The following is a 144,179-nucleotide window of genomic DNA, read 5'->3' on the forward strand; positions in this document are numbered from 1 at the left end:
CACCTATTGTGACCATGTTATCGCTCTGTTGAGCGATCACATGGCCCCAGGGATCCTAATCCGCCATATGAAGACTGTCTGGGCTGCAGGCAGTCTCCCAACACCGGGAGCACCGGCGATCGGGTAAGTACATCTTACCGTTAGGACGGTTCAGGACCATCAGCAGTCGGCAATGCAAAAATGCCGATGACGATCCTTAACCGACCTCGGTCCTTAAGGGGTTAAATAATTAACAGTTTCATTTTCAACAACAAAAATACAATTCATAAAAAGGGACACTTTTCACCAAAACCACTACAGCTTAAAGTAACACTATAGGGTCAGGCACACAAACATGTACTCCTGACCATATAGTGGCAAAACACTATCAAGCCTCCCCCCTCCCTCCCAATCTTACTCTGGTAAATATAGTAAAATCTTACCTTTACTATAGTCTGGCAGGGCTGGTGCTATCCATGATCTGCCTCCTTGGCTATCATCATCAGAAGTGAAAATCTCAGCCAATCACAATGCTTTTCCATTTTTAATTCTGATGATTTTAGCCAAGGAAGTGGGCGGGCAGGGGGTTAGGCCAAATGCCAACCTGGCAAGTCAGCATCTCTCTATAGAGATGCATTGAATCAATGCATATCTATGAGGAAAGTCCAGTGCCTGCATGCAGAGGGTGGAGACACTGAAACTGCCCCAGGAAGCACCTCTAGTAGACATCTGAGAGGTAGCCACTGAAGGTGTCCCTAGGCTGTAATGTAAACACTGACTTTTCTCTGAAAAGACACTCTTTACAGCAAAAAGCCTGCAGGGACCAACTTTACTCAACAGTACAACTACATTAAGTAACTACATTACCACATTTAGCATCTTTCTGAATGGAGGCACCCAAATGATCTCCACAGAGTTGCATGGTGTGACAAAACACCTTTTGTCACTGGATGGTTAGGTGACAAGCTGCCCTTTTCCCCTGGCTGTTGGAAGAGCCTGATTGCCAGCCTCCTTCCGCATGACTATGGCCCCTGGGAGATTGGACCCTTTAAAAACATTATTTGGGCTAATGGATTTATATTGTGCTGCTGCTGGCCCTTTAAGAACTGCATTGTGGCTTATGGACTTGTATTGGACCATGCTGGCCCTTTAAGAACCTTCTGGGGACATATTGAGACTTTGTGTGACAATGCCCCTTTATGACGGTGTCCCCAGTGTCCCCAGACTTCGTTAAAATATTTTGTTCATTACTATTTTCCACTTGGTTCAGTAAATGGGGCTTACTGAACCAAGTACCACACAGGCGGACCACCCAGAAGTGGAAGTGTGCAGGTAATTTACCTCCCAGGCTGTGAGGTTACTGCAGGTTAATTGCCGAGCGCTGGGTGGCCGCAGTTCATGCAAACGAACACGTGGCGGTGGCCATCTTTGTTCATTCGAACGAGGTCAGCGGTATGTGTAGCCAAATTCATGGAACTGAAATTGGCTACACAGTTCACCGAACACCGCTGACCCTTACCTTCTCCTGCACTGAGTTTTCAGCTGCAGAGACTAAGTCCCGTTCGTGCATTCAAATTGGACTTAGTCATTTTTCTGTGTAAAATAGACCGAACGCACAGCCCAAATCTATGGAACTGTTTTGGGCAGGAAAATGTGCTGGCGGTCGGTCATAAAGGACTTCCACCTAACTTTTTATGTACTGGAGGGATTTGTATGATTTTTGGTTATGTTTATATTTAAAGTATGCTGATTCTGAATATGTGTGTTTTATGTGAATAAAGTACAAGTGGTCATGGTGGTTAGAATAACCCTTAAAATCACATTGTATGTACAACTCTAGCCATATTGTTCCTGGCTGTCTCTCACATGGCCTCAAGATTTAAAAATAAATAAAGTTTACTTTCGAAGTTTGTGGTTTTTTTTTCTTCCTATTTATTAAACTCAACTCACATGCAGGAGACTGTTGTAGGCTCCAGCAGGCAGATCGAGTAATAAATAAAGAAATTCTCAAATAAACACATGGTGCAATAAAAAAAAAAAATTAAAAAAAATATGTAGCCTCAGGAACTGTCGGGAGAATGTGCGAGTCTCAGACAGGGGAGATGTGATTAGGCCTGCATAAACAAAGTGATTTATCTCATTAATTACAGAATATGAGTGTTGATCATGCCCCTGCAGTCCCACTTCATTAAGTTAGTTATTTTGGTGCTTAAAATGTCTATTTAAAACACAGAATCGTGTCCAGTTTAATTTTTCTGTTTGAGTAAATGCTCTTAATATTTTTTCCATTTATAGCCTTTTACAGAATGCCAGAAAATGTTTAATTGGGAAGGCACATGTTTAATAAAAATAATTACAATACTCCAGTCATGTGTTACAAAAACCACACTCATATGTATATGTGAAAATGTACGGATAAGACATAACACAGAATTTAATTTCAGTTTCACAGAAACCTATTTATTACAGCATATATATATATATAAAAAAAGAAATTATGCATTTAGATATTATAGTATTCATATCAACTGCAAAATAAGTTATAAAACTCAAAAGATGAAATGGTTTTCTCTGTGTCCAATAGGTAAAGTTATATGCCCAGGGAGAGGAAACGGCTTGCAAAGTTTCATCGAGCTGTCTAAAGTGAAAGCTTGCACAAAACCCATTGTTTATTTCCTGAAACTCACAGCTGAAAACAAAATTCATAATTTCCCTCCTTAAAAATGTCTTGAATACCAAGAAATGTAATCTGAGCCTGAAACCAGGTATACATATATTATATTAACAAAAAAAAAAAATATATCAACAATGTTGAACACAAAGATCAAAAGAAATGCATAGCCTTCACACTGTATAAAAAAAATCTATAATAAAAATATTCATTTTTGTGCAAACACTTGAAAGTATTAAAAAAAAAATATATTTACACAAGTCAAATTATAGAGAGAAATATGTAGAAATACAAAAAAATAAAAGAAAAAAGAAAACAGGGGAGAGGCAATGTATAAAGAGCAGGTGAAAAATCTCAATATCAAAAATTATGACAATGTATAATTTGAAGAGCACTTAATGCTGCAACGTACCAAGGGGTATGTATACATGCGTGCCCACAGATCATTAATATTGAAAAAAAGTATAGTTATAAACTTACAGCTTCAATACAATGGGCCCAATGACTTCACAATCTGATTCTTGCTCGGCAATGTGCCTATAAATGTGTTTAAAAGGAACAATGTATCAATGGCATTCCATTGTATCAATTCCATAGTATCTGCACAGCAAACCCTTAATTCCCCAAAAGTTGCTAATTTTGTAATTTTAACGCTGAGCCACATAGTCACCATCTTTCAACCTGCAAGTGTGAATCCTTAACCTAAAATGACCATAGATTCATGCACTGCAATTCATTGTTTAGTAAATAAACCATAGTGTGTACACCGACTGAACATAGTGGATTTTAGAAAATATATATGCATTGATGGGCCAGGGACACACTGCATATTATAAACTGATAATTAACAGTATTTAGGTGGACTGGAAGTCTCAGATCCAGGTATTAGTAATAGTAAAATAAAGATTTAACAAGGAGTTATTTTAAAGAAACGTTCCAAGTGACCATAACCACGACAGCATGTTCTGGTGGTTATAGTGGCTCGGAGTGCCCATGTGCCATTCCTCCAGTGCAAATAGTTTACCAACAGTTTGACTTCTTGCCAGAGTCTGCCAGGCACCTGTATGAACAGCCGGAAGCTCCGGCGTCAGCTGATTGCTCTCAGCCAATGAGTTACACCCCACTCATTCTGGCAGTGAATGGCGCAGGCACCAGACTCAAGGTAAGAGTAACCACTTACACTGGTGGGATGCCAGGGCTCTCTTGGCACCATAACAACAACAGTATGCTGCAATTTTTATGGTGCTTGGACTGTTCCCGGAGCGCAGTACAAATATGCCAAATCATGAATTCCACATGTGGAAACAAACATAATCTTGACAAAAATCTAGTAAGCATTCCTCTGAATGGGTTTAGGAGACATAGTATTACACACAGCTAAATGCCATTTAAAAGGGTAGATCTACTACAAACATAATGACGTATGTTTGGAGTACCTCTACAAAAACATCATTTATGACATGACAAGCCTGGCAAGTTATTTGCTATATATTGTATTGAGAAAAAGCTGCCTGTTTTTTTACAGGACTCACAAGGCTTATCTGGGTAGTTCATTTTTCTTTCAGGTCTGCCCCTCTTTAGTTTACTTTGCTTTGTTTTTTATTAAAAACCCCAAAAAAAATTCAAAATGCAGCACGACAATTTGACCTGCTTCATAAAAATCTACTAGATTTTCAGTAAATAAAAAAAAAAAAACACGACATTTGCAAGTCCCTGAATAGTAAACATCCATCCCTACCGTGACATTTAGTTATGACTGGTCTAATACGCAACACTAATGTTTCTGTTCTAAATGGTAACTGGTACACCATTCACAAATTTGATACTGCATCATCAACTAACCCACAAAAGAATTTAAAGACAATGTTTCCAGGTTTTACAAAAACTACACCAGACCGACAGCTGAATTTAGTTATTCACTGGACAAACCAAACTTCTACAAAGAACTCGAGTTTGTGAATTTTAAACATCACAAAGGTTTCTACCACATTAAAGAACAGCAAAAAGCAAACATTTTGTATTTCCATATAATATATATAAAAAAACAAGGTTACAAAAAAAATAAAAAAAAAACCAAAACCAACAAGTCACAGAAAAGGCATAAACCACTTGTTTGCAATTAGGAGTGGGAAAAAAAGCCAATTCTGAAGGCCCAATTGGTGGCACGTAGGCCAAGTAATAATAGAGTGACAATACGAGGCTCATTCTTCAAGGGAGGCCGACATGCAAGGGACTGAAAATAATGTTAGTGCATGGTTCAAGAAACAACTATTTGTCCCACAAAATGTACTATCCACATAACACATGACTGACACTATAAGGGGTGCAAACTTTCAAACATCCAAGCTCTGAGGAACAAGGTGTTACTTGACAAAATTATCTAAAGAAAATTGTGTTAACTGAAAGTCATTCTAACTCCTGCAAGCAGCAATTGTTCTATAGTGTCATAAGGCTGCATTCTCTAATAAATATCTCTTCACAGCAAATGCTGTACACATTGCCCCAATTAAAATTAACTCTGGGGACAGAAGTCAACTGTGAACTGTAAACTGTGAACTGTAAAAATTATTTGCAGTGTTTGTTGCCAAAAAAAAATAAAGTGGGTGCTGTTTTCATTTAGTAATCAGGTGTGATAAAAGCATAATGTGCTGGATGTGAAGTAACTAGTATGTGGGTTTTGTGGGTGAGAGGAGTGTATTTTGGGGGGCTATATGTCATGAGATGTTGAAGTAATTCTGTGATTGAAGGTGGATCTTTATAGACCAACATCTCATGTGATAAACTGGTCCAGTAAAACTCTTTCCAGAGTTATTAATTTACAATTCAGATATAAATGGCTGCTATAACATTATTAAATTGTAAAGTCCCCTTAAGGTCTTTAAAAGGAAAACTTCAAGCACCATAACCCCAATAATTATGGTGCCATGATTACCCCGACGCCCCATCCCCCATTGTAAGCAGTCAAACCGTCTGATAATGGTATGACTTCTTACATGAGCATCACCAGGTACCACGGCCTGCCTGCTCTAAGCAGGAAGTGAGAGGCTAAAAACCCTGCTAGGTGCTTCCATCTGCTCTCTTGAGTTAGAGGATCGTTCAAAGCCAATGGGTTAAGCCCTACACCACCAGGCATAGCAGCTTCCTCCTAGAGAAGAGCAAAAAGAGGTGCATGACAGACCACAGGTAAGTCAAACAGTTCTAAAACTGTAACTGTTACAGTGCTTGGAGTGTTCCTTTAATGACCAAACCGTGATAATCAAATAGAATGCGACAAGCTTTTGAGATGTTAATAATAGTAAATATACCACTTAACAGTCCCATCAGTAAACCCAGAAAAAAGAACAAAGCTCCCAAAACTTTCTTTTCGCCCTCTTTTTTAACCATTCTAACCAAGAAAATGCAACAAAACTCAATAGAGAAAAACAAACAAAGCTTCATGCCCTCAGTTTACAACACACTAATCACCTATACAAAAATGCATACTTGACCTTTCACAATTACAAGTTAATCTTCAATATGACAAAAATAAAGTATCATACAAACTAGGCTGATTTCTGAAGGATCTTAAATAAAATTGATGCAATATATTCTGTTCTTAAATAGGCACAAGAAGTACTAAAAATGACTTCTTGATCTCTATTATATATAGTTTTGACTTTATATTTTTCACATACAAAAAAAAAAACCAAACCTTTTGCTCTCCAGATACTGAACTCACTTCCATCACTATTAGTCAGCTGGCTTAAATAAAAAGAGAAAAGGTTGGAGTTTTTTTCCTGTTCACTCTGGGGGAAGAAAATACACCAAAATTCAATTTTCATCCATTCATTGGAAACTTCAAAAAAGGATATTTAAACGTGTAAAATGACTCTTCTGACACAGCCAGTGGGATTGATGCTTGGACAATCATCTCAGTGGTAAAACAGTGCAATTGAAATATTATAAGGATATGTATATGAAAGGATTACTGGAAGAATTCATGTTAAGCGCAAAGAGTGCCATTCTATACATCACGATCTGTCACCATCATCCAGTATCTAGCATCATCATTACTATAGAATTAAAGTCATGAGGTCCAGACATCTTTACACATATTCAACAAACTGTAAAGGCCAAAATGACCATTATAGACCATGTTTAGTGTTTGAAATGGAACCAAAATGTATACATCTCCCTCATTTTACTATGGATACAAGCTATTAAACAGTAAATAGCTTTCATTTTACCGTCTCTTAAAGCCAAAGAAGCAATAATATAATGCAAAATGCTGGTTTACATACATGTAGAAGCTACAGACCTCCACCCTTGAAGCGGCTCAAACACTAAATAACTCCCTCAGCCCCCAGCCAAGGGATCCCACCATGTGCCGATCCCATTGGGTCTTCTTTCCCAGCGCTGCCATATTATGGTTTCTAAGATAGCGGCACACAGAAACCCTACCTTATGTCCTACCCTGAGCTTGCGCATGAGATCACACGAATGCCCAGTAGACCAAGCATCATTGGGTATGTAACATACATCTACTTACTATTGCAAGTGTAGCAGTTTAACAGATATTAAAGATACCAGACACAGTTTGGCATTTAATACTGAGCAAGGCTTGGGGGACAAATGGCCCCTAAATAGATAGGTCTACCTAGCCACGCCTAATATTTAACTGCCCTAGTGGAAAATGTCCTAATGTTTGGCACAGTTTTCTTTTGAAAGACACTTGTTTAAATGCACAAAATTCATAAAAACAAAAGCATTTCTATAAGGCAGACATTACAGATCTCTCCAAATAAACAAGAGGAGAGATCTATAACTATTTAAACTTCGAACGGATAAATAATGCCTTAAAGACTAACTCCTTTTTCTTCTTTCATTCATGTACACAGTCCACTAGAAAGAATGATAACATATACTACATCATTTTCAATTAAGAGAGTTGGCCTCAGATACATTTATATCTGGGTATTCATGGAAAGTGAATCATGGTCCAATCAAAATCCAGGGAGTTTAAAAAAATAAAAATAAAAAAAATAATGCAGTTTCCTTAATACACTTTGGAAAATTCACTTGTAATTCAGCACTTGTAAGAACAGGTGTGTTTCCCCATTAGTCACCTGAATGCAATGATGCCAGAGTCAAATTATTAGTGAAACAAGCTCTTATATAAACCACCACCTTGGTGTAAAATGTAAAGATCAGGTGTTTTGTGGAGAAGTTCAGGGCTGTAATGCTGGGAGTTTTTGCAAGATTACACCTATTGGCAGAAACCGAGGTCAATCACACAAGAGGGAAGGAGGCAAGATGCAACATTCCTCTTCTAAATGACATACAGGAACTGCCACAAAGCACAACCTCGGCCATCCTAAACTTATAGTGACCATGAAGTCATTCCTGAGCAACATTAGTTAACTACAAACAGTAAAACCTCAATACTGTACTTGTGTACACTGACAAAGTTCTACTAAAAAAGTAGGTCAAACATGTCCGTGTATGAAGCACAGCAAAAGGAATTATACATGGATGGCACAACATGGGAACAATATTACCACAGTACAAAACCTGCACAAATATTAAAAGTGATCGTTCACCATAACGGTAAAGGTTAGCTCCAGACAGAGTTTGTGCATTAAAGTCAAAGGTCTCTGAAGAACTAAAGCCCATTATCAAGAGGCATCTCTAGATATCCAGCCGCTCTCCGTTAAAAAGTTTAAAATTCTTTTCTTTAAGACTTTATCTAAATAGCTGGGTAGGCGGATTTTTGATGGGATTCCCTGCCTCTTCTGTAGGTGATCTTTAATTATTATAGTTTTCACAGTGAGGTAGCGGGTAGGACTCAAGTTCAGGGAGCTGCAGAGAACCTTCTCTCTATCAGATAATAGTTCAAACCCAGCAAGGTTCTCAATGGCAGCAAATTCTCCTTCCTTTCCCTCTTCTCTACCTCTCTTTGAACTTGTTGTGTTTTTGTTCTCTTTTCGCTTTTCCCTCTTATGTCTCGCAGCTTCATATTCGGCAGATTCTTCCATTTTAGTAATCCCGTTTCTCCGGTACCTCTGAAGTTCCCGGATTTTTGCACGAAGCATCCTTTCCTTATGCATGTTCTCAAAGAAGTCTTCTATTTCTTTGTTTGACATGAACTGAAAGAGTGACCTCAGTTTTAACCTGAGCTCTTTCTCCTCTTTAGATATTTTCCGTTTCACAGGTTTGTCTTTATCTTTTTTATCTTTCCCCAGAAACGTAGGAACTAGATTATAATCCCTTGCTATGTTTTTCCTCCTCTGCCTCTCTTTGAGTTTTCGAACATACATGTGTACATAAGATTCCTTAAGTTCTACTTCAACATCATCGTCGTCATAATTTACAGACAACCCACTGATCAAAGTCTCTGCATCCTGGTCGTATTCTATCTCATAGTCATCCCGCAGGGGCATATAACCCAGCTGTTGCTGTTCTGCCACAGTTATGTCCAATGGTGGCAGTGGTGTGGTCAGGCTAGGAGACAATGGACCACCAGTAGGACACGTGTGATCAGTAACTCTGTTGGGAATGCTGTCAGGAATACATGCTTTTCCAAGGTTGCCATGGATGTACATGCTGACATAGTGTTCCATCACCTCTTGAGGAGTCCTATTTGCACCCACGTGTGCAGCCATATCCTCCTAAGATCAGACACAAAAGAAAACAAAATAAATTGGTAAATACAAATAAAGAATAAAAACCAAGAACAGGAGTAATATTTTTAAAAATGTAACCCAAGACCAGGAATGATTCTTCATGACATTCTATATGATTAAAACATGTTACTTGCTTTAGAAGGGCAGTGATTATATACATGTTGGTCAAACTGTAAAACATAGAAACTGCACTTTCAATGAAAGCTAAATTCAAACTCCAAGAATCGTAATGTTCAAGAAAGTCATCTTGCAAGAATTCCCAATTTACATGCAGATGTGAGAATTGTCATTTATTGAAAATAACATTGCCAAAAATAAGGCCAAAACACATGAACAGTAAAAAGAACTCCAAGTCAGCTATAGTCACAGGTTGATTATATTAGCAGGCATTTTGGTTTTCTATGCACTGTTTATTGATAAAATTCCAAACTACAAAACTAAGACCATGTTACAGTGGAATTCCAATGGGATTTATCACCCTTTTCGGACTTGTATGTATAATACATTAAAAATACTCACCTATGCACCTGTTTCATATGTTTTCATTGGAATCAAGCTACTGATGGATATTTATTTCCACACATTTTCATTTTTACCATGCTGTTTACTCTACTGGGTAGGCAAGAGTCTATTGGCAACTCTCAGCATTGGCTCTACTCGCCAAAGGCTAGAACAGGACTAGGCAACCTTCAACACTAGATGTTGTGGACTACATCTGCCATGATGCTTTGCCAGCATGACTACAAGAGCATTGTGGGATATGTAGTTCACAACTTCTAAAGTGTTGAAGGTTGCCTAACCCTGGGCTAGTGTAAATTATGAGCCCTGATAAGTAAATGGATTTAAAGGACCACTATAGTGCCAGGAAAACATTTGTTTCCCCTGGCACTATAGGGTCTCTAGCCCCCACCACTGGGTCCCCCCCCCACCGGTGGAAGGGGTTAAATCTTACCTGTTTTCCCCCGCCAGGCTCCCTTGGCGCGGGGAACTCTCCTCCTCCTCCTTTTCGCCGTCATCAGCTGAATGTGCATGCACAGCAAGCGCAGCCAGTCCATAGGAAAGCATAATCAATGCTTTCCTATAGACGTCGGCATCTTCTCACTGTGAAAATCACAGGGAGAAGCGCACAAGCGCCTCTAGCGGCTGTCAATGAGACAGCCACTAGAGGCTGGATTAACCCATAGGTAAACATAGCAGTTTCTCAGAAACTGCTATATTTACAGCAAAGAGGGTTAATCCTAGAGGGACCTGGCACCCAGACCACTTCATTAAGTGGAAGTGGTCTGGGTGCCTATAGTGGTCTTTTAAGACTAAGTAGTTAAGCACAAAAGAGGCAGACAGTACCTTTTTAAAGGCACACTCCAGACACCTAACGCATTGAATGTGAAGAGTGTTTCCTCTCATTTTCATTTGGCAAAAACTGTAGACTTCAATAGAAATTTACACTTTTCTAAATTAACCTGATTACACCCTCTTGGCTTTTAAGCAGACAACAGATAATGTTACTGCCTGGTTATTTGCCTCAGTGGCGTTAAACTCAAGAGACAACAATTACTCAGAACACTTGTCATTTAAAGACATCTCATTGAGCATCATTAGGAAGTCTGTGATTGGACATCCACAGAAAATCTGGATGGGGGGTAGAAGGGGAGGACTTACAAAGCCAGCAGACAGGAGATCTGTAGTTTTTGCAAGTTGTTTTTTGATATATCCTCAATGGGAAAAAAAAATGCATCATTAAACGCATGCACATTTTCATTTTGGGTATATCTACAAAACAGTGATTTTTATTTATTTTGCAAATGGGCAGTAAAGTGTCCCTTTAAATGTAAATTTGCAGAAATGTGTAATTTACTGATTTAGCGTGTAATTTTAAAGCATTCTCTCTATGATGCATAAACCAAATACGATCTTGAGTGCTAAAGTTCTGCACACAAGGCATGTGTATTGTAGTGGCTGCAGGATAATACTAATATTATTAATATGGCCTTATCTTGTACAACGCTACGGAATCTGATGGCGCTATATAAATAATAATAATATGCTGTGTTTGGAGCTGCTGTCCAGCTGCTTTTCTCACACTCAGTGAGATGTTGAGTTGTAGTTTTTGCTGGCTGTAGATAAAGCACAATACTGTGCAGACCCCCAGGTATGGTAGAGCTGCACTCCCTCTGGTGCTTGGCCATGCTGAGAGCTGGCAGAGCATCCCTGGCAGGTCAGATCAGACATGCTGGGGAGCTGCCCTGTGAGCTGCCTCCATCCCAGGTCACAGCCACAGCACAGAATGGGAATTGCCGGGAATTCACAGCGAATTTAAACTATAAGGCCACAATAATCGAACCCCGAGCAGAGCCGACCTGGATGGTATCCCCCAATTCGGCTGTTTCGTTTTTTTTAAATTCGAAATTCGCTTTGAAACCTCTCTTCCCCACCCCCATGTTAGCGGGTAAGCCCACACCGTGCCGCCCCCCTCCCCGCTCACCCAATTGCCGAACCCGAACTGTTCGATGGCATCGAGCAGCAGCTGCTCTTCCCTGCTGGTCCAGCCTCCCTCGGCTTCGGGCCCCCACAGGGCGAAGCGGCCGCCATCCACCAGCTGGTATCCGTGCCACCGCCGGTGATTGCCGATCTCCGCCCCCGCCGAGAAGCAGTCGGTGCAGAGTTCGATGTCCTGGCACTCGGTGCAGCGGAGCCGCAGGCTGGTCACGTCGGCCAGGCAGTAAACGCAATATTTCTTCCCCAGGTCCGCCATATTGGCCGCCGAGCTGTTTGTCGGACTCAGCGGGCAGGCTCCGCCCACCACTTCCGGCTCCTCTAGCTGTCGGCGCCGCGCTTGCGCTCTGCCCGCTCGTCCACCATTGGCTCGTGCGCTGCGGCTTCGCTCTGATTGGATGGATTGGGAGAGTGACGTGACCGTGCGACCAATCCGAAAGGAAGCCATTCCCAGCGGGACCGCCCTCCACTCCGAACGCCGTATCCATGGAAACCGCCGGGAAGCACAACTACACAGTGCTGGAGTCCAACTGAGTTATCATGTCCTCCTCCCCTGTTACTGAGCTGAAACCGGGCTCCCCGGACACCCAGGGCAAGAATGGGGATCCAGGACCCTCAACACCTGAGGGCAAGAATGGGAATCCAGGACCCTCAACACCTGAGAACAAGAATGGGAATCCAGGACCCTCAACACCTGAGGGCAAGAATGGGGATCCAGGACCCTCAACACCTGGACCCAAGACCCCTGAGGGTAAGAGTGGGGATTTAGAACCCTCAGCCCCAGAGGGCGAGAATGGACAACCAGGACCCAAGACCCCAGACTTACAGAAGGTGAAAGACAGCGCAGAAGAACATGGGCAGGAAAATGAAAGTGTTCAGATATCATCCCCTGGAGAAGGCGATGAGAAGTCACCTGGACAAGACTTTGGGGAAGAGGTTTCTCCTGAAGAAGATCGTCAGGGGTCATCTGGGGAGGAAGGGGGTCAGGAGGTCTCTCCTGGAGAAGGCGGCGATGAGGATCTGGAAACAGAAGCAGAAGAAGTTCCTGGGGGTTATCCTAAGGGTGGAAGTAGAAGTACCCCAGTACTTACAGCCAGGACTGAAGACGATGAACCTGAAATGTATGAAACAGCCACACCAGAAGCAGATAAGGACCTCATGACTTATCAAGAAGAAGAAGAAGTTGAAGATGGCAGTGAGTTGAAACCACTGGATGGTGACTCTGACAAAGATGGCGATGAGGAAGAAATCAGAGAAAGTCTCATTAGGCAGTATCAAGCCCTAGTTTCAGAGAGGGAAAAGATCCAGCATCAAAATGCACAACTTCAAAATAAGCTTTATGAGTATTTTCGACGCAAAAAGGGCGAAGATACACAAATCGAAATGGACAAGCATGTCCCTGACCAGGAACAGCGTTACCTGAAGTATCTGTCCACTTTAGAGGCGACAAGGAAGCAGTACTTATTAGATGCTGCCTCCCACCAGCATCAAATCGAACAGTTGAGGTCTCAGTGCCAAGAAGTTGTTAGTCGTGTAGACAAAGAATGGGCATCTTTCCAAGAGCACAAAAGGGCAATAGCCCTGTACGGCCCTAATCGTGTTGGGAAACAAGTCTCACCTGACCTAATTCAAGAGGTGGAACAACTACAGGCTAAAGAAGACCGCAAGGAGAAAGAGGTCATACAAGTGCGCTTGGAGAACATAAAGTTGAAAAATAAGATCAACCAATTTGAATCCATCTTGAGATCCAAAGAGGAGTTGTCCGAAGGCCTGCACCTTATTGACTTTGAGCAGCTAAAGATTGAAAATCAAACATATAACGAGAAGATTGAGGAGAGAAACGAGGAACTATTGAAGCTCAGAAAAAAGATAACCAACACAGTGCAAGTGCTAACCCATGTCAAAGAAAAACTACAGTTTGTACAAGCGGAAAATCAAGAACAGAGGGACAGACTGATGCAAGTGGATGTATTGGTGGCACAGAAAAGGGATATTTTGACCAAAACCAAGCAGGCCAGAGATAGTTTAAGAATAGACAACCTGAAACTCAAACAACAGTGTGGGCTGCTAGGCAACAAGACACTTCTCAGAGATTTTGAAGACAAAGTAGATGCCATTGATGAGCTGCAAAAAAAGCTGGAAAGTCTAAAGCGTCGCCATGCTGAGCTCACTCTATCCAGTAAAGGGATGGTGAAGAAAATAGAGGTGGCTAAATCATCAATACTTGATTAAAAAAAACAAAAGGTGTTCAAAGGAGTTTATTCACTGAACTCTGAATCGTAGCTAAATTAAATCCAAATGGCCAAATGTAGGCAAAAATAGCTGATCTGGAGTGCAGGTTCATATGTATTAACAGGGTGATGCATGTGATTGCAGAACTTTCTGTTGTTTTTAGTAGATTTTTGATAAGACTTGTGTGATCGTAAAAAATACACGTTTATATTGTATGTATGTCACAAATTCTCTTTCCAACACCAAACCAGAAATGCTACTTGCTCACTATTCAAAATCTTAATTGCCATTTTACTAACAGGTTTTTGTACCTTTGTAATGGCCATTGAAGTGGTACCCCAAACCACTGTTATTTAAATGACTTTTTAGCGCGCATTTTAGTTTTTTCTTATTTAAATGTCTAGACTGATGAATATTATAGTCGTTGCTCCTGAGAGTGTGAGTGCAAGGCTAACGTATGTGTTTTTCTTTGTACCTTAACCGTGCACTTGGTTATCATTTTACACTCTGTACAGGTGTTAGCTGTTTTGGTAATGGGTTCCCCATGGTGCTTAGCCAGCTCCATGGCTCTCTGAGCATCATGAGAAATCGAATAAAGAAATAGGTGGGATGCCCATGTTAGCAATGCCTTGTTTAGAATACACTTATAAGAATGCTATGCACTTGTACTTATTTGAACAATATATAATGTCCTGGATAAGACAGTACCTGTGAATAGGCTATATATATCAAAATAAATGCAATTTCAAATCAGGGTCATGTGTATGTGTTGCAGTACTTAAGACAAATTAGAAGCTACAATCCCACTTTGACTGTAATATGACCATAAAGTAATGGTGCATTTACTTATTACTGCCTTGTCCTAAACCATACCTCCCAACATATCAGATTGAAAAAGATGGACACTTTAATTTCATGGGTGTGACTGGTGGTGTGCCCAGGTAAAGTTGTTCTGAGAAAGTTTAGGTGACTTACTAATAACAATTTGTACAACTAAAATGTAATTTAGAACAAGAACAATGCATTTTGTTTACACAGACTGATTTCTAATCACAGTTATTGTTAATTTAAAGACACATTACTATGATTATTATTGCTGAGGAGCTCTATTTCACACGCAAACAATATTAAGCTCCTAGAAAATAGTGACAGAGTGTTTTGGGAGTCCTTCAGAAATGAGGACATTTAGGTGGTATTCCTAAACATTGAAATTTGTTGGCCTTTTTGTTATTTTAAACAACGGTATCTTTAAATAAGATTGCATCATAAGCAAGGCCATTCTGGCTCACTCCAGCAACCAGTACACTTTGCAGATTTTCCATGATTACCATATCAAAGGCCTTTGAGGACAGATACACCTGCAATGAATCATGATCCTACTCAATATGGTAGGTAAAAAGTTACTGAACGTAACAAATCCTATTCAATTGGTAACATGAATATATCTGATGACAATTTTCACTTGTAATTTAACTTACTTGGCAATTTTAGCACCTGCTGATTAGTATGTTTGCGCTGTTGTACTCGTGTGCTTGCATAAAAGTAAAAAATGAGGGTATATGGAAGACCCCAATAAGATGCCATAGTCATATATTGTGCATCTTAAAGGGACACTATAGGCAACCAGACCACTTCAGCTCATTGACTGGCTGCAATGCTAATCATTGCGATCTTTGAGAAACTGCAATTATTATATTGCAGGACTAAGACTGCCTCTAGATTATATTGTAGGAATAAGACTGCCTCTAGTGGCTGTCTATTAGACAGCCACTAGAGGCACTTTCTGTTTGCTAGGTGACTTTTGGTCGTTAAAAGGGACACTCCAGGCACCCAGACCCCTTCTGCCCATTGGAGTGGTCTGGGTGCCAACTCCCACTACCCTTACCATAAACTGTAATATTTACCTTGCAGGGTTAACTCCTCCTCTAGTGGCTGTCTGCTAGACAGCCACTAGAGGACACTTCCAGGCTTATAGCACGCTATGTGAGGACCTCCAGCGTCACTGAAATCCCCATAGGAAAGCATTGAAAGCATTTTTCAATGCTTTCCTATGGGGAGGTCTAATGCCCGTGCGTGACATTGCCGCGCATGCGCATTAGGTCTCCTCCAGCGCCGGCCACGCATGCTCAATAGGTCTCCCCTGCCGGATGACGTCGGCGGGGGAGGAGCTGGGCGGACCCTGAACCAGCACAGAGGGACATCGGCGCTGGATACAGGTAAGTCACTGAAGGGGTTTTAACCCCTTCAGCAACATGGGATGAGGGGTGGTAGGGAGAGGGAACTGCAGTGCCAGGAAAACGGTTTGTTTTCCTGGCACTGAAGAGTCCCTTTAACTGACGCTGGACGTCCTCACGCTCTGATTGAAAATGAAACCATTTTTTAATGCAGGCTGTGTCAGTCACAGTCAGGGATGGTGTGGCTAGGGCTGCATGGAGAGAAACAAAAGTGATTTAACTCCTAAATGGCAGAGAATTAAGCAGTGAGACTGCAGTGACATGATCTATACACCCAAAACAAGTTATAGTTGTTTTGATGCCTATAGAATCCGTTTATGTTTCTAGTTCGGTATATATATATATATATATATATATATATATATACTGGGGAGTATGATATAATTAACATAATACTCAAAACAGTATTAGAATCTTGCTTTTCTGGGATTTTATTGAATCAACATTAATTTTAGGGAAGCTGGTTTCCCAGTAAGACAGATATTAATTTTCATTATGTTAAACTATAACGGGTCGGTTTGTGAAAATTGGGCTTCAATTGCTAAAAATTCAAACAAATCGCATTAGTTTATTTGCCTTCATGAGCATGATGTGTGATCTATATTAATATGCAGACTGGCAAGTTTGTGCTCTTCAGCTCCCATCTTGCTCAGTTAATTGATGACTTGAGTTGTAGTCCTGATCAGCGATTGGAAATATATGATATGTCTATTAAACAGTATCCTTTAAAATAGGCACTATCAAATAATGCATGTCCATAATGTTCAGCGCTACTTAAGCACCTCTGTAATCTGTAAAGGTGCAGATCATGACTAGCAAGTGTTGTCCAGTCATCACATAGTAACCATGCTGCCAAGGGATAACTATTTGCCCACTTGCTTCTAGCAGGGCCAGCAGGCAAACAGTTTGGCTTTTTAAAACCTGGGTCTGGTTTTAAAAATTGGGATCTGATTTTAACTGTCCAGCAACATTCAGTATGGCTGATCTCCAGCTTTATTCAGATTTTATTCAGTTTGGAGCCTGGGTAGCAAAATCCAGGCATTGTTAAATAGCACGAACTCGGGCCAAATATACAAGGCTTAAGTTTATGTAGGCCGCAAAAAAAAAAAAAGTTAAACGTAGACCAACACAAACTTAAATTATTTGTATCATTCTCATGCAAACAATATGTAATCCTGGGTGTATATATATATATATATAATTCACTTTAAAAGCTTAATCTCAAGTTACTTACTATCTCAGTTGTAATGCCACTGTCTGAAGTGTCTGCTCCCTCAGTCCCTCAGCAAACTGCAGTCTGAGCCAGGTATGTAGCCACACTGTCCGCTCCGCTCGCTCCCTAGTCCCTCTGCAATCTCCAGGTTGAGTAATGTGTGGCTGCACACTCCACTCTGTTCACTACTTCCCCCCTTCTATTCATGTCTCTCTTCCCCCTTCCATCCATGTCTTTTATCCCTCCATATCTCCTTACCTTCCATATTTCTCCCCCACATCTCTCCCTCCCTTCCATTTCTCCCCCACATATCTCCCTCCCTTCCATATTTCTCCCCCACATCTCTCCCTCCATTCCATTTTTCTCCCCCACATCTCTCCCTCCCTTCCATTTCTCCCCCACATATCTCCCTCCCTTCCATATCTCTCCCCCCACATCTCTCCCTCCGTTCCATATCTCCCCCACATCTCTCCCTCCCTTCCATATCTCTCACCCCATGTCTCCATCCGAATCTCCCAACCCCCTTCCATTCATACCTGGCAGCCAGCTGTTTCTTTCTCAGAGCCAGCGCCTGAGGTGTTGTAAGCTCCGGCTCTGCTCTGCACTATTGATAGATGCCCCCCTCCCTCTTGTTTCTCACCTGACATAGCAGGGGAGAGGGGCATCTCCGGCGTCGCGCGGTGTCAGATTGAGCGCCAGGTAGTCACGTGACACCCGGCGCGGACCTACGCAGAACGGGAGGGGGTGATGCTCCCCCTTCCCAGTGTACAGTGCTTGTGGTTCCCATGGAGCCACACGCTGCCTGTGGATGGAGGAAATGCAGGCCAAAATGGGCGCAAAAATCACTTATCAGTCTGTCAAGTGGTTTTTGTGCACTCCTGATTGGCTAGGCCGCGGGCCACAATGAAAGTCATTGTGGGCCGCAAGTTTGACATCCTTGCCATACAGTAAAGAGCCATTCGGAGTCTAATGAATAATCCTGACTGCCTTCCACAAGAAGTAGCTAATATTATTTCCAATTTGAAATATGTTGGTGCTTATAAAATATCAGTAATAATAATATTCATGAGAGAATGTGGGAAATCTCTGTATGTATGGGGAAAATGAGAGATTTGCACAAGTACACATTTTTTATGCCTGTGTGCTCCGTGTTTTATGTTGTTTTAAATGTCTGCCCTTAAAAAGAAATCCATTCAACAAATGCTAACTGGTGAAATAATTAAAGATGAACTCTGTAAAAAAAAAAACAAAGCCAATGATGGCGCAGTGCATTGGGAGGCACCCATTTAACACCCATCAACAATAATTTTCCTAAATGCTGTGACCATGGGAGGCTGATGTTTTCCTTCTGGTTTACCCAAGAAACTTAAGAACTTCTTTCTAAGGTGAGGGTTCTGTCACTAATTTACTAGATGTAACAAACTTTTCTATGGGGTTCTTAACATTTAGGGAAAGAGGTAAGGATGTTTTATGGGAAAGTTAGCATAAAATAATTAGTTAAAGGAACCCTACAGTGTCAGGAAATCAAATGTGTATTCCTTATACCATAGGTGTAAAATACCATTTAGTCCGCCGGCCCCCCATTAAAAGGGTAGTTAAAGGGACACTATATTCACCAGAACAACAACAGCTTATTGAATTTTCATCTTTTGTACGGAGTAGTCTGTACTTACCGTATATACTCGAGTATAAGCCGACCCGAATATAAGCCGAGGCCCCTAATTTTACCCCCAAAAAACTGGGAAAACTTATTGACTCGAGTATAAGACTAGGGTGGGAAATGCAGCAGCTACTGGTAAATTTCTAAATAAAATTAGATCCTAAAAAAATTATATTAATTGAATATTTATTTACAGTGTGTGCATATAATGAATGCAGAGTGTGCGTATGAGTGCAGTGTGCGTATGAGTGCAGTGCGTGTATGAGTGCAGTGCGTATATATTAATTGAATATTTATTTCCAGTGTGTGTATATAATGAATGCAGTGTGTGTGTGTATGAGTGCAGTGTGTATGAGTGCAGTGTGTGTATGAATGCAGTGTGTGTATATGAATGAAGTATGAGTGTGAGTGCAGTGTGTGTATGAATGCAGTGTGTGTGAGTGCAGTGTGTGTATATGAATGAAGTGTGAGTGTGTGTGATGCAGTGTATGTGTTGGTGGGGTGGGCATTTAATATATTATTAATTATTATTTTTTTATATTATTATTATTTTTTTTTATTATTATTTATTATTTAATTATTAATAATTTTTTTTTATTATATTTTTTTTTCGTCCCCCCTCCCTGCTTGATACATAGCAGGGAGGGGGGCTCCTTCCCTGGTGGTCCAGTGTCATTGGTAGTTCAGTGGGGGGGAGAGGGGTGCTGGCAGAGCTGTACTTACCTTTCCTGCAGCTCCTGTCAGCTCCCTCCTCCTCCGCGCGGTCTGTGCAGCTCCCTCTGTCAGCTCCCAGTGTAAGTCTCCTTACACTGGGAGCTGACCGAGGTGCTGAACGGACGACGCGGAGGAGGAGGGAGCTGACAGGAGCTGCAGGAAAGGTAAGTACAGCTCTGCCAGCCCCTGTCTGTATTATGGCAATGCAAATTGCCATAATACAGACTATGACTCGAGTATAAGCCGAGTGCTGAAAAACTCGGCTTATACTCTAGTATATACGGTATGTTCCGTTTCTCTTATATATTTGTCCACATTTCGGATGTCCCTATAGTCTTACTTGGTCCTCTTTAGAGGCCTTACTACTATTTAATTTAGCGGACTTTATACGTATGTGCACATACAATACATATATCATTTTCTACGAGATTAAGGAACATATCCCCAGGTTTTTAATTCCTCACCTTTATGTGATTTTCCTAACACAACTTTCTATGGTGTTTATACCTATTGTATATAGGCTTTATACCTATTGTATATATTTTCTTTGCTTAATTTTAGTTTAATAAAGGTTACCATTTTCTTTGTTACGTTTACTTTAGGAGGTAATCTTCTAGAGTGAGATTGAATCCCATTCACTTTTGAGTGAGTGTTTTTTTTCTATCCCACTCTTTCAGTTGGTAGTTATTTAGCTTAATGAATTTGTTCTGGTGAGTGGAATCATTACCTTCAGGCTTTTTGCTGTAAACACTTTGTTTTCAGAGAAAATTCAGTGTTTACATCACAGCCTAGTGATAACTTCACTGGCCACTCCTCAGATGGCTGTTAGAGATCCTTCCTGGGTCATGGCTGCCTAAAATGCATCCAAACATTCAGTGTCTCCTCCCTCTGCATGTAGACACTGAACTTTCCTCATAGAGATTCATTGATTCAATTCATCTCTATGAGGAGATGCTGATTGGCCAGGGCTGTGTTTGAATTGTGCTGGCTCTGCCCCTGATCTGCCTCTTTGTCAGTCTCAGCCAATCCTATGGGAAGCATTGTGATTGGATCAGGCTACCACTTCTGATGATGTCAGCAGACTGCTTATTTTTCTGAGTCAAACAGCATGCAGAGTTACAGCTTTAGGCTTGAATACAGTAAGATTTTGCTATATTTATGGAGGCATGAGTGGCCCAGGGGGACTAGATGGTGGTTTTAACACTATAGGGTCAGGAATACATGTTTGTGTTCCTGACCCTATAGTGATCCTTTAACTCACATTTTTCCAGCACCGTGCGGGACTCCTCCTTGGTTGATCAATTCTGATGATCTCAGCCAATCTAATGCTTTCCAATAGGAAATCATTGGGAAACTATCATGCATGTGCGACAAAACACCTTGCTGCGCCAATCAGCATGTCCTCAAAGAGATGCACTGAATCAATGTATCTCTGAGGAATATTTAGCGCCTCCATGCATAGCGTGGAGGTGCTGGACATGAGGTAGCACCTCTAGTAGCCATCTGAGTGACTGCCACTAGAGGTGCCTGTAGACAGTAATGTAAACACTGCCTTTTCTCTGAAAAGGCAGAGTTTACATTAAAATGCCTACAGGGTCTTACTATAGACACCAGGGCACCTACTTTAAGCTGTAGTTGGTGACTATAGTGTCCCTTTAAGGGTTAGACTTACATCATAAAACACACTAAATACCAGCTCCACACACTTTTTGGAGCTTTATATTGGAGTGTTTTAGAGGTTAGAAAAAGTCTTCCTCCACATGAGCAAAAATGGTATGTTGCATAGGCCATGTTTAGCCTTTTATTAAGCACCAATATATTTTCTGCCGTCATTAGAATAGAACTTAGGATAGAAACAATATTAAATAACAACCACCATAAACTATGAGAAATATTACATTTAAGCGTTCTAGATGAAAATAGTTTTATTTTTTTTTCCCCATAAAGTGCTAGCAATTCAAGACACTCCCACACCAATTAGATGCAACATGTTGATTAAGATAAATTTATTGTAACTACATTTTGGGTTTTTGTTTTATTCATAGTCATTTCTTTCTCTATATGTCTGCCCTTTCTGACTCTCTCAACTGACAGCGATTACACTTTTGGTTCTATAATCATAAGCTGTAAAAGATATCATGATGTTAGATCTGTCCTTTTTGCAAATGTTTCTTTACACCGATTAGTGATATTTGAGTTTAGACCTGTGGATGGTAGCAGCATCTGCAGTGACAGTATTTAGAATACATATTATAAAACTGATACTTATAGGGTCGGCCACAGGTTGTTAGGTGTCCTGTGCGAAACATCTTAACAGCGCCTCCCCCTGGCCACTCTCCACTCATCCAATACCTCCAACCATTTAAAAAAAAAAAAAAAAAAATCTTACTAATCCCAAAAGAAATCAAAGGAGCACTGCAGCATTAGGAATACAAATTTGTATTCCTAACACTATAATGTCGTTGTCCCTACTCATTGTGAGGTTTTAGGAAGGATTCACTTTTATTATATGTGTGTCAAAGTGTTTGAATGCAGGTGCATATGTGTGGGAATACAGGGGTGTTTTGTTTTATGGTGTGGCACTGTCTGTGTGAATGAAGTTGTGAATTTGTACCCCTCATGGCATGTAGCCCATTCCAAACTCCAATAGTTACTAGCCCATCAAGGCTCCATAACTAGTAGCCTTTTATTCTACCCTTATAGTCAACAACCTATGCTCCTCCCCCGCTCATAGTTAGTAGCCAATTCACAGCCTCTCCCCCCAAATAGCTAGAGCCTATTCTCCTCATGTTAATAGATAGTGGCTAATTCAACCCTCTTGGATAGTACCCCATTCTGCTCCATAAAGATGGTATCCCATTCTCCTCCTCATCTCCCCTAGATAATAGCTCATTTTATCCCCCATAGAAATCCCACCCCCATATGCAGTACTGGAGACTGTATCTCCAGAAGGATATGGACACTTTGGAGAATGTTCAGAGAAGTGCTACAAAACTGGTTAATGGATTGCAGGGTAAAAATTACCATTTATGTATACAATTTACTTTAATGCATAGCTTGGAGGAAACACGAAAGATGAGACAAGGGATATGATAGCAAGATATAAAAGCAATCAACGCCGTAAAGGAAAAGAGTATATTTTAAAGAAGAAAAACTTCCACAACAAGATGACAGTCAAATTAGAGGGGGCAAAGGTTTAAAATTATCCGTAAGTATTACTTTACTGAGAGGGTAGTGGATGCATGGAATAGCCTTCCAGCTAAAGTGGTAGAGTTTAACAGTAAAGCAGTTTAAGCATGCATGGGATAGGCATAAGGCTATCCCCTAACTATAAGATAAGGCCAGGGACTTATCTGCCATCACATTCTACAGCTAGTACACTCAATTCTCCTCCTCATACTTTGTTCTCCTCCTCAACCCCAATAGCTCGTACCCCATACAAAGTACTCCAGACTCCACCCGTATATAGTACTTCATTCTCCTCTAATCACACCTATAGTCACTGACTCTCTTAATTTCCCCTACTCTAACCCTATCCCAGCCATTAAATATGAGGCTTTTCCCTGTACCTGCATGAGAGCCTCATGAATTGTGTGTAAGTGTAGTACTTTTTAGGGCAGATTCACGAGGCTTGCGCTGCCCTTTGACTTCTGACATCACTTCCCTCGGAACAAGCTACTCGGAGCTGCCCTGATCAGGTGCTGCATCCATTTCCCTGGGAGGCTCTGCTCCTAAAGCCTCTGCCGGCGTCATTACAGCCCCACGACTAAGAGTGTCATTGGCCGCTGGCGCCCTTGTTGCCATGGCACCCTATGCAGATACACAGCTCAAACATCCCAAAGGTGAAAACCCACTGTTACATACTATTCCAATGCCTGTGGGGTGGGAGCCGGGGAAGGACTGTTGGGGATTCTCGTAGGGAGAGACGCAGCTCTGTGTTATGGACGTGAGTAGTCTAGTTCCCTTCAATTATTACTTGCACCAACGTTTTATGCTATAGGTTCTATGAACAAATAATGTTATTTGTTTTTATTTATCCGAGCTTGTGGCTATTTGTGAATACAATTTGGTGGGAGAACAGCTACATAAGTAGCGGCCTGTAACCTGCCTGTATGTCCAATCTGGACACCCAATAACATTGACTTACCAAAGATAATGGAAAAAAAAAAGATCAAGCTTTACGGTTCGAGTGTTTCAGGGACTAGTTTCCCCGGAACTCCCAGTCGTGCAGTTATGTGGCATAAATCAGTGTTTCCTACTTGTATACTTAGTTATGCTAAGGAAATGGTCATTGGGGCAGCAAGGAGGAAAAATCTGGCCCTGGTGGTCTGAGTGCTTATAAAGTACTTTTACAACTCATCAGTGTATGTACTCCAAATAGAGAGAACTCTTCTCTAATACTTTATAACTTTTTGCTTTTGGAGATAATGTTGAAATCATTGTGGCCCTAAATTTCTAAGGGAGGACATTAACCCCTTAAGGACACATGACATGTGTGACATGTCATGATTCCCTTTTATTCCAGAAGTTTGGTCCTTAAGGGGTTAAAGGCACTCCCCCATGGGGGTTAAATCTGTATTTGCATTATTGCTCAATCTGCCCCAAACACCTCTCCTACCATTTGTGAGCTTTTCAAGACATTTCAGAAAAGCTGCTCTGAGCAGACAGAAGAGCAACATAAGCACATAACGAAGCTTTGGATATTCATGTACCATGTTAAAATGACATTAGGATTCATCGATATTGGAGTAATTTAAGACAAAGGTGGGCTTGACGTAGTATAGAAATATAGTGTGGCTAAACACTTTAAATATTTTTTTAGGAAATTTCAAACATTTTTGGATGTTTTTTTTTTTTTCTGGATTATTTTCTCGAGATTAGTTGTTTTCTAGAGATAACAAGTCAGATATATATTTTAACAAGGGCCTCCCTCACATAGATCCAAGTTTGAGATACCTGTGAAAAAGAAAGTCATTCAGTAGAAGCAGTATTACAGAATAAATGCGGCATGGGGTTGCTTCTTAAATTTGGGGTAAAATTGACAGTTGAACCATTAAAGAGGATGATATACTAAGAAAATGCATATTCAAGCATTTACTCAGAAGAAATGTTCTTGTTAAAAAAAAAATAATAATAAAAAAACCAATAATAAACAAAAGAAAGTTATTAAAATACACAACACATTTTTACATAAATTTATTTACTAAAACCATATATTTACAATCCAAAAAAGTACAATTTTTAATACACCTTTTCCCCCAATTTAACAATTCTACACAGATAACTGTACATTTAGAACATTTGCATTGCATTTTTTCATACAACTCTGCACAAATAAGTGGTCATTTAATTGTAATTTTAGAATGTTTTGCATAATGCCAACATGTTACCTACAACATACATTAAATATGTGTCTTGTACATACTGTGAACATTGCATAATTCATTTTTTGGCATTTCGAATGTGTAAAAGATTCCAGAATCCTAATCCTAATTTTCAAGAGTACGAGCATCAACAAACCCACATTTTATTTTTTTTTATTTTTTTTAGAGAAATTGAGCATGTTTTTTTTAGTGATGAGTTTATTCATAATTTTCTTTAGCTTTAAAAAGGGATTATTCTAGCATGCCAAGCCATTCAAATCTCAAATTTATACCACAGGGTGTACCTATAAATATACTTTTTAAAGCATTTCTAAAAAATTAGATCAATGAGCAGGATGATTTTTTTGGGGGGCAATTTTTTTTAATTTTAAAAGTTAAGTTACTTTTTAACACACAACTCCCCCAAAGCTGCTTTGTGAATTTAGGATGTTGCAGTGTTAAAAAGAACAAAAAGTAAAAAAAAAAAAAAAATAAGCAGCAAGTGACCGGGACTCAAAGTTGCTTTATGCAGATACACATTGTAAAACATGCACCTGCGTGGATCAATATAGAGAAGGGGGGGGGGGGGGGGGGGGGATTTTCTAGTGAGGTCCTGAGCTGGTGTTAGAATGTTGAGTTTGGAAATGAACTAATTATAGTATTCCAAATGATGTTCCCTATGAAAAATAATTATTTAAAGAAGACAACTCCCTAAACAGGAAACACTTGCTTAGCTGGCATTGGGCCTGTTGTTCAGACGTAGTTATTAGACCTAAGACCTAGATCAGGACAGTCATGTTTAAAGCAATAGGAAATAAAAATATAGATAACATTCCCAGTTTAAGATCTATACTAAGCACTAGGAAAAAATTAAACTAGAAGTGGAATTTTATAAATAAAATAAAGCAAAGTAAATTTTTTTTCCTATAGTGCTTTGAGAACATGCTAATAATCAGTGCTCCGTCTCAACTTGGGAATGCACAGATGTGATACATTAACATCTTAAATATGGACGTAAAAATTAATATTAACCGTGGTTAGTGGGAAATCCAAGTAGAATAACCGCTATAAATCTCTAATATACTATCCCTGTATTATACTTTGTATCATTACTGTATACCCTGAGTAATAGAACTGTGAATCATTGACCTAAAAATATCCTTTTTAATTGTAGTCACTAAGCTGTGATACATTAGAGAACATTTTGTCTTCTTCACCTACTCTTTGAAGACGTAGTATCTAAGCTTAGCTGTTGAGGTTCTATAGAATAAAAGGAATTCTCATTGATTATTAATCTTTCAATTTTATAATCAATTAGTGAATCCACTGGTATTTGCAATTAGTTGGAATGGCAAATGTGCATTATTGGAATTTTTAATGAAATAAATAAAAATGTTAATTCATAATGGTTATTTATTTATTTTTTAATGGTCATCTGTTTACAATCCCTGAATTGAGGATGATATTCAAATGTCTTATTGGTTTATAAATAAAAAGATTTGGTATGGTCCTAGCTGGATAAACAAACATTGGGTGCATCCCAAAATGCAATGGCATAATGACATGTGCAAACCTTCCCTACAGTACACCCACAAATTGTGCAAAATTGAATATTGCATTGCTAAAACCAATTTCTTTCAACTCTATACACAAATAAGAACAGACATACATACAAAATAGAACAAAATGTATAGATCCGTTTACAGTATACACAAACCAAAAAAACAGCAATTCGCAAACGTGATAATTTATCCAGTAGATTTCATTCACAAAAAACATATAACCAGTGTTTATTTTTATTTTGTGAGTTACAGAATTACTTCCCAGAGTTTACGCTACCCTAGCCTTGATCATCTTTTAAAGCAAGATCTTAAGAAACACACACTAAGTTTCTCGGATATTCGTATGAAAAATATCGTGGGAGGTTACACTGTTAACTAAATTAAACTTTGAATTGATCACAGTTCCTTGGGATCTGCCTTGAAGAACACAGTTCTACTTGAGGTGATAGCGGACCATTAGTACTTCATTGGGGTGGGTAACCATTTGGCTCGATAACAAGGATTAGAAAATTGTTAACGGTTTGTGTGCTGAAGTTTAACAATCAGTGTTTTGAAGTCTACCTACCAGTCATATATCACGTGAAGAAGAACGGTCTAAGATCTGGGAACAACCTGATAAATAAGTAAACATTAGCCAATGCTTCAGACTATTTTTGTACAATATTGGTCCTTTTTGAACTTGGATTATACACAATACTGTCCATACACAACGTGGAAGATGACAGAGTGTGCATCAACATAATTTTGCTGCGGGCTCTAAATAAAGGTTTTGTGCAGGCACGTGATCAATGGAAGATAGAGCACACAGCACTACCAGAAGTAGAAGCTTGAGTAGTCATGGGTGACTGGACCATCTTGGCAAGGTGTCTGCTCTTCCTTACATTTGTAGTACCTCTCACTTCAACCATAATTTACAAGGATCAAGGAATCCATACTGGCATGCTATAAAGCAGTATTTCATGTCTTTTTGGAAATATGTGTAACAATTTGAATGTATTTAAAGTAAGGAATGTAATTTAAAAGTAAAAAATAAAATCCATCATACAATGTGTATGGTAAAGCGTGATTGGATTATTAATCGGCTGCAAACATCACAACGGTAAATATCACCTCAATGTACTGTGATTTAGCTCACTAACATCACTGAATTGTACCGATGACGTATGTGCTCTTTAAGTACAATCATGTTTATTTTATTTTTTTATATCATTGCAAGGGAGATAAAAATCCAGGCTTGTGTGGTTATTTTTATCTTGTCAAAATCATTCAGTGCATATAATATATGTTTTATGTAAAATGGTACAAAGAAATGTTGATATTTTTTTTTCCCTGCAAAAACCATTACTCATTTAGAGGAAACACAAAAACAGAATGCCTTTTGAAATCAGGTTACTAAAACTGAATGCCCGGAAAAGGCCCTTGTTGACCCTTTCATAAAATTAAGAAAAAAAAAAAAAAGCTAAACTTTGGTATTATGCAACGCTATACAAATTAAGATTAACACAAATAACTGGACAACAAAAGAGAATTCCAAAGTTAAAAAGTGCTTGTTCCAAAATACGAGGAATGCATGACTGCTAGACACGTTCTCAAAATCCATTGGTGTTAAACCACATTCACAAAAGAATTTAGGGTTTTTCACTCATAACATAAGGTGGGTTTGACCAGCTTTCCTTTAGGCAGACCAACGTAAAGATTTATATTTTTATCGTCATTCTTCCACTTTATGAAACTACTAGTAAATAAAAACAAACAGAAAAAACAAATCCAGACAAACTAATGAACTATTCAATATTTGCTTAACATAGTCATGGATAAGTCAGCAAAATTAAGGGTTTAGATTTTTTTTATGCATACATTGCATTATCCATTTCTACTGAGTGGCTAGTGTGTGTGATGGAGTGATGGACATAATGTGATCACAACACAGTAGTGGCGACCTAAACCCAAAATAACATCAAAACATTTACTAACCTTTCAGCTAGCACAATGTAAAGCATAAGTGATTCTTATTTCACCCTTTTAAAAGTCACCATGAAGTCAATAGTACAAGTATAACTTTCAAAAGAAAATAATCTCTAAAGCACAGATTGATGTTCAGTTGGCTCAGTTTAACACAAGCAGGGATACTATAATATATTTTAATGGCCCATAGGTCCTCTTTAGCAATTCACTTTCCTGTTCTTCAAATACAGACATTCATCCAATCTATAGGACTTCCAGAAGCAGAACATTGATGAACATTTCAGATCTTTACTGCCTTTATGGTAGAAAACCACTCCAACAATACCAACAAGCCAGGACATTGGTTCACTACAGCAATGGATTACAACCAGATTATTATTATGATCTTCTATAGGCCTTTGTGATAATTGTATGGCTATGATGGCTTGGAACCTTGAACATAAAAGTTTCGTCTACAGTACTAACATAATTCTTGCTTTAATTTAATCTCTTTACCTTGCAGGCATCTTTGGTAAATATCCATTTCTTGTGTAGTTATGATAAACTGTATCTATAGTTTTTCCAAAGGGTTCCAACATTCATTAAAACATTCTGCACTTAATTTGGATTAGTGGAATTTGTAAAATAGTTAATACATTTCCTAAAACAGAAGATTCAAGCTATCTTCAGGAATGATAATAATTATGAGTGGTATGGTTGTTTGCAGTGAAAATCCAATTCATTTATAGTCACTCAAAACTACTGCACACAGTGAGGCATGGCCTCAGAGATTAAAGCAAACATTGATTCAAGTGCTACTTTTAAGAAATTTCCTTCCAACTCACAAGGTGTAACAATTGGAAAGAAATCTCAACGAGCAGCCTAACGTTGACCTTAACAATTAAGGCCCATTCCAGTGTATTGACAGCCCTGAATTAGAATGATTTCGTAAGGTAACGTACAAAAACCATTTTCAGCGTTTTAGAGCAGGACTTCGGTTTTCCATTTCCCGATTATCTTTCTGTAGTGCAGATAGTACCTAAAACAACAGAAGGGGAAAAGAGTTTATATAATTTTTTTTTTTGTTTTGTTTTAAATCGTCAACGCATTTGACATTGCCATATTTGCCAAAATACCCTTAAAGTAAACACTATTAGGTATTTTTAAACAGTGAGATCATTTAACAGCTTTTATATGGACAGTCAATTAGGAGCATATGCACTGATCTAAAATATGGGGCAAATATACCTATATCAATAGGAATATTCAAAAGGATTCTGTGACAATTACTGAAATATTAGCAGGGTGTCGCAAGATCGTTTCAGTTTTTTGTATTAATAAATATGGCTCCAAATTTCTTCAATTACAAAAATATACGATAAGCACCCTTAATATGCAACCATAAAGCTCACCTTTTCTTGGATATTTAAAAACCACCTAACCCTAATTTACAGAAAACATAAAAAAAAAAAATCAAGTGATTGAAATTACATATTTACCTTTAACCCCTTAAGGACACATGACATGTGTGACATGTCATGATTCCCTTTTATTACAGAAGTTTGGTCCTTAAGAGGTTGAAGTGTTACTCCAACCCTTTTAAAGGGGGAGAAGAGGGGGCCCTTTCTGGTGTAAAATGCCCTATGGCAGTGGTTCCCAAACCAGTCCTCAACAATTTAGGATTAATGAATTTCCCAGTTTTATTCCAATGGAAATACCGACAAAACCTGGACTGTTGGTGGGGTCTTGAGGACTGGTTTGGGAAACACTGCCCTATGGAGAAGATTTCTCCACCCTCAATTTACAATAATGGAATACAGTGCCAGCTGACGCATCCCGGTGCGAACCTCCGCCCTCCTCCAAGATCACTGGCGCCTTGCACAGTCCAACCATAGGTTTTTTAGAATTAAAAACAAAAAACAAAAAAAAAAGCCTGTGAATAACAGAATTCTGGGCTGCCAATGTAACATGTGTTGGTGGTAAAAATTGCCCCCAACAAACATATCTCAGTATGTGCAGTGCTTCAAGCAAAAACACTGCACATACATACTTCTACCACCATGACTGCTTCAAATCACTTATGTGTCATGGTAGTTGGAGTTACCCTTTAAAAAAAAAATTAAAAATAAAATAAAATGTCAAAACGTCAAAAAGCTAATTTCTTACCTGAGCCCACTTCTTGTTCCGACTTTGCATCTGAATAGCGGCAATGGAGGTAAAGAAATCCTCGGAGGTTAAATCCTCTGGGAGTTTGGTAAGAAACTGGGCAATGTGGATAAAGTCCATTCTTGTCAGAATGTCTTCAAAAAGTTTAAGGATCCCCAGGGCAGTCCTGAAAAGAAACTCTTCTCCATCGCGGCAAAACACATCCCATACTCGACAAGCTAAATCCAGTGGTAATGACTTGCTATACAAGGTAAAAATCCTGCAGAAGGAACATAAAGAAACAAAGAACATAAAGATAAGGTTTGCTGCATGTAGATCAAATAGCACAGAGTACTAAAGCAGTGGGTCACAATGAGTTCTAACCCAGTGTTTGAAAACTTTATACAGAGCACTGAATATCCTAAAAAGTACTCTCTGGTGCCTGAATGATAAACGGCAAACGCCCTCTCTGTAACACTAACACCCTAAATCATTACAACTTTTGGATTCTATGCTGCCCTAGGCTGGTCACCTTATAGACTAAGACTGGAATTCACCTGACATCCTTTATTTAAAAAGGTATTTAGACTGGAGACCATAACCTTTGTTCTCTTAATTTACCACCCTCTGGTTTTCACTATCATTCTAGCAATTGACTACTCCCTCCGTGACCTCATTCTCATTTTATTGCCTGTGAAATGTTTCCTCTTCATCCACTGGAGGACATTTTATTTGATACAAAGGTCTTCAATTTCCTAACCGTGTTGGTTTCCTCGCTTTCATCATGTCTATTCCTCTATTCAAGATCCTTCACAAGCAAGGATATCATTCTGACATTCTGAACAATACACTTCACATTTAAAGGGACACTATAGTCACCTAAACCACTTTAGCTTAATTAAGCAGTTTGGGTGTATAGGTCATGCCCCCAGCAGTTTCACAGCTCAATTCTCTAACATTTAAGAGTTAAATCACTTTTGTTTCTGTTTATGCAGCCATAGCCACACCTCCCCTGGCTGTGACTGACACAGCCTGCATGAAAACAAAATTGTTTCATTTTCAATCACTTTTCATTTTCTTTTTTTCTTTTAATTCTTTATTTTTGCAGTGCGTATATTAGTCACAGGCATACATATGGTACCCCAAGAGATAAGATAGGTCTAAATTGATTCATGCATACATTAGAATTTTCTTTGGCAACATGCAGAGTTTTAACAAGGGCATGATTAAGCAAAAGGTCAGGAAGAGTGAGCCTTCACCAGGACTGCATATCAAGATTTAAAAAAAAAGAAAATTAAAAAAAGAAGGTTCTCGGATTTATTTTTCAGCTATGAATATTTTTTACGAACCAGGGATGGATGCATGCACAGATGAGAAATAGATGCAAGATACTGTAGAGATGGGTGCTCTGTGATGCACAGTTATGGTGCCGTATAGAATGGAAGAGTAAGTGTTAAACACAATAAGCTGGAATTATCTACTGAACTTACCAGTCTATCAAGTAGATATCTGGTGTCAGGTTGTTTTTCTTGAAGTGTGCAAATAACCTCGGAAGATTTTCATCAAAAAATACTTCAAACGCTGCGAAGTAGGTTAGCATCTAAAAGCAAGGACCATATATCAAATTAATATCTTAACTAATAAAGCTTGGTGCTGATAAATAAAAAGACAGTGTGAAATATATTTGTAATATTGGGCATGGACCATTCTGATCATGTTTTTGCATCCTAGTAGGTATGATCTGTAATTATGGGAAAAAGGGGCAACACTGCAACTTCTTAATTCTCGCATTGAGACTTTTCGCATACTGCAGAGAATACCATAAGATGTCAGATAATTATTCAGAAATATATGATACATTTTGTGCCTATATCCAGCAGCAGATGTCATGATTATTTTTATTCTTTTTTTATTGATATAACGCCATCAGATTCCGTAGCGCTGTACAATGGGTGGACTAACAGACATGTAATTTTAATCAGACAACTGGACGTACAGGAACAGAGAAGTGTAGGGCCCTGCTCAATGAGCTTATATTCTAGAGGACTTTTGGTGTTCCCAAAAAAGAAGGAAAAAAAAGTTTGAATTTTCTAACGTTAGTTCTGGTAGATCATAATTGTTCTAAGAGCATGGAACGTGCATGTGATACTAAATCAAGACCACCTGTCCAGTGGGATGGTACTCATTGTGAAGCAGCGTCTCCAAATCAGAAGTGATCTGCATGGTCTAGGAATTCAGCAATGGACTAGGTCACTAGGATTTCAATAAATAAATACTTACAAGGCCATGATCAACTCGAAAAAATGCCATCTGACATGGTTTATTCAGAAGGTTTGAAAAAGCAATAAAGGCATCGGGAGTATCTAAATTCAAGATCAATACAGCAGCGATAAAGGACATGCCTTGCACCTGTTAATAAAAATTTTAAAAAACACAATCAGCCAGTCATAGGAGAAAGCATACTTATGACAGAAGAAGTCACTAGTCACTTACAGCTGAAGTAAATCATTATTTATTTTAAGCCAGAAGGTTATTTGGCTCTATTATACGAATGGCACAAATGTTAAGATATGTTAAACTTGTGTTACATTTAGTCTCAATTGATGTGTAAGTGTATTTGGAGTTTGTATCAATTTTCCATTTTTCTACTTTTTGAAAGAGATACTAGGGGAATATTTAACAAGAATTTCTTTGAGATATAACTGAAGAAAAATGTATTGTTTCTGCAGCAAATTGTAGTTTTCTAATACCAACAAAATTCAATTCTATAAACATAGGTAAGATCAGAAAAATAATACATTCACCTACATCATTCAGACAACAACAATACTAGAAGATACTTTGATATCTGATTTGCCATCTGAAGTCGTAAGGAGAGACCCAAATGTTGACTATAGCTCCGGATGCTGAGAAAGCATTTGACCTTAGTCTGTATGGAGTCTATTATTATTATTATTTAAAAATGCCAACAAATTCAGTCTAGGAAGGGCTTCCTGTGATAATTTGGATCTACTGAATTTGTGATGCAATACCTCCCTGATTTAAACACAACCCTCAATGTCACAAACCAAGGATCCATAGTCTTGAAGAAGACAGGGATATCCTTTAGTACAATTGGTGCAAATACCATCAACAGAACCAGTTATAGTAGTAATTAGGGCAAACACACACACATCTAAGGCATCAACAATATACAAAAACGCAAATGCCATGACGTTGCCTTCAGTGCTGAGGTTGCTAACTTACAAGCAACACCTCAACTGGTTTAATCCCTCAATGACCACATGACTGTCCATGGCTATAATCATGAATTGCAGGACTTTAATGACCATTGACGGCACAGACCATGAGTTATTAAAGTACCAGCAGGTCCCCTAATGATAATAAGGAGCCCAAGGTATGATTAAATACCCGAGATGGGGCCACTGTTAGTGACTAGCCATGTTCAGCGTAATATTGCCTTATGCAGGCATATAGGGTATCAAAAGAAAACCCTATTTCTTGTTTAAAAAAAATACATAGAATATGTATGGTGCACTTAAACAGAAAGGGTGAAATTGTGGTAGAATGAATGCATGGCAAAAGTGCCAAAAAGGCCACGGTATGTGTGTGTGTGTGTATATATATATATATATATATATATATATATATATATATATACACACACACACACACACACACATCGACACAGTATCAGACCACCTCTTTTACAGGTAGGATTTTGTCACTGATCTTGCAGTAATCACAGCCTTCTAGGGTATACAAAGTCCAGGACACATTCAGCTCGGTTTTCCTTTTTTAATTTGATTAGAAAAACAGGTGCTTTAAATAATAATAAACAAAACTTCCTTGCTCTTACTAGACAGAAATCACTATCTGTAATTGGGTGGCTTTCCCACTTACCAATTTTCCAAAAAAAAACAACAAAATGGATTTGCAATAAACACAATTGTTGTTCTCTCTCCCTCCTAGCTGGCTTTTTCTCCCTCACCCTGCAGCAGACTGATTTCTTCTTTTAAAGGCCTTTTAAAGGCCTGTCTGCTAATTGACCAGCTACAGGTGAGTGTCAATTAGTTAATTTTTAAGCCAAGTCAAAAATCAGGCCACTTTTTCGCTCACAATATATATATATATATATATATATATATATATATATATATATATATATATACACACACACACACACACACACACGTATAAAAAACATACAATACAATAAATTAGAAATAAAAAAAATAAAAAGTTGAAAACCTGCATTTAAAATTATATAACAATATTAGAAAAAAATACTTACATAACCAACATCTGGTCTGTAACACGTGTAGGCCCCTAAAATACTGTGCAACATGTCATGATAAGGGCCACCCTGGAATAAAGCAGCACAAAATTAAAAAAAAATGTTAATTTTATGTAATGTATATTTAATCTCTGGAGTTACAGATTATGGTGGTCACCTGCCCTGACTCGCCCATAATTTACACCTAGTACCTGACTACACATTACAAATATCTTTGGCAAAATGGCTTGTTTTGCCGTGATCCCTGTTAAATAGTCTGGTTTTCATGGGGCAGTTAGGGAGAGAGAAATCTGTAGATTAAGTTTTTCATTTCAGGGAAAAAAAAATGTTAATGTACCCAATTGTCATTTATACTTGGGAGGGGAGGGGAGGGGAGGGGAGGGGAGGGAATTGACAAGACCAAAAAAAAAAATATTACTAACCAAAAAAAATTGGCAACAGACCATGAAAATTTCATAAAAACGCATGGCCAGTGCTCAGACCCAATTATTACTGTATACTGTTGATATGATAATGCATAAGATTATCTTCTGCATCCTCTCGAACCGTCTGTAAACCAGTGCATTAAGCGGTTGTAGTTCTTGTGCTTACATTGTTCCTTTAAGTGACTCCTTACCACAAGCACTTTTCTGTCCTAGTAGTTGTGGGTGATGGTGCCATAGGCCATGCACCAAGCATTATTTTCAAAGGGAGGTAAACTAAGCAGCGGAACTCAGAGCGTTGAGATAAATGCAATGCATACCTTCTGAAAAATACACAGACTGGGGAACGTTCTGGAAATGTCCAATTTAATTAGCTCTAAACTGGCTTCTCTGTCTGCTGCAGGCAATCCCAAATCTGCAAAAAAAAAAAAAAAAAAAAGGATTAATTCCCTGTTGATACATAGGAGAAAAAAAAAAATATTCCATAAAAAAAAAATATATATATATATATATATATATATATAAAAAACTTGTTTATATATAGATAGATATTTCATACAATAATAAAATATATTCTCTCAGGATGTGCTTTTTTTCTTTAATAATAATGGTATGAAAAATTAAACATTACTTGCACCATTCACGATTGGCATAATACAAGTTATATTAGACCGCAGATCATAGTAAGTATTTTATGATCGCAATCATGTTTGCAATGACGCTTTAAGAATAATATGCAACGTCCCGTCACATTGATGATCGCACAGAGAATAAAAACTTGTTTTGGATAGATTTCCCAAAAGCCAAACACTTCTTCCCCTGCACAATCTGGAAGGAGCAGATTATCTTGGTTTTAAAGTTTAATTTAAATCCAGGGGGCAGAATGTATTCAAAACCAAAATTGTGTAGTAATGATCTACAGCTGTCACATGCCACAATTTGTAAGAACAGATTTTTGTCAATTATATGATCCTGGAAGTCTGTATTTTTTAACGTAGGCAATAGGGTTGGAACAAAAATTTTCAATATAAACCAAATATATAATTTTCTCTACACAAGTTCTTTACAAAAAAGGTTACCGAAAATACACATCCGTGCACTCCTTTTGACTTCATTACATCCATACGGGTTCTCAATTTAAAGACCACTATAGTCACCTACACCACTTCATCTCAATCAATTGGTCTGGGTGCAGCGTCCCTGTCCTTTTTACATTGCAGGGTTAGGTTCGCCTCTAGTGGCAATAATACTGGCAGCCACTAGAGGCGCTGCCATGGGACTGACCGAGTAAAACGGTCACGTGAAACAAATGCTGAAAGGAAAGCAATTAATTCACTTACCACTCATGCAAGTCAGGATCCCAATGCTCCTCTGAGGACTGGGTATAGCTAGAGGGGGCCATAGCCCCATGATCACATTGTAGTTGGTGATTAGGTATTTTATTTTTATGGCACACGGAGGGAGGTGGGGTGGAGGGGCAGAAGATATTGTCAAAGTTATGGTAACTGCTTAGAAGGTACAGTGGACACACATAACAGAAGATGGCATTGAGTATAACACATGCCACATCTGTTGCATCTTGCCCATAATCCCATGCTCAATATATCAAAACTCTTTTAGACTCCAATAAAATCCAGGAGTTTAGAACTCCAGGTCATAAACGTCCATGCCCAGGCGGATAGCAATTTTGCAAATAAACCTATAGCCTCAGGCAAGTGGCTTTGGCTCCTTCACAGATAATTGTGAAGAAAATTGTAGAAAAGGCAGTGATGTGTGCACTGGGTACCACTCTGTACAACCTACTGTAATATCAGTGTAAGGGATTAGGCTTTAGTTTAATTTTTCTTGTGTGAGATGAGGTTTGTAAGGACAGGGTGACAAATGACCTCGGGAGATTTTGTTAATATTTTTTTTTTTTTTTTGCTGCCAGAAAAGACAAATGGTAAGTTAATAATTACACCATATCTTTACAATGGGATTCTGATTTTGGATACTGGATAGTTTTTTTTTTCCTGTTATTTTATTCATTGCACACAACGAAAAAAAGAAAAACTCAACAGTTAAACTAATCACAGTCAAAGCGTAATATGATGGAGAAAGATCAGAGTAATGTGCAACAAATAATAATCAGCAATAATGCTGCATAATTGTGTAACAAAAACACATTTTATATTCTTTGATTAAGGGATTAAGACAGCAAAATACAGTATTATACAGATGGATTAATGCTGCCAACACTCATGACTTATGCAATGGCAAGGCAGAAAAGCAAGTCAATTCATATATATCACATAAAAACCACAAAACACACCTTCATTTTCCATTTCAGATCCTCCCATGCTTAGAGATTTCCACCGGTCTTTTGCTCGAGATAAGCAAATCTCATACAGCTCTAGGAACAGAAATGCCAATAATCAGAAACAGACTGATCACATATCCCATAATAAAAACATTTTTATTAGGAATGCAGCTAAGAAAAGGAGTGCCTGGTACACATGCACCAGTGCGAACAATCTTTTAAGCAAACGTGTAGAATGTTGTAAAATCCATCTGACGTTCCCATGGGTTTGGTCTCTTGCCTAGATGAATAGTTTCCAACCCAGTCCCACGGGTTACCAGCAGTCCAGAATTTATGCATTTATTTCTCATAAACATATTCTAAACGGGATACTGACAAAACCAGGACAACTGTGCCTTGATGACAAGCTTGGGAACCCCCGATTTAGTGTTCTAGTGAAACAACTTGGGAAACACAGAATTCAGGTCATTTGGATGAGCCAGAGAGGATAGTTGGGGTAGTTGTTTGGTATGGTACAACTATTTACAAAACACATGGAGGGTGTAGAGAGAGAGTTAAGGGAGACAAAGCACTGTTTGAGTGTGTGCTAATGCATTATAATTAAGGTATTCTGCAATTTGTGAATTGTTATAGCTTCAAAATTTAAGGCCCAAGTGGCCAAACAGGAATTGGAAATGTCACGGATTTGGAGAAAATTTACAGACAAGTCTCACTTTAGTAAATAAACCTGTACTATTTCGGCATTGTAACAGGCATGTTCTCCAAACTCACCGTGGGTGATATTTAATTCATTGCCTATCGCCAGACTCCAGACTTTCCCTCTCACGCTGGGAGGTATCCCCTGCCACCACATCTCCCGGACTTTGCGAGAGCAAGACCTGAAAGAGAGGGAATCAAACAGAACTTTAGAAAATGTTTATCTCAATGGAGGTTTATCAAAGTAAAGGCTAGGGTACAACCTCTAATTTTTTACTCTTCAAACAGACAGAACACATGCAATACAGGTTCCAACGAGGAAGGATAACGTTTGGAATATAGAACTTATTACAACATTGGTTCTGGTTTAAACTCCCATCATATGATAGTTTAATCCATGTAAACTGGACTCTTACAGCTCAACATCTCTATTTCCATTTTCCCCAAACATCTGATCAGGAAAATGGATAAAACTATAAGTAAAAAAGGAATAACAAATCTGAAAAACAAAAAGTCTGACCAGAAATATCAAATTAATGTAAACACTGTAAATGTATGTATATTTTCACCGTAACAATCGAAAAAAACAAAAAATGTTATTATAAAAACATACAATTCATCAAAGCACAATAAAGAAACATTAACCCCTTCAGGACCGGCCTGTTTTTGCGATGTTTGTACGTTAAGGACCAGAGCAGTTTTAACACTTTTGTGGTGTTTGTGTTTAGCTGTAATTTTCCGCTCTCTCATTTACGGTTCCCATACAAGTTATATATTGTTTTTTTCAAGACAAGAAGGGCTTTCTTTACATACCAGTATTTATATTATGTCATATATTGTATTTAAAAAAAATAATGAAATATGGTGAAAAATAAAAAAAAAAAACATGTTTTTGGACTTTTACTTGAAAAATCTTTTACTTATCTACAAAAGCTAATGAAAAAAACTGCTAAATAGATTCAAAATTTTGTCCCGAGTTTAAAAACACCCAGTGTTTACATGCTTTATTGCTTTTTTTTGCAAGTTATAGGCCTATAAATACAAGTAGGAAATTGCTGTTTCAATATATATATATTTTAAATGTATCAATAGTGACATTGTTACACCGTTATCTGTCATAAATCCCCGAAACACACCTAACATGTACATATTTTTTAAAGTAGACAACCCAGGGTATTTAAAATGGGGTATGTCCAGTCTTTTTTAGTAGCCACCTAGTCACAAACACTGGCCAAAGTTAGCATTTATATTTGTTTGTGTGTTAAAAATGCAAAAACCGCTAACTTTGGCCGGTGTTTGTGACTAAGTGGCTACTAAAAAAGGCTGAACATACTCCATTTGCAATACCTTGGGTTGTCTTCTTTTGTAAATGGTATGCCATCATGGGGCTAATTCTCATTCCTTGGCTACCATACGCTGTCAAAGGCAACCTAACCAATCTGACAAATTTCAATAAAAAAAATCAAGCCTTATATTTGACCCTGTAACTTTCACAAACACTATAAAACCTCTACATGTGGGGTACTGTTATACTCAGGAGACTTCGCTGAACACAAATATTAGTGTATCAGAACAGTAAAATGTATCACAGCAATAATATCCTCAGTGAAAGTGCTGTTTGTGTGTGAAAAATGCAAAAAACTTCACTTTCACTGACAATATCATCGCTGTGATATGTTTTACTGTTTTGAAACACTAATATTTGTGTTCAGCGAAGTCTCCCGAGTAAAACAGTACCCCCATGTACAGGGTTTAGGGTGTCATAGAAAGTTACAGGGTTAAGCACAGTGCTAGCAAATTAAATTATCTGGACTTTTGGCCTGGGTTGGCAGGCAGGTCCCTCAAATTGCAATCATTAAAATTACTTAATTAGGTAAAAATATTACATAAATATGCACGTAGAATTTTAATATATATACATATTTATATATTTGACGTCTACGTGTATATTTATGAAATTATTAATGTAATTTTGTATGTGGACATATGTATATTTCGTATTATTTTTATTTATTTATTTATACATAGATATATATATCATTACATTCTAAGTGTATTTTGATATAAATATATATATATCAATATCAAAATACTGTTAGAATAAAATTGAATATATATATATAATTTTTTTTTAATTATTAAAAATTATTTTTATTTTTTGTTATTTATTTTTATTAACATATTATTTGTATTTTATAATAATATATATATACCATATATATAGTTATTATATATATTGTATATATTCGTGTGTAATTTAAATATAAGTGTATTTTTATATTAATATACGTATATATAAATATAAAAATACACTTAGTGTGACATTATATATATGATACATATACATATATTATATATATAGATATAATACATGTATATATATCATATATATATACACATATTATAATTTTTTTTACACTGATTGTTTTTTTTTTTAACTTTATTTCAGATTTTTCACTTGCAGGGAGACTGCCTGTCAGCACAGACAGTCCCCCTGCAGGCAGATACAAAGACTCCTATTGCGGTCATGTGATCGAGTGATCACATGGCCGTGGGGTCCTGATCTGCCGAGGGGGGACTGCCCGGGCAGACAGGCAGTCCCCCTGGACCGGGAGGAGAGCTGATCGCCGCCGTGGGACCGACGGCGATCAGGTAAGTAGCCCAAAACCGTTATGACGGTTCAGGACCGTCAGCGGTCCAAACGCACGTTTTACCGCTGACGGTCCTGAACCGTCAGCGGTCCTGAAGGGGTTAAAAAAGACAAAAAAAAAATTGTCTTTTTTAATGTGCAAAAAACACAAATACAGATGGCAATCCTCTTAAAAATTGTCAAAAAGAGTAAGGCACCAGTCAATAAAAAGTAATCTAAATAATAATAAAATCCTATTATCACACATAATAAAAACCATGGCGAAATCTGATCATATTGTACAACTTCAATTTTCTACATTTATCAATTGTGGGCATGGAATGAAAAGTGTGTGAAAATTCGTAACCCAGCAGGTTAAATTCTAGGTGTTAAAATTAGCATTCATCTCCAGACAAGGATGCCCCCTATCCCCACTACTTTACATTTTATCACTGGAACCCCTCACCCAACTGATACGGGATGACCCAAATATACATGGCGTTAAAGCCAAGAGCCGGGAATACAAATTGTCCTGGTTTGCGGATGATATCCTACTTACCTTGGAATAACCGCACATATCTCTACCCAATTTCCACAAAATCCTTTCCCGATTTAGCGCCTGCTCCTACTATAAATTGAACATCTCTAAAACCCTCGCCCTAGGCATTAATGTCCCGATCCAGGAAATGACTACCCTCGAAGCCAATTTCCACTACGATTGGAAACATGATCACATTAAATTCTTAGCAAACTACACCAAACGCCTCACAGAAATTAGAGCTCTACTGCATAGCTGGAAGGGCAAATATGTATCCTGGACTGGCCAGATAGCTTCAGTCAAGATGGTGATCCTACCTAAAATCCAATACTTGTTCCGCACGCTCCCTCTAAAAGTCTCCAACAAATACTTAGAGGATCTACAACGTACCATAAACGAATACATATGGGACTATAAAAAACCAAGAGTGGCTCTAAGCACGATGTCTAAAACTTATGCTCAAGGCGGGATGGGCCTGCCAGACATAAAAAGATACTACAAGGCGGCGCAGATTGCCCCAATTATCGTGGCTTCCCAACACAGGATCCCCTTGACATGGGTTGAAATTGAGAGAGCCCATGCCGGGGTCTCTCGCTCCCTACTCTAGCCTGGCTGCCGGTGAACCAACGACCCAAACCGTCAGAATTGCTACCAACAACTGCACTAACCCTCTCCATATGGGACAGCTACCGCAAGAAGAGGGGGGCAACAACCCTAACACACCTGACACATGCTGGTGCTGCCAGGGGGACCACGGCACCTTCATACACATATGGTGGCAATGCCCACTTCTAAAGCAATACTGGTCACAAGTCCGGGACCTAGCAATACGGTGCACCCACATGCACATATCCCTACTTTCAGAACTGTTCCTGCTACTTCTGCTCCCTCAGACACCTCACACTCATACCAAATATCTGTTATATCACATCTGCATGGCGGCCCTCACCGTCATAAGTAGACAATGGAAACAAACAACTGCTCCAACGATCCACCAATGCATCGCAGCTGTGGAAACAACCAAGACTTATGAAATTGCAGCACGGAAACCAAGACAGAACGACTCCTATTGGGCCACAGCGTGGACCATATGGGATAGCAATAAAGCAAACTGAACCGACAACAACACGCTACCTGACCTGGATGACACACCTCCCTGATTGGAGGTAATACGAAAGACACTATACTCACTTTGGCTGGCTTGCACTCACTCACTCACTTCCTTACCTACTTACCTACGTACCTGTGCCACACATACATGCCTACACCACACACACGCCCTGCTACACATACACCACCACAACAACTCGTTCCACACACACGCATATTACCCTTGCTTCGACCCCTGACCCGACCACCCTTACCCTTTCGTTGAACAACACATACTACATAAGTAGTGTTGACCCGTACGCCCAAGTTATATCAGATACGATGTGAATGTACATTGCCCATGAACACATGCCAAAGTTATGATGTTATGAAGCCTTGAGTATTTCGGGCATGCTGGGCCATCGGGTCTCTGTATTATAATGTATTATCCTGTATTATCTTGTATTATCTTGTCTCGGTATTATGCCCGTGTTATTCAACTGTAACCATGTCATTTCGTGCGACAAATTTTTTTTTTTCTTTGACATAACCGACCCCCTCTTGCCTTCTGTACCCTCTTTCCCTACCTCTTTATTGCAAAATAAAAATTGTCAAATTAAAAAAAAAATTGCATTCATCACAAATGTACAAAACGCACAAGATTAATTAAATTTGAAGACATCTAAACACATGTGCTGCAATACAAAGTAACAGAATGACAAATGGAAACAAAAAGTAAAGGGGTTTTTGCTCAAGAAGCTGGTAAAAGGAGGTGAGGAATGATTTGACAGATTACTCTGGTGGATGTCAGGCTATGTCACACACCATGACCACTACAATGGGCTGTAGTGGTGATGGAGCTTGGAGTGTTCCTTTAAGATCACCGATGTTTACTCACGTGGTTTCCCAGTTGGGCAGGATTTCATTGTTCCAGGTTAATGCTGCGTTCCCAATGCTCTCCTCCAACTTACACCTTTCTTGCAGTTGCTTTTTTCTCCGTTGAGCTTCTTTGAATTCTGCATGGATACAAATATGACAGTGAACCGCTCTACAACATAAATGCTTAGCAGAATCAAAATTGACAACAGCTTGCAATGGTTGTAGTTTGTGCTAATAATTTACAGTTATTTGGTTTAAATGTTAGATGCCATTTTACCACGGCAGCATAGTGTGCAGTGAGACATTGGGCAAAACCTATGGAAATAACACCTACACTGCTTGTACCTTCAAAGGATTCCAAGGCAAATCTACTTTAATTAATAGAAAAAGGGCAAACTAACAAAATGCTCATTGAAGCCAAGCGATAAAATGCAGAACAAATTTATATTGCTAGCACATAATACACACTAAAACCTAACATAACCGTGAGTTCAGTTATAGAAAAGCTTAGCATTCCAGAATAGCCCATAAGTGTGCATGCAACATAGACTTTTACATCCCATATTTTTTCACATTAAAAAAAAAACAAAAAAAACCCGAACTAGTGCAGACTGTAAAAGATAAAGACATTCTCTGTGAGTTTCACTCACGTTTGTAGAAAACAGGAAGAACCGCACTATCAGTACAGGTAATTCACAAGGTAATGCTAATGTGGTTTGTGTGCATCCACTTCCTCTAACATTAGGTGGATTTCCAAAATTTCCACAAAACCACAACACTTTAATCACAACAGGAATACAAAGAGGAAAACAAAAGGCTGTTTTGGCAGTAAAATATATTTCTATAACCTACAGACACCGCTTACAGAAAATGGTGGGGATACCAAGAGTCCCCCACCCCTCAAAAAAAGCAAGATTACTGCCTACGTCCATAGGTTTTGTTTTTATTCTGCTCAATTTCTATTTAAACCAAAATTCCTGTGTATTAGGACAGGAACACTTTTTTATAGGCGTGAATACACATCATCATCAATGCCAGTGAAAAAAAAAACAACAACTTTACTGACCAAACTGATGGCATAGCTAACTTAGAATTTATCCAGTTAGACTTTTTTTTCCTCGAGTTTGAAATTAACTTTATATTCACTCCGTATTCTCACTTTAGTGAATAACATTGTGGGTCTTATTCCCTTTTATAGTCTAGTCCTACAGAACATGTATTAAAAGTACAAAACGGAATTCCTCTACGGTTATTCTAAGAGCTGCAAAAAAATAAAAAATCATGACCGCAAGCTTAGGGCGACATTATGTAAAAGTAAAAGTGTTGGACCATAAAGACAAAGTGGACAGATATCTCCAATTCTTTTCAGGAACACTAAAAACTTATCTTTAAACCAGATTACCATGATAATTATTCCTTGCTAAATTAAAGTAAATGCATATTAATACATTCACGTGTCTCTGACTGTGTCAGAGGTACCACACGTGGCACAGATTGACATATGCTGAACTATGCACAAAGGTGCGGCAGTCAAGAAGTTAAAGTAAACAAGTTATCCACATGTCATACGCTATAGGTATAGATGTGAAATCCCCAGCAAGTGTATAAAATAAAAGATATACTTCCCTGATTGTTGCCTACACAATAGAACAGACACGCAAAAGGTGTGTTAGCATACCTTTATGGTAGCCACCCAGGGCAGCCCTTCAGCTCAAACAAACCTTTCTCAACCATCTCACATCAGTGAACCCCTCGAGCTTTAAAGGTACAAGGCACTATGTGACCAGAAGTGAAATACTAAATCATGAATTACATAAATGCAACAGACAAAATAAAATAAAATTCTCTTGCACAGCTACTAGGTAAAAAAACATTATGAAATATATATGAATGTAGAAGAAAAGTGCATTTCCAAAGCTACCAGCAGATTTCCTCCACAAAGCAGAAGCCATGGACTGTATGGTACTACTATACATGCTGCTGTCCTGCTAATCCCCACAATCCCTTGACACTTGGTGCACCCTAACCTAGAGCTGTGGGATAAGCCCACGTAATTTGTGTTAGGTAATCATTCTTGCACGACCCATAGACAGTCTTTGTGACTATATAAAGCAGTGAAGCCCAGCAAGGATTATAAATAAATAAAAAATAATTTCACACTTAGTTTGCATTGCAAAATAGTAAGATACAATTTCATGATCTTTAAAAGTGACCCCAAGTGTAGGGCAGTAGCACTTTAAGCCATATTAAAGAAAACAGATTATTTTAATGAAATATATTTGATTATGTGGAAGCATGCGAAATCTAAAAAGGTATGGATTTTTCCTTCTAGGCCACGCTTGACAATAGCCAAGGTACAATATCACAACAGTGCTGGTAGACTATTCCAGACAAATACATATGACTTCTCAACTGGCTAAAGGCATTTTAGAAAGGGTGTTTAAGATAAAGACTATATATTAATGCCGTGGTTCTGGTGTTTGTAGCATGTCCCTGCAGGCTGAGCACTGTAAACCCTGCCTTCCAAGAAAAGGGTTTACATTGCTGCCTAGTTACACCGCTAGTGGCAGCCACTCAGTCGGCCACTAAAGGTGCTTCCTAGTCCTAGAGGTGCTTCCTGAACTGGCGTTGAGCATTTCCACACTCTGAGATACTGAACGCTCCACATGCGGAGCCAACCGGGGAGAGACTGCTGCAGTGTGGGGGAAAAAAACGAAGTGAAGTGGTCTGGGTGCCAACTCTCACTACTCTTAACCCTGCAGCTGAAAACATAACAGTTTCAGAGAAACTGCTATGTTTCACTCAGGGTTAATCCAGCCTCTAGTGGCTGTCTCACCGACAGCCGCTAGAGGCGCTTCCGCGATTCTCACTGTGAAAATCACTGTGAGAAGACGCTGGATGTCCATAGGAAAGCTGACGTCGGCAGAGGGAGGAGAGTTCCCCCAACGCTGAGTGAGCCCGGCGCTGGAGAAAGGTAAGTAGCTGAAGAGGTTTTAACCCCTTCAGCCCAGCGGGAGTGGGACCCTGAGGGTGTGGGGGACCTATAGTGCCAGGAAAACGAGTTTGTTTGTCTTTAATAATTTAAAACACTTTTATACTGCGATCTAAGGGAGCAGGGAACTTAAATAGTTTAAGAGTTACAGTGTCAGGAATACATGTTTGTGTTCCTTACACTATAGTGTTCCTTTAATTGAAGAATATAAATGTATTGATTACAATTCTGGGATCTTGCTGTACAGGAAATGTGATCCCTATTATTTTCAGACTATACCAGATAATTAAGTGAAAAGTCCTTAAGGGGGATTAAATTCTATCTTCTGTTATATAGGTCCCTCGAGAGCAAGGCTCAGAGAGCGCCAATAAAAGCATTAACAAAATTCTAATTGCCTTTCAGTGTGCTCTGTGTGGTTCCATAATGCATCTATACTGCCAAAATTTGATCCGACTCAAAGGGCACCTCAATTTCTTTTCCCAAGCAAGATGTCTAAGAGCTAATTTACCTCTAATATAAGTTAAGCATCATTTAATGGTTTTAGGCATCATTTAATTAGCTTCCGGTTAAGTGCCAGCGCACAAAACTCAAAACACTAGTGGGTCCTGGTTCACTGGTATGATGGTCCCTCCTTTAATCCCCTGTGAATGCATTTTAAGATAAAGAAATAAAAAAAATAAAAAAATATATATATATATATATATATATATATATAAAATTAATTTTTTGAGTGGGTGATCCCTTTTTATTTGGTGTTCCCCATGCAGGATCTGTCCTATACATGCATTTGGATCATTTCATGTAGGTCCTACTGACACTATTTAGATTGCTCTAGAACACAGTATGCAAGAATTACAAGGAACCTTTTTGTATTACCTCTCCGTTTAGCCTGGGCCACCATCTCTTCATATTCCTGTCTGTGTTTCTGGGCTTCTTCAGCCGATTTTGCTGGAAGGTTCCTGAAAAGGTTAAGAAGATTCTACTGTTAGGAGATTGCTAAAATTCTATAGGATGTTCATGTTTGGCGGCAAAAAAATAAATAAATCACAAGTATTTTTTTTTTTTTTAACCATCGGCGATCTTTTACAGCACCAACGTTCAATAGGTATGCCCCCCATAGCAGTTTTAGAACCAAGTCATGGCATAGATATGTCTATGACAACTGGATTTCGCAGGAAGTTACCAAGCCAAGCGGAAAAATTCTATTATTCATCGAAGATTCTGTCAAACCACTTTTAAAAGCAATTCAATCTTATGTTTATATAGTTCAATCTAATCAATGCCACACAACATTAATATCCTGCAGTTAAATGCCCGACAGTTCAAATTGTCGTGCTGGCCATTTATTTTAATGTTATCACCTCTTATTACATTTTACTAGAAAATGTCAACTTTGTAACATGCAAAAAGGACTGAAAAGTATACATCGGTTAAATGCAAAATTAAAAATAAATAAAAATAACTTATTAAAAATATAACATGGTCTTTAAAAAAAATGTTTTATTCAATCCAAAGATTTTTTTTTTTTTACCCTTCTTTATTCAGTGCTATAACATTATGTCCACTGGGCTATTGTCTGAATGTACAGAATGACTGCAAACAGAATTGAGAGTTAGGATAAAGGACAAGTCTATTTTTGCAAAGAGTAAGCAGTATTCAATCAAGCGGAATGTTGGCTAATCTACCATTACAATGCCGCACTTCAAATTACAGACACTAACACAAAAGTAGAAAAAAGTCAAATAGATTTGTTAATACTCCATTCCCTTTGCAGCATAGGGTCCCGCAGTGCAGATCATGATAGGTTTGCGGCAAACGTGTGATCATATGCCTTCTTTGATCTGTCACGCATGAGGTAGCACAGCAGTTAAACACGGATTCAGTGGAGGAACTAATGTACAGAGGGCCCTGGTGTAAGAAAAAAATGTGTACCCCCTTCTGGCATACGAGTGGCAAGGGGTAGATCCCTATCAGTCGTACAACTCCCATGATCGTATGCCAGCTGGGGATATACCAATTTCACATGTTTGCATATAATTTTAGCGTTTTATTACAGGGGTGTGTTTGTATGTAGTGTTGCCTTATAAATGTGGGTGTACATTTGTATGTAGTATAGGTGTTTGCATACAATTTTGACACACATGTACACACACACACACACACACACACGTCATTTTTAGATCTGCAGCCACTTTTCTGTTAGCATAACTTTTGTGTGTCGGAGAGTGGCTTGCTGGCTGAGGCTAATGGGAGTGTGGGTCTGGAGCAGGCTCTTTCCTTGTTCTCCCCCCCCCCCCCCCCACCCCACCCCACTCCCTGAGCCGCCACCTTCTCCTCCTCCGCTCTCTATAAGAAAGTGGGAGGAAGTAATTGGCTCTTACTTCCTCCCAGGCTGCCAATGTGCAAGGGGCCCCTGTTCCGCAAAAGCCCAAGTGTATTAGCCACTGTGCAGACTTTTGTTCTGCTGCTGCACTGATCAGCCACAACATTAAAAACTACCTGCCCAATATCATGTTGGTTCCCCTCATGCTGCTAAAACAGATGATGCCTCAAAGCATTGACTTCACTAGACCTCTGTACATGTTCTGTGTCATCTGGAAACAAGACATTAGCAGCAGATCCTTTAAGTCCTGCTAGTTGCAAGGTGGGGTCTCCATGGATCAGATTTGCTGTTCCAGCACATCCCACAGATGCTCAATCGGATTATGATAAGGGGAATGTGAAGGCCATGGCAACACCTTAAACTCTTGAAAAATTGTTCAGAAAGGATTGGAGGAACATGACAAAGTGTGGCACGGTTGCATTATCTTGCTGAAAGAGGCTACTGCCATCAGTGAACATCACTGCCACAAAGGGGTATACGTGGTCTGCAACATTCTATAGTTGGAATGAACGTGTCAAAGTAACATTAAGTTTTTCAGTAACTTGAGCTACAGTAGCACATCTGTGTGATTAGCCCAGGCGGGCTAGCCTTCACTCCCAAAGAGCTTGAATAAGTCTTGGGCACCCATGATTCTTACGCCAATTCACCAGTTGTCCTTCCGTGCACCACTTTTGTTGGATACTAACCACTGCATTGCGTTAACACCACACAAGAGACTTTACAATTTGGAGATGCTCTGACCCAGTCGCCTTGCCATCACTATCTGTACCCGGTCAAAAAAGTCACTCAGAACTTTTCACTTGCCCAGTTTTTCTGCTTTCAAACACATGAAATTCAAGAACTGACTGTTCACTTGTTGCCTAATATATTGTGGCGATCGGTGTACATCATGGACACCCATTCTTCTGTATGAATTAATACTTTTGTTCCGTAATACAGAAAGGCCAACAACAGATTAAGAGAATACTAAATGGAAAAAAAAATTGAAAAACAAACAAAACAAAAAACAAAAAAGTAAGACAATGCAGATTAAAGTAAAACAAATATATATTTTTAAATGCTAAATATAAATTGCTCTGCTTTTGTGGAAAGAGTGAAGTAGAGAAGACCACAAAGAATAATTGTCGGTTTTAAATAACTGTCTGACCCAAGATGTATGTATATGGCTAAAAGATCCTGGCAGATACTAGCGGAAGGCATTTGTTACCAATTTTGTTTTTTACATATTCAGTTAAAAAAAAAAAAATCAGTTTCATTCCAAAACTTGATGAAATGATTATTACATTAAAATATAATAGTGTGTGCTCATTTAGTGTCTCCTTTTCCAAGGATACCTCCTCCCCTCGCCCTGTCTCGGTTGGAGTTCCCCAAGGCTCTGTCCTTGGTCCCCTTCTATTTTCTCTTTATACTGCCTCTCTTGGAAAACTTATTGCCTCTTTTGGATTCAACTACCACCTGTACGCTGATGACACTCAGATATACCTCTCCTCACCGGACCTCTCCCCGGCCGTCCTGCAACGTGTCACTGCTTGCCTCTCTTCCATCTCTGACTGGATGTCGTCACGCTTTCTCAAACTTAACCTCTCTAAAACTGAACTCCTTGTCTTTCCTCCTCCTAATACTGATCCTCCTCTCTCACTCTCCCTTCAAGTCAGTGATATCCACATAAGTCCATCCCTACAAGCGCGCTGTCTTGGCGTCATACTTGACTCTGGTCTCACCTTTGTGTCTCACATCCAGTTTGTTGCCAAGTCCTGTAGGTTCCAACTCAAAAACATAGCCCGCATCCGCCCCTTTCTTACGCAAGATGCTACCAAGGAGCTTGTCCATGCACTAGTAATTTCCCGCATGGATTACTGTAACCCTCTCCTGATTGGTCTCCCCAAAAGCCGTACTGCCCCGCTACAGTCTGTAATGAATGCTGCAGCTAGACTGATTTTCCTATCCAGTCGGTCCTCTCACACCTCGCCCCTCTGCCAGTCCTTACATTGGCTCCCTGTATCCTATAGGAGTCAATTCAAAGTGCTCACCCATACATTTAAAGCACTGAACAATTCCAGCCCCTCTTATATCTCTTCACTGATCCATAGGTATGCCCCTCCTCGTACCCTCCGCTCTGCCCGCGACCACCTCCTGACCGCTGCTCGCACCCGTACGGCCAACTCACGCTTGCAGGAGCTCTCACGGGCGGCTCCTCTCCTATGGAATAACTTGCCTACTGCCATCAGACTCTCCCCTAGTCTTCAATCATTTAAGAAGTGCCTTAAAACCCATCTCTTTAGGAAAGCTTATGGCCTCCCAGAGTAATCTCTCCCTTACATACCTGTCTCTTGCTCTCCTATGGGATAGTGCTTTGCTCTCTCCTCCAGCTCTGCTTCACTCCTACTTGATATTTCCTATCCTAATGTTTCTAATACCCCACCTCCTATAGACTGTAAGCTCATTTGAGTAGGGTCCTCTTCAACCTATTATTCCTGTAAGTTTTCTTGTAATTGTCCTATTTATTGTTACATCCCCCCCTCTCAAAATATTGTAAAGCGCTACGGAATCTGTTGGCGCTATATAAATGGCAATAATAATACCTTACCATCAAGACCCTCCGCAATAACACTAATACAAATATGAAAGAGAATGGGTCCAAGTACAGATCCCTGAGGTACCCCACTGCTGACAAGCCCATGCTTCGAATATACTCCGTTGACTACAATCCTCTGTTGCCTGTCACCCAGCCACTGCCTTACCCATTCAACAATATTGGAATCCAAACTCAAAGATTGTAGTTTATTGATAAGCCTTCTATGTGCAACAGTGTCAAAAGCCTTACTGAAATCTAGGTAAGCAATGTCTACTGCACCACCCTGATCTATAATTTTAGTTACCCAAAAAAAAAAATAAGATTAGTTTGGCATGATCTCCCTGAAGTAAACCCATGTTGTCTCTGATCTTGAAATCCATGTGTTTTTAGATGTTCAACAATCCTATCCTTTAACATGGTTTCCATTACTTTACCCACTACTGAAGTAAGGCTTACTGGCCTATAGTTGCCCGACTCCTCCCTATTACCTTTCTTGTGAATGGGCACAATCTTCCAATCTTCTGGGACAACTCCTGTTAACAATGATCGGTTAAATAAATATGTTAATGGTTTTGCTAGTACATCACAAAGTTCTTTTAATAACTTTGGGTTTATCGCATCAGGCCCCATCGACTTCTTTATCTTTACTTTTGACAGTTGAAATAGAACTTCAGCCTCTGTAAACTCACATGTAACAAATGACACATTTCTCATTTTTCTGACCTGAAGTCCCTCTCCTTCATTTTCATCTGTAAATACTGAACAAAAATATTCATTGAGGTAGTCAGCTAGACCTCTAGCCTCTTCTACATACCTTCATTCTTTTGTTTTTAATCTAACTAATCCTTGTTTTACTTGTTTTGTCCCCCCTTTTTTTTTTTACGGACTGTGCCATTTTTTCTTCTGTGTGGGATTTTGAAGCTCTTATGACTTGCTTAGCCTCTTTCTGCCTAATCTTATAGATCTGTCTGTCTTCCTCACTTCTAATTACTAAATGTTAACTTTGTTTTTTTACTATTTTGGCCACATCTGCGGAGTACCACCGTGTGTTTTTTTCTGCTCTTCCTGAAAGCCTAATGCAATTTTCTGTTGCTTTCAGTAGTGCAACTTTTAAATAGTCCTATTTCTCTTGAACTCAATTTATATGCTCCAGTCTGACAAGGACTCCTTTACGCATATTCTGATTTTAGAAAAGTCTGTTTTTATAAAATTGAAAACTTTTGTTTTTGTGTGGTGTGACTCAGTCACTGTTCTTATATTAAACCATACTGACTGATGATCACTGGATCCTAAACTTTCACCTACAATAATATAAGATACCAAATCTCCATTTGTTAACACTAAATCTAGAATGGCCTCTTTACGAGTTGGCTCCTCAACGACTTGTTTTAGAAGCAATCCTGGTAGGGATTTTAGAATATATGTGCTCCTGGCACAAGCCGCTGTTTTGGTTTTCCAGTTCACATCCAGATGATTAAAAGTCACCCATGATAATAACTTGGCCCTTCATTTTCATTTAAGCCATTTCCTCAACTAGTAGATTATCTAGCTCTTCCATTTGTCCTGGGGGGCCTATAAAATCACACCTAGACGAGTTACTGTGGGATTACCAAATTCTAACGTAACCCAAACAGACTCTATGTTCACCTCACTAACTTATATTAGGCTAGATTTTATGCTATCCTTCACATACAGAGCCACCCTCCCCGTTACTTGCCTTCCCTGTCTTTTCTATATAGAGAGTACCCCGGTATTGCTATGTCCCAGTCATTTTTCTCATTATACAATGTCTCAGTAACAGCGACTAAATCTACATTATCAGTTGCCATTATTGCCACAAGTTCATGGATCTTATTCCCTAAACTGCAAGCATTTGTAGACATGACTCTAAGCTAAGTTACAGTTACCTTCTGTCCTTGTTTTGGGGGGCAATTGGATTGATGTTTTATAGCCCTTTTGTCCCCCCTTCCTAGTTCAAATACATCCTAGCAACAACACTTCTGAACCGCTCACTGAGAACATTTGTTCCCTTTGGAGAAAGATGCAAACCATCTTTTTTTGTACAGTTTATTTCTATTCTAAATAGAGCTACCATGAGAAATGAAGCCAAATCCTTGCTCCCGGCACCATTTACCAAGCCACAAGTTAAAGTCCCTAATACGCATCTGCATATTAGGGACTTCTGAATAAGCATATCCATATATACATGAACACTGCCATAAACACATTTTAGTCCTGTAGTGTATAAAAAAATTTTTTAATGAAGTTCATTTTGAAAGCAATCTGGATAATCATTAGCTGTGTTTATTAAAAACAAATCATGAAACTCAGCCAGGAAGCATAGTTCTTCCATTTTACATCCTGCTGTCTGTACTCCCCAATCTCATTCCTGCAATTTTATCAAGGTTCACATCAGAGTTCACATGAAAGTTTTCCAGCTATTGCAAATCTAAATGATAGATGACCTGGTAACATTGTATTCCCTTGGTCTAGCAGACAGACTGCTAGTTTATAATATAACATGCAGTAAACTACAGACCATAAGGAGAATCTCTGTCCTATTACTTTTTAGTTTTCACTTGCAGTTTAGCTCTGAGTGTGGAGCAGGCGTCAGGGCTTATCACATAGGAGTGTGCAACTGTGCATATATAATACACCGTACATGGTACATCATTACACGGACACCAAGAGGTAATGACTTGGAAAAGGTGGTATATAAATAGGACATTGTCTTAACTCCTGATGTACTAATGATGTCAGGATCTACTTGCCGCATCATGAGATGGGGGGCCAAGAAGGAACAGAACTGGAATTTGCTTGTTTGAGCAATGCAATGCACTGCACATGAGCTGGGGATATGTAGCAGATAGAAATGTAGTGTCAGCATGGAGCACATTGAGCTGGGAGGCCATGGTGAGGACTCTGCATTGCAAGAGCACCTTCACCGATTCACTTGTGCTGAGCTTTTTAGGGATTTTTCTTGGATTTATTGGGAAAACCTGTGACAAAAGGTGGCAATTCAAAAAACCAAAAACAAAGAAAATTTTATTGGAAACCGGAATGAACAGAAGAAATAATGTACCACAAAACAGCTTCATGGGAAAGGAAAAGGCGGCTGCCCATGCCCAGAAACTATTGGTAGTTCCACAGAGATATACTTCTAGGAAAGCCAGGAGCAAGAGAGAGCATTACCAGAAAACCAAGAGTCCCCAGTACTTCACTTGCCTGATAAACTCTGTATTCCATCACGATCAGGTAGAAACATTAAATTAAAAACATTCTTCAGGCTTTTTGGGCCACTGTTCTTAAATGGTTTGACAACTTACCAGTGGCCCTACAGGTACCTACTCCTCGGGAGCCCAGATGTTACTGTTGGCTTCCATTAGCTCTCCTAAGCCAAGCCTTACTGTGCAGGGCCCACTTATTGGTGGAGAGCATCAGGCAATGAGGTAAGCCCTGCAGAGCAGGCGATGACCGGCAGAGACCAGGTAAGTGGTCAAACCTTTTTAAACAATTTTACTACTTATTACTGCTTACAGAACTGTGGAGGGGAACATTTATTTAGTAATACGTACTACAGTGCAAATAGCTCAGTTTTTCTTTAAACTTCACAAATGTGCACTAGAAACATCCATTATACATTGTATCCACATGGAAAACATTGTACAACACAGACATTGTACATTGTTTTACAATATATAAACTTCCTCCCCTTACTAATTCATTTGTTCCTGAAAGATCTTTTTTATTTGGTATTCCTGACTGCCAGTGCGACTTCCCTGACATCCAGCGCTGCGTGACTTCCCTGACATCAAGCCAGCTTCTCTCACACAGCACTTCCCTAAATGTCCTTCTCTCAACCCACCTCAATTGGGATGAGTTTTTGCCTTTTTTTTAAATCTGAATGTTAAAAGGTTAAAAACGAAAATATTAAAGGCACACTGTAGTGACCAGAACAACTACAGCTTATTGCATTTGTTCTGGTGAGTATAATCATTCCCTTCAGGCTTTTTGCTGTAAACACTGTCTTTTCACAGCCCAGTGATAACTCCACTGGCCACTCCTCGGAGGTGCTTCCTGGGTCAGTGCTGCACAGTGTGCAGCACTGCCATTCCGTGTCTCCACCTTCTGCAGGTAGACACCGAACTTTCCTCATAGAGATTCATTGATTTAATTAATCTCCATGTGGAGATGCCGATTGCCAGGGTTGTGTTTGAATTGTGCTGGCACTGCCCCTGCTCTGCCTCCTTGACAGTCTCAGCCAATCCTATGGGGAAACATTTTGATTGGCTCAGATCACCACTTCTGATTATGTCAGCAGACAGAGGCAGCAGCTTCAGACTTGAATAAAATTAAGATGTTACTATATTTAGGGAGGAAAGAGGGGCCAGGGTGGGTAGATTGTGGTTTTAATTCATGTTTGTGTTCCTGTCCCTAAAGTGCTCATTTAACACAGTTGGTCAAATTGCTGTTGATAAGCATGTCTTCTAAGTCTATTGGTGTTATTGGGAATAAAGATTTAAAAAAATGCTATTAGAATGTAAACATACCGGTAATTACTGCAGATTGACTTAAAACACGCTTGATAGTGCTGAATAAGCTTTCCAAATTATTTAATATTTTTTAAAAATATTAAATATATTTCATAAAATTAAATCATTTTAAAAGTATATTTAAAAATATTAAATAGTTTGGAAAGCTTTTCCAAAACAATATTAAATATGTGCATTGTCAGTGATTCTTACATGGCAAAAACCAAGTATCTGTACTTACAGAGTGTGGCGAAACCAACCTCGCCACTGGGCATTGGAGAAGCCTGTTTGCCCGCCTCCTACCTGCTGACTTGAGATTTGACCCTTTAAATACAGTATTTGGGCATATTGTATTTTATAATGCTGGTGCTGGCCCTTTAAGGACCATCTGGGGACATACTGTGACTTCTGGGAACAATGCCTCTTTAAGACTATGGCCCTTTGAAGATATTGCCTGTTAAAGACTATTTTAGCAGATTGGATTTTAAAAGACTTGCTGCCCCTTTAAATTGTATTGGAGCAGTTCTGCAGCTTTAAATTGGCACTTTGGAGGCAGCCAAAGTGCTGAAGTAGTTGAAGTGGCCGCGGCCATCTTTGTTCATTCGAACGAGGTCAGCGGCATGTGTAGCCAAATCCATGGAACTGTAATCGGCTACACATTTCAACGAACATTGCTGACCCTTACCTTCTCCTACACTCCGTTTTCAGCTGCAGAGACTAAGTCCTGTTCGGCAGTTTGAACTCACTGCTATACTAAGCTAAATGCACGAATGGCCCCGTTCGTGCATTCGAATGGGTCATTTTTCGGTCATAAAGGACTCCCAGCTACCTTTTTATCTACTGGATGGATTCGTCTGATTTTTGAGTATGTTTATATTTCAAGTATGCGGATTAATAATATGTAATAATTTTTATGAAGATTGAAAGTATATTTTTATATAGTACATATATAAATACTGTATTTTTCCTGCTTGTGATAATTATGTTAACCCATTGTGTACCATAATTATATCACAGGCAGAGGGGAGGATTTTGTGTGTAATTGCTGGGAGTGTTTTCTGTAATGTACGTGTGTTATTGGTTGCTCTGTAAAACCCTGTGGGCAGCAGTTTGTGGATTGGGAATAAAAGAGGCTGTATGTGCCAATACAGGTCAGTTCTGCTTGACCGCAAAACGAAGTGTCGTCTCGTTATTGGGGGAATTGGATTGTATGCTGATTGCCAGGAGTATAAGCGGATTGTATGCTTTTCCTGTTCAGATGTTTACAGCATTCATATGCTTGAGAGCATTCGTATGCTTCTCCAGTTCGGTGGTTGTGGTGTCTGCTGCAGTGCTTGGAGCCCTCAGGAAGCGCTAGGAGCATCCTTCAATGGGGGAACCCAGTCAGGGTGACAGGTGATCAGTTACACAGAGTAATAAAATAGGGGTGGGGACAAGCAAATGAAATTCCGATTAGAACAAAGTCCCAAATTGCGTCCTAACATGAATGAACAAACTGTTCTCATTCTGTTAGGACAAACTTTGGTAGTTTCGCCAGAGTTCTGTCTAAGTGACAGGACGTTTGAGAATACCGACAGGAAGCATCGCGAGATCACGGAGGAAAGGTAAGAGTTGTGGGAAAATTTCTCTGACCACTGGAAATGAAGCACACTTTGCTCCTCCACTGGTCAAAGCTGGTCAGGCGTAGGAAACCTCCAGAAGACAAGTAGTCCCTACTTTGACTTATGTTTTAAAGAAAACTAGAGCAGACAGCAAGAAATGAAGGACAGATCCTGACAGAGGGAGAGAAGAGGAATCGATTGGGGGAAAGGCAAGTTCGGCATTACAGTGCCGCTTTAAGCAATCAATCATGGAGGATGACATAACATCATAAGAGAGTACTTACGCTGGTCGGTCTTCCAGGATAAGAGCTGTGGTGGAAAGGGGTTCAAACACTAGACTTTTCCTCACATTCTGCTTTGGAGACGGAGGAGACTTTGAAGCTCGTCCTATTCTTTCTTCATATTCCTAAAGACAGACATAAGAAGACATGCTAGCTTAGTTAATATACAGAGTACAAGGCATATAATGAATCTAGTTACAATTATTTATGTAGAGCCAACCTATTCCGCAGCACAGTACAATAAGGTAAACAAAACAGATACTACATTTTAACAAAACATGATTAACATACTGGAACAGTAAGCGAGTAGGGCCCTGCCCAAAGGATTTTAGGACACTGCAGCAGCTCTGTACTATGCTATAACAGTAAATGGTGTTTGTGACAATCTAGACACTGGCATATCAAAATGAAAAAAAAACCTGCAGAATTAACCCTGTAACAGATACGTATAGCTGCATATACATGTAATAAATAGACGGTGCTGGCTGATTAATAGAGTCTGTGCAAAGCAATTCTGGAATCCACTGACATGGTTTAAATAGCTCTCAACTAAGATCAAATTCTTGTGGTGCAGTTAAGAAAGACATACAGCGAGATGGGAAGTCACCACAAGAGGGTGCCGTTTTAGACAAACCATTATATATTAAAAACTAATCTCTTTGCCAACTGTGCTCAAAGGAAAGGCCAAACGACTGCATAAACATTTACAATGCCAGTTTAGATTTTCTTGTAATTAATGGAACGTTTAGGCTCTTAAAGGAAACCACAACTATAGTACAGCGCAGCTAAATGTTATCAGTTTATTTGCACACTCAATTGCCATAACATTATTATGTTTAGTAATATAAATTTACAAAAAAACGTGTATGTCAGGTGGTTTCCTTTAATTATAGAATGTGAAGGCAGATAAGAACCATTTGGCCCATCTAGTCTGCCCAGTTTTCTAAATACTTTCATTAGTCCCTGGCCTTATCTTATAGTTAGGATAGCCTTATGCCTATCCCACGCATGCTTAAACTCCTTTACTGTGTTAACCTCTACCACTTCAGCTGGAAGGCTATTCCATGCATCCACAACCCTCTCAGTAAAGTAATACTTCCTGATATTTTTAAACCTTTGTCCCTCTAATTTAAGACTATGTCCTCTTGTTGTGGTAGTTTTTCTTCGTTTAAATATAGTCTCCTCCTTTACTGTGTTGATTCCCTTTATGTATTTAAATGTTTCTATCATATCCCCCCTGTCTCGTCTTTCCTCCAAGCTATACATGTTAAGATCCTTTAACCTTTCCTGGTAAGTTTTATCCTGCAATCCATGAACCAGTTTAGTAGCCCTTCTTTGAACTCTCTCTAAGGTATCAATATCCTTCTGAAGATAGGGTCTCGAGTACTGTGTACAGTACTCCAAGTGGGGTCTCACCAGTGTTCTGTACAATGGCATGAGCACTTCCCTCTTTCTACTGCTAATACCTCTCCCTATACAACCCAGCATTCTGCTAGCATTTCCTGCTGCTCTATTACATTGTCTGCCTACCTTTAAGTCATCAGAAATAATCACCCCTAAATCCCTTTCCTCAGATGTTGAGGTTAGGACTCTATCAAATATTCTGTACTCTGCCCTTGGGTTTTTACGTCCAAGATGCATTATCTTGCACTTATCCACATTAAATGTCAGTTGCCACAACTCTGACTATTTTTCTATTTTAACTAAATCCTTTGCCATTTGGCTTATCCCTCCTGGAACATCAACCCTGTTACATATCTTAGTATCATCCGCAAAAAGACACACCTTACCATCAAGACCTTCTGCAATATCACTAATAAAAATATTAAAGAGAATGGGTCCAAGTACAGATCCCTGAGGTACCCCACTGGTGACAAGCCCAAGCTTCGAATATACTCCATTGACTACAACCCTCTGTTGCCTGTCACTCAGCCACTGCCTTACCCATTCAACAATATTGGAATCCAAACTCAAAGATTGTAGTTTATTGATAAGCCTTCTATGTGCAACAGTGTCAAAAGCCTTACTGAAATCTAGGTAAGCAATGTCTACTGCACCACCCTGATCTATAATTTTAGTTACCCAAAAAAAAAAATAAGATTAGTTTGGCATGATCTCCCTGAAGTAAACCCATGTTGTCTCTGGTCTTGAAATCCATGTGTTTTTAGATGTTCAACAATCCTATCCTTTAACATGGTTTCCATCACTTTCCCCACTACTGAAGTAAGGCTTACTGGCCTATAGTTGCCCGACTCCTCCCTATTACCTTTCTTGTGAATGGGCACAACATTTGCTAACTTCCAATCTACTGGGACTACTCCTGTTATCAATGATTGGTTAAATAAATCTGTTAATGACTTTGCTAGTACACCACTAAGCTCTTTTAATAGCTTTGGGTGTATTCCATCAGGTCCCATTGACTTATTTGTCTTTACTTTTGACAGTTGAAATAGAACCTCTTCCTCTGTAAACTCACGTGTAATAAATGACTCATTTATCCTTTTTCTTAACTGAGGTCCCTTTCCTTCATTTTCATCTGTAAATACCGAACAAAAATATTCATTGAGGCAGTCAGCTAGACCTTTATCCTCCTCTACATACCTTCCTTCTTTTGTTTTTAATTTAACTAATCCTTGTTTTACTTTTCTTTTCTCATTTATGTATCTAAAAAAAGTTTTGTCTCCCTTTTTTACTGACTGTGCTATTTTCTCTTCTGTGTGTGATTTGGAAGCTCTTATAACTTGCTTAGCCTCTTTCTGCCTAATCTTATAGGTCATTCTGTCTTCCTCACTCTGGGTTTTTTTATAATTACCAAATGCTAACTTTTAGTTTTTTACTATTTTGGCCACATCTGCGGAGTACCACAGTGGTTTCTTGAATTTTTTGCTTTTACTGACAAGCCTAATGCAATTTTCTGTTGCCTTCAGTAGTGCAACTTTTAAATAATCCCATTTCTTTTGGACTCCATTTAAATTGCTCCAGTCTGATAATGACTCCTTTACACACATATTCTAATTTTAGAAAAGTCTGTTTTTCTAAAGTCTAAAACTTTTGTTTTTGTGTGGTGTGACTCAGTCACTGTTCTTATATTAAACCACACTGACTGATGATCACTGGATCCTAAACTTTCACCTACAGTAATATCTGATACCAAATCTCCATTTGTTAACACTAAATCTAGTATGGCCTCTTTACGAGTTGGCTCCTCAACGACTTGTTTTAGAGACAATCCCAGTAGGGAGTTTAGAATATGTGTGCTCCTGGCACAAGTAGCTATTTTTGTTTTCCAATTCACATCAGGAAGATTAAAGTCACCCATGATGATAACTTCCCCCTTCATTGTCATTTTAGCTATTTCTTCAACTAGTAGATTATCTAACTCTTCAATTTGTCCTGGGGGCCTATAAATCACACCTACACGAGTTACTGTGTGATTACCAAATTCTAACGTAACCCAAACGGACTCTATGTTCGCCTCACTAACCTTTATTAGGCTAGATTTTATGCTATCCTTTACATACAGGGCCACCCCTCCCCCTTTCTTGCCTTCCCTGTCTTTTCTATATAAAGAGTACCCTGGTATTGCTATGTCCCAGTCATTTTTCTCATTATACCATGTCTCAGTAACAGCGACTAAATCTACACTATCAGTTGCCATTATTGCCACAAGTTCATGGATCTTATTCCCTAAACTGCGAGCATTTGTAGACATGACTCTAAGCTTATAGTTTTTTAACACACTTGCTACAGGCACCTTCTGTCCTTGTTTTGGGGGGCAATTGTATTGATGTTTTATCACCCTTTTGTCCCCCCCTCCTAGTTTAAATACATCCTAGCAAAACCTCTGAACTGCTCACTGAGAACATTTGTTCCCTTTTGAGAAAGATGCAAACCATCTTTTTTGTACAGTTTATTTCCATTCCAAACAGAGCTACCATGAATTATTGTGTAGCAATGGGTCCCTTGGCAGTCCACATGTTTGAGAATGTAATTACCCATGATGTTTAGGCAGCTATGTATCATGGGAAATGGTATGCTATTTCAGATGTGCCAAGCCACCACTGATCTAGTAGAACAAAATAAATACAAAAGTTACGCATAACGTAGTGAAGATTTTCTGAAACTACATTTACTATAGTTTTGTGAAAAGCATGGGATTGCAGTTTACAGAAAACTATTCTTTGAACATTCTAGAGCTCACAGAGCAGAGAACTCCAGCCAGAATTCAATCTGAACAGCATTAAAAGAATTATAATTTGCCCATTCCTGTGTAATCTGAGCCAGCAGCACTACACAGCAGTAAAGCTGCAAATGAATAATGCAGTAGAATGCATCAGTCTGATCTATATTTATGTTGGAGAATGAAAACTGGTTATATAACTATCATGGTGCAAAAGTGGCTGGCTGGCTGGCACAGATGGTTGGGCTCTACAATCAAAATGAAAGCAAACAAGTCAGAAATAAAACTTAAAAAAAAAAAAAGGGTATGTCTTATCGTAATATTTAATGGCCTGAATAATATCTACAGACTACAGTACAAACAAACGCCATTATTTGGAAGAAGGTGGCTTTAACCCCTTAAGGATACAAGCAGGGCCGCCATCAGAAATTGTGGGGCCCCAAACACAGCTCAAGGTCTGGGCCCCCTTGTGCCCGCCTCCAAATCCCACCCACAGGAATACACACACACACACACACACACACACAGACACAAAAGGACACAGACACACACACACACAGAAAGATACACACATACTAACAGACACAAATACTGAAACAGACATACACACAGATACACGCACACACACTGACGTACATACACTCACATACAGACATATTGACAAACAGACATACATACTGACACACACAGACAGACATACATACTGACACACAGACATACATACTGACACACAGACATACATACTGACACACACACAGACAGACATACATACTGACACACACACACACACACACACACAGACATACTGACATACAAAGACAGGCATACATACTGACATACAAAGACAGGCATACATACTGACACACAGACAGACATACTGACACACAGACAGACATACTGACACACAGACACACACACAGACATACTGACATACACACAGACATACTGACATACACACAGACATACTGACATACACACAGACATACTGACATACACACACAGACAGACATATACATACTGACATACACACAAACAGACATACATAATTGCAGACACATACATACATACACACACACACACACACACACACACACCCCCCCTCATTTAACAGCCACCCTCCTCTTACCTTTAAGTTGCAGGAGGGTGGCTGGGGATGATGGGTGTGGATGCCTCTGCACTCTGGTGTCCTCTCCTCCGCTCTCCTTCTGCTCTGCCTCTCCCCCCGCACGGAGTAAGCTGGGAGGAAGTGACCGGCCGTCACTTCCTCCCAGCAGCCCTTGCGGTGTAGCCGCAATTTTTCTTTTAAAAGGGCCCGGTCGCGCAATTATTCGCCCGCAGTACTGACCGGGCCCCTGAAGATAAAAGGCCCATCGGGTGGCCCTAAATGCTTGGGCCACCTGATGGGCCCTGGTGCAGATGCACCTGCGGCAGTTTTGCCGCTCCACGTGGGGCCCGGGCGGCCGGGCCCCCCAGGCCCGTGACAACCATTATGGTTGTCACCCCCTGATGGCGGCCCTGGATACATGACTGACATTTTCCGTCATGCTGACCTCTTACTTCTGAAGCTGTGCTTAAGGGGTTAACACACAGATCTCCACCTTCTTATTATTTGCCTTTTAGTTCACCAGAATCTAAATCTTAAAAAAAAAATTAAAAAAAATTCCTTATCAAGCGTAATTGATCACTGAAACAGGTGCCAGATTTAGATTCACGGAAAGAGTATGTACAATATAATCTGAATTAAATAAAGCTTTTATGTGTCCAGTACATCTGTAGATCTACAGATCAGAAATCTAACAGCCTAACCCCTTAAGGACACATGGCATGTGTGACATGTCAGGATTCCCCTTTTATTCCAGAAGTTTGGTCCTTAAGGGGTTAAACATGGCTTATGACCAAAAAAATCATTATGGTTTAAGAGCCATTAAGCCAAAAGGACACATTTCTCCTCATGTAGATTTAAAAAAATATTAAGTATAAATAGCATGATGGTTCTTACTCAAAATTATAGAAAATTGACAGTGAACCCTAAGAACCCCGAGGTTTCTAAACTACATTATCCATGATGCTAAGCAAGCTTTAGAAATAGTCGAGCATCATGGTAAATTCAGTTCAATTATATGGGATACAAAGAATAGCCATTATGGAGAGTGAATCTCTGAGTCATCTATGAAATTACATCAAATGAGATTTAGGTCTCTCGATGTCACAAGAAGCATGCTCATCGAGAAACTACCCTCTTACCAGCGATGAGCAGTTCGAATAAATTATTGTATTCGCAGACAATCATGAAGCATCTGAATAGAACATTAACTCTGGGAATGTAGGTTAGGATTCCGCATGGGAACCTAGAATTTAATTAAACAGGAAAATGATGCCTTGCCTCAAAAGGTATCATAATTAAATCAAAATGACTGCAGAAAGTGTATAATTTTAGTTGAAAGCTGCCAAAGCTTTCTCCCCGTGAGATAATCTAAAAAGAAACTTCAAATGTGAGCAATCCTGAAAAGATTGAGTAAAGAGACATAAAGGCAGGGCTGGGTTAGCAGAGGTAGATTACTTATGAGGCTGCATCTCAGCATTCAGCCTTTATCAGGCCGGTATTGATTGATAATATAATCCAGCAGCAGGAGGCCCACATCTGAGAAGCTATACAACCCAATATACACATGGAATGACACCTTGAAACATATTTCCAAAGAAAATATAATAAACAAAAATACAAAAAAAAATGTAAATTAGATATTTATATCGTAGACGGACAGAAGGTATTATAGAAAAAAAATAAATAAATAAAAACTTCAGAAATGCTAAATAGTTGCAAAGGTCAAATGATAATATTTAATAAATGAGCCATTAACCCATTTATGGATGGATCTTTAATCATACCTTTTGAGTTCTAAAAGGAGAAGCAATAGATTAGAGTAGAATACATGACCCCATACAGTGATGGTGAGGGCGTGGGAGAAAGGTTTACAGTCAGAAAGAATTCCGCTATATAAAACAGCCAGGAGGCTTACTAAGAATGAATGTGAAAGAGTACATTTCGCTTTAACATCAAAGCACCTCATTACCTTGATACACACCAACAAGGTCAACTGATACATTGTTAGCACACTGAAAGAAGGGGGGGGGGGGGGGGTAAACTGGTAGACCGACCACCCTCCCCTATATTGCTAGTATCACATCCACAATGACAACCAGCCCAGTGATGCTGCACCTTTTAAGCTTCAGCTCCCAGCTGGATTCACTCACCATGAACACTGCAGTTCCTCAGAGACAATGAAAAGGATGCTCCATCCTGTCTTGCATCATATACAGGCCTCGCATTTAATAGACAGGCAGTGATGGACCCATCCTGGGATCTGACAGAGAGGAAGATGGAGCCCGCTACATGAACATGCCTGAAGGATACAGTATCACCCTCAGAGGGCCGTCACGTGCATCACTTCTGTCAGCTCCTTTCTTCAAGGAACTGAACGGACTGCTGTTAGGAGAGCAGGCTGCAACAGGCATTTTAATCAGCTGCAGATTGAATCCATCCAATCCACTAGCTCCAGCCTCCCTTCCAATGCCTTGTTACAGAGCAATGTGCAGAGAAGCGAGTTAGACAGGGATAACTTCTGTTTCATAGGACCACACAGCTCTGGATTAACCCCTTGAAGCTGGCAGGATATTGAATGGTTTCCTGTTAAAACTAAATAATTGATGGGCAAACCTTTTAAAATCTGGCTATAGGTTTTGTTTTGTTTTTAACCATCTTTACATTCATAATCACCCTCCAAGAATATTCATAAAAATAAAAATAAATGTACATACAAATATATTTTTGGATACAGATGAATATACGCACACGTGCCAATGTAAATCATAGAATTACAAAGACTGAATCGTACCGAATTAAAACCTAATCCGCGGAGACAAGCAACCAAGCAGCCCAGACGTTCTGGGTAAGAGCTCCCACGTCTGGGAACAAAAACCGGGGCACCCTGCCCAGCCATCGAGTCCCACAGGCTGCAAACCGCTACAATCGTTACCGGGAGAGGCTACCGAACCAAATGGTATCTCTCTCGAACCTCAACTCAGCCTAACAGACACGCCGAGGCTTGCGGCCTATCAGACACTGTGCAACGGAGAGACGGCTGCTCCCCGAGCACGAACGCATCTGGGACCCCAGCAAAGCACCTTTCCTCCCCCTCCCTCCCTCCCCCCCCCCCCAGGATTATCCCGGTCCGTACAACTTGTCGGAGACCACCCAGCCACAAAATACCCGTGGGAGAGCGACAGGCAAGTGGGGAACACGAGGCATAATCAAAATGGCCGACAGTGGCGTTATTTACTCAGACCGCCAAAACCCCAGTGACTGGGCAGCAGACTTCAGTGCCAGGTTTGAGGTCATTTGCAGGCAGTTCTGGACACGCTTGGAGCAGAAACAAAAGACCCTACCACCAATACGGGTCGGTGCTGAACCCAGGCCACACAAGGAACGATACGCCACCAGAGGGGAGAGCGCCAAACAATGCAAGGACGGAGCACGGTAGGTGGAGACCCAAGCAGATACAGCTCCCAAAAAAGGTCGACCCAGCATCAGAGCGACAGGGAGTGCAATCTACCCAAGCCATCAGCGCCAGCGGAGACACCCGCGGGTGCCCTGGAATGCAGCCCGACACAACCACTCACCCCCCGCAGCTAAGGGCCTCGGGCCTGACCCAAAAGTTCCAAAGCATCAAAGCAAACCCACACCAAAGTGCAGGAACAAACAAGACCGGACATTCATAGCATGTCTGCGACCTAAGCTGCCTGGAACCCCTTGCAGTACTCCTAACCTGAGGGCCTCGAGACGTATAACCACACAGCAACTCCCACATCCACGGAGAATGTACCAACGCTGCCACTCTGGGAACACAGACAACCGAGATACAGCTTATGGTGACAACGAGCAGAAGCAATGGGAACTGTAAACTGGCCCCTACTGCAGCCTGGGATCAGTGGAGAGGGACACAAAAAGCTGTTGGGACTCAGGCTCGATATGAGATGCCAGTTGCAAGCATGGGTATCGGGTAAACTCTCTGAGTTTCATTGTTCAGAAACAGCCACCGGGTGTCACACTTACTGGCTATACATTATGTGCAGGACAATCCTTACTAGTATCTCTCCTCTGTTGTTGCAGACCCTGCTCACTATTCTTCTTATTTGGTTTAGTAATTCAGCTCATTATTTAGTTTATTAGTTAAGCCTTTGCCTTGTTTAATCAACTCCTATTATTTTAAATGCCTCCTGCGAGCATTATCTACCGATTCTAAATGCAGTTGGCTCGACCCCAGGGGTCAATACAATATATTAGGGCACTCAACTCTATGCGTGCCAAGCCCCAATAGCCACCACTGTAGTCTAGAATGTACACATCTACTGCCGTTAGACCTACTAATACTGTTAATATATATAGCACAGACGAGGTATCATTGTCGTTTTCAGAGCCAGTTAGTCATGCATACTGTAACTGTAAATATACATATAGAGGTCATATATATTATGTAGCATGGAATTTCTAGCACAACTAACTAGAGAAGCATAGCCTGATACCTACACTATCTACAAGCAATGTCTCTACAGAAATACCACGCAATGTAATGCTACAGAATAGATAATACCACGCACATAGTCAGCTGATCTAGCTCGAAAGTCTACGCCCTCACACCACCGACTACCAAGTTACTCACTCTTGTTAACCTTAACACTTAATGCTAACCTGTTAAGAAAGTACTTGTATTATCTTATTACTTAACCTTAATGTCAGTCTACATTCTGATCTTCAACGTTTTATGTTACCTGTTATACTGACATAGCTGCTGTTTAACCCTGAACCAAGCATCAAACTTATAACAAAAAATTTGCAGATGTAACCTATGTCGATTAACCCAAAATGGCCAGTACCTGCTGTTTGTCATCACTATGCACGCCAAAATAAAGAATTAAAAAAAAAAAAAAAAAAACTAATCCGCCAATTTTTTTTTTTTTTTTTTAATGGATTGGTTTATGCAAGAGTTCTGAATGCCAAGAGAGCAGCTGTCAATTTGATCATAAATAACCTAATAACTGCAAAGAATGAGACACTGGCACTTGTTTTATAGATGTCAAAGTATTCCAAGCAGTATTCTTTCCTTTATTAATCAAATTAAAAGATTAGAAACTAGAGCAATTTTAGCCAATTCTGAATATCTTTAAACACCAACATAAATTGCATCTTTATTATACAACTTTGCAGATATATCACTTATGAAGCACAATAACATCCAGATGTATAGATTACTGTATATACATAAACACAACATAAAAACCCAATTTAAAAAAAAAAAAAAATCACAAAGCCCCAATTGTAAGCAAATAGACCCAAATTCCAGTCTTATCACATGAATTCTATCAAGTATTTCCTTAACTATGGTTTGGAAATGCATACTTGTCTCACTGTATTCACAATACAAAAATGTAAAATTAAGTTGCCTGTAACGACAACGAAGATGATTAAAAATTGACATCACTTTAAAAGGGTGTTAAAACAGAAACTTAATGCAACACCGTTACTGCAGCTCCCTGTATTAGTCAGAATTCTTTGGCCTTATCCCGCTGGTTCAAAATGCATAGGAATGGTGGCTTATAAAGTGAGGCTCTTCCCTGCCCCGACAGACCGACCCTTTTTCAGCCTCATTGATGCTATGTAATTAACATACAAACATTATCAATGTCAATATCGTCCAACCTTGACGATAAAAAAAAAAAAACACATGTCCAGGGTACTCACTATCTTTTTCGGGTAGCAGTGTAGGTGGTCTCCCTCTTGTCTGGCAGTAGCAAGTATTGCAATTGTTTTGCCATTTCGTCCAGTGTTACTATTTTTGCAAGTTTGTTTCTTTTGCCTGGATGCTTGTACTATTTTTGACAACTATATGCTGTTGATTATTCATTACATCTGCTTAAAGGACCACTATAGGCACCCAGACCACTTCAGCTCAATGAAGTGGTCTGATTGCCAGGTCCCCCTAGTTTTAACCCTGCAGCTGAAAGCATAGCAGTTTCAGAGAACAGGTGTCTCCCTGACAGCCACTAGAGGCTGCTTCCGCGATTTTCAGTGAGAAAATCACACTGAAATGATGCTGGACGTCCTCACAGAGTCCAACGTCATTTCAGATCCCCATAGGAGAGCATTGAGTAATGCTTTCCTATAGGCGGGTTTGACGTCGGCAAGGGGAGGAGAGGTCACCACTGCAGAGGGAGCTTGGCGCTGGATCAAGATTAGTGGCTAAAGAGGTTTTAACCCTTTCAGCCCAACGGGAGGAGGGCCCTATTAACCATATAGTGCCAGGAAATCAGGTTTGTTTTCCTGGCACTATAGTATTCCTTTAAATATTCAGTATACATGAGTGCTACCATGACAATTTAATGTCAAACGTAGCTGCTATTTTTTTTTATTAATAAATGTGCACTTTAGTATTTTTATTTGTAATTTTTTTTCTGTGGATCATATTGGTTTACCCCTGGGTAATACAAACAAGAGTCTGGGTTATTGTGCATGCACAGCGAGTACTGCGAGCATATTAGGTACTCCCCATAGGAAAGCATTGCTCCAGCGCTTTCCTATGGGATTTTCACGGATGCTGGATGTCCTCATGCAGAGCGTCCAGCGTAATGTACGGAACCAAAAGCGCCTATAGTGGCTGTCTGGTAGGCAGCCACTTGAGGCTGTCTTAGTACAGCAATGTAAACATTGCAGGACTGAGGGCGACAGGGACACTGCACAAAGACCACTTCAATGAGCTGAGGTGGTCTGGATGCCTATAGTGTCCCTTTAACTTTAGTTTTATTGTAATTTAATTTTTGGGGAGGGGGGAAAAGGTTATGCAACAAATATTTAACTGGACCCAAGGATGAAAAAAAGCTAAACATAACGCACAGGGGAGCATGCAAAACTCCACAGCATTCACATGAAGAAAACAATAGGACTTGAGTTCCCTTGAACAGTTTAGAAACACAAGATCGCCTGCCATTCATATTTGTGGTGGGGGAAGAAAACCAAAACAATTCCCAACAATTCATGCTTTAGTGAATAACGCATTCAGAATGAATTTGAAATTTTAGATGAAGAAAGACAAGCTGGAAAAATTCTCAGACAGCCATGCTTTCAGTTCAGCGAATATATTTTTCAGGAATTAAGATCCACCTGGATCTTTGATTTCATGATAATTAACACTTAAATGAGTAAGCCAATGAGTATAATCCAACATAACTATTCACTTGAACATCAAAGAATGATTCACTTTCACGGTAACATTGGCTTGGTATATTTAAAACCATTCTAAAACAATATAATTGGCTAATGCATTGCAGTATATTTGATGGGTATCCTGCAAGGCACAGTTCAGCGGGGCTCTATTGAAGGCATTGCAGAGAGACACATGTCAGAGTTTGTGCAATGGAAATTCAAGATTCAATGGCTTTTTGTTGATGGTCAGTTAAGAAAAACACAAACACATACATACATATATACATTATATATATATATATAAATATAAATTAAATAGACATTCCACATATTTAAGCAAAGAAGCGCCTTTTGAAAGTCACAAAAGAAGTTGATATAAGAATCCACAAATTCCAGTAAATATTTGTACAAATGAATGTGAGAATGGGACAAATCACGTGTTGATTAATCACGAGTGCGATCATTTACAGAATAGAAAAGGAGTGATTGAGTTATAACTCTACAACTAAATTTTATACATCTATAACTCATACATATGTACACACTGCAAACTGTATAAACACACAATTAACAACCAGAATACAAATCTTAGAGCTATGTATGAATCACCGATCAATGGGCTACAGATGGACTTGCTAATGCAGAATCTGTTTACATGGGATGTAGGCGCTTCTCTACTCTACAAAAAGTTTACACAACAAAAACAATTAAAAAAGGAACATCTTCCCAATTCTGTCTGGAAGACCCTTTGCCCTCACAACAAACAAACTTTATCAGATACTCAAAGTGTCCAGAGTATTTTGTTTGAATGCTTCCTATTGAATCTTATCCACAGATCCTAAATTGACTATTCATAAAGTATCCTAGCCTGGTTTTATCTTGCCAAAAATCACTGAAGGACACAGGGCTACCAAGACTAAGTAGGTGATACAGAATGCTTGAAAAATATGGAGTGACCTTTTCTCCACTTTCATGAACAGATCACACACATCACACAATGAACACCAGCCGGCAATATAATTCAAATGGCATAAGGTATGGATCTATTCTCCATACCATTTATTGCCCCAATCTGAATAAAACATGATTTTGGGTTTCTCAGGCGGGCAGATTGGCCATTACTTCAATACTTGGTTTTACATCCATCGGCACAATGCAAGTGTTGGCTTGTTGTGTTTGGCTGAAAGATGTGGAACTCTGTTGGTTTGTCAGATTCAATACATCCTGAACAGCAACACAGGTCATGGTTGGCATTTCATCATGGGCGTTATGGCACTAGCGCTGCACTGAACCCTCCGAAGTCAGTACAGAAGACCCTACCTAGATCCAATGTCCTGAACTGTTCATTTCTGTCTCTCTGTGAATGTCAATCCCTCTCCTGCTTTTTATTCAATATCATTAATATCCCCCACCCAAAAGGATGCAGCTGGTTAAACCAATAAAGAATCCCAGCTTCCAGTAGATTTCAGGGTTTGCCCCATTTTTCGAACTCTGTATCTACACTATATTGATTTACCTGAATTCCGTAAGCATTCTTCAATTTATATCCAAATACATCTACATAAATACATACAGAATAAACAGGTCATCTAAAAATACATTTCAAGGAACAATGGGAGCTGGAGTTGAACCCCATTTATATTCAATACATGGATATAGAACATGTAAAGAATAAAAAAACAAAAATACAAAAACAGCGCACATCTACGTAGTCTTTTCTAATTAGAGCCCAAATAGAGTACAATGTCTGAGAGCACAAGGAAAGCACCTGAATATTTATTTCCTGGTAAAGTACAGAGTGATGGATACACGGTGCATATAAACTGTTTCTCTTCCTCTTATAATAGCACACTGCCACCCACGTTACACGCTACATAAAGCACGAATGCAAAACAAACAATCCCATAATTACTACAGTACACAGGCAAGTCTTAAAGGGAGATAATGACCCTTTTGTTCACACATTGTCCATTCATACATAACCAAGTTTATTTCCATTATGTATTTTTATCTAGAGTATTATTATGCAAGTGTATATACATAAAGTTTGAGTTGAGAAATTGTTTGGGCAGAACTTTCTTCACTTACTGTTCTAGAAGGTCATTCATGTGTTAGAATTACAGGTTTGTCTTGGTCACCTATTGTACAGAGCTGCGGATTATGTTGGCACTATACATCTCTCTCAAATAAATTATAGCCTTAAATTAGCATCCCTGACAATTCTCCCTTTAGTGAATAATTCCGTAAATGTCAACAATTTGGCCCCTGACATGACCTTTATCAATTGTCCTATACACTCAGATAATGGTCTAGTGCACATTAATAACTAGATTTAAAAGGGACACTAAATACAAGAGTAACGAGCGCAGGGGTTCTGTGTGTTTAACCCTTTCTGCAAAATGACAGTGTTTTACCTTGAAGGGTTAAGCATGCCTCTAGCGAAGCTTCCACTGCACTGACAGAGTAAAACAAAGTAATGCGAGGAAAACATTGAATATAATCTCTTCTCAAAAGTAGGAGAGGTGAGGCTTGGTGCTGGAAAAAAGGGGAGTTCATTTTATTAAAAAAAAAAAAAAAAAAAAATGGAAGGGGGTTGTATCCAACTAGGGACATGGAAACCATAGCGTTAGGAATACAGGTTTATATTCTTAATGCTATAGTGTTCATTTAAAAATAAATCTAAAGATGTGGTTTGATCTAGAACAACTAGACAAAAAGTAGGTCCCAAATCAGAACCAAGCTCTATAGAACAAAGTGCGTAAGGTAATACACAGCTTTAGGAATTTGCAACCATCATAAAATATGCCGTAATGCAGGGTGCTCGATCCAGAATTCTTTAAATTATTAAAGGGACACTATAGGCACCCAGACCACTTCAGCTTATTGAAGTGGTCTGGGTGCAATATCCCATCACCCTTAATCCTGAGCAGGTAATTATTGCAGTTTCTGAGAAACTGCAATAATTACCTCTCATGGCTAACTCTAGTGGCTGTCTACAAGCACAGCGCTCCCCCTCCTGCCGGTCTCCCGGCAATCGTGGACCCTGGACGGGGTAACCAAGTGCGACGGGCCGGCCTGTGACCATGGTAGGTGCGTCACTGTGTGTGGGTGATCAAGGAGGGAGCATTTTCACAGCAGGTACTAATAGCACTGCACTAACACTATATGCACATACTCATGTCAGATTTGTTTGTGCAAGCTTACTCTTTTGATAGAGAGTAAGCCACAGAACGGAAAAAACAGAAATACATAAAGAATAAAAAAAAAAGGAGAGAAAAGTTCTAAGTGTCATTTGTTAACATTCCATTGAAAAATGAGACAATGCTACAATACTTTGAGAAATTAAGTTACGGTATATATTATTAGAATTGTATTGTGTAGAATGAGTGACAGATATAACCTTCATGATTAATATACCTGTATAACAGGCCTGCTCAGCATTTAAAAGTTATTTAGAAGAAAAGGTCAACTTCCAATTGCCATTGTGACTTCTTCAAATATGACGCACATTAACAAATAAAGAATACAGGTCAGTTCACTCCACTAAAAATAGCCCCCAAGAAAGTCATGACTATGTTGAACATATGACCATTGTTTGAAAAATTTAGAAGCCTAAATGAGAACTTTGGGAGCCACGAAAATGGTAAGTTAGAGATTTATATAAAGTCTAGAACAGTTTGATCTGATCTACGATATAATTCTTGAAGTGTACTGAATGGTTATACTAAAAGGCAGTGGTCTCTGATTAAGTCCATTTGAGAACTAACTGTGTAAGATAAGGATGTTGCGGATTCCATTTCATAAGGTTTTAGGATTTTGAAATAATGGTATAACTTTTTTTTTGTCAAATGCCTGTGCATAAAGGACCACGAAAGATCACCCACACCACTTCATCTAGGTGCAGCGATCTTGTCATTTTAACTCGGTAATTTAAATAGATTTTTGTAGATATTTTCTGTGGTTATTATGGCGGACTATTGCTGGGGATATTCTTCGGAAGGCCTGTGTTTTTATTATGCTGCAATGATAATACATTTTGTGATTTTGTTGGGGGGTTGGGGGGGGAGTGGCAAGGAATTGGATTATTGGATCCTTCAACCGTTTGACGGAAGCTGCAATTTTTGTATTTCATTTTTGCAATAGTAATCAGTAAAGAGAGATGGACAATCAAAAGATATAAGCCTCATATCAGTGCAATCTCTCTTAACAACCAAATATTACAATGTGACTTAAGTGCGGATATAATCGGTAACTGTTCTGGGAGTGTTAAATAGTTGCTTGTTATTTAGCTGTTGGCTAGAACAGCATTTATAGAATAGCTTATTTTTTATTTTAAGCATAAATATATAAAACAATGTCATCCGTTATTTAAATATTTCTCACCGATTTAATAAACACGTAACTGTATCACACTAAAAATTGCATATTGTAATCTAAAATAGCCAAAATATGACTATAGCAGAGAATCAATCCCAATTAGCAGTTTTTTGCCTATATGTCAAATTCACTACAACGCACAGTTTTTGTCTGTTTTGACAGAATTAAAAAACACAGTTGCACAATTTTGCTACGCCTGCAGAATAAAATTAAGTATTTATAGTTCTAAAAATAAATAAGAGGACGTTTGCTATAAACACAGCACATACATTTTTAGAATGTTTGCAATCAAAATAAGCTGCTTTTCAAAACATTATTCAGATTTTTTTCAGATAGCTACCTAAACCAAAACCAGTTAAAATGTGCATTGTCATTTTCCCTTGAGCTGTAACTACAGAACATTTTTAAAAACATAATAAACCCTAGCATTTTAAAAATAGGGTACTTAGCAGGTATTTGAAATTAGGACAAATCTGTGAGGGTTTTGAAAGGTTTTGGCATTTCTTTTTTAAATAGCCTGAAACGGCTAACACACCAGGTACATTTCAGCACAACAGATTTACTTCCCTGAAACTGTCCCTCATTGGTGCCACCATATTTACCAAGTGGGCCCCCTTCAACACCAGGAGCTGCCGGACGTCACGGCTGAACTCTTGCGCATGCGAGAGCACAGCAATAAGGTCTATGGAGAATCCCGAGAGACTGCAGGATCTTTCATAGATAAAGCCAAATCCCCAGTGACGGCTCGGAGCGTAATACTTCTAGACAGCGATAGCTCCGCCCGGTTTCTAATAGTGTCAGGCGCAGAAAATATACACAGACTAAGTAGTCCTCACTTTTTCTCAGTAGATCTCTTAATTGTGTTGGAATTTCAGTGTGAGTATTAGTTAAAGATTCTAGCTTTATTAAAAAACAAAACAAAACAAAAAAAAACTCAATTTCATTGGGGAGGGTGACCGTGCCACATTAAACAGAGGCATCCTAATGCAGCCTGTGACCCCCTGACAACTTCTCAGGAAGAGAGTTCAGATCAGACTCCCAATCTCTAAATTGCGCATACTCAGGGAGTCTAATTTACTGGAACTTCAGGGAAGAGAGGCTGAACACTAGCCATGACCACAAAGATAATGGCTTGGTGAGCAGTAAAAAAAAATATTATTTTTTTTTAATAAGCGAGGCCAGATAAAGTATGCTCCCTCCTAATTGCTGTGAAAGGTGTGAAATAAGACTGTAATAGAGAGCGAGCAATACAATTTATACTAATCTCTGGTTCTGGTTTCTGCCCTCTCTGCTCTGACGGGAAGAGTTACCCCAATTAAGGAGCATCTATGGGAGAAGTTAGTCTGTCTGGGGAGGTTTAGCATGGGGTAAACAAGTGAGATAGTGACAACACAGCTTTGTGTGCAGTGGTTCTGGGGTGCACTAGAGGTGAGCTATACTTACCACATGGTGCCCCCCACCGGCATCGCCATCTTTGAGCTTCAGTTCTTGGTGCCAGTGCTGTACACATGCGCGAGAGTACAACACTGAGGTCTATGGAGGATCCTGTAAGACCACGGAAGATTGCATTGATATTGTCTTGCAATGACTGGGACAATGCCTTATTCCAAAAGCCATTGCTATCAATGGTTGGGGGAAGGGGCACAAGTTAATGGCAGTATGGCACAGATTCTGCCATAAAATAAAATAGTCCCTACTTTATCTTATATCTTTCAATTAAATTCCAACAGTCATTATGAGATTTTATCGTTATGAAATGCTAAATGTTCTGGAAGGGCTGACAGAGCAATTTAAAATTTATTTTTGGACTTCACTGCTGTATATGTATATGGATAAAGAGCTAATGTGTCAGTCACTAAACAGGCAAATTCAACTTAACTGAAACATCGTAAACATTGTGAACAATGCAGTAAACCTGTGTGAGTGTTGACAAATAGATCCAACTAGTCACTATAGGGAATTACTTGTGTCTTCCTTAAGCCAATGAAAGGTCTAGATCACTGGCGTGTAAAGGCATGTCTGAGCTGCCATCAGACTCCAAGCCAAGAATAGATTCTTGTAAATAATTGAGGGAACATTCTGCTTGGTTCCATTCGTAATGCTTAATCTTTGCATCTCTTGTAGAGTTGCCTGCAAGCATTTCATTTCCAAACTGAACTGCTAATGGATTCAAAGAAACTAGTTCACCTGTAGGTACTACGCAATATAACAACATTAAAGAAACCTCTAAAAAAAAGTTTGACTTTGAGTTCCCAGCATGTATAACATTGGTGAATAAACCCTGCAATTTTAAAAGTAAATTTAAAGTTCATTTTAAAATTTGAGTCAAATAGCAGATTTAGAAAGATTTAGAAACAGCTCAATACTGTTTTCAGTTTGGATATCTTTGCCCTACATTTGAAAATCCATTTGAATTCCCAGAAATTCCCCATTAAGAGAAGAACCCTGTTGAGTCTCAAATGAATAAAAAAAAAAAAAAAAAAAAAAAGCTCCAAGCCTCTAAAGTACTTCAATTTACTGAAGTGCTTTAGGGCTGACAGAGTAACCCCACTGTCTTACTTTATAAAAACTTTTATACAGTACCCAGGTCACAACCTTCAGGTTGTCAGACAGTTTTCCTTACTCACTTTGAGCAAGTCTATAAGAAGCTGCTCTGGATTTTCAGCAGTATTATTATTATTACTGGTATTTATAAAGCGTCAACAGATTCCGCAGCGCTGTACAATAAAAGGAGAACATACAATATACACACACACACACAAATACAAAAAGGTAGAGAGGGCCCTGTCTGTAAGCTGAAATCTAGCCATTTAAGCGCTTTTATACAAAGTGCATAGGTAGAAGAAGCACGGTCCAAAATAAATAAACGAATACCTATTCACTACTGAAGATCTCTTGGGTAGAGAGTGGCGTTACAGCAATGAGACCAACAGCTGGATTACATTTTTATTATATTTGGACAGGAACAGCCATCCCTAAATCGAAATGGACTATCGAGGATTAAAATATCACTCCAGTCTTAGAAATTACGTTTTATCCAGTTACCCGTTTGCAAGCAGAAAACTACCGTATTTATTCGAGTATAAACGCGCAGAATTTTGTACCGCTTTTTAATCTAAAATTAGGGGTGCGCGTTATACTCGAATAAATATTAGCCCAGCAGAAGAGGGAGGGAGTGGGTGCTCCGATAATACCTCCCAGGACCGCCGAGCTCATTACAAGCCCGGCGGTCCTGGGGGGGGCGGGCAGCAAGCGTTTACTCACCTCCCTGCAGCTCCTCCAGCTCCCCAGTGTAAATCTCGCGAGACCCGCAGCCAGCTCTGATGGCCGCGGGTCTCGCGAGATTTACACTGGGGAGCTGGAGGAGCTGCAGGGAGGTGAGTAAACGCTTGCTGCCCGGCGGTCCTGGGAGGTATTATCGGAGCACCCCCTCCCTCTTCTCCTGGGCTAATATTTATTCGAGTAGAACGAGCAACCCTAATTTTAGATTAAAAATCGGTACAACATTTTATACCGATTTTTAATAGAAAATTAGGGGTGCGCGTTATACACGTGTGCGCGTTATACTCGAATAAATACGGTATACTAGGACTTTCTACTGAAAAATAAACTCCTTAATCCCTTAAGGACCAAACTTCTGGAATAAAAGGGAATCATGACATGTCACACATGTCATGTCATGTGTCCTTAAGGGGTTAAAGTCTTCATGCACTCCAAAGAGCCAAACTACCCATCATTATTATTTAATGTCAAAAGGAAAATGTATACATTTTTCATGAAAGCCATCCTTGACGAATATTCACATACACTCAGAGTCAGAGAAAGTGTGTCTGAGTGATACAGTTTTGCATACATTTTAGATTTACATTAATGTAAATTTCCCTTTTAATATAAAAAAAAATTAAAATGACAATAAATAAAAGAGGGCCAAAAATACACCCAGAAATTATTCTAAACATTCACAGACTAAAAGGTGTTAAAGAAAGCGCACTGGGTGTGCAGACATCTACCCTGCCAGGTGGTAGAAGTATATGGGCGACTTGTAGAGTCTAAGTTCATAAAATATTAGAAAGAATAATGCTGGTATACAAAATTACACTGTACTGTGAAATATCTAGATTTGAAGAAAAGGAATCCCTCCACTCAAAATGCTGTACAAGTTCTGAAGATGCAGTGTTGCAAAATCAAAACTGGATGTGCTAGTCAGAAATGTTTAACCGGGCCAAGCAGGAAATGCAAAAATTTAAAAAATACAGTCAGACTTCTGAGAGCTGATTTGCATAGATCCACTGGGTTACTATAGAGCAGGCTCCCCCAAACTCCGGCCCTCCAGATGTTTGCTGAACTACAACTCCCATGATTCTCAGTCTATTTCATTCATAGAATCATGAGAGTTGTAGTACAGCAACATCTGGAGGGCCGGAGTTTGCGGAAGCCTGCTATAGGGAGAATAGGATTTTCAAAAGCCCAACTGATAAGTTTAAAACAACGTTTAGCTTCATCAAGTAGACTAAGCTCGTTTGAGCAGGGTCCTCTTCAACCTATTGTTCCTGTAAGTTTTCTTGTAATTGTCCTATTTATAGTTACATCCCCACTCTCATAATATTGTAAAGCGCTACGGAATCTGTTGGCGCTATATAAATGGCAATAATAATAACAACAATAACAATAACAATAACAAGTGTTTAGCTTCCAGAAAAAAACAAATCTATGTAAAATCCCCATGAATATTTTTAGCTAAAAAAAACAAAAAAAAAATAAATAAATAAATAAACAACTTGGAGAGAGGAGGTAAAATAAATCAACTAGTAGACTAGCCAAAAGTCAAAACATCTGGCACAAGAGCATGAGGGCTCCAGGTATTTGTCAAACCTGTTTTAAATGGGACCTGATAAGTGTCAAAGAGTTAAAAAAATAAAATTTAAAAAAAAAGGAAGGAAGGAGGATTGATTTATAACTGGGACAGTACTGGGTCAACAACGCTCTCAGAGAAGCATTTCATTGGATGTTGCCCAGTAAGTATTTTACTCGTTGCGAGGAGAAAAAAAAAAAAAAAAAAAAGGAGTGGTCAGTTTAGCTCTAAAACGTGCAGAAGACATAGGATTTCAGAGACCTGGGAAATCTATATAAACCAATACATTTTTATTAACAGACTTGTTCAAATGTATTAAAAGAACACATGAATTTTAACCGAATTCTTTCCTTTCAGTATAAACATAGCTTTTCAAAAATGACGCATCCCTTATCAAGCATTACTGTTTAATAGGAAGATCTGCTTAACTAAACCTTTTGTTTATGATCCACAATTAAAATGTTTGTTTTGATTAATGAATTACAACTCTTTGAAAGCATGACTATTGCGCAAAGGTTAATAATTGTCAAAATTGATCTTAAGTTAATAAGATATTGCCAAAGCAAAGGAGCAGCTATTACACAACCACTTGTACCCTTCATCAATCATCCTCTAGCTACCATTTATGTGCCTATTTTAAGTACATTTCTTTCACCATGTTAAATAAATTGGTGACAACCACATCACATGGACTTAGCTCCTATTCACTAGTAGTAAGGTCAATAACAGAGAAACCTGTGATAAAGCTTAACAATACTTTTCTCAGCTCAGTTGGTGACACGGGAATCGGACACTTCACTGAATTGGAAGTAGTATTACAGGGAGCACTACACATATGTTGAACACACACATACAGCTAATTTTTAAGCCACCCTCCTGCTTCTTACGGTTTGGGTGCAGGAGGGTGGCTGATGGGAGTCGGTTGACTCTCCCCTCCTCACATCACCACAATGTGGAGAGTTTAACGTCTCCATGTAAAGCGTGGAGACTATGAACCTAAATGCTGCACTACATAGGAAGCAACTCTGGGTACACTGCTGCTGCCTAGTCACAACTCTACTGGCAATCAAACACTGCCTTTTCTATGGACAGGCAGCTTTTACATAAAAAAAAAGTCTGCAGTACAGGCTAAAGACAGCTAAACCCCTACATTAAGCTATAGTTGTTCTGGGGACTATAATTAACCCTTTAACCCACATGAAATTAAAAAAAAAAAATACACACACGGAATGCTGAAAAAGTACATGTGAAGGTGGAAGATATCTTCACCTTGCAACATCCTCACAGGGTGAGCAGAGGAGTCTGATCAGTGTGTCTTTTCTCTCTCCTGCTGCTGCTGCACAGTGATGGCCTGTTTGTTATTAGTAAAACAGAGATGGGTATGTAAGGGGGAGGGGTCAGAAGAAACTACCCTAGTAGGAAGGTGTCCCCAAGAATACAATCCGACTAAGTTTATAAACATTTATTACTTTTCAAAGAGTGTTTTATTTTGGCTATTTTTTATTTATTTATTTTATTAAAGTGTTCACTAGCTAGTTTAAAAAAAGAATAGTTGTCAAGTGATGCATGTCCCTTTAATATGAATTAGACTCCCAGACATCAGCTACTTTTTACACATAAATAGACAGCGGTTACATATAAGTTTGAAATGGATATAAAAGCGTTTTATTATGATGTCTCCAGAATCATTAGCATTATTTTATACACCAAGAGTCAGATCTACATGACAAAGTATTGGTAGTCACATTCCGTAGAAGCAGCTGTCTCAAGTTGCAGATATGACAGGGGCTGGGGAGACAGACACTGCAGAATTAAGGACAGCAGCTGTAAATAGCAAATAGCAGCTGCTGCCTGGAAGGGTTTATCCCAGTGATGCCCTGAGATTAGGGCAACCTCAACCCTAATTAAAAAAAAAAAAAAATATATATATATATATATATATATATATATATATATATATATATATATATATATATATATTAAAAAAAAGATACCAAACACACACAAATTCAGAATTCTGGAAAACAAAGCAATCTTTGGGAGTTGGATCTCACTTATTTTTCCTATAAAGCACAAACATTTATTTATATATAGTTGGAACACAGGGAGAGCACTTACTAGCCTGGTCAAAAAGAATGTTTGCTATATTTGCAGATATAAGAGTTTTACATATTATTGGAACATCAACATTAAAAATGCATTTATTTTTAATGTTAGAGGGTGTTCCTTGACTTTCAACTATTGAAAGTCTTCACCAGAAATGCCTCAAGTGGCTGATTAATTCTCTGATGGACAGCCACTGGAGGCATTTTGACAAATGTAAACCTAGCTTTTTCTCACAAACAGTAATGTTTTCAAAACTGCAGGCACAGGGCCTATGCATCAAAACCACTACATTAAGATGTAGATGTTTTGCTGGTTAGAGGACCCCTTTAAACAAATGTGAGTCTCCACAGAAACTCAATGTTTTTATATATAAATTAATCATTTATACAAATCTTTATAGAATTCAACATGAGAAGTCTCTAATTGGAGAGAATAACACATAATGGCTGTTAGAACCTTCAAGATGTGTCCATTTGTGGCACTACATATAAACAGATGATTATGTCCAGATGTAATCATCTGTTAAACAGTGCCATAAATTAACAGGGGATTAATAGATCACCTTTAACAACGGAAAACAATACCCTACCCCAAAACTATACCTTTTGTGTAATGCTTGGATTGTTTTGATCGCGATGAGGGAATTTTCCAAATAGTTTCCAGCCCAGATCACTTTGTTTTTCTAACTGGACACTTTTTTTCCTAGCAAAAATATTCCTAGAGAAAGAAAGAAAAAAAATAATATATATAAATTAATAAAAGGTAAAAAGTATAAAAATATACACAGGCATTTTCACTAAATTGAGAATTCAAGTTGAATTCGAAGTAAATTTCAAATACATTTCTTGTGTTAGCCTTTTTTCCTTTAAAAACAAGATTTGTTATCTTTAGTTAAAAAAAAATAAAAGAAATTGTTTGACCCGAGCCCAGCCTTTTAAGTTTTTAAAATTTACAATAAATAACCCTTTGTTTTCCTTTTTATCCAGTGCCAAAATTCAGTCAGTGCCGCCGCCTACTATTCCTCCCATTTCGACTTCTTTCCTCTTTGACCTCTTGTCTAATCCAGTTCTTCTCATAGAGATGCATTGTGGATAAGAAGCACATGCATGGCAAGCACCACACTACTCCAATCCAATGCTTCTCACTCAGAGAAACCCCGTACCCAATGCTTCTCACTCAGAGAAACCCCGTACCCAATGCTTCTCACTCAGAGAAACCCCGTACCCAATGCTTCTCACTCAGAGAAACCCCGTACCCAATGCTTCTCACTCAGAGAAACCCCGTACCCAATGCTTCTCACTCAGAGAAACCCCGTACCCAATGCTTCTCACTCAGAGAAACCCCGTACCCAATGCTTCTCACTCAGAGAAACCCCGTAGCCAATGCTTCTCACTCAGAGAAACCCCGTACCAAATGCTTCTCATAAAGATGCATTGATTGAATGTTTTACGTTCTCATGCAAAGTGTTGGGATTTTGAATGTCAATGAATAGTTTCAGACTCTGTTCTCGCTATAAAGCACCATCTAATGGCAGTCAATGTAACAGTCACTAAAGGTGTGTTTAGCCCCGCAATGCAAACATTGCCGTATCTCTAAAAAAATGCTTCTCGTAGAGGTAGGGTACACGCATGGGAGAGGCTGTATGGAGGAGAGGGCAGTGCCATCATCATCATTAGACATCCGTTGCCAGCATGTAAGGCATGACGACACATTATGCAAATAATTTAAATAAGCCAGCCCAAAACTCCCATTCGGAGTTTGCCAATGATCCTGCCGAAAGTGAATTTACACCTCCAGCAGCAACCTCAAATATTTTTGTAAGTGCAGCATTTTATAGATATTACTTGAACCATAACTACTTCATATCTCTGGAGTAGTTGTGGTGCTTGGAGTAAACCTCTAAAGATGCAGCAAATTGCATTATAATACAATTCAGACAAACTAATTAAGGGTAAACAATGTAAATGAACAGAAGAGATAGAAGCATTGTTTAAAGGATCACTATAGGGTCAGGAACACAAACATGTATTTCTGACCCTATAGTGTTAAAACAACCATCTAGTCCCCCTGGGCCCCTCATGCCTCCATAAATATAGCACAATCTTACTGTATTCAAGCCTGAAGCTGTAGATCTGCATGCTGATTGCATCAGAAAAACAAGCTGTCTGCTGACATCATCAGAAGTGGTGGCCTAATCCAATCACAGTGCTTCCCCATAGGATTCACTGAGACTGACAAGGAGGCAGATCAGGGGCAGAGCCAGCATGATTCAAACACAGCCCTGGCCAATCAGCATCTCTTCATAGAGATGAATTGAATCAATGAATCTCTATGAGGAAAGTTCAGCGTCTGCATGCAGAGGGAGGAGATACTGAATGTTTACTCTAAAGGGAAATATTCTGCTAAACTGGCAAAAGACTGACCTAGGGAAGACGTGGGGCCACACAAAATACACACACGAACTTGGCAATAACAAACCTGTTAGTTTGGCATTTGTGGTGGTAAAAATAAAGAAAAAAAAATCTCTAGGACCACATGCTACCAATATCATTAGCAAGAGTCAGAACAAATAATGTCAAGTCTACGTAACTGCATTTTTTCAAAGACATGAGTAAAAATCTAGATCCGGCACTTAAAAGATGTCAGTTCCCAAATGTATGCTAAAGCATTCAGTATGGTATTGGAAGAGAGGAGTTACAAGGTAAATTCACATAGTTGCTGTGGAAAATTCTCAAGCTAGAAAAAAACAAAAAAAACCACAACCACACGTTAGCAAATGCAAGTTTATACGGAGCCCGTATCTCTTAGCTTTCCTGATCTTTGACAGGACTATACAAAAGGTCATTGAACAAAGGATATATTGCCTATGACAAGTCTTCTTTATTATTTATAAATATATTTAATGTCACTGCCTAGAGAGGTTTTACTGTAAAAATTCCTACTTTGGCAGCTGGTTACAAAGTCAATAATAAATCTAGTCAGACATGTGGGAAAGGGTGGACCCAAAGACTTCTTAAAAAACGAATTTCTCCGAAATGCATAAACAATGAATTTGAGAGAAATAAGTAAAATGTGACATCCAACCTAGAATTAACATACCACAGACAGGGGGGGCAATGTAGGATGGCTACAAACAAAATTACACAAAAGGACATGTTTTGGGCACACCCTGCCCACATAGGAATTAAATACACTAAAGTCTATTTAAAATGCATTTCAAGACTTGAAACAAAATACCGAGATGATTTCACAGAATATACGTGTTTTAAGAATTCAATATGGTCTAAAACATACGTGGTTTTGGTAAAAGCCATACAAACTATTGGAGGTAGAGAATATTTCCCATGTAACCAAATCTCATGCAGCATTTTGTAAATGTTCTATGACGCATTTAAAAACATTAACATTCTATATTACTACCCCTAGATTTAATTATTGTGAAATATGTTAATCAATACAGAGATACATTTCATGCCATTGTAAATTTCTGGGTGTGATTTTTATTACAATAGTGTGTTTAGAACCCTTGCTAACAAAAGCCTTTCAAGTCTTCTCTGACAGCTATAGTGTTGGGAGTGCTCATAGCATATTGTTGCAGCTCCTCAAACAGCTGAATTTTTATCAGTGGTTAGGTAATTGAATCTGTATAGACGTTCACCACAGAACTACGCAGACAGCTCAGGTCATGGAAATGTCAACAGCATGCATCCTACAGGCACCAATGAAGCCCAAGCCCATGTCATATAGGTGGTCAGTCTTCCAAAAACAGAGACAATGCAGAGCTTACACGCTAGAAAAACACACAGAAATATAGAATATTTCCAGTAATTCCCTGCTGTCATATCTTTCAGCAACATCCATCATGGTAAGCGCACAATAGCAAGATAAACACCCATTTTGAGAAAGCCACATCGGCGAAAATCATATTTGGAATTTTTATACTTTACTACTGAATAAAGGAATTCTTTTGGACAAATAGACCTGGTTTGTGCCAATTTCCTATAATTTTATTTACCATTTTAAAATATATTTCCTTTGCTACTTGGCTTTTTACTACTACTCAAAAAGAAATCCGAGATAGGGATTATACCACCAGAGCAGTAAGCCTGTCCTACGCTGTTACTCCAAGAAAATCCGAGGTGGGGATTATACCACCAACGCTATATCAATAGAGCAGTGTTTCTGCTCTACACTTGTGAGTTAACTCTTATCACTCTTTTATACTCTATTTTATCACAATTGAGAGCACTATTGTTGCCTTTTATCTTCCCTTTGTAGCTTTAGATTACCAGAAGGTGCTGGCGGATACATCTTCTCACATACCACAAGCGGGGATTATACGGCTGTATGCTCTTCACACCAGAGCTGGCCATAGCTCTTTTAAATGTGAGTTCTCTACCGCTTGTTACTTACTGCACTTTTGGACTCTAGACATACTGCACTATTGGTTGCTTTCTGCCTCTTCTCTGTTTCATATATACGAACCAACATCCCGAGAAGTAACCACTCCCATTGAAGAGAATACGTCTTATCAAGTTTCCCTGATTATCTACTGCTACTCTAGCGAGACCTCCTACCCTTTCTAAGACTATTTTATTTGTATGGCCGCAGCCCTACCTCATCTTTTTTGCACAATAGCAAGATGTCTCATTCAAATCCGGTTAATACCCCACTTGGGTTTTAAAATTTCCTAATTTTTATCCATTTTGTTATTTAAATTGACCCACAGTATGTGGAAAACATCTACAAACAACTGTACATTATGGCTTCAAAACATACTGGCTCAACAAAAAATGCAAATACTGTCTCAGTCAACATACACAGTATATAGTGCCTGTTATCACAGTCCTGCAAAAACAAATCCCATGCAAAGTTTCAGTATGACAAAAAGAATTTAATGTAAAAACATGCAGCCCACCTTCTGTTTCAATAGCAAGAGCAGAGACTTCTAGCAAGAAATACTCTACTGTACGGTCACTTAACACAAAACTTCCCTATTAGGGGATCAGAAATAAAATTAAAGGAACACTATAGTCACCGAAATTACTTTAGCTCAATAAAGCAGTTTTAGTGTATTCCCCTGCAATTTCACTGCTCAATTCACTGTCATTTAGGAGTTAAATCACTTTGTTTCTGTTTATGCAGCCCTAGCCACACCTCCCCTGGCTATGACGGAGCCTGCATGAAAAAAAAACTGGTTATACTTTGAAACAGATGTATTTTACCTTAAATAATTGTATCTCAATCTCTAAATTGAACTTTAATCACATACAGGAGGCTCTTGCAGGGTCTAGCAAGCTATTAACACAGCAGGGGATAAGAAAATCTTAATTAAACAGAACTTGCAATAAAGAAAGCCTAAATAGGGCTCTCTTTACAGGAAGTGTTTATGGAAGGCTGTGCAAGTCACGTGCAGGGAGGTGTGACTAGGGTTCATAAACAAAGGGATTTAACTCCTAAATGGCAGAGGATTGAGCAGTGAGGCTGCAGGGGCATATTCTATACACCAAAACTGCTTCATTAAGCTAAAGTTGTTCAGGTGACTATAGTGTCCATTTAAAGGACCACTCTAGTGCCAGGAAAGCATACTCGTTTTCCTGGCACTAGAGTGACCTGAGGGTGCCCCCACCCTCAGGGACCCCCTCCGCCCGGCTCTGGAAAGGGGAAAAGTGTTAAAACTTACCTTTTTCCAGCGCTGGGCGGGGAGGTCTCCACCTCCTCTCCGCCTCCGTTCCTCCCCGTCGGCTGAATGCGCACGCGCGGCAAGAGCTGCGCGCGCATTCAGCCGGTCACATAGGAAAGCATTCATAATGCTTTCCTATGGACGCTTGCGTGCTCTCACTGTGATTTTCACAGTGAGAATCACGCAAGCGCCTCTAGCGGCTGTCAGTGAGACAGCCACTAGAGGAAATAGGGGAAGGCTTAACTAATTGATAAACATAGCAGTTTCTCTGAAACTGCTATGTTTATAAAACAATTAGTTAACCCTAGCTGGACCTGGCACCCAGACCACTTCATTAAGCTGAAGTGGTCTGGGTGCCTAGAGTGGTCCTTTAAGCTTACAGCCTCTCATTAACTTGAAACATTAAACAAACAGTGAGTGCCATTAGCTTCCATTTTACATACTATTTTTTATTTTTTTTTTATTTAAGTGACTGGGAACTAACAAGCAGTTGTATTGTGAGAGTACAAGTTGGTTGCTTCAGTTTAAGCAAAGCATGTTCACACACAATGGTGGCACACATACAAATGCTCAGCATTTCTCTCAGTCAAGCGAATGGAAGACCATGGATTGGCTTGGATGTAGTAGCCATTCCCTGTCTGCCTGCACAGCAGTTGTTAATGCTGCCCCAAATGCAAACAATCAGGACAAGCACTGTATGTTTATGCAGCAAAAAATCCCTGTTTTAATCTCGTTCAAACCCACCATACAAGGTCATTTGTAAATGCTACTGTTAGGAGAGACATTAAAACAGTACTATCCATTTGTCCCATTAATGGTACAGCCCATCTCCAGAACACTCTTAGAAACAACCTCTACAATGTCCCTTTACAGTTTTCACAATTGAAATGTCATTACAGTTCAGAAACACAGCCAGGGAATACACAGTGCAATGAAAGAAGAAAAGCAGAAACATTGTTATATTGTCACCTCTTGCACATAATCGGTAACGTGACAGAAAGGGGCCGAGAGAATAGCAATGACTGACAGGGAGCCAAGTTCAGCTGTGTGCATTTCTAGATTACATTTTATTTTTCAAACCTCACAACCACAGGTTTACTAAACCGAGAAAATACGTAGAGATATTATTAAAAAAAACCTGGGAAATGACCGGTCCCCTTTAATATACATTGCTGACTTTAGAGTGGTATATCCACATAAGATTGCCTAATACCACTGCTGCTTGCAACAAAAAACAGGTTTTTCACAGAACATGGAATGTCGAAACTGAGGCAGGTATCAGTAGATAAACTCACTGGGCGACAAAAAGACAACAGATGCCATTCAGTTACCAGAAACAAGAAGCAAGCTAATTGTGGGCCCCTGTAATACATTATGTAAATAATGCAACCTCATAGTGGCAATCCTGTTCTTGCCATCATTTTCAGTTAAAAGCTAGGATTGTGATTATCAATTCAGCTGTCTAACGAAAAATGCAAAACATCTGTTAGTTTGCATGTGTTTGTGTTTTCTTAACCCCTTAAGGACACATGACATGTGTGACATGTCATGATTCCCTTTTATTCCAGAAGTTTGGTCCTTAAGGGGTTAAACTCATAGCTGTAATATTGCAGACTGAAAATGTGTGGCTGATTGGGATACAGTCTTAATAGCTCACTTTTATTTTATTTTATTTTTAAACACACAAACTGTATTTAAAATGGAGTAAAATAAATTAACCTAAAGCTACTTGCAAATGATTATGTAGGTTAGTACCAAGAGTGTCAACATAAAAGACAGTTAACAACTTCGCATACAAACCTTTAACATTTCTGAAATTTGGAAACCGCTAAATTTAAATTATTTCATACTTCACAAAAAAAAAAAAAAAAAATAGATTACTGCCTATGACTACATACAAGTTAGGAAACATAATTTAAAAAATATATATATCTGTTAAATGGATATATTTTCTTGGGATATTGAGCAATAAGAGTCCAAAATTATAGACACCGAAAACATTAACTGTAAAACCACAAACAAACAAACCACGACTGAAGAACAAGCAGTAAACCCCTGTGTGTAAATTGCATTCACGCTCTGAACACACATTAAAACCTGCAATGAACAAACCACCGACACAGACAGACATTTCTAAATCTACAATTTCAGAGAGCAGGTAGAACATTCTACATCTGAATTCAAAGTTCCAAGATTTGCACACAGCCTTTACCCAGGATGAAAAGTCACACTTTTTTGTACACACCTGTCTACTATGAAGAGTATTGGGGGAGCAGCCATTGAGGTGATCGGAAGAACTCCGCAGAATATTTAGGGAAACCTTTCCGTAAGAGCCAAGGAGACCATAGTTTCTGATGACAATCACACAAGCACAATAGTTTTAAGGTTTTGAATCCATGCTAGTCAGGGTTGCCAGGAGTCTGAAGCGTCGGAGAGTCGAACTTTAGCTTGGTTCAGAGGGAAGCTTTGCTGCTGTGTCAACAGGGAAGGGCACATACTGCACAAGGCTAATCAGAGGGCTGGACCAAAGGACTATTCAAAGCATTCCACCCACAGAAAACTAGTACTGAAACAGCTCGGGTTACATTCTTCTGAACTGCTCACTGTGGGTTTATGGGCAGTCAAGGTAAAGGACAGTCCCATTATTAGGCAGCCCTGTACAGCCTAAAAATCAGTTGTGTTTTTTTGTTTTGTTTTTTTTTTGTATTCAATACAACACTACAAAAAACAGAGGAATGACAGATTGTGTACTTTAACCCCTTAAGTGCTAGAACAAATACAACAACTTAAAAGGTGTCGCCCTCTGGGTTTTTTCATATTTTATAAGACACGAGATGGTGACTGCTCCGCTTGCAGTGAGGGGTTCCCGGGGAGGCAGTTTTTACTTAGCTGATCCTATCCCTCATGGCCACCACCATCTTCTCCCCTTGTGGTCCTCTTCAGCTCCTGGTACTTCATCTGCCAGGAAGAGATGCCAGAACTATACCCCCAAGCATGCACAAGAGCACAACATTGATGTCTATGGAGGACCCTGCAAAATCATGGGATCCTCCCCATTTCCCGCAACAGTCACTAGCGACAGCGCATGGCTGGACAATGGATAATTCAAGTGTAGGAAAAATGCATAAGAAAAAACAGTCCGTACTTTATCTTTTGACTGGGTTGGAATTTCACATTCTTTATGAACGTTTTATAAAGATTTTATCTTTATTAAATGTTTATTTTACAGGGGGGTGAAGTGGCAGAGCCGCTTTAACAGCATACACCGTGGTCCTCGAAGAGGTTAAACAACCACTACTTCTTATTAATGACATTTTATTAAAGTGACAGTCCAAACGCCGTAATAACATACAGGGAGTGCTGAATTATTAGGCAAATGAGTATTTTGACCACATCATCCTCTTTATGCATGTTGTCTTACTCCAAGCTGTATAGGCTCGAAAGCCTACCAATTAAGCATATTAGGTGATGTGCATCTCTGTAATGAGAAGGGGTGTGGTCTAATGACATCAACACCCTATATCAGGTGTGCATAATTATTAGGCAACTTCCTTTCCTTTGGCAAAATGGGTCAAAAGAAGGACTTGACAGGCTCAGAAAAGTCAAAAATAGTGAGATATCTTGCAGAGGGATGCAGCACTCTTAAAATTGCAAAGCTTCTGAAGCGTAATCATCGAACAATCAAGCGTTTCATTCAAAATAGTCAACAGGGTCGCAAGAAGCGTGTGGAGAAACCAAGGCGCAAAATAACTGCCCGTGAACTGAGGAAAGTCAAGCGTGCAGCTGCCAAGATGCCACTTGCCACCAGTTTGCCCATATTTCAGAGCTGCAACATCACTGGAGTGCCCAAAAGCACAAGGTGTACAATACTCAGAGACATGGCCAAGGTAAGAAAGGCTGAAAGACGACCACCACTGAACAAGACACACAAGCTGAAACGTCAAGACTGGGCCAAGAAATATCTCAAGACTGATTTTTCTAAGGTTTTATAGACTGATGAAATGAGAGTGAGTCTTGATGGGCCAGATGGATGGATTGGTAAAGGGCAGAGAGCTCCAGTCCGACTCAGACGCCAGCAAGGTGGAAGTGGAGTACTGGTTTGGGCTGGTATCAGCAAAGATGAGCTTGTGGGGCCTTTTCGGGTTGAGGATGGAGTCAAGCTCAACTCCCAGTCCTACTGCCAGTTTCTGGAAGACACCTTCTTCAAGCAGTGGTACAGGAAGAAGTCTGCATCCTTCAAGAAAAACATGATTTTCATGCAGGACAATGCTCCATCACACGCGTCCAAGTACTCCACAGCGTGGCTGGCAAGAAAGGGTATAAAAGAAGAAAATCTAATGACATGGCCTCCTTGTTCACCTGATCTGAACCCCATTGAGAACCTGTGGTCCATCATCAAATGTGAGATTTACAAGGAGGGAAAACAGTACACCTCTCTGAACAGTGTCTGGGAGGCTGTGGTTGCTGCTGCACGCAATGTTGATGGTGAACAGATCAAAACACTGACAGAATCCATGGATGGCAGGCTTTTGAGTGTCCTTGCAAAGAAAGGTGGCTATATTGGTCACTGATTTGTTTTTGTTTTGTTTTTGAATGTCAGAAATGTATATTTGTGAATGTTGAGATGTTATATTGGTTTCACTGGTAAAAATAAATAATTGAAATGGGTATATATTTGTTTTTTGTTAAGTTGCCTAATAATTATGCACAGTAATAGTCACCTGCACACACAGATATCCCCCTAAAATAGCTATAACTAAAAACAAACTAAAAACTACTTCCAAAAATATTCAGCTTTGATATTAATGAGTTTTTTGGGTTCATTGAGAACATGGTTGTTGTTCAATAATAAAATTAATCCTCAAAAATACAACTTGCCTAATAATTCTGCACTCCCTGTATAGGTCTCCTCCTATTCTAATTAGGGCCCTGTACATTCCCCGTTGATGTCCCTGCTGCCCTCAGAGGGTTTGGGGGAGGCACTAGGTCTTCTCCCCCTGAAATTTATAACAGCACCAACCGCTAACCACAGTCACTTGCATGTAGTTCATAAATAAAAGAAAGGAAAATCTTTTTGAAATCCTTGACTGACCAAGTAAGAATTTCATTGAAATTCTGAAACAATAAAAAAAAAAAAAAAAAAAAAATAGGGGCTCGTGTGTCTAATGGAGGGGTTAACAAAAATTGACAAAATGTAGATCTCCCCAAGTCAAGCTTTTTCTTTTCGCAGTAACCATTCTAAGCAACACTCTTTTTGGATCTTCCATAGATTGCCATTTGGACGCTTTGTGTAAACATGAGGGCAAAAGTGATCCGAATCCTGGGGAAGAAGACACTAGGACAACACCATAAGGAAGATTCAATTAAATATATCTCCGATAAACTTCCATCTGCTTGATGCACAGAAGGTTGGGGGAGGTCACCTTTGGGAATGGGCTTATGCAAGAGGAAAAAAAAATAAAAAAAAAGAGGGACCGAGCCACTTTAAGGAACTTATATTTTAATTCTTTAGCAATGGTGCTAGTACTTTATGAGCATGGGGTCTCAAAAAAAAAAAAGTGCAGTCTAAGACCATGATGCTTACCACTCAGCATCCCAGATGGGTATGAACGAAGTTCAAGTTTCCCACATGTTCAACCAGCTCTAATTAAAGTTCACCAATCATGGTTACAGCAGGTGAATATATTTTTTGTTGGAATATCAGGAGTGTGATTTTTCCCCATCAGTTAGCAGTGGCAGAAATTTTAAAGACCAGCTAAATTTACCTATGTGCATCCTTCATTAAGCACCTCGTGAAATCAATGGGCTTTTTGGCTTATTCAATCTGTATTCTGGTCCCAGAGTATATACCAGCTAGCTTGAACATGCCAACTCCAGCAGACAATCTTTGTATTTTTCCCCCAAAAAATTTACAGATTCTACACGTAAAACCCACTAGCAATGAATGGTCCAAGGGACTTGTGACTCTAATCCCTGCTGGAAGTATGTCATCTAATACCAACTCGTAGGCATGTTACAATCCTATTACACAATTAGACCAATCACATTAGCAGTTTTGAAATATGCAAATTCCAGAATGAAAGAAAAACCGCAAGAGTTTGGGTCATGAGCGGAGCAATAATCAGGAAACTGTGTATGCATGCAACAATGAAAGTTTCAACAATCTATTCCAGAAAATAAAATTCAGAAAGAAATGGTTCAAATAGACTTGTACAACATAGTTCTACTAGGTGCAAAGCTTTACAAGATGTGAATACATTACAATATTATATCAGCACTATTTGTTCCAATACCCATTTCCCCCAAAGGACACACTTTACAACATGCCCCCGAAAAACCCAGAGAATATGCGCCCTCCTCCCCCACTAAGAAAACTATAGTAATTTTTACAATGACCCATTTTTTGCTCGGTTTTAATTTCCTTAAAAGAGAATATAAAAAAATACCAAGTCTCAGAAAGTACTGAGCCCTGATGGCCTAAAGATCCCATGCCAGCGTTGGTGTATAGATCCATGTTGGCATGAGTCACTTTTAGGGATTAGAGTTAGACTGCACTGCAATGTGTGGGATCCAACACTCCGTTTCCTGCACAGCTGTATAAAGCGTAAAAAACAAGGTCTATATACTCAACGTTTACTGCACCTGAGGCTGGAATAGTAGTTGTACTTAAAACATTGGGGCACTTGAATTTTTCAGTTGTTTAAACGGCATTGAACTTCCAAATGCTATAAATTCAATGCAGACAACATAACATCAAATACAGATGCAGATATAACACAATAACCATAAAATGCCATCATAATCAACCAGAGATAATTATTTGCAGACCTAAGTCCCCTGCAGCAATCCTTGCACAGCACAAACTGTGGATTATTAATGGTTCCATGGTGGATTTTGGTCCCTCAAAGTGAATGTTTAACTTGTAGTCGATGGACTGGTTAAGTAAGAGGGTTTGTGTAGCTCAGGTTTAATGTTTATATTCAGAAGAATAAGAGAGACATAAAATAGGTCTATTAAAGGGCAAAACACCATCCCAGCCTAGTAAGGTATTAGTAACAAGTAAGGAACGGAAAAAAAAGAGAAGGACTTCTGTTAAGTCAGGGTTCATTATTATAAAATCACTGACATCATTCTTCAGAATCAGTCATTGTGCAAGGCTGTATGCGGTGTAGAAAACTTGTAATAGTCAAATTACGGTAAATCTTTGCATTGTAATAAAGAGTTGAATTAGCGTGCAGTAACTCAGTTCTTATGTATTTCATGGAGTTGCCTTATGATACTGGTATGAATCTCCAAGCACAGTCCGTAGAGTTTGCTAAACTAGTCAGGGTAATTAACTAACAGCAAAGGCCTGAATCCAACTGAACTCTGCACCGTCTACACAAGGGCACTTCATTTTTGTGACTTTAGACAGAATGCCTTGTGTGTAATGTAAACTTTTTGGGTTGGGAAATGTGTAAAGCCAGTACATCTACTTGAAAAAAAATAAAAATAATAAGTTTCCATATATCAACTCTCAATTAGACAATAACAAAAATAAAAAATAAAGTTAAAAATAAAAGTAAAAATAAATATATATAAAAAAAAAAAAAAAAAAAAAAATATTCAGGCTGATGACTGTTAGCCATTCATATTTTATTGCAACATGTGTCACATGACTTTTCATACAGTAAAGACTGAATGATTCTAAATAAGAGTTGTTCACGTTTCAGTAAGCTGGGGGAGTTATTGCTTTAGCACAATCTGTATGGAAAAGTGGTGAGTCATTGGGATTCTTATTCAATTGTTGCAAAGTACTGGTTGTAACAATTTTTTTTTTATTGCGAGCATGTTACAATACAGTGTGTATAAAGGAGTACAAACAGGTGAAAAATCCATAACCTAATTTTTTTTTTTAAAAAGTCGAGGCTTTAAAGCCGGATTTCAGGTATCAGTGTTACGGGTTAATATGTATGCAAATATTTAGCAAGGTTCCTCTATGAGGATATTCTGACGGTCAACATAAAGATCAGACTGCATCCAGTTTCATATTCAAGGAATTATATTAATTGGTGAGTTTTTACATATTCAGCACTTCCCCTCAAAGTTTACTTTCAGTTAAAGGGACAGTCACCAGACAAAATACAGCTTAATGTAGTTGTTCTTGTGTCTATAGCATGTCCCTACAGGCTTTTTATTGTAAAAACTGGCTTTTCATTGCTGGCTAGTAACACCTCTATTTGCAGTCACTCAGACAGCAACATGAGTTGCTTCTTGTATAAGTGCTTCACAATGTGCTGCTCTGCATGGAGGAGCTCAACGTTCCCCATAGAGATGCATGGAGTCAATGTATCTCTACGAGGAGATTCTGATTGGCCAGCACAATGTTTTGCTGTGCATGTGCAATAGCCTCCCAATGCTTTCCTGGGAAAGCGTTGGATTGGTGGAGATTACATTTGATGATCTCAGTCACTGAGGCAAGGCCAGCCGCAGTTGTATCGGAGCAGAGTGGTTAAAAAGGGAGAGTAACATCACCTTTTTGATACAAAGAAAGTGAGCCGGGTACCTAAATAGTTATGCTAGGTTTGTGCTCCTGACACTATAGTGGAGCTTTAAGCTTTACAATCAAATACGCCCACATAGCATGCTGAGAAATTCACGGTTTCTTTTTTTCTTTTTGTGTGAATGCAAAGCGAATTTAAATTTCTAGACCCAAAGTTGTTGAACTGAAAACACAGCTGAGTATTGAAATAGTTTTTTTGTTTATAAATAAAATCTAAACATTCCGGTTGAATTTCTGACAATCCCAGTGTTGGCAAATCCTACCCACAAATGTGTGCCATATTATCTGTATTTATCGCATTATAACCCTTAGTAGAAAAGAAATAGAAAAAGAAAAAGACGGATCAATTAATTTGGAAAGCCCTGAACTTCTTCAAGATAAAAGGCAATAGTTGTCATGATAATGAATGTTGAACTTGGAGCTTATCTGAAACGCAAGTTTAACATTTACTAAACTGTTTATCATTAGGCTTTACAGATTGACAAGGTTGTTAGGGGATTCTCTCTCAGAATGTACTCCGATTATTCCATGAAAGCAATGTAGCCCTCTAGTGGACACAAAGTAGCATTGCAGATTAAGTAGTTATTGTAAAAGGAACATTTTTTAAACATGGAATCTCAAACGTTTAAAATAACCAGTATCTGGGGGAAAGCATGCAGCAAGAAGAAAGTTTTATACTAGAAAAGTCATCTGCCGTTCCAGATTATGTGGACTACATTTCCCATAATGTGTCTCCCAATTTAAAATTAAATATTACTATTACATTTACCCAATCCAGCAAAGCACCCAGAGCTTAATCAGCTTCTGGAAAGACTTGTCTTTGCCCGTGCGTCTCACTTCCTCAATTTCAACGCTCTCCTTGACAATCTTCAATCTGGCTTCAGCCCTCTCCACTCTACTGAAACTGCTCTAATCAAAGTTACTAACGACCTAATCGCAGCTAAATCCAAAGGCCACTACTCCATACTAATACTTCTTGACCTCTCTGCTGCCTTTGACACCGTTGATCATGCTCTCCTTCTTCAAACTCTTCAATCACTTGGTCTCTGTGACTCTGTCCTCTCGTGGTTTTCCTCTTATCTCTCCCAAAGCTCACTCAGTGTCTCCTTTTCTAATGATTCCTCCTCCCTTCGTCCAGTCTCTGTTGGAGTCCCCCAAATCTCTGTCCTTGGTCCCCTTCTATTTTCTCTTTATACTGCCTCTCTTGGCAAACATATTACCTTTTGGATTCCACTACCACCTGTATGTTGATAACACCCAGATATCCCTCTCCACCCGGACCTCTTCCCTGCCATCCTGGAACGTTTCACTGCTTGCCTAGCTTCCATCTCTGACTGTATGTCATCCCGCTTTCTGAAACTCAATCTCTCTAAAACTGAGCTCCTGGTCTTTCCTTCTCCCAATACTGATCCACCTCTTTCGCTCTCCGTTCAAGTTAGTTGTATCCACATAAGTCCATCCTTGCAAGCGCGCTGTCTTGGCGTCATACTTAACTCTGGCCTCACCTTTGAGCCTCACATCCAGCATGTTGCCAAATCTTGTAGATTCCATCTTAAAAACATAGCCTGCATCCAGACCTTTCTTATGCAAGATGCTACCAAGGAGATTGTCCATGCTCTACTAATTTTCTGCATGGATTATTGTAACCCTCTCCTGATTGGTCTTCCCAAAATCTGTTGCCCCTTTACAGTCTAATGAATCAGCTGCCAGGCTGATTTTCTTTTCTATTCATTTCTCTCACACCTCACCAAGTCTGGTGTTCCTATTACAAACCAAAAATCATTGTGCTCTCTGAATCGTGGTTAACAACTAAAATACCAGACTCCGCCATTGCAATACAAGGTTCTTCAAGTTTTAGAAATGACAGAGCAAAGAGAGGAGGCGGCATTGTTATTTATGTTGACAAGTCCATAAAATTTACTCATTTAAAAAAAAAAAAAAAAAAAAAAAAAAACCTATTACTCCCCTTCTGCCTTTTATTTCCTTTCTGGCACAATTGACATCCCTTTTACTAAAACTATGATTGTTGCTGGAATCTACTGCCCACCTAGCTCTCCAGTGCACTCCCTTTCTGACATACCCCCAACTACTAAGTGAAACTGTAACTCAAAACCAAAAAATCCCAGCTATCATCCCAGCAAAATCCCAAAAATCCCAGATCAAATCCCAGCAATGTTGCTGAAGCTCAGTGCGCCAGCAATTGCTAAACCTGTCACTACCCTAATCAATGAATCCCTGGTGTTAGGATACATACCCAAACTTTGAAAGACTGCAAAAGTTGTACCTGTCCATAAAAGTGGTGACAATACTTTAGTATCTAACTATCGCCAGATATCATTGATCCCTGTACTGTCAAAAATCTTGGAAAAATACGTCCACACGCAACTATGTGAATATTATCAATGATCAAATTTTCTGACCCCTGATCAATCAGGCCTTCGTCCAAATCACTCAAACTTCGTCCAAACTTCAACTGCCCTCTTAAAAGTTTTCCATGACATCCAAATTGGCATGGAACAAGGAGACTTACTGGAGCTGTTTTCCTTGCTTTTGCCAAGGCCTTTGATACAGTAGACCATGGCATTCTTTTGCAAAAACGTAAAAACTCAGGCATTGGTGATCGTCCGCTAACCTGGTTTCGATCGTATGTTTCAGACAGACAGTATACAATATGTAGCCATTTCTGATAGCGCTTCCCTCCCTCTTCCAGTCACGTGTGGTGTTCCCAAAGGCTCCATACTCTGCCCCCTGCTATTCACATTATTTATAAATAAATAAATAATCTGCCCAACATCTGCAAATCCTCAACTGTCAACTGTACACATGTATGCAGACGACACTAATCTACGCTACTAAACCCAAGCTACCGCAGCTTGAGGCTGTCGATAGAGGATAATAAACTCTTCCTAAACACTGCCAAAACCGTTACAATGATCTTTGGAACTGTACCTAAATTACGTAAACTACAAAATCAACAAATGTGTATCAGAACAAACTCAAATAGCACACTGACAGCAGTCTAGGTATGTTCCTAAACTCCAATCTATCCTTTGGCCATCACATTGAAAAAAATCTCCCAACTTTACCCAAAACTAGGTGCCCTGTACAGAAACAAATCCTGCCTTAGCCCTACAGTACGGAAACAGATAGTGCAACAAATGCTAATGCCGGTCATTGATTATAGGGATGCACCCGCACTGCAAACCCAGCTTAATAAACTTAAGTTATATAATTAGTCATGCCGCATTGTACTAGAATGTGATTATTTTACCCACCACTGTGACATGTTAAAAGAGCTAAACTGGCTGTCCCTGGAATCCTGACACACTCTTCGTCTTTCCAGCCTTGTGCATAAGAGCATTTCTGGAAAGCTCCCACCCTACCCGAGTAGAATGCTCTCCCCGGCTGTTCCCACCTCCCATAACCTCCGATCCAGTACAAGCACGATATTTAGCATACCGCAATACAAAAATAAAGTGTCACGATCCTCATTTTCCTAATATATATTTTGTATCCTATTGTAACAACGCAATGTTTTGTGGACCCAGAACATACTTGATGTATCCATCCTGGTAAAATATTTTATAAATAAATCTGAAAACTGTTTCAATCTATGTCAGACAGGAATGAATCAATCTAGACATAAAGAGCGTTGTATTAACGCACAATAACTGCTTCATTTCATTGAAGTGGTTGTTGTTTCTGGAGTCCCCTGGCAATGTACTTCCATTCAATATTACAACTTTTTTTTTTTTTTGCAAACGTCTTTATGCCGTGGACTCTTGGATGAGCATGAAGGCTAGCCTCCTGCCTAAAGACTAAGTACCCCATCCCAGAGACCCCTCTCCTGTCTACACTCTCCGACTACACTAGGTCACCTTACCCAACTATACCTGGCTCTGCAACCCTCCACCTCCTCTGGAAAGAGCTTTTAACTAAACTACACCTCCTCAATGCCCTTCCTACCGTACCCAGGACAATCAGAGACCCACAGGGAGGCTCCAGAGGCACGGCATGGCCCGACTGACCGGGAGCAATCTCCAAACACCCTGGAAGTCTGTAGCGGATTGCGGTTCCACCGCGTTGTCTTGAGCGCCCTCGGCCCCAGTAGTACATCGCAGGGTCCTTTTTGGAGGGGAGATACCCTGGACTTGGGGTAGCTGGATGAATTCAAGTAAAGCAGCTTTACTTGCCTAGAACTAGTGTTTTGCCCAAGGAGAATGTCAACTTTTTTTAGTTTTTACCCTTTAAAAGTTATTTGGGACACTCCAAGCAACAGAACAAATTAAGTCCCTGGCATAGATTTTCAATTCAAGGAATTATTATTTTTTTTTTTTAATTATTACATGTAATAAACACGGTGTTTTATGTTATAATTAATGCAAATAAATTAATAACTCTTTACAGTAAAAATCTACTAGCCAACCCTTGCTGTGTGGGGGCTGCCCACTTTAGTCTTTTTTTTGTCCAGAAGTGCCACTTATATGCCAAGACCATGAACAATTTGAAAGTCTGAAATGTATGCATTATTCAGATGCCTGACGCATCAGGATTGGTGAGCACAAGCTAGTTCTTAATTACCTGCACATTTAGCTGGTCTGTTTAGCTGTGCGACTTAAAGATGGTGAGCCAAGACATGAACTTAATCTGGACAGGCATTTATAATATGCATCCAGGCTCCACTGAAAAGAATGGACAGCAGGGACCCATCTGGTAGATTGAGCCAGTTCCTCACCGGGACAGAACTTACTGAAAAACACGGTAACTTATGAAATGCAGGAAATTTAACGCGGTGTTTTAAAAAAATTTTTTAAAAAAAATTTATTATTATTTTTAACTTATAATCTATAAAATAAATTTAAAAAAAATAAATAAATAAAAAGGTGTGGTTATGTGCATCCTGGAGTATTACTTTAGGACGTTTACATCTTTCTACCATAGTGAAACATCACTGCTATCCTAAAGAAATATATAGGCAGTTTATCCATAAAGGTTCTCAAGGTTATTCATGAAGCCAATTTTAGGGAACCCAATCGAAATAAAAATTTAGAGGAAAATTAACCCAGAGCTATAAATGACAGCTTTGCTATTTTACACATACAGAATTTATAATGGAATCGGAATACTCTACTTTAAGGGTTTCCCTAGAATAACTCTGTATACAGTTTTTTTTCTCTCCAGTATGGCTGACTGCCAACGACAAAAAAAGAACATTCAAAGCATCAGCACAGTACTGGGAGTTCTAAGACAAGTCATTTCTTACTATTTAGGATTTTGTGGAATCCCAATTCTAATCCAATAAGGATTAATATAAAACAGTCATTGTGGGATCCACAAGGATGGAGTTAGAAGTCACTACTTTGCTTTTCAGCTTCTGAAATCATTGCATTTTTAATCACAATCCCCATCACATTTCAGTTTAAAGGAACACTATAGTCACCTAAATTACTTTAGCTAAATAAAGCAGTTTTAGTGTATAGATCATTCCCCTGCAATTTCACTGCTCAATTCACTGTCATTTAGGAGTTAAATCACTTTGTTTCTGTTTATGCAGCCCTAGCCACACCTCCCCTGGCTATGATTGACAGAGCCTGCATGAAAAAAAAAAAAAACTGGTTTCCCTTTCAAACAGATGTAATTTAACTTAAATAATTGTATCTCAATCTCTAAATTGAACTTTAATCACATACAGGAGGCTCTTGCAGGGTCTAGCAAGCTATTAACATAGCAGGGGATAAGAAAATCTTAATTAAACGGAACTTGCAATAAAGAAAGCCTAAATAGGGCTCTCTTTACAGGAAGTGTTTATGGAAGGCTGTGCAAGTCACATGCAGGGAGGTGTGACTAGGGTTCATAAACAAAGGGATTTAACTCCTAAATGGCAGAGGATTGAGCAGTGAGGCTGCAGGGGCATGTTCTATACACCAAAACTGCTTCATAAAGCTAAAGTTGTTCAGGTGACTATCGTGTCCCTTTAAATAGAGACTGTAACAGTCAAAGGAACCTGCCACCGCCACCCCCTTCCCTCCCCCCCAAACAAATAAACGAATTTGAATAGATTAGAGCAAGTTTATAGATTGAAAGATTTGTCCAACTGAAAATTACTTCCTGCAAATAAGACTGCAAACGACAGAGGTATCCAGTGCCAGCAACTGCCCAGAATAAACTATATTTCACTCTTTATTACTCTGCTAAAAAGAGTTCAAAATATATATATTTTTTTTGTTAAAATTAGAATCTAGAGAGAATGTGTACCAATTGCTCTTTGTTAGCACAATTATTGGTATGTAAAGAGTCAAACAAATGGTGACGTTTCTGGGTATGAAGCAATTGTGTTTACAATTATCAATTCAATTGATCAGGATTTTACCCATATGGAATAAGCAGTTCAATGAGGGCTGACAAAAAATGTATTTGCCTGAAGCTGAAGTAGCCAGGTGAATAGTTTGTGTAGGACCAACCTAAGAGGTTTGCCTTTATGTGGCAGGTGGGCTTGGATCTAATGGCCATTGAAGTAACTAAATAATATCCATTTATTTAAATATGCATAGGAAGCAGGTATTTTTTTCCCCTTTGGATTTTATTCTATGTATTGGGGGTTATGTGTACTATGGTCGTTGCTGCCGCCCAGGAGTAGTGAGAGTTTGAGCGCAGGATTTATTTGTGGGTATTTGTATCACACAGCCATGTTACAATGCTGCCACCCACCCCATGTGTTCCCTAATAAGGGTTAATAAGCATGTAGGGGTTTAGAAAAAGACTCCTCTCGGTCTCAGATTTCTTTGCCTGAAGCTCAGGGAAGCAATGTGAATAGTTAGTGTAGGACCCACCTAAGAGGTTTGCCTTGACGTGGCAGGTGGGCTTACATCTAATGGCCATTGGCGTAATTAAATAACCTGCATTTATTTAAATATGCATAGGGATTTGCTCTAATGTGCAGGTAACTTTTCTTCTTAGGTCTGACCATAGCCTATTACAAAATGCTTTTCATATCCAGAGTGATGGAAAAGGGTATAGTTTTAAAAGGACTGACAGTTTGCACACCTACGTCTTTAGTAAAGACATTGACCTCCGTTATGAGTTGAGTGGACAGTACGAGAGCACACCACGCTGCCGTGTAACACAGTAAAAAGAGACCTGTGGAAACAAGATAGCATCTCACCTAAATAATTTATTTGCTATATTTGTTACTGAGCTGTAACACACACCACAGTGTACCAGATATAAGGTACCAGATCAAGCGATCGCAAATGAATCATTAACCAGACCTGTGCAACTGAACTTCTGAAAGCAATACTATTTCAGCTTACATGAGAAAGAAAAAAATAGAGACTAGATTTTACCGCAAACCCAATCAACTACCCTAATACTTAGCCCAGTACATCTGTCTCCAACCAAATATATCTTCCCACACGGGGTCCCAAGTGAAAAAAAAAAAAAAACACAAGTTAAAGGGACCCTTTATAGTCACCAGAACAACTCTGCTTGTTCTGCTGAGTAGAATCATTCCCTTCAGACTTTCTGCTGTAAACACTGTCTTTTCAGAGAAAATGAAAATGTGTTTACATTACAGCCTAGGTAAAACTCAACTGGCCACTCCTTTAGAAGGCTGTTGGAGGTGCTTCCTGGGGCACTGCTGCACACTGGGCACCACTGCCATTCAGTGTCTTCTCCTATGCTTGGAGACACTGAACTTTCCTCAGAGATGCATTGATACAATTAATCTCTATGACAAGATATTTATTGGCCAGGGCTATGTTCAACTTGTGCTGGCTCTGCCTCCTTGACAGTCTCAGCCAATCCTATGGGAAAACATTGTGATTGGCTCAGATAATCACTTCTGATGTCAGGCATGCAGGCAGATCAGAGGCAGCAGCTGCAAACTTGAATACAAGTAAGATTTTACTATATTTAGGGAGGCAAGGAGAGTCAGGAGATCTTGGCTTTCTAAGGGCAGGTAACACAAGCCTGCTAATGTAGGTGGACCAATACCTATGATCTCACAGAACAGATTGGCCCATTACTTGCTCAGATAATGCAGAAAGTGAAACTTTAGGTGCCAAAGGAAAGGCATTGATTTTATTTTCACAATTTATTTATAACCACTATACATCATAATTACAATAAACTGTTGTGGTTATGGTACTTTATCAAAGCAGTGAAAATGCCAACACTACAAATAAAAAATACCCTACACAATTTCAGCATCATCATTTTCTCACAGACGATACATTTTGACAGTCATAACTACAATATTTTTTTGAAAAGTCCTAATAAAAAAAATAAAATAAAATGTCAACCCTATAGAGAGGAGTTTCGTGGTTAAACTGCAAGCTGCATATTGCAATAGACTATGACTGCAATGTAGGTCAAAACAGCACACTTTGGGTGGGAGGATTTTTTGGGGGAGTGGGATAATTTTACCTATATTTTCCTACTTTGTTGTCAACTTCACATAATTCACGGTGTAGTGCCTAACCTGTATTTATATTTGAATTTAACAAATTATTCATAAAACATAGGATTATCTCCGACATGGTGTGTCCGCCCCTTTAATATAAATATATATCACTTTAAATATCTATACCTCCCCTGTCAACAATAATGTCAACTGAAAAGCACATTGTAGAAATGATCGCACTCTATAAATAAAAATAAAGTGCATAAGTAACCTCAGGCCCAAAAGGAATAAAAGTTATAAATAAAAAAAAAAAAACACAACAATCTCTGCCTTGATTCCCGAGTCGTCCTCTCCTTTCCATTTAATGTAGTGCACACATACAAGAAAAGTGGAAACCACCCAGAATACGTAAATATATATAGAGCATAGCCTCGGATATTCTACCTGAATACAGGTGTGTGTATATATATATATATATATATATATATATATATATATATATATATATATATATATATATATATATATATATATACACATACATATATATATACATACATATACATATACACATACACATACATACATACACACACCTGTATTCAGGTAGAATATCCGAGGCTATGCTCTATATATTTACGTATTCTGGGTGGTTTCCACTTTTCTTGTATATTTTCTTAGGTGGTTGTCAAGTACACCTGGGATCACTTCCAGTTATACGTTTTTACACCTTTAGTGTATATACTCTTCTTTTGTTTTTGCACAATAATGTAGTGCACACAGTCTGAAGGACTACTCTATTATAGTCACACAGTGGGACACAACATTCCATACACCAGTAAATGGGTTTTGCACATGCTTGGATTGCTCTTCCCTTAACCCCTTAAGGACACATGACATGTCATGATTCCCTTTTATTCCAGAAGTTTGGTCCTTAAGGGGTTAAAGAAACTGCTTAACCTCTGAAGTGCTGATACCATCTTAAGGACACACCAGGATCAATGTTTCTCAGTAACTGCATCGATAAAAGTAGTGAGCAATTTAAGCAAGTCACATGTAGAGTCACCATCCCAGGATCACATGTACACAGATGTTCTGAAAGGAAGCAATTGTGTAATAACCCGATTAAGAGAAACTGCATTTCCTGAATTAGAGGCATTATGAAATGTTACTACAAAACAGAACATCCCCCCCCCCCCCCCCAAAAAAAAAAGTTTAAAAGTGTATTGGTAAAAAAAAATAATAATAAAAAAAAATATATATATAGATGTGTTCCCTTAATTATGAAGATTTGTCCAAACAAGTGCAAACGTCAATTCAAACTTACCAGCTTAAATATTTTTATTTAAAGTGCTATTTGCAATTCCCTGTTAATTCTCCTCAAATCACTGGTTTAGCAGATTAGCCATATATATGTTATTGCACAGACTAAATCTTGCTAGAGTAGAATTTTATCAAAACCGCATTTTTACCCCTGTCACACATGTCATGTGTCCTTAAGTGGTTAAAGCCAGTTGCATGGGATTGAAAATGAAACTATTTTGTTTTCATGCAGGCTGTTTCAAATCCAGGGGAGGTGTGGCAAGGGCTGCATAAACAGAAACAAAGTGATTTAACTCCTAAATGGCAGTGAATTGAGCAGTGAAACTACAGAGGCATGATATATACATCCAAATGGCTTATTTAACCTAAAGTTGTTTTGGTGACTATAGTGTCCCTTTAAGGATGGCTAGACTAAGGTGTTTACATAATAAATTAAAGTGACGCCTCAACTCACTAAAGTTCTTATAGTGCCGGTAACGACTGGGTGATGCCCCCATTGCACTATTAAACCATTTAACGATGAATCAGGGTCCTTAGGAGTCTGTAGCCCAGCGCACTCAGACACAATGTCTATGGCGACATTACACTCCACCTTTAGCCAATCATACCATATCACTGTCCCCTATTGTCGGTATGATTTAGTATGCTATACAGCAAAGCGTTACTATGTCTTCACCATTCCGTCAGAGGTGGGTAGCGGTGTGAGTCCAAGGTCGCGGATTCACTCTTAAACCGTTCAGAAATGGCCTAGCAATCAAACTGGAGCTACTTCAGGGAGTTAAAGAAGTTATGGTGCCGAATGCCCTTTTACAAAAAAGAAGTAAAAACCCTTTATTTAAAGTGGTTAATTACAATCTCAGGTATCAATGAAACAAAAACACAAAAACCCAATGCAAATTAAAACTGGCACTGACCATCAATACACCGCGCTATCCTTTAGGGCTCCTTTTAAAGTACACAGCAAGCCGCTTTCAGACAGACAGTACTGACAATTGCCATGCTGAGCCAAGCATTGATCACCACCACTGGCATGTTATTGTATCAATATTTATAGCAAAGATGTGTAGGAGGATCATATAACTTGGTAAAGAAATCAGACATTTATGGTGAGTAATTATAGGAGTTAAAATTGAACCTGTTATGACAAGTTCACTTTAATAACGCCTTATTACACAACAAATTACATCATTTATATGAGAGATAAATTACATACTTAAAGTGGCACTGTCATTTAGCAGTTTTTTGTTGTTTTTTTAATTGTAATCTTAGTTTGTTCTTTTTATTTTCTTTGCAATTCACCTTAGTTTCTTTACTTATACCCGCTGGCAATGGGTGGAGATTAAATGGTTACTACAACCACCAAGACCACTTCTTCTGTTAGAAGTGGTCATGGTGGTGGCAGTCTGTATGTTTAGCGTTTCTGCTTCAAAGTGCTGAGGGACAGAGCGGCAGTAATCAGGTGACAGAATGGGGACAACAGTGGGGAGGAGGCGGGGCAGAGGCATTGTATTCCTAGCACTATAGTTTCACTTTAAACAAAATTCCATTTCAGCTGCTAAGCAAATTTAAACAATCCATCAGTCAAAAGAATCCCACAGAAGGCCAAACCGCTGGCATATTGGACAGACAACAAGAACAAAATGGCAGCGCCCAGTTACTGAAATCTGATGCAAGGAAGAAAAAGACAAAAGACAAAAGATACAAAAGGCATAATACCAAAAAAAAAAAAAAAATGCACAACAATGGCTTGCTTTAGGAGATTACTACTCTCCACCAATTCAGCAGCAACAGGGCAGACATTCCGATAGCTTTGTGGGACTTACAACAACATAATACCCACTCCAGGTCCCTATTTCTGATTGGCATTGATTGTGGTCACTTTCCAAGCAGGGAGTATTTGCATTGGAAAAGAGTGACAGCAGTCAGTCTGTTCATATATTTCCCCAGCAAGCAGGAGAAATGTCTGGGAAATAGCGGCACCAAAGCGCAAGAGAAACCAGCTAGGACTGAGCTCTCCTGCTTTCCTGGTCAATCAATTCTTTGGCATAGAGTTCTACACTGAATAATTGATTGGCAGATGGAGGAGGGACCATACTTTATATCTAAGTTTATAAAATATATACAATTTGTTAGCAATGTATATGTGGTTGCTTTTCTCTACATTAAGGTGTACCATGACAAGTACACGTTAGCACAGCTATTGGTTTCCAGTAAGACTCCACTAGTGCCAGATCCTTTTTTTTTTTTTTTTTTTAGACAGACTACTGTCTGCCACCCTGGGTCTGTAAGTACCACAATAGACTGGTTCCCCCTCCCTAAATATTGTGAGTAGTGATGTCCCGAACAGTTCGCCGGGAACTGTTCGCCAGCGAACATAGCGTGTTTGCAGTCGCGAACATGCGTGATGTTCGGTCCGCCCCCTATTCATCATCATTGAGTAAACGTTGACCCTGTACCTCACAGTCAGCAGACACATTCCAGCCAATCAGCAGCAGACCCTCCCTCCCAGACCCTCCCACCTCCATGACGAATAGGGGGCGGACCGAACATCGCACGTGTCGCCAGCGAACGGTTCCTGGCGAACTGTTCGGGACATCACTAATTGTGAGTGCTGCCTCTCTATTTCTTCATTGAATTGAATTGGAGAATGTGTCCAGGATTCCATCTGTTCTGTGCAATAACAAAGAGAGCAGTTCCAACTATTTCTTTGCATTTACATCATAAGAAAGATAATCAAATCCCTATAAAGGGATAATTAAAGGGACACTATAGTCACCAGAACAACTACAGCTTATTGAATTTGTTCTGGTGAGTAGAATCATTACCTTCAGGCTTTTTGCTGTAAACCCTGTCTTTTCAGAGAAAATGCAGTGTTTACATTACAGCCTAGTGATAGCTTCACTGGCCACTCCTCAGATGGCTGTTAGAGATCCTTCCAGGATCATGGCTGCCTAAAATGCATCCAAACATTCAGTGTCTCCTCACTCTGCATGCAGACACTGAACTTCCCTCAGAGATTCATTGATTCAATTCATCTCTAAGAGGAGATGCTGATTTGGATCAGGCCACCACTTTTGATGATGTCAGAGGAAGCAGCTTCAGACTTTAATACAAGTAGGATTTTACTATCTTTAGGGACGCAAAGAGGGCTAGATGGTGGTTTTAACACTCTAGGGTCAGGAATACAGGTTTGTGTTACTGACCCTATAGTGCTCCTTTAAGGTGACACCATTTCAATATTCATTATATGAAACATGCTTTGACTTATTGAGTGCCTGAAGTGTGCCCAGCGCATTGCAAAACATATCATTGTGTCTGCCTCTAAAACACACACCTCACATCCTCCCCAGTAAAGGGCTAAACACACCAGATAAATCTAACATGCACAAAGGAGTGACAACAGAAAAACTAGGAACACAATTAAGCAGTTATGTCCCTAATTTTCCTAACACATGCTAAATCGTAAAGTGCAGAATTCTTTAGTAAATCCAGTAAATCAATTTACATAAAAGAATTAAGCACGTCAAGACTTTGTATATATTACTTGAGAACATCAGGGGCAAACCTGCTTAAAATTCGTTCCTTGTTTTTCCCCTCGGTCCTTTTGTTTGTATTTAGATTTATCTGGTAAGTTAAGCCCTTTGCTGGGGAGGAGAGAAGGTTTTTTTGATCGGTGGGGGTTGGGGGTTAATCACATATTTGTGTCCGTTTAATGCTAGAATTGGGCACAATGTATTGTTTTGCGCATGTGTGTTGGGCGCACTTCAGGAACTCAAAAGGTCACGGTATGGTTCATATAATGAATATTAAAATGGTGCATCATCTTCAGCATAAGTTATCCCTTTATAGGGTTTTGATTATTTTCTTATAATGTGAATGCAAAAAAAATAATCATTTTTTGTGCAGTACAGCCGGAGTACGCCATAGATGTATTTTAGGAATGCACGCTTGCTGCAGTCTGCTTTCTACAAAGGTGAAAGATATTCTTTCTGCTGTTCAATGGGAGTATTTATGTTTCCTGTCAAGGACACAAAGGAGAGGTCATTCTGCGAGTGATGCACCTCCGTAGTTGGAACTGCTCAGTTTGTTCTTGCTCGGGACAACAGATTGAAACTTGGACACATTCTACAATGTAATTCAATGTAGAAAAAAAAAAAAACAGACAGCACTCAAAATGTGACATCAAATATGATAAGAATTTACATTTAACCCCTTAAGGACCAAACTTCTGGAATAAAAGGGAATCATGACATGTCACACATGTCATGTGTCCTTAAGGGGTAAAAAAATACAAATATAAATGAACTTGCTTTTAGAGTTTTTGCTTAACTTACAAATTGCACTGAACATTTATAGGGATATTATTTTAAATGTTACATGTGGTGCACTAGATTTATCTAAACAAGACATAACTGCAAACAGACAACAAAGACAGCCGTTGCATAAAAGTCTAAGTAAGATTAAATCTAAACAAACATAAAATACCTGTTAAAGAAGTTACTAAGTGGTCCCAAGAGTTTGATTTTATTATCCACATCATTTTCTGGAATTAAGCCTTTTAGATTTGAGTCATTGTGGTCCTTTGTAGAATTAAGTGTAACATCTGAAAACTGTGCTTCGTCATTCTCTAAAGTGACAATTGAACTAGAGTTGCTCATAACCAAAAAGTCTACAATGTCCTCATTGCTGACAGATAATGTAGTTGAAAATTCAGTGCTGAGGCTGGAGATACTACAGTCTGAGATATCATCACTCCTGTTAAGAGATGTTGGGCTGTAAAGCTTAGCAGTGTCATATCCAGATCTTGGAAACGTAGATGACTTCCAGGCAACATGGTCATGCTCGGAGCTTCTGCTGGATGAGGCACCGCAAAGTGGGATACTCTTGGAACTCTGGAAAACCCTTTCATCAGCACAGTTAGGCTTCACATTTTGATTGCTATTGCAATGAACAGGTTCAGGGTCTGCAATTTCCAGAGTCGGAATGCCAGAGTCAACAGAAGTTACTCTGTGATTCTCACGGATTGCATCAAAAGAATGACCGGGGAAAGCACAAGAATGGGAAGCCTTCAAATTCCATTTTCCAAGACTGCAAACATCATTCTCAACTCCAATTTCTTGTACTTCGATAAAGCCAATGTTTTTGATATTTGGTGACAAGCCTTTACTCACGTTAGACCAAGAGGAGACTAGGAAAATAAATAAAAACACACTATTAAATAAATACATTAAAGAAAAAAAAAAAAGTTATATATTTCTAAAATCTGGATTCTTTTTATAACACAGGGGCCTCTTTACCTTTTGTATTGGTTTGTTTATATTGTACTGTTTCTCTCCCCTCCCCCCCCCCCCCCCCCGAATTTCTCTCTACTTGGCCCAATATGTTAAAACTTACCATAAAGATTACATTATGTTTTTGCAAATCAATATCTTGAGAAGCAAAGCAATAAAATCTCTGCATTTTGTTTGTTTCTTATTTAGCACGTAGGGAACAATAATATAATTAGCAAGAAGGCGAGAGGGCCATAAACAAGTGGTAGTTATGTGAAATACTAAACTATTCCACATACTTAAAAGAACAAACTATTTCAGAATGAGTCACTAACCTATTAAGCCGCATGGCAGTAAGCATGTGACATGTCATTTAGAGAGGTTAAATGTGTTGTAGCTATGCTAAAGTCATTGATGTGATCATAGTGATTAATTCTGCTTTTCAAAAAGAATTATGCCCACCCATTTAATACAGTATCATGCGGTTGGTTACCTTTCACAGTACCGGGCGGCAAGTCTGTGAATATTTTTTTTCTGGAGTGTAAATACAAAGGAATTATATTTCACTTTAGAACTGGGATCTCCTTCCAACATACAAAACAGTAATTACTTTGGGTTTGTGTACAGTAATTGCTTAGTCCTATAAATATTACCTACAACACACAGATTAGTCAATTTGGAACTTAATTTAGTAGTTATTTGGACAGAACGAATAATTAGGTAATGTACAAATTATTTTTTACAAAAACGTTTTAAAAATGGGGCAAATCACCATAAACCTAAATGAATATTCCTACAGATGGTTCCATTCTTAGAACGTTGTCCCAGACCTGGCTGGTGTGCAAACATGTAGGCCATATAAACTGGAAGAAAATAAGGGGGAAAAAATAAGATTGACTTCTATTTGTATGCAAGTGTAGGTCTGTCATGTTCACACTTGTAGGTGTCTTGAGAGAGAGAGCAGGATCTGCTGTCTGAGTTGGCTTTTCAAACAACCTTTCTTAATTCATGCGAGAAGTTGTTAAAGTGCACCTGCTATGACTGTCACATTAATATTTTTTTTTTTTTTTTTTTTTTCCACCACTACACTTGTCATTTGGCCCAACAAATGTATAGATATTTCAACATAAGGTAACTAAAATATTTATGTCCACTCGCCTTTTCTAGACTGAAGTGATAAGGACAGCAAGAGAACCCCTCCCACAGGTAGTTTTCAACGCAAGACAGCATTTATAGAGCAAAGGAAGACAAAGTGTTACTATTTGACTACCCCTGCTACAGCGGATACAATTTGATCCATATTGTGTACTAGCCAATTTGCCAATTTAGTGAATAATCAGTCTCCAAAAAAAAAAAAAAAAAAAACTGAAAAATAAAGAACAAAAACAAAACTAGGCACTTTGAAAATCTGAGTGAAGATTGAGCCTTTTAATTTAGTATTGTGCATTCAAACACTAAACAGTACACCAATAATGTAAACAAACACACATCAAAAGGACTGTTAATTAGAAATAAAAAAAAACTCTTTCAACTTAACCCCTTAAGGACAGAGCTTCAGAAGCTTGTCTTTCACTTACTGACAACGGCATTTTTTGCTGTTTGCGTTCAACTGCAATTTGCATTTTACTAATTTATTGCACCGATGCATATTATATACCGTTTTTTAAAGGACAGAAAGGGCTTTAATTTGATGTAACATATATATACATAAATGCTTATTTATTATTAAAAAATACAGAAAAATGCAAAAAAAATGATAAATGTTGATTTTTTTTTTTACAGTTTTTGCAATAATAATGTGTGCACAATTAGTGCAGGTTAAGGAAAGTAATTAAAAATAAATGCAGTTAGTTGTTCTGATTTACAGAATATATAATGTGTCTGGGATTTTCAGGTTTTTTTGGTAGTTACAGGTCACAAATCACAAGGAGTAAAATAAACTTTTAATATGGAGCGATTTTAGAATTTGGTATGTTTGTCTTGTAAACTTAATAGCCATAAAAGAAAACAAAATTGCCACACAAAAGTATATATTTATATAAAGTAGACACCACAGGCTATTTACCCAAGGTTGTTTTGACACTTTCTACGTAGCCATTTCACCGCCAACCTCTGCTAAATATTGGAGTAAAATTGTATTTTTGAGGGGTTTTGGCACACAAACTTATAACAAAGAACTTCTCATGTGTATTTTGTAACGTTGGTGTGTGCTATTCCTGTACAAAGTTTTATTTTGTATTCAGTTACATCTGCTGAGTAAAATGACACCCCCATTGTATGTCTTTGGCACTATTTTGTGAAGCTACAGTGCCATATAGGAGACCTGTCCTTTTCAGTATTCACAGTCGAATTTTGAGAGACGGATTTAATGAGCCTATGCTTTCATTTGGGGTATTATAGTAGTTTGACTGTTCAAAAAAACCCCACAAAGGCCTACCATTTGTAAAAGTAGACACTCCAGGGTATCTCATAAGGTGCATATTGTGCCTTAACATGCCCCATTATTTCACCAATATATGACAAAATATGTGGTAAAAAATAATTTTGTGCATTTTTTACATACGGATTGCATTTATGCTGGGCATTTTGTATATTTCATATGTGCCACTAAGTTCAAACCCCCCAAATTATGCTCAGCTAAGTCTTCTGAGTAAAAATACACCCCCAATGAATGTCTTTGGCACTATTTTGTGAAGCTACAATGCCATATAGGAGACCAAGCCATATCAGTTTTTACCGAACTTTGAATTTTGACGCTGGGACTATGTGCAATTTCCAAGCATCTTTGCAGGTTTTAAATTCAAACTATCCCACAAAGGCCTACCATTTCTTAAAGTAGACACCCCAGGGTATTTCAAAAGGCATATTTTGAACCTTAGCGTGGGATCATTTTTCCGCTAGCGTGTACCAAGTGTAGTGGTAATAAGCGTTTTTTTCTGCCTTTTTGACACACAAAGTGAGTTTGCACAGTATATTTTGCAAACCATATGTGTACTACCACTGTATAATACTTCATATGTTGCTCAGCTATGTCTGCTGAGTACAAAAATACCCCCGTATGTACCTTTGCCAGGTATATGTGGACATCGGAGGGGCACATTTGGGACACAGCCATTCCATTTTTTTTCAAATTTTGAATTTTTACGCTGTGCCCATGTCCCATTTTAGAGTATTTTACCAGGCTATATAATCCAAATACCCCATAAAGCCATACCATTTCTTAAAGAAGACATCCCAGGGTATTTCAAAAGGCATATTTTGAACCTTAGCGTGGGATCATTTTTCCGCTAGCTTGTACCAGGTGTAGTGGTAATGAGCGTTATTAAATGTATTTAACTTTTTAAAACTATTTTTTAAACTTTTGTTTTGCTTATTAATTTTTTAAAGTTTCCTAAACTTTCGTAAAACTTTTTTTTTACAGATTTAACATTTTTCTAAGCTTTTTGTTTTACCGTTAACCCCTAACTAGCAGTAAGCAGCACTAACAGTAAATTCCCCATTTTCCCATAACTCCCACCCACCCCAGCTAGCAAAATATTCAATTATACAATATTTAAATTAGTTAATTAAATAAATTTAACCCCTGAGGGTTAAAAAAAAAAAAAAAAAAAGTTAATCGTCTGAGGTTAAAAAAAAATTAGATCACAGTATAATACTGTGATCTGTATTTTGATCACTGTAGGCAGTGATCGACTGGCAGGGAAGGGGTTAATTTTTTTATTAAAATGGGTAAAGGGGGGTGGGATTTTAATTTAACTTTGTTTTTTTCCACCAGGGGGCAGGATCAGCACTGATCCGTCTCCCCGCACTTCACAGTGAACCCGGAAGTGCAGGGAGGTGGAAGGGGAGTATACTGAGCACATGTGCCCGCTCTGACATGCTGTCAGAGCGGGCACATGTACTGGGACAGCCCGATCCGGTGCTCCTGGTCTGCCTCTAATACAGAGGCAGACCGGAGCACCATTAACCCCACGATCGCCGCGATTGCGGCAATCTGGGGTTAATTTTACCGCGTGACGGACGAGGTCCGTCAATCGTCATTAAGGGTTTCCCCTGAGTGACGGACCTCGTCCGCCACTCGTCGTTAAGGGGTTAAAAGTAAATAATCGAAACAAGGGTTAGGCCACTAGACAAAATATTTAGTATACCCATGCACAAATGTTTCTTTTCCATAGATTAGTTAATTTAAAAATCAAAAAGTAATTTTAGTGTTTTTTTTTTTTTGTTTTTTGTATATATGGACTACATCCCCCCCAATTTTTTTTTACTAACTAGATGCAAACTCACTATCAGAACACATTGAGAAGATATACAGGGATCAGTGCGGTACACATAAAGCAAATAGTTTCTGTAAATACAGAGTGTCTGTATACAACTTGCAGCGTGCGCCAGAACAGAGAAATATAAATGTATCATAGCTTATAGGGGGGGGTTTATTCACTAATCCAGCGCTCCTAAACCTTTTCACACACAAGGCACACCAAAGCGCTTTCCAGAATTCCGCAGCACACCACAAGCAATAATATAGAATAATAAAAAAATAGGAGTAATAAAGTGCATACACAGAATAGTTTCACTCTGCCCCACAGAAGAGGCCAGTCAGTTTGTCTATTAAACATATGCCAAGCCAGGTGCCCATTAAAAAGAACACATTAAGTTTGCCCATTAGTAAATATTACAGACAGTGTGCATCAGCTAAGTGTCCAACGTGCTAACAGAACTTTCAGCTCCTCTTCTGGGAATAGCGTTGTATAACCAGGGAACTCCTTAACGCCTGAGTGGCCGCACAACCATCACAGAGCTACAGCACTACTCTCAGGAACCATTTATCTTGGTTTATTAAACTCCATAATATAATTATTAACATGCACCAGAAAAAAACAAAAAAAAAAAAATTGTAAAAAAAAAAAAAATTGTAAAACCCAATGGACCCAGGGCACGTTCTGAGCAGCATGATATGGAGATAAGTGTGCAGCGTGTATAATAAGGAGCACAGTAATCCTTTACATATGGTGTAACAGATTAATCTAAAGGCCCAGTAACAGACCAGGATTTACAAATAATGAAAATTCCACACAGGTCAACAAATAAAGGTTTGAATCAACAACGTTCAGTAGTGCAAGAGCAAAGCATTCTGTAAGAAGGACGGGACAACAATGTACTTTACCTTTCATCCATCTTAAACATTTAACTTTCCCATTAAGAAAGTGTGTTGTGGACTTCTATCTGTTTGCAGATTCCGGGAAAGAGCAAGTTTCAGAATATTTCCACTTATTTTAGGCCTCCAGCTACAGAATGTAGCAATGTGTAATACTGCCTGAGCGAAGGTATAATTAACACTTAAGGTGGGCTTCCAGCGTGATGTTCACACATTTTATTAATCTTATCATGCATCAAAATGATACTAAAAAAAAAATAAAATAAAAAACACATTTGAAGTTCTTGCATTATCTGCAAATGCCCATAATGCAACTCGTCAGTGTGTTGTCACGCTAGAAACCCATAAATAGTGCACAGAGAGGGTTTCTGGGAATTTACTTTCTACAATAGAAAGTTGACAATTGAACTACAACAGCTGACCTATAACTCTCAGAAACTACCATGACATCAATTACAGCAGTATTCATGGGGCTAAAACGAATGTTATAATGATTAGTGTTGACATAAAACAAGCAAAGAAAACAGAAACAAAAGACACACAAAGATGCTCAATTACCTAATATAAAAGATAAAGACAACAAATAGCAGTCTCTCCTGCCTGTTCTATTTCACCAACTATAGAGAAAGACAACATACAAAAATACATACCTTTAGATCATTAAATTTTTCTCCCACCCCCGAGATCTGAGGAGCCTTCTCTGGGTAGACAGCCATTGGTCTTTAATACAAGACCAGTGATTTATAGGCAACAAACAAACAAAATAAATCACATAAGCGCATGACTTCCTCCTGATAGTCTTGAATTTTCAGTTGAATGCCGACCAAATAGGGTCAAAATTGATACATCCATTGTATTGGCAATACCAGAGGAGAGAGCCGGAATGCAGAGATATGGGGTATTTTTCACCATAACCACAACAGCATACTCTAATGGTTAGACTGTGTACCCTCAGTATGTTAAAGCTGAACTGTGACTAGTGAAATGTATGTAAACCCCCGATAACTAAATGAAAGTTAGCTATTCTAAACCGTTTACATGTTTTACTTTCTATTAGATGCCTAGCAGGCCAATTAATTTATCTCCTACAGTGCCTAGTACAGTGACTTCTTTATGGATGCCAGAGTGTGCCTGGAGAACCTTGATGTCACTAAGTCACCTAGAACACAGAAATGCTTTGCAGGTAAGCGGTATTCTTACCTACTTCCACTTCACCCCAGTAATCTCATCATTAGTGTTTACTAGGATGAGGGTTACCGGGAGACATCATTTCATATAAACAAAGCAAGTCATGATGGACTTTTACAAAAAGAACTGTAAATCAATAGGCTTGTATTGTTGGTCACAAAAGGTGCACAATATTGGACCGAATTAGAACAGTGTAAAATTATACAGAAGCACCTCAAGACTTGAAAATATACTTAATTTATTTTATAAAATATGCAACAGGTCAACATGGCAAAAATAGCGTACAAAGTGATGGGACTTCCCACACTATCTCAGGGTCATTCGCTAAAGTGGGAATTCAAGGTGAATTTTCTAATTTAAGGCCAAATTGTTATATTGGAAATATTCTCTAAGTCAGGTATGTGTTTGTTCACTCGGGCCTTAAATTTAAAATTCACACAGAATTCTCATTTTATTAAAGGAGCACTATAAATGTCAGGAACACAAACATATTTCTGACCCTTTAGTGTTAAAGCCACCATCTAGCCCCCTTGGCCCTCTCTTGCCTCCATAAATATAGCTAAATCTTACTTGTATTCAAGCCTTAAGCTGCTGGCTCTGCCCCTGTCTGCCTCAGACCTGCAAGCTGTCTGCTGACATAATCAGAAGTGTTGTTCTGAGCCAATCCCAGTGCTTCCCCATAGGATTGGCTGAGACTGTCAAGGAGGCAGATCAGGGGCAGAGCCAGTACAATTCAAACGCAGCCCTGGCCAATCAGCATCTCCTCATAGAGATGAATTGAATCAATGAATCTCTATGAGGAAAGTTCAGTGTCTTCATGCAGAGGGTGGAGATACTGAATGTTGTGATGCACACTAGGCAAGAATGAGATAGGAAGCAGCTCTAGCAGCCATCTGACGAGTGGCCAGTGAAGTTATCACTAGGCTGTAATGTAAACACTGCATTTTCTCTGAAAAGACAGTGTTTACAGCAAAAAGCCCGAAGTGAATAATTCAATAAGCTGTAGCTGTTCTGGTGACTATAGTGTCCCTTTAAGTCTCCTGAGGGATTGGGAGATTTTAAATTTTAGGCTAAAGAGAACATATTTCCTTGTCTAAAATTTTTTAATTTACTTGTCAGTTCTCCATGATTGCTAGATCAATTATGGAGTATTTAGGGCATGGATGATGGCAGTTTTCATCTGAAAGACCACAGGGAACTCTGAGAAAAAGGACTGTTTACATTTTGGAATTCCCAATGCCTACTAGGGGCTGTCACTTAAACAGCCATAAAGGGGTTTTGGAGCAAAACAGATTCAGCGATTTACTCTATTTTACATCCAGCCCAAGCATTAAAAGCATGCTAAAACGGAGTGTTGATACAACGATTACGGTGCATGCACCATCTGTCCACAATTCTTCTCTATGAGAAGCATTTTGATGGACACAGAGATCATCAAAAGACGCAGGGTGCATTGAGGAATTTGCTCCAGTGCCAGATCACAGATGTTTTTAATAGCATTTTTAAACTTGTTTTTTTTTTTTTTTTAAAGGTTGTTGGTTTGTTTGTTTTTTTTAGAAAAGAAAAGGCCCACTAATGCAAACTGATAACGGAACATATTGAATATATATATATATATATATATATATATATATATATATATATATATATATATATATCTCAAGTAGAAAAGAGATGCACTCTGAGGTCTTGTAGAAAAAAATCACTGCTATTTAATATCAAGTAGCATAAATCCGATCGACGTTTCGACCTCTTCAGGTCTTCCTCAAGATTTTTTTCTACAAGACCTCAGAGTGCATCTATTTTCTACTTGTTATATATATCCAGCGTGGGATTGCACCAAGGCACATTTTTCTGCTTATACAGTCATTGAAAGGGTGAGTGACACTACATATACATATATATAATTTTTTTTTAGAATGTTCCTTTAATTTAAGACCCCCCCCCCAAAAAAAACAAAACAGTAGCAAAACAGAACAACCTCAACTTGGAACTAGCACTATTTAAATTCTTTCTTCTTATCTTTTATATTGTTTAGATAGTTATTAAAGACAATGTGACTTTCCATTTTCATGTATCCTGTAAATTTGGTTGTCACCTGCACGGCTTGTTTTCCCGGGTGACACACACACACACACACACCTTTTTTTTTTTTTTTTTTTTTTTTAAACAGGTAATTTGTGTTTATCAACTTGAAAAACAGAGCAAAAAAAAACACAAACAGTTTTTGGAGTAGTCAGGCTAAATGTATTTATTCCCCACAATTTAGAATCCTTCTATATATGTACTTAGAAATTCAGAAAAAGTCTGATGAAATTCTGTGACCCTGTAACAGGATTTTAACTGGCAGGGGGAAGTTGTTTTGCAATGTGACAACCGTTGAGGAAAACCCGAGAAGTTCTGAAGATGCAGTTATCAGCCCTGTGCCGGCTGTAACCTTGCTACAGAGACACAGGATGCAGACTTTTCTTGTTGTCAAATGAGCCTCCTGTTTCGCGTGGCAGCACGCAAGAGTGGCCCAAACGACTTTTACAAAACATGTGCAAAGGCGATTAATACCCACATGTATTTCCTAGTACCCCAACCCAGTGAACCATGTTGGGGGGGGGGGGGGGGGGGGAGGGGGAGGTGTGTGGGGACACATTCTTTACCTTGGTAATGACCTCCATTAGGCCTCAGCTCATTCTCTGACATTGCCAGCAAGACTTGAGAGACTTTACAGGAAGCGTGGCACAGTGGGGCACCAATCCGTCCGAGCCATGTTAGGCCACGCTGCCTTAATCTGTTCGTAGCCTGAACAAAATAACAGGAAAACAGAAAAAAAATTAAATTAGCAAGCCATTTTTTTTAATTTTTTGAGTATTATTTCTTTTTACATTATTTATTATTTTTTACACAGTAATGGTTTCATATTTATCACTGCTGCAAGCTGTGTGTATATTTTACCCTTTCAGGATAAACATGCAATATATTACGCAGACATGCCCTGTCTGCCTCTGATCATGAGAGGGTTAACCTTTGCTGTGTCTGAGGAAGGAGATTTAGGTTACTTCAGTCATGCCTGTATACACAGATGCACTCCATAGAATCCTCTGTAAAGAATATTGAAGCCAGCAAGATCTACACCTGAACATCTCATAATGCAACATTGTTACAGACTGAAGGACATGCAACCCCTTCATTTATTATAAATATCCCGGCTGAATGCAAAACAGCTAAACTCCCATCACAGCACAATACAATACAATACCTCCCAAGTTTACCCAACAACAACAACAACAACTGTAAATGTTATGTTAGATATAAAGACAGAGGCAGCACTTGCACCTCCCAGACTTAGGGAAACACAATAATAAAGAGCAATGTCTGTGTGAGATGTGTGGACTGCAACTCTCACTACATCCAACCACCCTGATGTGATGGCATTAACAGAGCAGCAGTTTTGGCAACATCATCGGCCGACAAAAACAAAGTTGAAGATCTTCCCATCTATCTAAACCCGCCATATATTCTACGGGTCCCTTTAAAGAGAAGGTCTACCCCAGAATCCCCTTAATATTGCCCCCTCCATGGGCCACATTAATCCACTTTGGCCCCAGAAACTGTCCTTCCAAGAACAATTAGACTTCCTGCGTGTAGTCTGTAAGAAGATACCATTCCCATCACCCACAGCCTGTGCTATAAAACCACCTCATCATCATCATCCACACAATGCACATAGGACACAGACTCCATGGATTGCGTCCCCAAGTAATTAACTCACATACCTGAAAAAGAGGGGGGGGTCTATATCTCCCCTGCCTCCCAGCAGGAGACACTTCGCCAGCGCTGCAGGTGTTGCTGCTTGTTCCTGAATGGGAGGTGCTTCCTCATTGAGTGTCTAATCCTCCACTCCCCCTCCCTGTGCACTCAGAGTCCTCCCCTTTCCCTCCCACCCTCCCTATCCCTGTACACTCAAAGTCCTCCCCTCCACTTCCCCTCCCTCCCCCTGTGCACTCAGAGTCCTCCCTTTCCCTCCCACCTCCTGTACACTCACAGTCCTCCCCTCCCTCTCCCTGTATACTCAGCATCCTCCCCTCCACTCCCATTCCTCTCCCTCTGCACTCAAGAGTCCTCCCATCACTGTGTGAGCATTCAATCTCCTCTCCTCCACTCCTTCTCACTGTGTGAGCCCTCAGCCTCCTCCCCTCTCAGTTTTGAGTGTTCATCTCCCCTCCCCTCCTGTTCTCAAACAGGTTAGTCACAAGTCTCAGTACATTCACTCATGGCTGAACCTGCTCTGCATGGTGTAACATTCCATTAAAGCTCAATGCATTTGGCAGGTTTGGTAATAAAATATTGTATCTTTAGTTTTAATACATGGGAAAAAAAATATATTTTTTAGAAATATGTGTTAGGCTGTAGCATAGAACAGACACATCGGGGTTTATTCGCTAAATTCTGACTTGCAGTGAATTGAAATCTTAAAAGCAAAATTTATCTAAAATAGCTGATCTGGATAAAATAACCAATTTGGCAAAATTTAGAGGCAGGCTGTTTTAGCTTGAATGTTACCATTCAAATTATAATTCGCTACAATTTGGAGACACTTGTCTGAGGGACACAGGCACTGAACAAAGGTAAGTGACAGAAGGGGTTTTTAACCCCTTCCACGCCACAAGGGAATTGGGGGGTACAAGGGAGGGGGAAGTTAAAGTGCCATGAAAACAACTTTGTTTTCCTGGCACTATTATTATTATTATCACCATTTATATAGCGCCAACAGATTCCATAGCGCTTTACAATATTATAAGAGGGGGGATTTAACTATAAATAGGACAATTACAAGAAAACTTACAGGAACGATAGGTTGAAGAGGACCCTGCTCAAACAAGCTTACAGTCTATAGGAGGTGGGGTGTAAAACACATTAGGACAGGAAATAGCGATCAAATAAGGTGGGAGTGAAGCAGAGCTGTAGGAGATAAGTTCTGCCCTTTAGGAGAGAGCAAGAGACAGGTATGTGAGGTAGAGGTTACTCTGGGAGGCCATAAGCTTTCCTAAAGAGATGGGTTTTAAGGCACTTTTTAAACGATTGAAGACTAGGGGAGAGTCTGATGGCGGTAGGCAGGCTATTTTATAGGAAGGGAGCCGCCCGCGAAAAGTCCTGCAAGCGTGAGTTGGCCGTACGCGTGCGAGCAGCAGACAGGAGAAGGTCATAGGCACAGTGGAGAGACAGAGAAGGAGCATACCTATGGACCTGTGATGAGATATAAGAGGGGCTAGAATTGTTCAGTGCTTTATAGGTATGGGTTAGCACTTTGAATTGACTCCTATAGGATACAGGAAGCCAATGTAAGGACTGACAGAGGGGAGAGGTGTGAGAGGAGCGACAGGAGAGGCAAATCAGTCTGGTGGCAGCATTCATTACTGACTGCAGTGGGACAATACGGCTTTTGGGAAGACCAATTAGGAGAGGGTTACAATAATCCATGCGGGAAATTACTAGAGCATGGACAAGCTCCTTGGTAGCATCTTGCGTAAGAAAGGGTCGGATGTGGGCTATGTTTTTAAGATGGAATCTACAGTATTTGGCAACATACTTGATGTGAGGCTCAAAGGTGAGGCCAAAATCAAGTATGACGCCAAGACAGCGCACTTGCAAGGATGGACCCGCACAAGCGGCCGCCTTAGGGCGCACAGATCCGAGGGGCGCAAAAATGTCCGAATGACCGGCGGGAGCACGGAGAACTCCGCTCCCGACGGTCAATTTCTGCAGCAATCTGCCCAGGAAACGTGCAGCCACTGAGGAAAGGGGGCGGAACAACGAGGAGCGACCGCGGCGAATATCTTCCTAAGCTACAGGCTGCTGGGATATGTGACATTATATCCCGGCGGCCAACTGCTGTGAAGAGAGGAGGGAAGCTACAACAGTGCAGCGGGACCTATAAGTAACTATAAGAAACAGTAAGTGTGTGTGTGTAAGAGTTAGTGTGTGTGTGTAAGAGTTAGTGTGTGTGTGTTAGAGCCAGTGTGTGTATGTTAGAGCCAGTGTGTGCATGTAAGAGTTAGTGTGTTTATGTGTGTTAGAGCCAGTGTGTGTGTCTGTGTAAGAGTTAGTGTGTGTCTGTGTGTATAAGAGTTAGTATGTGTCTGTGTATGTAAGAGTAAGTGTGTGTGTGTCTATAAGCTGTGTGTGTGAGAGACTGTGTGTTACAGCCAGTGAGTGTGTATTAGCAGTGTGTGTAAGAGACTGTTTGTGTGTGTCTGTTAGAGCCAGTGAGTGTGTATACGCAGTGTGTGTGTGTGTGTGTGTAATCAGTATGTGTGTAATGGTCAGTGTGTGTGTGTGTCTGTTAGAGCCAGTGAGTGTGTATAAGCAGTGCAAGTGTGTAAGAGACTGTGTGTGTGTGTATAAGCAGTATGTGTGTAACGGTCAGTGTGTGTATGTGTATGTGTATGAGCGAGTGAGTGTGTGACGCAAGGGGGTAAAGAAAAGTGGGAAGAAGACACAAAACACATAAAAAAGAATGCCAGACAGGGGATACAATATACAAAAAGGGAAAACAAGAGAAAAAGGTAGTAAAATGCACAAAAGGGGCAAAAAAATGGGTAAGTAGGGCAAAAGTGGGAATATTAGACAGACAGGTTAAGATAAATTTTGGGGGCAGCAAAATGTGTCTTCGCCTGTGTAGACAGAAGTCCTTGCACCGGCCCTGTATGTGGATACCACTAACTTGAAGGGAGAGCGAAAGAGGAGGATCAGTATTAGGAGGAGGAAAGACAAGGAGCTCAGTTTTAGAGAGATTGAGTTTCAGAAAGCGTGAGTACATCCAGTCAGTGATGGAAGAAAGGCAAGCAGTGACACGTTGCAGGACCGCGGGTGAGAGGTCCGGGGAGGAGAGATATATCTGGGTGTCATCAGTGTACAGGTGGTAGTGGAATCCAAATGAGGTAATACGTTTGCAAAGAGAGGCAGTATAAAGAGAAAATAGAAGGGGACAGGGCCGGCGCCACCTGTAAGGCGACCTAGGCAGCCGCCTAGGGCGCAACTTACCAGGGGGCGCCGGATCCCTGTCCCCGGTGCACCTCCTCATGCTGCGCCGCCTGAGCGCTTTAACAAGCCCCAGGCGGCGCAGCACTGCTGCATGGAGGGCGGCCGGGTTTCAGTGACCGGCAGGAGGGAAGCGCAGAGCGCTCCCTCCTGCCGGTCTCTCCATGTAGCGTGGCCGGGCGGCGCGGAACCCGGGACAGGAACCTCTGTTTCCTGTACCCGGCCGCCGGCGGACTGAAGGGAAGCGCTCACTGAGTGAGCACTTCCTGTCAGTCCGCCGGCGGCCGGGTACAGGAAACAGAGGTTCCTGTCCCGGGTTCCGCGCCGCCCGGCCACACTACATGGGCAGGAGGGGAGGGTAAGGACCACTATGGGAGGGGGGGGGGGGGAAATAACGGACCACTATGGGAGGGGGGGGGGAATAACGGACCACTGAGGGGGGGGGGGGGAATAACGGACCACTATGGGAGGGGGGGAATAACGGACCACTATGGGAGGGGGGGGGAAATAACGGACCACTATGGGAGGGGGGGGGGGGGAAATAACGGACCACTATGGGAGGGGGGGTGGGGGGGGGAATAACGGACCACTATGGGAGGGGGGTGGGGGGGGGGAATAACGGACCACTATGGGATGGGGGGTGGGGAATAACGGACCACTAGGGGAGGGGGGGTGGGAATAACGGACCACGAGGGGGGGGGAATAACGGACCACTAGGGGAGGGGAGGGAATAACGGACCACTAGGGGAGGGAGGGAGGGGGGGTTGGATAAGGACCGGGGGGGGGGGTGGAGGTGGATAAGGACCATGAGGGGGGGAAAGGACCACTAGGGGAGGGGAGGGAGGTAAGGACCACTGGGGGTGGGTAAGGACCGGGGGGGGGGGGCTAAGGACCATGAGGGGGGGAAGGACCATGAGGGGGGGAAAGGACCACTAGGTGAGGGGAGGGAGGATAAGGACCACTAGGGGAGGGAGGGAGAGGGGGGGGATAAGGACCACTGGGGGGGGTAAGGACCAGGGGGGGGTAAGGACCACTAGGGGAGGGGAGGGAGGATAAGGACCACTAGGGGAGGGAGGGAGAGGGGGGGATAAGGACCACTGGGGGTGGGTAAGGACCAGGGGGGGTAAGGACCACTAGGGGGGTAAGGATCATGAGGGGGGGTAAGGACCACTAGGGGAGGGGAGGGAGGATAAGGACCACTAGGGGAGGGAGGGAGAGGGGGGGATAAGGACCACTAGGGGAGGGAGGGGGTGGATAAGGACCACTGGGGTGGGTAAGGACCACTGGGGGGGGGGGTAAGGACCACTAGCGGAGGGGAGGGAGGATAAGGACCACTAGGGGAGGGAGGGAGGGGGGGGATAAGGACCACTAGGGGAGGGAGGGGGTGGATAAGGACCCCTGGGGGTGGGTAAGAACCACTGGGGGGGGGGTAAGAACCACTGGGGGGGGGTAAGGACCACTAGGGGAGGGGAGAGTAAGGACCACTAGAGGAGGGGGAGGAAGGACCACTAGGGGAGGGGAGGGAGGGTAAGGACTACTACGGGAGGGGAGGAGGGAGGAAGGACCACTAGGGGAGGGGAGGGGAGGGTAAGGACCACTAGGGGAGGGGTGAGTCAGGACCACTGGGGGAGGGGGGTGAAGGAACACAGGGGGAACAGGGGTGGGAAGGTAAGGACCACTGAGGGAGGAGGAGGGGAGGTCCACTAGGTGTTTGGGAGAGGGAGGACCACTAAGGAGGGGAAGGACCACCAAAGAGGGATAAGGAGGGAGGACTACTAAGGAGAGGGAAGGAGGGTAAGGACCACTAAGGGGGGGGGGGATTACCACTAAGGGGGTGGTGGGAGTAGGGGAAGGTCTACTAAGGGGTTTGAGAGAGGGAGGACCACTAAGGGGGGGAGAGGGGAGTGAGAAGACCACCAAGGGGGGACTGCAGAGGGACAGGGGGCCAAGGGAGAGCACTAAGTGAGACACACACACACACACAGAAACATACAATGCATTCCTACTCACACACAATACATCCCTTACGTTCTCTTACATAATTAATGCACCCCTTACAGACACACACTGCATTCAATTACATACACAGAAACAAACCTTGCACCCCTTACACACACACACACACACACAGAAACATACAATGCATTCCTTACACGCAAACACACACTACATCCCATATAAACACTACATCCCTTACACAAATTGCACACATAAAAAATCCCCAACTCATGGATGGGCCATGTAGGTGGATTTATGGGTGGGCATTGTAGGCGTATGCCCCCTGGGGGCCCAGACCCTGAGCTGTGTAAGGGGCCCTAAAAAATTGAGCTGCTTCCTGTTCGTTAATTGTTGTGAGCACTGTTAAAAACAGTCTCCAGAGAGCCTCTTCTACACCAGACCTGTGGAGCCAGACTGAGCCCATCATCAGCCTCTTGTCCTCATCTGGTGGTAAGTAGGCAATCCAATATATTATTAGTGGCACTAATCTCTAATTTACCGCACATTAAATGGATACTATAGTCACCAGAAGCACTACAGCATAATGTAGTGGTTCTGGTGTCTATAGCCTCTGCCTGTAGGCTTTTTAATGTAAACACACTGTCTTTTCAGATAAAAGACACTTTGTGAAGACTGGCGTTGGCCCATATGGCAGAGCATATGGGCGGGGCATTGTGATGTCACATGGTGGGCAGGACATATGGGGGGGGGGGCGGCAAAATTGTTTTTGCCTAGGGCGGCAAAAATCCTTGCACCGGCCCTGGAAGGGGACCAAGGGGGACTCCAACAGAGACAGGAGGTATCACTAGAAAACTACACTGAATGAGCGTTGGGAGAGATAAGATGAAAACAACGACAGGACAGAGTCACAGAGACCGAGTTTGAAGAAGGAGAGCATGATCAACAGTGTCAAAGGCAGCAGTTAATCCAACGCTTAGTTTATTTTTTCCCAATGAATAATGCTCTATTATTCTTTAGGTTCCCTCCCCTCCAATAACTATGAAATAAAAAAAAACTTAAAAAGTTTACTTGTATGGAATCCAGCTCCAGGTAACTGTCCTGGCTTCTACACCCTCTCATGACATCATTGCAGCTGCGCAAGGTCCATTCAAAAGCTTTTTCATAGAACTTGGAAATAAAACAAATAGACAGAGGGTTGCATGAAGGAAGAGATTGAAGGGAGTAAGTTACATCCAGGCTCTGCATGTAGGGGGAAGCTCAAAACATCCATTGCCAGCGTTGCAGCGTGCAATGGATGTATTTAATGCACAGAATTGACATTTGGCAGTCCGAAACAGACCGATGGGCTGCCAAAGTCACATGTATCAGGGGTGTAACTGGCTCCCAGCACCAATATCTCACTATGTGCTGTGTTTCCAGCAGAAACACCACATATACTGACTCCTACCACCATCACCACTTCAAAAAGCAAAAGTCGTCATGGTGGTTAGAGTAACCCATCTTTTTACTTTTAGTATTGACTAAAAACCTACGTCACAGTTTTTTGCTAATCTCTCAATTAACAATTAAAGGACCACTCTAGTGCCAGGAAAACATACTCGTTTTCCTGGCACTAGAGTGCCCTGAGGGTGCCCCCACCCTTAGGTACCCCCTCCCGCCCGGCTCTGGAAAGGGGAAAAGGGGTAAAACGTACCTTTTTCCAGCGCTGGGCGGGGAGCTCTCCTCCTCCTCTCTGCCTCCTCTCCGCCCCGTCGGCTGAATGCGCACGCGCGGCAAGAGCTGCGCGCGCATTCAGCCGGTCGTATAGGAAAGCATTTACAATGCTTTTCTACGGACGCTTGCGTGCTCTCACTGTGATGTTCACAGTGAAAATAACGCAAGCGCCTCTAGCGGCTGTCAATGAGACAGCCACTAGAGGATTAGGGGGGAGGCTTAACCCATTAATAAACATAGCAGTTTCCCTGAAACTGCTATGTTTATAAAAAAATTGGGTTAACCCTAGCTGGACCTGGCACCCAGACCACTTCATTAAGCTGAAGTGGTCTGGGTGCCTAGAGTGGTCCTTTAATTGTTAGGCACAAAATCAGCAACAGGAAATACTTTTCTCAGCACCAACACAGAACAGTGCTGGCCAAGAAAATATATACTAATACTAAACAACTAAATATATTAATAGTGAATGTTTGTAAGACTACTTAAATTGGCTCTGTCATCTGCAGGTTTTGCTTTTTTTTATTATTCCATTTTTGTTCTCAATTTCAATGGTTTATTTTTTTTGAAATTTACCTTAGTTTTTTTAGTTATACATAAGACGACAACTATGGACTGCTTTTTCTAATGCGGGGCTGTGATCTTTGGCAATAGTGGGCTCACGTAAAATAACATGTCAGTTGCTAAGCTGGTTTACCAATAATCCGTCAGTTCTAAGAATTCCGCAGAAGGTACAACTGCAAACATTATGGACAGAAAGAACAACATGGTAGAGCCCAGATATTCAAACCCAGCACAAGGAAGAAAATATGATAAATATCAATAAAGGCAAATGGAAAGGGGGGAGTGCAATCATTAAAAACAACTTTAGCCCTTTAACAAATAATTTTACAAATATTTTTTCCTCCCACCTGTCAATCAATTCCTTGACATGTCTATGCTGAAGAATTGATTGTTAAAGCAGAGTAAAACAGACCTACCACAGGCAGTCCTTCTGCTCTCCCCCCATTGCAACCATAGCGCATGTGCTGTGTTGCTATGGAAATTCCCTAGCTGGTGCTACCAGCACTGGCTAGAGAGTATAGTAATGGAGTGACACTCTGTTCAGATACCAGCATGTTGGCAATGAAGCCAGTATGTCGGCATCATGGAGGAGGTTTGCCCTGCTTGAGGAAGTGTCCCCATGCAGGGCAAATCAGTGAAGATCAGAGGAGGAGTACAGGCGAACCTGAGACCAGCAGAGGAGGAGTATGTGAGACCTCTTTAATGGGATCGCAACGGGGGGGAGTGGGGGCCAAGATAAATGGACAGGTTCCATTTTAACTACAAAAAGCTTAACCCCTTAACCCCTTAAGGACACATGACATGTGTGACATGTCATGATTCCCTTTTATTCCAGAAGTTTGGTCCTTAAGGGGTTAAGAAAAAAAAACATGACTGCAGCACTAAAATATGTGCTTTTATTGGACTCATATACCGGATAAGATATATTAAACATTTACTTATAGATTTTTGAGGATGCTTGGGAGCAGATTCTCCAAGTGACAGTAAACTGTCCAATGAACAGACACCTAATTTCATCAGACATTCCATCAACCCACAACATGTAACTGTTTGTCTATATTTCCAGCAGTGCTGGGGCTGGGGTCCATCATCAGAACAATACTCTGGACTTAAGGTGAGCCAACTTTGTAGAGTTACCTGCATGACCAAAACTGCGGTCTGAGGGACGCATTGGAGTACATTGAACAATTAGAATCCACTACATTAAAACAAATGCCATTAGGGAGACCATAAAATATGTACTACCTGTTATTCTATCTCCTTGCTGGAAGATATGCCATCTCAATTCTAGGAAATCATTTAATCGAATAATATCATTAAGTGACTCAATAGCTGTGTTCATTAAAGTATGTTGTTAAAATGCCATAACTTGTACCCTTTCATGTGCTTTTACCATATGATAGTCTTTGTCAATATAAATTCTCTCGTGAGTCATGTTATTATAGCTTGAGATGATTGGTTTACACTGATAGTGCATCGGATGTGGCTATAATGATACTGTAATCACGACCTTATTGGTTTTTTTTTCTTTGTTTTTCTCAAAGTGCAAATTCTTAATTTTTTTTGTATTGCCAGTAATTGATCGTCTGGTACTCTCTAATAGTTGTTTGTTTCTCCCAAGGATTCTGAGAAACCTTGTTTCATGTTGTCTTGTTAAAGGGACACTATAGTCACCTGAACAACTTTAGCTTAATGAAGCAGTTTTGGTGTATAGAACATGCCCCTGCAGCCTCACTGCTCAATCCTCTGCCATTTAGGAGTTAAATCCCTTTGTTTATGAACCCTAGTCACACCTCCCTGCATGTGACTTGCACAGCCTTCCATAAACACTTCCTGTAAAGAGAGCCCTATTTAGGCTTTCTTTATTGCAAGTTCTGTTTAAATAAGATTTTCTTATCCCCTGCTATGTTAATAGCTTGCTAGACCCTGCAAGAGTCTGCTGTATGTGATTAAAGTTCAATTTAGAGATTGAGATACAATTATTTAAGGTAAATTGCAACTGTTTGAAAGTGAAACCAGTTTTTTTTCCATGCAGGCTCTGTCAATCCTAGCCAGGGGAGGTGTGACTAGGGCTGCATAAACAGAAACAAAGTGATTTAACTCCTAAATGACAGTGAATTGAGCAGTGAAATTGCAGGGGAATGATCTATACACTAAAACTGCTTTATTTAACCCCTTAATGACACAACTTCTGGAATAAAAGGGAATCATGACGGAATATATCCGTCGTCTGTCCTTAAGGGGTTAACTAAAGTAATTTAGGTGACTATAGTGTTCCTTTAATCTGGCTCGGCTACATATGGACTTCTTTATCAGACTAATTGAATAGAATATTTTTGTGTTGCTGTTACTTCCTGAGAACTTGTTGTTGATGTAATCTTTACTGATGTGACTGTTTTTGTGTCAAATCTTTTATTTATTTATTTTTTTCGTCTTTTGAATGTCCATAGTCACAAGAAAGACATACCGTATTTTTCGCTGCATAAGACGCACTTTTTTCCCCCTCAAAAGTGAGGGGAAATGTCTGTGCGTCTTATGGAGCGAATATGAAGCTTTACTTACCTGTCTTGTAGCGTGGGCCGGCTTCACGGCGCTCACTGCGGTACATGAACTTCAATTTCAGGTTCCGGTTTCCGGCGGGACTGAAAGGAAGTGCGCACTTAGTGTGCACACTTCCTTTCAGTCCCGTCGGAAACCGGAACCTGAAATTGAAGTTCCAGTACCATGGTGCGCACTGTGCTGCCGGCCCACGCTACAAGACAGGTAAGGAATTATGGGACAAGAGGAGGGGGGGGCACACTATGGGACAAGGGGGGGGGGTACTATGGGAGGGAAAGTGCACTATGGGACAAGGGGAGGGGGGAGAACACTATGGGAGGAGGAGGGGGGAGAACACTATGGGAGGAGTGGAGGGGGAGAACACTATGGGAGGAGGAGGGGGGAGAACACTATGGGAGGAGGAGGAGGGGGAGAACACTATGGGAGAAGAAGTGAGGAGAACACTATGGGAGGAGGAGGAGGGGGAGAACACTATGGGAGGAGGAGGAGGGGGGAGAACACTATGGGAGGAGGAGGAGGAGGGGGAGAACACTATGGGAGGAGGAGGAGGGGGGAGAACACTATGGGAGGAGGAGGGGGAGAACACTATGGGAGGAGGAGGAGGGGGAGAACACTATGGGAGGAGGAGGGGGAGAACACTATGGGAGGAGGGGGAGGGGGATAACACTATGGGAGGAGGAGGAGGGGGAGAACACTATGGGAGGGGGAGGAGGGGGGAGAACACTATGGGAGGAGGAGGAGGGGGGAGAACACTATGGGAGGAGGAGGGGGAGAACACTATGGGAGGAGGAGGAGGGGGGGAACACTATGGGAGGAGGAGGGGGAGAACACTATGGGAGGAGGAGGAGGGGGAGAACACTATGGGAGGAGGAGGAGGGGGAGAACACTATGGGAGTAGGAGGAGGGGAGAACACTTTGGGAGGAGGGGGAGGGGGAGAACACTATGGGAGTAGGAGGAGGGGAGAACACTTTGGGAGGAGGGGGAGGGGGAGAACACTATGGGAGGAGGAAGAGAGGGGAGGACACTAAGGGAGGAGGAGGGGTAGAACACTATGGGAGGAGGAGGAGGGGGGGAGAACACTATGGGAGGAGGAGGAGGGGGAGAACACTATGAGAGGAGGAGGAGGGGGGAGAACACTATGGGAGGAGGGGAGGGGTGAGAACACGAGGGGAGGTGGGAGAACACTATAGGAGGAGAGGAGGGGGGAGAACACGAAGGGAGGGGGGAGAACACTATAGGAGGAGGGGAGGGGGGAGAACACTATGGGAGGAGGAGGAGGGGGAGAACACTATGGGAGGAGGAGGAGGGGGGAGAACACTATGGGAGTAGGAGGAGGGGGAGAACACTTTGGGAGGAGGGGGAGGGGAAGAACACTATGGGAGTAGGAGGAGGGGGAGAACACTTTGGGAGGAGGGGGAGAACACTATGGGAGGAGGAGGAGGGGGAGAACACTATGGGAGGAGGAGGAGGGGGAGAACACTATGGGAGGAGGAGGAGGGGGGAGAACACTATGGGAGAAGGAGGAGGGGGAGAACACATCTCTGTTTCCTTTTCTGACAGACTTATTCCTAACATGCACAAACCCTTTTTTTTTTACTGTTTCTAATTTTATTTTAAACATTTTATTTTTATGGGAATTGCAAATATATACATTATTATACAATATCATAATAAGGAGTAGGTCATTTTTTAATATTCATGCATGGTTTTATGAAGCACAGGTCATGTCAAACTAACTTGATTGCATTCTACGAAGAAGTAAGTAGAAGTATAGATCAGGGTGTTGCAGTGGATGTGATCTACTTGGATTTTGCCAAGGCATTTGATACAGTTCCACACAATAGATTAGTGTTCAAACTCAAAGAAATCGGTCTAGATGAAAATTCTTGTTCTTGGGTAAAACATTGGCTTAAAAATAGAGTACAGAAAGTTGTCATTAATGGTACATTTTTGAGCTGGGCAGAGGTGGCAAATGGTTACCCTCAGGGTTCTGTTCTGGGACCCCTTCTATTTAACATGTTTATAAATGATCTTGAAAAAAGCATTGAAAGTCATGTTCCAGTGTTTGCAAATGACACAAAACTCTGTAATGTAATACAATGTAAGCAAGCTATTACTTTGCTGCGGAGGGATTTAGATAGACTGTGGGACTGGGCACTTAAATGGCAGATGAATTTAATGTTGAAAAATTTAAAGTTATGCACTTCGGCATAAAGAATGCACAAGCAATTTACACCCTAAATGGTAGTGAATTAGGGATAACCACACACGGAAGGACTTGGGAATTGCTATAGACAACAAACTATGCAACATGTGGAAGGTCAATCAGCAGTGGCTAAGGGCAGTAAGGTATTGTCATGCATGAAAAAGGGCATTCATTCTCAGGGTGAGAATATCATTTTGCCTCTTTTTAAATCGCTGGTAAGACCACATCTTGAATATGCTGTGCATTTTTGGGCACCTATTCTAAAGTATGATATTATGGCACGGGAATGAGTGCAGAGGCGGACTTCAAAATTAATAAAAGGAATGGAACATTTTAGCTATGAAGAAAGGTTAACAAATTTAAACCTCTTTGGTTTAGAAAAACAACACCTCAGAAGGGATATGATAACATTATACAAATATATCTATGGCCAATACAAACCATTGTGTGGAAATCTATTCAGAAACAGGACTTTGCATAGGACACAAGGTCATGCGTTTAGACTGGAAGAAAGGAGATTTTGTCTAAAGCAAAGGACATTTTTTTTTACTGTAAGAACAATAATTATGTGGAATTCTCTGCCTGAAGAAGTGGTTTTATCAGAGTCCATACAGATGTTCAAACAGTTACTAAAGGATTTATCTGACTGCCATTCTTGGGTCAAGAGGGATTTTTCCCCCCTAGTTTGTTGCAAAATTAGAAGTGCTTCCAACTGGGTTTATTTTTTGTTGCCTTCTCTTTGGATCAACAGCAAAAAGCAAATGTGAGGAAGGCTGAACTTGATGGACACTTTCTTTTCAGCCTATGTAACTATTTAACTATGCAAGAAAAAAATAGAAATAAGTTGCCAAATACTTGACCGGTGTATAGTCGCCATATGGGCTGGCGGAACCTTGGACAAAAAACCCCCCACATACCTAACCCAATAACACACTGACACCTGGTATATGGGAAAATTTGTCCACAGCTTTATTAAATAATTTATAATATATATAACGATAATATTGCTTTAAATAAGTTAACATATAAACATGGGTCATTGCCCCCACCTTCCGCCCTTCTCATCCGTATCCTTCTTTTTAATAGAGGGCAATGACCCCCAACATAACAAATACAAATATGTAACGACATTTTCCAACCTCGCCAACTTGAACCGAACAAGTGCCAACCATAAGTAACCATGGCAGGGGTATACCCGGATACCCCTGCCCCACCAGGTTCTGAGCCACCTCCAGGACTCGAAACCACCATTGACCATAATTCCAATTTTTTCCATGTTCCTCACGTTCCTCATAGGGAGCCTATGTCCTCTCTCTCAGCTCCCTATCCCGCCGCTGTGAAAAAACGGGAAACCCTTATCTAAACATAAATATATAGGGAGGGTGGGCGGGACAAACTGAACCGGGTAGGAAATTAGAAGTGAACCTTACAAAATGGCTCCTCCCTTAAATAGCCAAACCCACATATCCCATAACCCACCTGTCCTGTCTGTTCCTCCTGGGCCCGCCTCCTAACCCCTGTCAAGGCCCTGTTCCGCTTAAGCTGCGCTTTGGCTACATGGGGCTACATGACCGGTGTATAGTCGCCATATGGGCTGGCGGAACCTTGGACAAAAAACCCCCCACATACCTAACCCAATAACACACTGACACCTGGTATATGGGAAAATTTGTCCACAGCTTTATTAAATAATTTATAATATATATAACGATAATATTGCTTTAAATAAGTTAACATATAAACATGGGTCATTGCCCCCACCTTCCGCCCTTCTCATCCGTATCCTTCTTTTTAATAGAGGGCAATGACCCCCAACATAACAAATACAAATATGTAACGACATTTTCCAACCTCGCCAACTTGAACCGAACAAGTGCCAACCATAAGTAACCATGGCAGGGGTATACCCGGATACCCCTGCCCCACCAGGTTCTGAGCCACCTCCAGGACTCGAAACCACCATTGACCATAATTCCAATTTTTTCCATGTTCCTCACGTTCCTCATAGGGAGCCTATGTCCTCTCTCTCAGCTCCCTATCCCGCCACAAGCTCAGACCTTGACCCCTTAAGCTGTCTGAGCTCCGCCACCCCGAAGAAGGAACGCCCTCCGCATCCCTTCCTGCAGACCCAAGTTCAGCAGGTCGTAACCCACTGCCGAAAGGTGTACACCGTCCGAGCGGTAATACCCATCCAACCCCTCCTCCAGTTCCTGGTGCCTTACCACCACTCCCCCCAGTTTCCTGACAAAACTCGCCATCAGGCTGTTCACCTTACCCCTGCATCTATCAATGGCTACCGGGTCCCGGGCGTAACGCCACCGCTGCCTCGGAACAATCTCAGACCATACCAGCATCACCCCGGGAAGCAGATCAACCAACCGGTTAAGATCCTGCTTCATCCATTTTACCAGCCTCCGCTGCGGGGTGAGGCCCAGGTCATTACCGCCTGCATGTAAAACTAGCATATCCGGCCGCGCCCCGCCTGCGACCATACCAAATATTGCCCTGCAGACGTCCCCCCAGCAGAAGCCCCGATACCCCCACCAGCGCACTACGAGCTGGTCCTCCGGAAAGCCCAGCTGCTGGCCTTGAGCTCGAGCTGCAGCCCTCCGTCCGGCCCAGAAAATAAAGGAATGACCCACGATCCAAGCGACCCGGCCTGGGGAAGAAAGAAAAACACAGGATAAAACCACCCGTACCCCCCAGGCCGCCCCAATGCCCCTTAGTGTTCCAACAAACCCAAGCGTACATATGAGCGGAACCTAACAGATTCCCATCTCCCAATCCGCTTGACTACCTCATCCCCCAAACCTAGACGTGTGGCCTCCGTGGCTGCCCCAATACGAAAGGAGTGGGTACCGTATGTGCCGGCATCCAATCCCATCCGACCCAGACCCAGGCTGAAAACTTTCCGAAATTGGAAGCGAGAGAGCGACGAGCCATCCGCGTGGACCAACAGGGACCCGCCAACCGCGGGCCTCTGATCCAGATACTCCGATACCGCAGCTACCGGGCACAGTGCCGAGCCCGGCAGGGCCCCCAGCGTAACGTCCCGGCCCTTACCTTCCACATCCGTCTTGGACCTAGCCAAGTGCACTACCAGCTTCCCATCCAGTATCCGTACCCCAGACACCTGTATGCCCCCCGTGGCCGCCCGGGTGTTGCTCACCAACTCCCCGACGCGGAACGCCCCAAAGAAAGCCAAAAGAAATGCCACACGGAATAACGACACCTCAAATGCATTGAAACAAATGGTGGGCAGCGCCTGAACAAGCCCTTCCAGCACATGCACCGACACCGGGCGCCTAGCGTCGGGGGCCCTCCGAGCCCTCCGGTACCCTTTGAGTGCTTGCCGGACGATAAACGCCTTGGTAAGGTCCGCTCCCCCATGGAGCTTGAACCAGAACGCCATTGCAGCCATGTTCCTGTCAATCACCGCCGGGGAGGCGCCCCCCGCCAGTAATTGAAAGGTAAACCACAAGAAGGCATCCAGGGGCGGCTCCCCTCGTACCCCTCGGCCCAGCCCACCCCAGGAACGTTCCCATGAACTCCAGACCTTACTGTATGCGGCCCATGTGGCCGGTGCCAGCGAAGCCTTCACGAGTCCGCCAAGCAGGACGCTCCTAGCTGCCACATCTCGATCGGGCACGGCTGACCCCTGTCCTGGGCCTCCGGGGCCATCGTTCGAAACCGGGACCACTGAAAACGAGACAGAGCGCCAGCCACCTCGTTCAAGTACCCAGGCACATGGCGCGCGCGAAAAACATTCAGGGACATGCACAACAAAACAAAGCGCCGCAGCAGAGTCACCACCGGCCTCGATGCTGCAGACTGATTATTAACCGCGTGCACCACGGACATGTTGTCCGAGAAGAAAACCACTTTCCTGTCCCTCAACCGGTCCCCCCACAGCGCCAACGCCACCACCAGTGGGAACAGCTCCAGAAACGCCAGGTTACGCATGAGGGGGCTCTGCCCCCATGCCTCCGGCCATTTTTCTGCACACCAGCTCCCGCTGAAGTAGGCCCCAAAACCCACGCTACCCGACGCGTCGGTGTACAGCTCCAGCTCAGCTGTCGACACGCCCCCTTGCCGAAAGAACACCGTCCCGTTAAAGTCCCTGAGGAAGGTATCCCACACCCCCAAGTCCGCCCGCATGGACGAAGATACCCGGATGAAATGGTGAGGGGACCTAATCCCCGCGGTAGCCGCCGATAAGCTGCGGCTAAACACCCTACCCATGGGTATCACCCTACAGGCGAAATTGAGCATACCGACCAATGACTGCAGTCGGCGCAGGGTCACTTTCCGTGCCCGACGCACCTCTGCCACCACGCCGCGCAAACCTTCCAGCTTTGCCAGCGGCAGCCGACATTCCCCCCGCACTGAATCTATCTCCAGACCCAGGAAACTAAGGCACTCAGTCGGGCCCTCAGTTTTATCCGCCGCCAGCGGCACCCCAAAGCAGCCCGCCACCCATTGAATGGTACCTAACAAGTGCTGGCACGCGGGAGATCCGGCCGGCCCCACACACAGGAAATCATCCAGATAGTGCACCACCGCTTTATCTCCCGCTTCCGTCCGCACCACCCACTCGAGAAATGAACTAAACTTCTCAAAGTAAGAGCACGAAATGGAACACCCCATGGGAAGGCACAAATCCACAAAGTAGCCCCCCTCAAAGAAGCACCCTAACAGGTGGTGACACGCCGGGTGCACCGGAAGCAACCTAAAAGCAGCCTCGATGTCCACCTTGGCCATCAACGCACCACGCCCGGCTCTCTTCACCAGCTCGACCGCCTGGTCAAACGATGCGTAAGAGACCGAGCATAGGTCCCTGTCAATGTCGTCGTTCACCGACTCCCCTTTAGGATAGGAAAGATGGTGAATGAGCCGAAACTTCCCTGTTTCTTTCTTGGGGACCACCCCGAGGGGAGAGACCCGAAGGCCCTCCAGTGGCGGGGCCACAAAAGGCCCCGCCATCCTACCCAACCGCACCTCCTTGTCCAACTTCTCCCGAACCACCTCTGGAAACTCCACCACGGACTTGAGATTATGAGGGCACGCAGTGCCACCCCTCTCCCGAAACGGAATGACAAACCCTTGCCCAAACCCCGCTCTAAGCAGCTCCGCGTCTGCCCTGTTACCGTAGCGGTTTAGCCAGGGCTCCATCGCGTCTAATTTCACTGGGGTTAGCCCCCGAGGTAGTGGGAGACCCTCCGCCGCCAACCGCGGCAGAGGCTCCCGTCCCCCCGGACTTCCCTTTCTTGAAACAACGTTGGAGCCCATGAGCCCCACCGCAGCCCGAGCACTCGTGCTTGAAGCGGCAGGCTGCGCCCCACTTGCACTGGCCCTCGTTAAAGAGCCAGCATAAGCCCTTCTGCGAGGCGGCCGACGAGGAGGACTGACCCTTAGCGCCAGCCGCGTGCTGAAAGGGCTGCGCCTTCTGCGCCATCATGAGCTTCATCCAGAGAGGCAGGTCCATCTGGTCCCACCGCATGCCCGGATTCGCCGCCAGCCGCTGCCGGAACTGCTCATCATACCGCCACCATGCCAATCCGCCATAGGTGCGGTATGCCTCCCATATGCCGTCCAAGTAGCAAAACAGGGACGAGCAGGAGCCCGGCGATTTTTCCCCGATCACGCTGGCCAGGATACAGAATGCCCTTAGCCAGTTACCAAAAGACTTCGGTATCTTGCGATACCTCCGCCGTTTCTCCTCCTCCTCTTTCTTTTCGTCCTTCTCGTCCTCCTCCTTGAGGTCAAGAAAGTCCTCCAAGGGAAGAAGCGAGAAGATCTCGCAAAATTCCCCCTTCCAGATTTTATCTTTCACCTCCTGCTTGAGGTGCACCCCCAGCGGGCCCGCGAAGGACACATACGCATGTTGCCTCGCTGCTTCCGTCACCCCCCCCGTCAACTCCGCCCGTTCGCTTCCCGCCTCACCCACGCTGGAAGCCGACACAGCTTCCCCGCCCGCAACTGCCGCCGGGGTCCCTAGACCGGGCCCCACCTCGCCTCCCCCTTGCGTCCACACCTGCCCTACGCTACCTTGTGTGCCACCCCCCGCCCCCAGTGAGTGGAGTAGTGACTGCAGTGTTTGTACTAGTGCACTGGACTGTAGCGATTCAATAGACTCACCGGCCAAGCCCCTGGGGCCGATGACACCCGGGGCTGCGCAGTCCGTCACTGCTCGTCCAGGATGAACGCCATCCGCCGATGTCCCGCCAACCAGGGATCCCACCCGGTGCCTGGAAAAATCAGATGAGGAGCGACTCCGGGACCTGGAAAGAGGAGAAGAAGTCCTGGGCAAGGCGTACTGTTCCCCCACCACCTTCCCGTCCCGAACCGGGGAGCGCCTGCTAACCGCCAAAGCCTCCCGCCGGGTATCCTCCCGCCGTCGCGCCCCAAAGGCCCTGAGAGCCCTGCCACGTGGACTACGACTCCTACCATCGCCTTTGGATGCCAACCCCCGTTGAGGCAACCTGGGGGACCCGGACCCTGCCGAACTCCCTGACATTGCGCGCCTGCGCCGGGGCCTCCGTCTGCTTGTCCTGGGGGCCCTAACTGGCGAGGGGCTAGCACTACCCGACCCCGAACTAGGCCCACCCTCCCCGCTTCCCGCCCCGCGCCCCAACCCCGCTGCAGCCCGACCTACCACTACACCTACGGAACCCGGACCAGGGGCACCTCCCCCGGGGCCCTCCACGGACGCGGATGGTGACACCCCGCTCCCCGAGACAGTTATCCCCGACCGACCGGACCTCGGAGCCTTTCCTTTCCCCTTACCCTCTACCACCCTCCTAACAGCCATCGAACCCGCAGGCACTACCTTCCGCCCCGCAAGAGAACTACCGAGGGACCCCCCAGCCTCCCCCACGGAAGCCCGCCCAGTCTGCACTCCGCGGGACCCCTTCGCAGCATCCCGCACCCCCCCCGGGGGCCCTCCGCCCGACCCCTGCTCCCCTTGGGCCGCTCGCCTACCCGCCCCCCCGTCCGCCCGCTCCCTGGAATCGGGCCTCACTCCCCGCCTGCCCACCACGCCAAGGGGACCCCCGGAAGGGGCCCCTGCACTTGCCTGCTGTACGTTGGGCCCGTCGTGGACCGTCCCAGTCCGCGTGCTGCAGTCCACCGCCAAGACCGATGGGGGTGCCCTCCTGGGCCGAGACCCCGCCCCGCCAGGCCCCGCACCAGGCCGTCCGGCCGCCATCTTGGATCCTGCTCCGCGCACGGCCCCATCCGTGTTAGGGGTTGGTGCAGCGATGTCCAGGGCAGCCGCCCGTCTCGACTCACCACGCCGAAGCCCCGGCCGCACACTGGGAGGCAGAGCCTCAACCAGGCAGCTCCTGGGCCTGCTACGACTTCCACTGGCTGTCTCCTGCACTCCCGTGCCACCGACCTCCGGTTCTCCTCCCGGGCTCAAACGCCTCGGGGGCCTCCTGGCCCTCGCCGGGCGTGAGTCTCCGGCCTCCTGTCCTGCCGCCGCAGCAAGGACCGGGCCCAGCTGGGCCTGCACCCAATCCGCTCCTTGTTGCCGCGCCGCTGTCCTGATCCCCTCCAGAAGCTTCTCCACGATATCCATGGCCCTGCAGAGGAGACAAAAGAGAAACCCTACCCAGAAAGTATAGAGAGCACCGGGATGCACACAAACTGAACCGGGTAGGAAATTAGAAGTGAACCTTACAAAATGGCTCCTCCCTTAAATAGCCAAACCCACATATCCCATAACCCACCTGTCCTGTCTGTTCCTCCTGGGCCCGCCTCCTAACCCCTGTCAAGGCCCTGTTCCGCTTAAGCTGCGCTTTGGCTACATGGGGCTACAATAAGTTTACAGAAACAACATGCAATGTCAGAAAAGGATGATGACCCTTGTCTACCACATAAAGTGCTTTCATTGGGGATGTGAGCATCAGAACTGGACCATGGAGCAATGGTAGAAGGTTGCCTGGTCAGCTGAACAGGGTTGGTGCAAGGATTTATAGCTATGCAGGCAAAGATGTGTGCAGTGGCGTACACACAAACCATGGGGCCCCGGTGCAAAAATGATCCGTGGGCCCTCCCCCTCCTTATTCCCCCCCTGATAGACACACACACATACATAGAGACACACACACACACATAGACACATACACACAGACAGGCACACATATATACATACAGACACACACACACAGACACATACATACAGACCGACACACAGACACATACATACAAACAGACAGACACACATACAGGCATACAGAAATAAGGTATACAAATTATACCAAACAAGTGGAGCGCTCTAAACAGTAGAGGGGTTTACTCACCCCTTTGGTACAGTGACAGTCTTGAAAAACTTGAATGTACATATAAAAGGAAACAAAAAAACAAGAAACAAAAAAATATAGTGCAGATGTTCCAAAAATGGATAATTGGTAGTAAGTAATGACTGAAACCACTCAAATAGACAGGAGCCTATATGGTATTGGCTCCGTAAAATGATCCTTTATGCTCTTAGGGCAGCAACACACCCCTTTATCCCAGGTAGTATCCCTCCAGGAGTATACAACGAGAAGAAAAGCAGAAAAACAACTGTGTAGAATTGCACATACTATAATGGTATTATGAGATATAAATAGTTGTGCTCACCTTCTGCAGAGCCCTGAAATCCCGGCTCTGAGGTTGATAAACAATGTGCTACTTTAGAGGGGGAATAGCACTCTCCCCAATTGAGTTCCTGATGGCTAGAAAGGACTTTGGACTAAAGTTTAAAATAGTAAATATACATTTATTAATAATGCATTAAAAACAAAATAAATGGGTACTTAGAAAGTAAAAAGATCCAATAAAAGTCCAATAAAAAGTCCAGAATAATCAGCTAAACGTGTTTCACTCTATTAGCTTCCTCAGTAGCTGCCCATACAGGCACACAGACACATACATACAAACAGACAGACACACATACAGACACATACACACACAGACAGACAGACACACAAAACACATACATACAAAGACACATACATAAAAAACAGACAGGCGCACATGCACACAGGCAGACACATATAGACAGGCAGACAGACATACACACATACAGACAGACACACACACAAGACGCACATACATACAAACAGACAAGCACGCACACATACAGACAGACACACATACATACAAACACACAAACACACACACACACAAAATGTTTAAGTCACCCTCCTGTTTCCTACTTTTTTTTTTCCAATATATATTTTTATTTATTTGCAAAAAAGTGGTAGGAATCACATATAATAGGTTACATGACAGCATATGCTATTTTTGCAGTATATTGTACAGGATAGTAACAATGCATAATACACCATCTTAAATCATCGTATCAAAATACCATTTTTAAACACGAAAAATATATCATGGTATAACAGGGTTCAATAGGTACATCAGATTATATGGAAGAAGAGAGAACCTTTCCATTGTCACACATTGGTGATATATAAAGGAAAAACATAGAACAAAAATGTCCGTACCTATAGTTTGAAATTTACTGTGATAACGACAATGATCTCATCATTCCATCCTAATACACAATAGTTTTAACAATTTTTAGTGACTTCACACCTAGAGCGCACTGACAAGGGACTTGTCACATATATATCCTCTTGGGGAGATGGGGTAATGTGATACAGTTTGCGTGGAAGTTTGAAGAGAAAATTGTATCCTACTATCCGTGTAGTTCCACTTAAAGGTGCAATGATAGAGCTTAATAATCTAACATCATACATCTGAATAGCATCCTGAGCAATAGTCGTATAAGTGAAACTAACTCCCAAAGTAGTATTACCAAAAACGTAGGGAAAACTACGTAATTTTATAAACAGGGAAAGAGGGGGAGGGTGAGGGTGGGAGGGAAGCTAAATAACCCATGTATCAGAGTTTACGAAGAGAAAGTTATTGGACGTTTGCTGCAACGGGTTCCCAGTTATTCCAGAGTTTGAGGAAAGTTGGGTTAGTTCCTCTATGTGCCCATTCTTTTTCAAAAATGTAGGTGGTGTGGACTCGTCTTACTACCTCCCGAACAGTGGGGCATATTTTGCTTTTCCAGTGGGCTGCAATGCTGAGTTTGGCTGCTACAAGAATATTTAATACCGCCGCCCTGGAGGAGAAATTTTGTACTTCAGGTGTCAAATGAAGGAGGTAGGAAGCGGGTGACAGTGGGAGAATGTGACCACTGAGTGAGGTGATTAAACTTTGAACTTGTAACCAAAAAGCGTATAGGACTTTGCAATCCCAGAATAGATGCTTCAATGTCCCGTTAGGGTCTTCACATCTCCAACAACCCATTTTCGAACCTGGGTAAATTTTGCCTAGCCTGGACGGGGTCATGTACCACCTCATTAATATTTTGAAAAACGCTTCCCAGTGAGTAACACATTTGGATGATTGTTTAATATGTGTTATAGCATTTACCCAGCTAGTCATAGGGAATGTTTCGTCTAGTTCCTTTTCCCATGTAAGCATATAGGGTAATTTATCGTTAACATTTTCCTCGTTCATCGACAGGGTCGAGTAGCAAAAGGAAAGAGGTTTTATAACGGGTGCTTTTTTATGAACTATGAAACATATATGCCCCAATTTGCTCATTGCTAGAGAGTGGACGTATTTTATAGATCTAGATTGTAGGATGTTTTTGATCCTTAAGTATACGAAAAGGTCCCTCGAGGGTAGGGCGAAATTCGCTTGTAGGGTAGGAAAGGGA

At 40.8% G+C, this 144,179-nt stretch overlaps 3 protein-coding genes across 4 annotated transcripts; 1 reads left to right on the forward strand and 2 right to left on the reverse strand.

Moving 5' to 3' along the window:
- Nucleotides 1-6,886: 6,886 nt before the first annotated feature.
- On the reverse strand, nucleotides 6,887-12,064 carry TADA2B (transcriptional adaptor 2B). The gene is made up of 2 exons (XM_063457745.1): nucleotides 11,795-12,064; nucleotides 6,887-9,297 (listed from the first exon to the last, which is right to left on the reverse strand). Exons 1-2 carry the CDS (start codon nucleotides 12,062-12,064, stop codon nucleotides 8,305-8,307), a joined length of 1,263 nt encoding a protein of 420 aa, XP_063313815.1. The 3' UTR covers nucleotides 6,887-8,304.
- On the forward strand, nucleotides 11,864-14,751 carry CFAP184 (cilia and flagella associated protein 184). The gene has a single exon (XM_063457744.1). The coding sequence runs from the start codon at nucleotides 12,346-12,348 to the stop codon at nucleotides 14,035-14,037; it is 1,692 nt and encodes a 563-aa protein (XP_063313814.1). The 5' UTR covers nucleotides 11,864-12,345; the 3' UTR covers nucleotides 14,038-14,751.
- Nucleotides 14,752-28,475: 13,724 nt separating this feature from the next.
- Nucleotides 28,476-90,061, reverse strand: TBC1D14 (TBC1 domain family member 14). Of its 2 annotated transcripts, XM_063457747.1 has the most exons (13): nucleotides 89,786-90,061; nucleotides 82,460-82,574; nucleotides 58,089-58,210; nucleotides 47,590-47,672; nucleotides 43,741-43,858; nucleotides 38,662-38,768; nucleotides 37,903-37,983; nucleotides 35,912-36,006; nucleotides 35,167-35,238; nucleotides 33,153-33,281; nucleotides 32,363-32,472; nucleotides 30,894-31,152; nucleotides 28,476-29,766 (listed from the first exon to the last, which is right to left on the reverse strand). In XM_063457747.1, the coding sequence occupies exons 1-13, from the start codon at nucleotides 89,818-89,820 to the stop codon at nucleotides 29,701-29,703; spliced, it is 1,392 nt and encodes a 463-aa protein (XP_063313817.1). In that variant the 5' UTR covers nucleotides 89,821-90,061; the 3' UTR covers nucleotides 28,476-29,700. The 2 variants fall into 2 exon arrangements, with proteins under 2 accessions (XP_063313817.1, XP_063313818.1); XM_063457748.1 differs by lacking the exons at nucleotides 82,460-82,574; nucleotides 89,786-90,061 and adding an exon at nucleotides 65,521-65,733.
- Nucleotides 90,062-144,179: the final 54,118 nt, after the last annotated feature.

This window comes from Pelobates fuscus, chromosome 6 (genome assembly GCF_036172605.1).
Source record: "Pelobates fuscus isolate aPelFus1 chromosome 6, aPelFus1.pri, whole genome shotgun sequence".
NCBI classification, from domain to species: domain Eukaryota; kingdom Metazoa; phylum Chordata; class Amphibia; order Anura; family Pelobatidae; genus Pelobates; species Pelobates fuscus.

Excerpts from the sequence above, each read along its gene's own strand:
- TADA2B (XM_063457745.1), bottom strand. The coding sequence starts at position 12,064 with ATGGCGGACCTGGGGAAGAAATATTGCGTTTACTGCCTGGCCGACGTG. Across the intron at positions 9,298-11,794 it reads AGTTCGGGTTCGGCAATTGG|GAGGATATGGCTGCACACGT; the intron begins GTGAGCGGGGAG and ends GTCTGATCTTAG.
- CFAP184 (XM_063457744.1), top strand. The coding sequence starts at position 12,346 with ATGTCCTCCTCCCCTGTTACTGAGCTGAAACCGGGCTCCCCGGACACC.
- TBC1D14 (XM_063457747.1), bottom strand. The coding sequence starts at position 89,820 with ATGGCTGCTCCCCCAATACTCTTCATAGTAGACAG. Across the intron at positions 43,859-47,589 it reads GGCCCAGGCTAAACGGAGAG|AATTCAAAGAAGCTCAACGG; the intron begins GTAATACAAAAA and ends GTATCCATGCAG. Across the intron at positions 31,153-32,362 it reads GATATCTACTTGATAGACTG|GATTTTTACCTTGTATAGCA; the intron begins GTAAGTTCAGTA and ends TTCCTTCTGCAG.